General features: G+C 40.4%; 6 protein-coding genes and 1 long non-coding RNA gene across 12 annotated transcripts; 4 read left to right on the plus strand and 3 right to left on the minus strand.

The window, feature by feature from the left end:
- The first annotated feature begins 16,665 nt into the window (after nt 1-16,665).
- zfp36l1b (zinc finger protein 36, C3H type-like 1b) lies at nt 16,666-21,721 on the plus strand. 2 transcript variants are annotated; one of them, XM_067481666.1, is made up of 2 exons: nt 16,666-16,848; nt 17,893-21,721. In XM_067481666.1, the coding sequence occupies exons 1-2, from the start codon at nt 16,795-16,797 to the stop codon at nt 18,913-18,915; spliced, it is 1,077 nt and encodes a 358-aa protein (XP_067337767.1). In that variant the 5' UTR covers nt 16,666-16,794; the 3' UTR covers nt 18,916-21,721. The 2 variants fall into 2 exon arrangements, with proteins under 2 accessions (XP_067337767.1, XP_067337768.1); XM_067481667.1 differs by lacking the exon at nt 16,666-16,848 and adding an exon at nt 17,183-17,579.
- rad51b (RAD51 paralog B) lies at nt 20,535-72,592 on the minus strand. 2 transcript variants are annotated; one of them, XM_067481664.1, is made up of 11 exons: nt 72,358-72,592; nt 70,291-70,404; nt 69,460-69,564; nt 69,095-69,231; nt 68,373-68,492; nt 68,023-68,206; nt 58,550-58,592; nt 49,096-49,214; nt 47,079-47,157; nt 29,442-29,553; nt 20,535-28,015 (listed from the first exon to the last, which is right to left on the minus strand). In XM_067481664.1, exons 1-10 carry the CDS (start codon nt 72,439-72,441, stop codon nt 29,459-29,461), a joined length of 1,080 nt encoding a protein of 359 aa, XP_067337765.1. In that variant the 5' UTR covers nt 72,442-72,592; the 3' UTR covers nt 20,535-28,015; nt 29,442-29,458. The 2 variants fall into 2 exon arrangements, with proteins under 2 accessions (XP_067337765.1, XP_067337766.1); XM_067481665.1 differs by lacking the exon at nt 29,442-29,553.
- Nucleotides 72,593-73,342: 750 nt separating this feature from the next.
- Nucleotides 73,343-81,721, plus strand: nus1 (NUS1 dehydrodolichyl diphosphate synthase subunit). 3 transcript variants are annotated; one of them, XM_067482998.1, is made up of 5 exons: nt 73,343-73,916; nt 74,912-75,043; nt 77,701-77,853; nt 79,195-79,294; nt 79,878-81,721. In XM_067482998.1, exons 1-5 carry the CDS (start codon nt 73,517-73,519, stop codon nt 79,966-79,968), a joined length of 876 nt encoding a protein of 291 aa, XP_067339099.1. In that variant the 5' UTR covers nt 73,343-73,516; the 3' UTR covers nt 79,969-81,721. The 3 variants fall into 3 exon arrangements, with proteins under 3 accessions (XP_067339099.1, XP_067339097.1, XP_067339098.1); XM_067482996.1 differs by having other exon boundaries at nt 73,345-73,916; nt 77,698-77,853; XM_067482997.1 differs by having other exon boundaries at nt 73,346-73,916; nt 77,698-77,850.
- An 858-nt stretch (nt 81,722-82,579) lies between these two features.
- slc35f1 (solute carrier family 35 member F1) lies at nt 82,580-92,106 on the plus strand. The gene is made up of 8 exons (XM_067482995.1): nt 82,580-82,918; nt 85,645-85,820; nt 86,783-86,910; nt 88,196-88,355; nt 88,532-88,688; nt 90,198-90,250; nt 90,347-90,501; nt 91,206-92,106. Exons 1-8 carry the CDS (start codon nt 82,824-82,826, stop codon nt 91,440-91,442), a joined length of 1,161 nt encoding a protein of 386 aa, XP_067339096.1. The 5' UTR covers nt 82,580-82,823; the 3' UTR covers nt 91,443-92,106.
- Nucleotides 92,107-94,794: 2,688 nt separating this feature from the next.
- serinc1 (serine incorporator 1) lies at nt 94,795-102,774 on the minus strand. The gene is made up of 10 exons (XM_067482994.1): nt 102,615-102,774; nt 101,822-101,983; nt 101,066-101,259; nt 100,455-100,534; nt 100,110-100,247; nt 99,701-99,870; nt 98,682-98,772; nt 97,220-97,361; nt 96,883-97,107; nt 94,795-95,824 (listed from the first exon to the last, which is right to left on the minus strand). Exons 1-10 carry the CDS (start codon nt 102,651-102,653, stop codon nt 95,686-95,688), a joined length of 1,380 nt encoding a protein of 459 aa, XP_067339095.1. The 5' UTR covers nt 102,654-102,774; the 3' UTR covers nt 94,795-95,685.
- Nucleotides 102,775-104,825: 2,051 nt separating this feature from the next.
- On the minus strand, nt 104,826-117,070 carry hsf2 (heat shock transcription factor 2). Of its 2 annotated transcripts, none has more exons than XM_067482993.1 (12): nt 116,857-117,070; nt 115,914-116,022; nt 114,780-114,907; nt 114,416-114,540; nt 112,317-112,392; nt 111,844-111,905; nt 111,550-111,613; nt 111,251-111,384; nt 109,130-109,417; nt 108,335-108,437; nt 107,749-107,815; nt 104,826-107,133 (listed from the first exon to the last, which is right to left on the minus strand). In XM_067482993.1, exons 1-12 carry the CDS (start codon nt 116,947-116,949, stop codon nt 106,796-106,798), a joined length of 1,587 nt encoding a protein of 528 aa, XP_067339094.1. In that variant the 5' UTR covers nt 116,950-117,070; the 3' UTR covers nt 104,826-106,795. The 2 variants fall into 2 exon arrangements, with proteins under 2 accessions (XP_067339094.1, XP_067339093.1); XM_067482992.1 differs by having other exon boundaries at nt 111,535-111,613.
- LOC137103015 (uncharacterized) lies at nt 115,909-119,278 on the plus strand. Its single transcript, XR_010911332.1, has 3 exons — nt 115,909-116,049; nt 118,135-118,378; nt 118,485-119,278. It is a non-coding gene; the product is annotated as an uncharacterized lncRNA (long non-coding RNA).
- Nucleotides 119,279-144,179: the final 24,901 nt, after the last annotated feature.

Here is a 144,179-nt window from a genome sequence, read left to right on the forward strand (position 1 = left end):
AATGGGAAGTAGTACAACTTGAAAAAGTGAGAGTGACTGTGTGAGTTGGGGTTATCTGAGGGGGATTTGTGCGCTGTGCAGCAGACTGACTGCAGTGGGGAATGAACTGCTCTTGTGACGTGAGGTCCTGGTCTTGATGTACGAGAGCCCCTTGCCAGAGGGGACTGGCCGAAACAGTTTGTGTTTGGGATGAGAGGGATTGGCGGCAATCCTGACTGCCCTTTTTTGCCTCCCGGAGATGCACAGCTCCTGGAGAGATGGGAGGCTGAAGCCTGGTGGATTGAGGGTGACCGGAGGGAGGGGGGCTGGATCTTTACTGAAATCCACTATCATATCCACCGTCTTGAGCATTGAGCTCCAGGTTGTTCATGCTGCACCACAACACCAGATGGCCGACTCGTCTCCATCGGAGATGAGGCTTATGGGTAGGGTAGTGTCATCTTCAACTTCAACTTCAGGAGTTTGATAGACTGGTGTCCAGATGTGCAGCTGTTGGTATACAGGGAGAATAAAAGAGTAGAAACAACGCAGATGCTCACTGCTCACTTCCTTGCTAAATCTGTATTCACCCTGTCTGCATTTGTCTTCGTCTAAACTTCTGAATGTGCCTCATTCTCTGACCTCAGCTGTCTGAGATTAGCTGTGAACCAGGGTTTGTCATTGTTGTAACTCACCCTGGTGCGTGATGGAATGACACTGTCCTCACACAAGTTGATGTAGGACGTCACAGTGTCCATGTACTGATCCAGACTGGTAATCGCAGACCGAAAAACATCCCAGTTCGTACAGTCCAAACACTCCTGAAGTTCCTCACAGCCTCACTGGTCCACTTCTTTTATGTCCTCACAGCAGGTTTGCAGAGTTTTAATTTCTGCCTGTATGCTGGAATCAGGTGCACCATGATGCAGCATGATGTGTTCAGACTGGCCCAGTCCATGATAAGCACCGCTGATGGTGGTGTAGCAGTGCTTGTAAAAGACTTCTATTGTCAGACATGTGTGGTCAGTTTGATTTGCTGCACAATCCTGTAGATGGCGACAGGGACCGATAATTTTAGGTCAGGCTCTCCAGAGCACTGATCATGTCCTCCCCCCATCAGAGTACATTTATGTCGTAATAGCCAAAGTGAACCCGATACATTAGTCCAACCTATGTCCAACATTGTCTCCTAGAAAACAACAAATTACTGTGAATATTAAGGCAACTTCTTTTGTTTTTTTATGTTTGAAGCGTCTACCAGCAAGGCCTGGTCTGAAGGGGTGGAGGGAGTTTAGAGTACCACTGCTACAACGGAGCTTTAGATTATTATTATTATTCTTTTAAAGGTATCTTTAACTTCATTAAAGATAAAGTTAGGGAAAACCTTGTTTTTTATCTAAAGATAAAAAAGTGAGTGTGAAAGAGTAAATAAGCAGCAGTGTAAAGTGCTTTAGTTAGTGTTAAAGTAGAAAAACACTGTATAGGTGCTGCTGCTGACAAAAAAGATGATGGTTTTTAATTCTATGTCTGTCCCTTCTTCAGTGTATAGTAGTTCTTCAGATTCGTGGTTGAGTCTTGTCCCTGGTAGTGAAACATTTCAAGCTTTTTATCTTTAAATTTTTTATTGCAATTGTGATATTTGCAGTATCTAAAAATGTCTTTTTGATTTTGAATAAATTCCGATACATCCTGTATGAATACCATGAATCTCACTCCCTAGTTCAATACACACAACCACAATTATGGGGAAGATTGCTAACTTGACAGTTGTCGAGAAGAAGATAATAGACCTGAACCAGAGACAACATCAGAAGCATTTTATAAGAAAAGGAACTGCTCATTGCTTAGTCCTGTTCTCCCAGAGTCTGGTAGAAGAGTGGATAGGCCAAAAATCCAGGTTGCTTAGGTCCAGATTGGACAGAATGTGATGATTTGGGGCGATGTCTTCTGCTGGTGTAGGTCCACTGTGTTTTCTCAAGTCCAAAATCTTCAAAGCCATCTAACAAGAGATGTTAGAGCAGGGGGGGTGCTGCTTGTTTTCCAACTATTCCTGCACAATTTCTGCTGGCCATTTCTGTATTGATAGTCTTTTTTGATTGATCTTAGTAAATATTCTAATATTTTGAGACACTGGATTTATGATGCACCATCTTGAGCTGCAATCCTGCTCTTAATCCCATAACCCTGCCTTCTAGACCCGCTTATTTCCAACATCTGAATGTTCCCAGACTGGGTGTTATGTTCTTCCGTGGCTAATTTACATCTATCAGCCACATAATTAAATCCATCAGGTGGAACTAGTGGGTCATAAGTGTATGTGTGTATGGATATTCCTGCTATCAGTTCACCCAAAAATAAATTAGAGCTGACCATAAAGGATTCACAGAGAAGAGATGCACAGTGCATTAAGAAAATGTTCTAAGCGTTTACATTTTTTCCCATTTTGTTATGTTAAAGCCTTATTTCAAAATGGATTAAATTCATCATTTTCCTCAAAGTTCTACAAACAATACCCATAATGACAATGTGAAAGAAGTTTGTTTGAAATTTTTGCGAATTTATTAAAAATAAAAAACAAAACTTAAAAAAAAAAGTACATGTACTTAAGTATTCATGGCTTTGCTTAATACTATGTTGAGGCACCTTTAACACCAATTACAGCCTCGAGTCTTTTTGAGTATAATGCTACAAGTTTGGCAAACTGATTTTTTGCCAGTTTCTCCCATTCTTCCTTGCAATACCTCTCAAGCTCCATCAGGTTGGGTGGGGAGCATCGGTGCACAGCCATTTTTCCGATCTCTCCAGAGACGTTCAGTCGGGTTCAAGTCTGGGCCCTGGCTGGACCACTCAAGGACGTTCACAGAGTTGTCCACTCCTTTGTTATTTTGGCTGTTTGCTTAGAGTCATTGTCCTGTTGAAAGATGAACCGTCGCCCCAGTCTGAGGTACAGAGCGCTCTGGAACAGGTTTCCATCAAGGATGTCTCTGTACATTGCTGCATGATCTGTCCCTCGATCCTGACTAGTCTCCCAGTTCCTGCCGCTGAAAAACATCCCCACAGCATGATGCTGCCACCACAATGCTTTACTGTAGGGATGGTATTGGCCGGTGCCTGGTTTCCTCCAGACATGACACTTGGCATTCAGGCCAAACTGTTCAATCTTTGTTTTATCAGACCAGAAGGGACCTGCGGACCATCAAATCATTGTTCCCTGACATTTGTGGAACCTAGAAAGTCCTTTCAGACTTTGGTGCTGAAGGCTTCTCGCCTTTCTGGCTGCAGCTTTGCTTAGCATCCTCTAGCTGCGTATGATATGAAATTACATGTATCTTTACAGCAATGACCACAGATCTGAAAGTCTCACTCTGGAAATTCCAACATGACAGCACTGTCGACATCCCCCATTCATTCTGCTTTATGTCTCTTCAACCACCCGGAAACAGAAGTCAGTTAAATTAGCAAAATAGAAAAAAACCCACAGTGTTGGCATTGGTTTTCATTTTCATCAAGGAAGTGAGCACTGTAACATGTATTACTTATGTTTCTATACTCATTCATTCAGATTTTGTATTTCATTTGCCCCTTGTTAGTTGAACTCGATGCTACAGTCCACATTAGCTTTTGGAATACCACCAAATTCATAGCTAATGTTACCATAAACCGAAAGGACCTTTTGCACCCAAATATGTAAGGCCATTATTTTCAGATCTGGAATCCTATGTCCTAATGTCTGACACATTTCATATAACTCGCTTCACACATCTGATGGATGCTATATAGCTGAGGACATTAACAAAATGAAGATGTGTTTATCCATAATTCCTGAGCACTCAACATGCCCCATGTGCTCACTCGCACTGACCCTCCTCCAACAATACGGCCATGTTGTTCCTTTGCAATAATTACGTGTGGTTATGTAATTACGCTGTGTTATGCTAAGTAGGGGACCGAATGACCCACAGATTGTTCTGTGAATTGAAAGTTGGGCTTTTTCCTGGCCAAAATGACTGGTATTTATATGCCTCTGTCCCAATTATGCTTGAAGCTGCCTATTCTTCTGCCTCCATGTATTTATGTAAAAGCACTTCATGTGAGAAAACGGCACAGCTTGTGCCCACTGTAGCAATACGGCGTTAACTAGACAAGACACCGTCTTGTAATGTCTTCTGTGTCTCTGATGTCACAGAGAGGCTTATCTCTTGACATAAAACATTTTCAAACAGTTTGACAAATAAATGTTTTAGATGTTTAGTGTTTTAGAGCTTGAAACCGTGGGTATCTTGCTGTCTACAGACCTGTCGTAATACAAAGCCGATTTTGTTACTGCTGCTAAAGTACAACAAACATTCAGAATGTCATCATGCCCAAAGCTGTGCCTTGTTAAATCCATCGGACTGGCAGTGGAGTCATGGGGCCTAGCGTGCCCTACCTGTCCAGCATGCAGTAGATCCACACGAGACTTCAACCACTCCATAGAGGTTAAATATCTGGAACTATTAACTAGTCCGAACTGAAGAGGAATTAGACATAAAAACACTTCAAGCAAGTCTAGTTCTCAATGAGTGACACCTTTATAAAACACCTTTCATGTATTCATCTGGTTCTGTACTCCATAGGTTGAGATTTATTAAACATTAATAAAAACGTAACACACATTATCAGAATGAGATCGTGGTTTCATCATGTCGAAGTTACAATTAGTATGTTTGGAACCGCAAAAGTTAGTGTAAATGAAAGTAGATGTTGTTGTAGATGTTCCCTACTTCCATACAGATCCTTTTCAAACAATCATTGTATGAAATCTGCAATTCTTAGACGCCAGATCGCCAGTTAGCGGGGCGGCAGTGGCTCAGTTGGTAGAGTGCCTGCAAGATATTGAACCCCCAGATATTGAACGCCCATCCCCATTCCCAGCCCCAGCCGTGCAGTGCCAAGTACTGGTCCCAAGCCTAATAGAAATTGGTGAGGGTTGCATCAGGAAAGGCATCCAGTGTTACAAAAAGTGCCAAATTAACAATAATCTGATGTGGCGACCCTGAATTTACAGGATAAGCCAAAGGAGAAAAAAAAAACAAATTACCAGTTGCTGGGTGTTTTCTGTGATGATGCCCTGATAGGCCTATCTTTAGTTCTTTAGCTCATAGGATTGTCCCCTTAGATTTAATGTGCATGCAAATTTGGTCAGATCAGGTACTTGTCCGCTCAACAATTGTCACGTTTTACCTTTGAAAAACTCCTCTGTTGCTTTATAAGGATCCTCGGGATCCACGTCTTGCTGTAGAATAAACTGATGCCAAAAAACAATAGCTCCAGCATAAATAACCATATACATCATTTGTCCCAAGAATCATAGAGGTGTTTGATGTCATTTTAAATTTCACTCCCAAGTGAACAACAAAATGGAAGCTGGCATCACAGAACGTTTTTGTCTTTGACAGGCAAACACACTGGCTTACTGGTTAGGTTTAGGTGCAAAATAACATTGGTAACATTTAGTTAAAAACATTGTGGTTTGGCTTAAAATGACTGATTTCTTAATGTTACACAACATAAATCACATAATGACCTTGTGGTTTCAATACCACCAACAGAAAGTGGTCTTACACTCGAGTTGAACTTCAGTCGTTTTATGTTGCTGTGCAAATACAGTCTATTTTACAGAACAGCCTTGACATATCACATGTCAGGCCTTTGGTTTTATTTTTTCATGATGGAATTTGTTGCATGAGTTGCTGTGTGTTTTACGTCCGTAATATTGTAAAATGTATTTGAAATATTTGGAAATAGCTGGTAAGTCGACTTACTGATGCTGAACTCACTGACTTTAATTGTTTGTTTACATTTTCAAATCCTCTACCTACAAAAATTGTTAAACTTGGGGTAATAGCACATGATTATAAAGACCACGAGACGTGTTTTTTAGAACATTTTATTGCATAATTCCTTTATATTTTTTTTTGCAACCTACATGTTTGTGTTTTGCACTTTTACTTTGGTAACTCCTGTATGTTTAGGCTGACGTGACCCTCGTGTTGATGACCTTAGGTGAACAAAGAGAGTAAACAGGCCTGCAGCAGGGAGCAGAGAGATGCCTGGAAGTAGGCTGCAGGAGGCTCGGTGGTATAGTGAAAGTAGAACATGTACAGTAGAAGGGGAACCATCAGAGTGAAGAGGCAGAAGCTGAAGTTGAGATAAGCAAAGAGGAGAGATGGTGGCATGACAGTAGGAAGAAATCACAGCCATTTCAGAGAGTGTGTGTGTGTGTGTGTGTGTGTGTAAAATGAACTTTTGTCTTCCCTAGTAAGCCTGTGTCCATTGTAGTTTTAGCTGACTTCTGAATTATGTGTTTTGTCTTAAAGTGTTTTAACTTAATTTTTTAATCGCATTGTTTTGTATTTTAAACTTTAAACAGTTGCATTATCTCTGCTCCCACCTGACTGTTAGGAACCTATGTGGTTCCCAATGTGGTGTAGTAGGTGCATCTCACAATAACTCAGACTGTCTGTTTACCACATACTGTACCAATACCACCACAGTCATCTGATGAGTTTTGTGGTATTTCCTTGCACTTGACTAGATAGAATGTAACTTCCCTATTAATGTTGCTACAACCCTCTGCAGTCATCATCAAGGTAAAATGAGTGGTCCAGTCCCTGTAGCAGCCACACAACCATAATCAAGCCATAATGCCCCTCACCATAGTGCTTCATAGATGAGGTAACATCCTGTGGAACTTGGTCAGTTAATTCTCTCCTCTAATCTTTGTTGTTGCCATCATCCAGACTCTGGTTGCTCTTTTAAGCACTTCTTGGCAAACTCAAACTTGGTCTTCATCTTTTTTGTAGCTAACCAGGGGTTTGCGTCTTGCAGCGTAGCCTCTGTATTTCTGTGTGAGTTTTTGTTCTATGAAATGTGTTTTCCAAAGTTTATCTGATTCTTCATCGACATAGATTTATTACATTAAAAAAAAGCTATATACTAGGAATATCATCCTATTGTATTTTTAGTATAATACTCTAGTTTTCAATATTTATATTCTAACCCTTTAATAAAATAACACTTCAAATTTAGTGAAATTATGTCCATATGGCTACATTATTGTACAAAAAGACTTTGCTGCTGTGGTTGTGTATAATCCAAGAATGAGAATAGCTCTTGAAGAGCATCAGCTCAGAGGTTGGATGCTTCAGCAGACCAAATGTCCCAGTTCCTGTAAATGGGTGGGTTAATACCCTAAAACAGACAGTTCACAGTCTTTTCTTAAGATGTGCTGGCTGCCAAGATGCAGAGAGGTCTAGCCGCTATCCACAAGAACTAGACCTCCCAGTATCTGTGTTCCAACACCTCCCTGCCATCACACAGGGATGGGCCTTCTCTCCTGGAGTGTGACCAGCACTGAGGAAACGCTCCACTCTGACCGAGTCACCGAGTTCAGCCAGCATACCACAACACACACGTGCACACAGTAGCCAGCCAGTGCAAGGCTCGAACCCTGCTCCTAGTCATGGCGACTGAGCACGTTAAACTCCACAGTGCTGATCATGAGCTGTCAACTCACACTAAATAACACTAAACAGCAGCTTATTTTGGGTTCGGTGCTAAGCTGTGGGTTTGAGCGAGCAGCTCTCACTGCTCCGCTGAACGACATATTTGGTGATTAGAGGGTTGACCCTGGGACACAGCGTCTCCTCTGATCATCACAAGACCGACCAGTAACCTCAGGCTGTCCAACTCCCTGTGGATGGAGACTGAGATCCTTATCAGGCCATTTTCATCATTTGTCAGGGTACTTACAAATACTGACCAAACAAAAGTGATGACAAAGAATCTCTTTATTGACACAGTTTTCTCTGAGCAGCTCTAGGAGACAGGTTCACACTGTGTGTAGAAGACTGGATAACAACAAGCAGCCCGAGCAGGTCTGACAGACAGAGGAACCATGCTGCCTAGTATTGATTGGAATGTTTTAGGAGTGTATGGGGACGTTACCAAAGACACTGAATTGGACAGAGACCGCCATCACATGGGGGGAGGGGGGGTTATGGTACAGCCCAGAAAACAGTATAAATAACCCAACCACATCCACAGACTTTCAGACCAGGGTCAAACCTTTGTCTCGGTGTATTTGGCTTTTCTGATTATGTTTTTGCCATCTTGAGCGGAAAACTTTGCTGATCTGACCAAAGACTAAAAACAGTCTGTGTATGTAACATTCGGACTGATGACACTGATTGATGATCGCAGTGAGGAGCTGCGCTATTACTGCTGAGCGTTTTGTCAATGAACGGAATGTGGGGAATCTTCAAAAAGATGAAACTCACCGATAACTCCCCCCGGTTTACCCTGAAAGTTAGCCCTCGCGCCGCTGAAAATAACCATATTGTATTATTTTTTTAAAACCACCGTGCAGTTATTTTTACTGGCAAATTCTTATTTAGTTTGGATTCCATAAGGCAAAGTCCAGGACAGCACAGAACTTAATTACCTGGTTATTCGAGTAATCAAAGCCTTGTGGATTTCCAATGTGTTGCCTTCCACCAAGCACACAGTTGCTGTTGGTTGAGACTTAATATCCCTGTCCCCAAATAATTTATGTTTAAAATGCATTTTAAAGAAGAATAAAACAACTGTTCTCTCAACACAGTTTCAACGTTTGCCTGCTTTCTTTTAAACAAGGCTGTACCTCATTCAGTGTTCATGTTGGCAGCATCATCTGCATGTTTTAGCTGATCTTGTATTTCTTTTACCCATTGTGCTTTTTATTCTTGTGCTCCACTACTGTGTTTTTATTCTGGACTTTTCACACAAATTACCCAGTTTGTCTAGGGTAGGTAAAGTACATCTACATTTTTTTCTCAGGCCCCTCTAACCCAAGCCCTGTGCTCATTAAGAAGAAAAATACACAGAAACTATTCACTTAGGATCTTTTATTCTTTTCCCATTTGCAGTTTATAAAACAATCACCTGCAATCATAGTTATGCTCTGTGTCACATTTCAGATATATATAAAAGTTGGGCAATGCTTGGAGGAAATTTAGCTAAATAAGTTAAATTAAACTGTAGACCAGCAGCAACAGATTCATTTGACTGGTTTTATCTTAAGATTATACACAATGTAAGATTCAGTATATGTAAGATTATAAATAAATAAGTAAGTAAGTAAGTAAGTAAGTAAGTAAGTAAATAGACATATAGACAGATCAATAATAAAAATGCCTTGTGCTTTTTGACAGACTGTTTTGCATCAGATCATTTATAAACAAGAGCAAACTGATATGGTCACTGCCTTTAATGAGAAAATTAAATATAGGAGTCATTGAGGTTAACCATAAAGGGGCAGCTGTAGCTCAGTTGGTAAGGCAGCTGTTTATGGACCACAGGGTTCGATCCCTGGTCCCAGCTATATGTCAAAGTGTCTCTAGGCAAGACACTGAACCCCTAACAGCTCATTCCTATACCCAGCTGTGCAATGCTGGTCTAATCCCAGTAGTTAATTGGGGAGGGTTGTGTCAGGAAGGGCATCCAGCATAAACACTGCCAAATCAACATGCGGACAATGATCTGCTGTGGCGACTCACTGGATAAGCCAATAAATGGTAAATAGTTGCTTATATAGCGCTTTTATCCAAAGCACTTTACAATGTTGCTTCCCATTCACGCATTCACACACACACACACTCACACACCGATGGCGGTGGCTGCCATGCAAGGTGCTCACCTGACCCACCGGGAGCAACTTGGGGTTCAGTGTCTTGCCCAAGGACACTTTGAATTGTAGCTGGGATTAAACCACTGACCCTGTGGTCCAAGGTCAACTGCCTTACCAACTGAGCCACAGCCGCCCCAATAGGACAAAAAAATCAAAACATTTTTGACGTTAACCATAAATGCAGATCACTTTTGCAGCATTTTGTCTGTCACATGTTAAAACAAAGCACATAATCCTTAAATTTACGGTGAATTTTTTTTTTTTTAAATGGATCGGATCTCACATGATGTGAGTATCTGACCTACTATTAAGAGGAAAGCTCTTTCCTGGAGAGGCAAAGTTAATCTCAAACTAGCGCATTACCAGTATTTTCATACTGTTGTCAACTGGGCGACTGTGGCGCGGGAAGGTAGAGCGGTTGTCCACCAATCCTGCAGTTGTTGGTTCAATCCCTGGCTCCTCCCGTCACATGTCGAATTGTCCTTGAGCAAGACACTGAACCCCAACTTAGTTAGGTGAGCATTGGCCAGCTGCATAGCAGCTCCCCCATCTGTGTAAGAGTGTGTGTGTGAATAAGTGTAAAGGGCTTTGGGTGCCAATAGGTAGAAAAGTGCTATATAAGTGCAGAACATTTAATATCTTATGGGAAAATCCTGTATTTTCTGACCTATTCCCCCGTCAGGATTAGTTTTTAACGTGGACCCAAGAGCAACAAGGAGACAGGGCTTCTGTGAGAAGATCGAGCTTTATTTGAGTCAACAAGACATGGAAAAACTACTAACAAAATTCACTCCTATAACGGAGAATAAACAGGCACAAACTCAGGGGGAAAACTACAAAAACAAGGAGTTTACTCAGAACGAGGCAGTAGGAATTTAGCGAGGGCGGAACGGGAGGTAAACAGAAGAAATAGGTGGCAAACAAAAAACTAGAGACAATGACAACAAGAATAAAACCGTTTAAAAAAAAAACAACACCAAAACCTAAACATTAACCAGGGGAGTGGATACCAAGAAAGACCTAAAACAATGACCCCAAGAGAATAACAGAACACTGGAAAACTAGACATTCATGAAATCATCAACTAAACCGGAGTACGCTAGAAAACAAGTCATACCCTCACCCGAATAACCCCCACACAGGGAAAGACTGACACAGTGAAAACCAAAATCAAAGCAAACAGAAAACAGAGTCCACAAGAACATCGAGTTAGGTAAAACTAGGAGACGGCATGTGGTGTGGACAGACAAAGACAATGAGCCAACCAAGGTGAAAACAATTGTGGCTGTTGATAAGTGGTGAAATAAAAAAACTGGGGACAGGAAGTGGAGAAAGACGGGAACAAAATAAACGTCCAGGGCAGGAAGTGAATGAGAGCGTCAGATCATGACATCCCCACACCAGCTTCCTACAAACTTTAGTGGGTGTAAATACAGTGTTCACTACACATACTAGATGTTGCCAAACAGTAATATGTATCTTTTGATGACTTTTGTCCACTGTACCTATATAGTCCTTCTTTACAGGAGGGCAGTCTCACCTTGCAAACTACTCAGAATTCTGCACTTTCTAGTCCTTGTTACTCCCCTGATCGTCCCTAATGTTACCTTAAATCACATATACAACCCAAGCTAAACTCAAATCGGACTTTAGATGCTTTTACACAATTAAACCCCCCCCCCCAAACATGTGACGTCTGTGCCTTGCAGGACAGGATGAGAATCTCTGTTAATGCATCCACTCCCCATGTTTGAAGGACGGAATCATCAAGAACAGATACTTTTGAGCTCTAGCACTTTTGATATTATTATTCCAAAACCTCCCTTCACTGAATTCTCTCGTATTTGTTTCTTTTCGGGTATGAAACATGACAAACATTAAATAGGAAGGTCCATTGTAATATGTGACGTCAAAGTTTGTGAACAGGAAAACCAACAATTAGACAGAGACAGCTCACAGGACATTGAGTCATTTCTTCACTGTTTATCAAGTCTCTGGTGATTGAAGCAAGTGAATGTGGAGGGTATGAGAGTTAATCATGGGACCGACTTTTTCACGTAGCAGGTGTGTTAAAGGTATTTGGACTCACGATCTTAAAGTCTTTGGCTTTTGGCCAACCCTAAATTCCGCAATAATCAACTAATGCTATCATACAGTATGTTGTTTTTTTACTATTCACACTAAGAAAAACCTCCTTGCATAACCAATTTATGAGTGTATCCTGTGTTTCCTCTTTTGTGTGGGTGGGGCGGTGGAGCAGAGACCTAGATAAGGCAGCACATCTGTATCAGTAACTCAAACCATAGCCATATATATAAAGCCAATGAAACCAGACATCTGCTGGTCAGTATTTTTCCTCCACCAAAGCACTAGGACTTAAGTCCCGAAAAAGAGAAAGGAAAAATCCATGCCATGGGCGATGTCTTCCGAAACAAATCTCAGTCGACTTTGTGTTGCAAAATACTGACATCTCATGAAACCCAACATTGTTGTTGCCCCCGCTTACAGAAAAGGAGGAAAAGGGGCTAAGGGGGAGAGAGGCGATCCTTGTTAGTGTGGTTCAGTAAAATCAGATTACTACTACGTGGAAATGAAAAACAGGCAGACGCAATGCTTTGCCAGTAATACAGTCAGCCAAAAGATCTATCTTTAGCTAAACTCACAATCAATCCCCAGAGATTATCATTCATTACGATCAGCATTGAAACAGCCTGTTTCTTTTGAGACACCATTTTTTTCTCACTGATATGAAGCTTGGGTCCTCATTAAACTGTAAATCCTATAATAACCTAAATGTAATGTCCCCGTCACCTCAGAGGTGAAACTCACGCTGTTCCACCATAATCACATAGTTTCTGACATTAATCCTAAAAGGGTGTAATGGCTCAGTGTGACAGCTTGTTATTCTAGGCTGAGGCCAACTCCACCAGAACTGGAACTTCCCCATGAGACTTCCATGTTCCAACAAACATGGATGCTTTTTAACTTGTTCTCTACCAGAATCATCTGACTGATCACACTAAAATGTGAACTCTAAAGTCAAATGTAAAACAATGATTTTCATTTATTCATTGTGTGGCAGCACAAAGTATTGAAAGACGAGGCCAAAAACAGGTGACTGCACTGCTTAAAACAGACCCAATGTACAATCAAAAATAAGATGGATAAGATTTGCACATTTTTTTACATTTTCTTAATATTTATATTTTACACAAGTTTTTGAAAACAGGTTTGTATGAATATTCCGATTGCTCAACCAAACTGTCTTAGACACAATTCCAGGCAACTGCTTTCTATTTGATTTGGGTTAGACACAAGCAAAGTGACTTATGTAAGAATCCTGTGGGAAGTGGTAGGAGGCTCACTCAGCTGAAGTTGAAGTATGAACTATGCTGTTCTCAAGGATTCAATAAGCTTATTTCTAAATTTCTAGAAGGGAGGTAGTGAATGCTAACTTGTAAATTGCACAGATCCACATCTGCCACTTTTCGAAGGAACAGGTCTGGTGACGCAAAAGTAACGTTCAATTCATATCCGATATGACGCTGGTAACAATGACTCACCTAATCTACACCATGCCAGCGGAGAACTGAGTTCTGCAGGGGAAGCAGCTGAGCAACAGCCTGTGTGATAAAGTTGTGGTGAGATGAAAATACCTAGAAGCACACTGTCCACCTTCAGGACACCATAACCCCAAATACTGCAATAACTTCATCCAGTGGAAAACCGAAACATTTGACATTTGATAGTTGATGGTTAACAGAAATATGAGGATCATGTAGAGCATGACCCTGACATTAAAACCACGAGAAAACTTTTACAATTAAAACAAAATTAATAAGGAGCTGACATGGAATAAGGAAAAAAGAAAATAATGAATGTGATTATCTCCGCCAAAATCTAGAACCAGAAAAAACAACATAAGACTGCAATGCTATGCTAACTACATATCAGCCATATGAACGTCATAGTGCTACAGTATGAGTCTGTCATCTTGCTGTGGAAGGCTTCTTCTCTCTTGTGGCCTGGGGCCAACGGTTCCAGGTTTAAATAAAATGCCATATACTTACCGTATCGAACAAAGCACTGTGTTGCAGTCAAACAAACTGTTTGAGAAAGCACATGTGAAACATTCAATGGGTCCCCATCTGCAGAAAAACAACTAGGCATGTTTAAATAAAAGGTACATTCTAAATTAACTTCAAAAGAAGGACACGATCAAGGAACTAATGTCATACAGCAGTGTTTCTCAATCTAGTCCCATTGTCCATCATTGTCCATCATCATTTTTTATATCTCCCCGATCAAGCACACTGGGCTCACATCACTCCACCTATTGCTACATTCAGAGCAGCAGATCGAATGAACGTGAAGGTCATTAACAGGTGTAGGCTGGTGACGCAAGGATTCATGGAAACGTGATGGACATGGTTCAGAAAACACTGACATACAGTGATAGAATTTAATGCCCTTCCAAGGAAATGATTTACCGCAGTGTTTATTAGTATGTCTGTTCGCAGGCTTCCTCAAAAGGGGCACTTCCAGCATTCATAACACTTTCAGTTCACTTAGAGAACTGTACTCAGTTTACAACAATAAGCATGTTTTAATGGTTTTAAACAAGTGTGAGTTAATTGCAGGTTGAACAAATTCATTTACCTGTTGTTTTTGAGTGAAGCTAACTTAAAACAATCAGGTACAGTAGCAACAAATGAGGCAATGACACTATACACCAGTGGGAGGCAGAAGTTCACAAAAAAGGTGCTTAGCCTGCCTGGAAAACTTGTAGGAAAGTATTAACAGGGTCATGTAAGTAAACATTAATGGGGTCATAGCAACCTGGTGCATTTCATAAACTCAATGAAGTTGACCTTTGACCTTTTTCTGACCTTAGAGCACCCTCTGCGTGCATTTGCTTAAGGAAGGAGGGAGGATTAAATTTTTCTAATGTGCACTGCTGCCTAGTCGAAAATATATTTCACATTCATGCAGTACAGTGTTTATATTATGGTTTATACTATGGTACGACTGATCTGAGCACTGGATAAATACAGCTAATCAGCATAACAAGTGCTCGTAACTGTGCACAGCAGAGAAAAAGAGAGAGATGGGGGAGATGGAAGAGGTGGGGCGCGGGGGTTTATCAATTTCAAGAGCTTACCTTCATAGTATATTCTAATATTATTATACATTATTATAATATTGTATATAATAATATATTAATAGAGTGTTGTGGTATAGTGTAGTATTGTTACAATACTAATGCACATTCATAAATTTGGGGGGAGGACAAAGTCATGTATATCAAAATTTTGGAATAATAAAGATAAACAACTAACTGTTACTTACTCTTTTTAAGGCAATCAACACGTTTCAACGAGTAAATCAGATTGCTGTTCAAGTAATCACAACTCAGACATTCACAGTCGCAGGAAATTCAACTTAAGTAATAAGTGTGTTGTTTGGAATACAGTTCACAGTATATTCAACTTGAAATTACTTTGTTCTTTGAAAAATTAATTCTGAGTGATCCATACCGAGTTGCAAGTAAACCTAAAGTAAATTCTTACGTACTGTACACTGATATGTGAATAAAATAGTAAGTGTACTAGACAATAATCATATGTAGGTACATATAAATAAAATTCCTATTCCAGTTTACTTCTTCTTTTTAAGGTATTTGGTTTGCATGGTTTTTTAAACTAAGGTTAATTAATAAAAATCTACATTGTGGATCAACATATGTGATTTGGTAGCTATTTCCTGTTTGCCATTGTAGTCTCAAGATGTATCTTCTCCTAAAATTAACAATTTCCCGCTATTATCCACTACTTCCTGCCAACGTTGGTAATCTTACTCTGGAGATGCTGCAGACTTAATTCTGTTTATTCAAAAAAAAAAAAAAAAAAGAGAGGAATGAAACTACGGAGGCCCAAATGAGACGGCAACAAATAAATAAACAAACTAATAAATACATGTCTGTAATTAAATTATGTATGAGCCAACAAGATTTTTCTCTGTATTTGTTCTACTTTTGTTTTTCCTATAGTCACACCGTGTCTTGAAAGATTAATTAAATGAATAAGTGTATGTATAAGTGTATAAGCGTATGAATGACCTCACACAATTGCCTTTGTTTTTAAGTCTTTAAGGGTGACTGACTAGGAAGTTTGCCTAACCAGTATTTAAAGAAGCCACTGTTCGTGCATGAACATGGGCAAAAAGGTCGCAGTGTAAAAATGTTTGTGCAAACATGTTTTTTTTTTTACCGTGTTCTGTGGAATTATATTGTTGAAACGTAAAATTTGATAAATCTTTAGTGTTTTATCACATGACAACCTTTAGAGTGGGTAATTGTTGGACCACCAGCCTGCCTCTATTTTTTTTAATTCTCTTTGTCCTTTCGCCTTATCCCGTGACTTCAGGGTCACCACAGTGGATAATTTGTCTGCGTGATGATTTGGCACAGTTTTTACGCCGGATGCCGTTCTTGACGCAGCCCTCCCCAATTTCCACCGGGCTTGGGACTGGCCCTGCACGGCTGGGGATGGGGACAGGCTGTTGGGGGGTTCAGAGTCTTGCCCAGGGACACTTCGGCATGTGGTTGGGAGGAGCAGGGAGCGAACCTCCGACATTATGGGTGGTGGGCGGCCACTCTACCAATTGAGCCAGTGCTGTTGAGTAAGCCCGCCTCTTTAAATTAAAAGTTTTTGCCATAATTATGTATTTTTGTGTGAAATTATTTCTTATCTTTGACTCCATATCAGTCGCTTTTGGACCCCATATGAAGCTATTCGTCATTTAATGAAAACTCCCATGCAAACAAACATTCAGCCTGTTAGAGTTTTCTACGTGGCCTATGAAACGCTTATCCAGCACACGGAGAGCGCGCTGCGCGCGCTGTCCAGCGGGGGCGCTGTGGAGGAGCGCTCGTACTGAGACCGCCGATCTGCCCCGCCCACCCCGCAGACATGGCTGCTGGCCGCTGAAAAGGAACTGCGCAGCGCCGCAGCACGGCAGAGGAGGTGTATCACGGGGTACAGGGTACAGAAACTTGGACTAACTGCTGGAAAATTACTAGCAGCCCATATTCTTTATCAGGAAACATGACAGCGACGGTCATTTCTCCTTTTCAGGAATACAGAGAAGTCTGTCACAAGGTAACTGATGCCTCTCGGTGGAAAACGGCCGAACGAGTTTCCTTTCTAGAGAGAACATGCTAACGTTAGCTTAGCCACTTTTGTTTCTGCAAGTTTGATAGGAAGTTTCTTTGGCTGTAGCTACTTGCATTATTTAGGACCAATCGCCGTGCATGTCCGTCGGACTCGTCCGCGTTTGTCGACTCACATCGTCTGTAAATAATCCGACGCCGAGTTCAAACAAAAATCGGTTCCGTTGGCGCAAAGCGGGTCAGTGTTCAGTAACGTGACTGTGTCGCAAAGAAATCTTAAAATGTACGCGAAGGCTCAGCAGCTTAACACTCAGTGTTGTTGTTTCTAAATAGTGTAATGGCTCTTTGTAACTGCAGCACACGTTAGCAATTTGATGGTAAATGTTAAATGGTGTTAACTATTAGCTTACTTCCTCAGTACCCGCAGTGTGTGAATGAACTTTGTGTTACATTACCTAACGTGTGTTAGGTCAACGACACTAATCGTAGTCGAGCTGTAAAGTAAGTTGCAATGTCGCCAACATCAGCGCTGCCTTTTTTTCCCCCCCTTTTTTAATTGGCTGCATGTTGTCTGGAGTTTGAGAAATCGAACTCGTGAGGTGTTGATTAACTTCTAGAACCCAACTGCTAACATTTCAAACTCTTCCTACTGATTCTTGTTCAGAAACCACTGTCTACTCAACCGACTTAACCTGCCACTTACAATCATTTGTCATAAAGGTAAATTTATATGTAAATTGGCTGTTACGGTGACGGTTTGAGCGCTTGTTTTCAACGTGTTCAAGGTGACTGAAACGTTATAGCTTAGTGTGGAGATAATAGGAACATAATCTTATCCATAGAAGAACCATAGGTCCAGTCTTGGCTTTGTGGAAGTAACAATAATAAGCATGTTTTTTACTAAATAGTTTTATTTATTTGGATACACTTGTATTTACAAATGGATTCTCTGTTTTTAACAGCTATAATATAATTGCTATGCCACAGGGGGACATGGAGGACTTATTGTACTGTCACATCTTTGTCTTCACAGAATAATAAGATGTTAAACTTCAGCAGTAACAACAGTCTTGACGGACCTCAGCTGGCATCTGTCCCATGCTCTGGTGCCAAACTCTCCTCCTGCACCCACACAGGGTCCCCGTTGGACAGGAGGGCTGCAGGGGTCCCCTCTCCAGACGGCTTGTTCCAACGCCGCCATTCAGTTAACCTCCTCAGTGCAAAGATCAGTCAGAACCAGTTTGTCAACGACCTTAAAACGGAGCCCTCAGTGTTGTTGTTTAGCAGCTGCAGTGGCAACAACAAGGAGAACCGTTTCCGTGAGCGCTCGTTCTCAGAGCTGGGAGACCGGCTGCGCCCCGGCAGTCAGGCATGCGTAGGTGGAACCAGCCAGGTCAACTCAAGCCGTTATAAGACAGAGCTGTGTCGGCCCTTTGAGGAGAACGGCACCTGCAAGTACGGTGATAAGTGCCAGTTCGCTCACGGCTTGCATGAGCTGCGAAGCCTGAGCCGTCACCCCAAGTATAAGACTGAGCTGTGCCGCACCTTCCACACTATCGGTTTCTGCCCATACGGCCCCCGCTGCCACTTCATTCACAATGCAGACGAACGCCGTGGGCCCCTTCCCCTGTCCGCTTTTAACAAGATGGAGCGCCCTCGGCTGCAGCACAGCTTCAGCTTTGCTGGCTTCTCCAGCTCCAGCCGCTCACAGAACAGCCCCACTTCGGTCACGCCTCCACCCATGTTTTCCCCTGAAGACCCGCCAGAATGGCAGAGCAGCCCTCTCACCTTTTCCAGCCAGGAGCTTGCCAACCTTTTTGGCCCAAGCTTGGGGCCCCCACTACTACCTGGACTTCAAATTACCACCCCGACTTCCCCAACCACCCCTTGCTTTTCCCAGCCCACAATCAAGAACCTCCCAAGCCCACCAGAATCTCTGTCTGACCAAGAGGGTTACCAGAGCAGCTTAGGCAGTCAGAGCGACCCTGAGTCCCCCCGCCTGGATGCCTCCCGCCGCCTCCCCATCTTCAGCAGACTCTCTGTCTCTGATGATTAACATGTCTGCATCCCTGGGCTTGTGATGGGAATGGTCTAAGGAGGGGGAGAGAAAAGAGAGCGGAAGATGAATATCCATTCACCTCCCTTACTCCCTCCTCCTCTCAGCCCTGTTTACAGGAGAAGCAGACTGCTCTGTGAATTGTTGTATCCAGTGATTCACATCGGAACATTACATGCCTTGTCTCATGGTTTTTTTTTTTGTTTTTTTTTTTGAGGATTGCCTTTCTTCTTCAAGGATCCTTGCCCCTTACCCTGCAAATCCAGATCAAGCCACTTTCCTAAAAAACAGTTTGTAAAGAAGAATCCTCTTTATGCACAGGCCCTGCACTGGTGCAATGGTGGGATGAATGTGAAAAATAGCTCAGAGTTCACATAAGGGATAGTTTAATATGATTGGGAGTGAGGTGTGTGTGTGTGTGTGTGTGTGTGTGTTCAGTACAGGTTGTGTACTGGTGTTCCACTTTTTAAAAGGATCATCACCTTAACTTGAGAAGGAGAATCTGAAGACAGATTACAACAGTGCCTCAGAGATTATACTTGCGAAGCCAATATTAGACTTTCTTTTTTATTTTTAATCATACAGCATTTTCTGTTTTCACTTGTGTTACGGTGGTTGTGCATTTGTAAGAGGCTGATTCGCAGATTGTTTTCCTTCAGTTAGGCTTTGGATTGCTGGTGCTATGTGCCTGGTTTCATTGAGCTGCTGATCACTTGTCAATTTCTTTTTTCTTTTTAAAATTTTAACAGCATTAAGTCTCTAAAGAATTCAACATGAAGTTGGAATTAAAGGGGGCATTTCAACCAAATTACAAGAAAACCAATCTAGTGACAAATGTAGTTTGTCTTTTCTTTATCCAATTCCCAGTGTTATATCTACATAAATCTGCAGCAGCATCTTTTCCCCGTCAGTCTCCCCGTCGTGATAGATCCACCTCCAGCTGTTCCTTCTGCACGTTGAGTAACACTGTGACAAGTGTTGCACTTTTAAAAAAAATTTGATCAGTGCCAACAATAACAAACACATGTTTGATATGTTGTCGTTTCACCAAATCAAAGTGCCAGCAGAACAAGTTAACCAGCTGTTTTAATTTACCACTTTTTTGTCTATGGAGTTAAAACTCTGCAGCAAATTTCTGATCATAAATCACCAGCTTTTCATTCCCCCCCCCAACAAATCCCCAAAGATCAGTTTTGTTAAGGTGATCAGTGTTGTTGAGGTGGCAGAGATGTCATCTCAGGTTCAGGTGACATCGGTCAGCTGCCTGAAATCAGATGAGCCTAAATCTTCCTGTTGTTTCCACCGCCTTTATTATTATCATCATTAACATTATTATTATTATTATTATGTTATGTTATTATTGTCTAGTTTATTTCCTAAAGCCTTCAGAGTGAGGGCTTTGGCTGTCACTGCTTATTTATCAAAATGTATTTATTGCTGATCTTAAGCATTTTTATTTTGTATTTATCTGGTTAATGAAACAATAGAATATATTTTCTTTTATGTTAAATTATGATCCTCTGTATTACTCACAAGATTGTGAAGACCCTTTTATGTTTCTTTTTTCACAGTTAATATATTATACTGCAATGACTTCTTTTTTTTTTTTTTTTTAACACTTGATTTATTTTGAAAGTGAATCTTAATTTAAAACAAAGTTCAGCATTAATATTTATTGTGTGCTCATCCCACGTTTTGGACTGCCGAGTGAGGTTTTCTGTCGCAGTCAATGCACAAACCCACTAAAAGTCGATCTCAATGCCCCAGTGCAGGCAGGACTAGAAACTTTTAGTGAGGGATGATGTTCTGCAGCTGCCATAATCAAGGTCAAATGATGGAAACAGCGACTACAGTAATTGCAAACTAATCAGGTAATAAGCTAGTGTGATATATTTGTTTAAGGTCTGGTCTCCGTAGCAGGTGGTTCTGGTTTATTGGGGTTTTTATAGCTAGTGTACACAACATCCGGCTTGTCCGCTCTACACACGTATTTTTGTTGTTGCAGCTCACATCTATAAATTCTAAAAATCACTGTGAATGTATATAAAAGACTATTGAATTACATTAATTTTAGGCCTTAAAACACCAATTGCTGTCAGATTGTGTACACAGAAAAGTTAGTGGTTCAGAGCATCCGAAAGTGACACCATTCATTTTTGCCTCACTGAATATGATTAAATGATTTAATAACTCCAAAATGTTTGAAAACAATTTTATGTAGAAACCCTGTTTACATCTTTCACCTGCTTTGTACAGAATGTCAAACATTCAGATCCAAATGACCCACGTTAACCACAGTGTGCAGGCCTCACACCTGCTACAGACCTGGGTAGCATCCTCTTTTGTTCTCTACAATGTAGACTGCCACAGTGTCTTAGCTGGATAAACTCTCATGTCATTATCAGCCACTAAATCAGTTTTTTTAGAAGCATTTTAAGCTCTTAATTTGAAAAGATTAATAGACGTGTGCCTATTTTTGCAGCATCACGCACAGACTTCCTAGCACTTTGAGTCATTATGATGATGATGATGATGTAAAGGTCATTATTGACCACTCGTTCCCATGAAGTGCCTATAAATACATTCCAGGTTTCCCACAGATTGTGCCTTCATATTTTTGTGTAACACAGCAGATGAAAGCCTAAAATGTATTCCTATAGGCTAGAGTATTAGCTAACATTGCAAGTTGAACTGTTGAATGTATTTTCCAGCAGCTGTTGCTGTCAATACACTATCACTTTGTCCATGGTTTATTTTGTAATGACAGATTGCAGTTAAAACCAATAAAACATGTATTTATACGGAATGGATGAGTTTGTCTTTTAACAAAGTTAATACGACGCTGCTGAGGTTCCAGGTTGTGACCTGAACAATTAGCTCTGCTGTAATTAGCTGGAAAAAGTGCTGCCAAGTTGTTTCAAAGCTTGGAATGTGTTTTACTTCCTTCCTCGCATTAATGTCACAACAAAATCCCTTTAAACATGTACAGACTCGAAAGTTAATGTATTATCCAGTACCAATTTTTTTGCTCTCATCTTCACGATTTGATTATGTAAAGGTTTGTCTCTGCACTAAACCGAGAACAGTAATAGTTAATTTTGGTTACTGATTATTTAACACAACGCACTTTCAAGATATCTATATGTGACATCCTGTTCCTCAGCTGTGGAGTCACACTGCTGCACAATTAGCGTCCCCAACCTACAAAATACCCACATACATGGTGGCCTTGTACAACTTCCCTTTAGATGGCAGAAGCCTGTGCTGATTGAGCAAGTAGAGGTTTAGTTCTCATGACGTTAAAGTTGTGATAAAATCTGCAGCTTGTTTATTGTGGTCTGGCTCATTGTCCAAAAAAAAAAAGTCCGATGTTTTGCATGTTTGTGTATATCAGATGAGGTTCATACTGGTGATTTAAAATGTGAATATGGTCACAGCAATAGTAGCTCATCAATGTGACCAATAGCCTCAGAAATTGGCATCATCAAGAGTCTGATATGAATCTAAGTGGTGTGAAGGATGTTTTTATGTCCCTTCTGCTGCTTCCCCCATGAGAAGGCAGTTATGTAATGTCAGTATTTCCTCTGCGAGCTCTTGTGTGGTATGTTGTTTGGAGTCCTTCCTGGTGGGGTGTGGTAGAGTGGAGTAGTTAATTCATTGGGAATGTGGCTGTTTATCTTGTCGCATGATAAAGAGTCAATCTGTGGTAAGATTGGATGAGAGGAGCAGACAGTGTGCTTCATAATAACGTCTTTCAATAGCAGGGTGATAAAAAAAAAAAAAAAAACATTCCATGACTGGTTGTATCCAATTTGCCATTTTCTCGAATGCTATGAAATCATGGATTTCTGTTGTCTGCATTCCAACAAGTCAACATTCTACAGACTTTGTTTTAGTATCTTGAATTAAGAATTGAAACTATTTCTATTCACTGTAAAACATAATTCCAGCAACAATATTACCTTTAACCTAGTGCATCATAGGGCTCGAACTCAATCTGCTCCATCCAGGCCTCCCTCTCCCTGCTCTGATACACTTCTACAACGTGCCACACTCCACCGAAATTACAATAAATAAAAATTCTCTAAACCTTACAAATTATATCAAGATAAACTGACTTCAAGAACGCATTTCTACTGTAATAAAAATATTTGAGTAGTTACATACTGTAGCTTTAAGGTAAATATTATGTTAATTTAACTTAAAATGTCTAGTTAGTCTAGTTATGTTGTTTTAACATATGACTTGCAATGATGACATGTGGGACATGTACTTCTTTATTCCAAAAAGTTGAAAATATTAAAAAAGAAATTGGCCATTAGTCATTAACTTACATTTAAAGTCATCTTGCCTGTAGTGAGGGCATTTACAGCTGGTGGGATTATTATTAACAGAATTTAAGCTTTAACTGAAGATTTCTTATCAGATACATGATATGAATGCCATAAACTATACTGTATACATGTTATACATTTAGTGAAAAGCATTATGGGACACTGTAGGAATTGTGACAAAGTGGGGCTGACAGATTACATTTGTCCACACAATTAAGATAACAGAGATTTGGTCCCAACAGTCCTTTCTGTCCTATCTATCAAATGACGCGTGTTTTTACATTTTGAAATGAGGAATTGGAAATGTGACAAGACCTGCTGGAGAGAAACGCAGTCTCTAAAGCTGCATCGTTCAGGTGTTCAGTTCGTATTAGTAATCTAAACTTTGCTTGTAAATGTAACAGCAACCTGTTCCTGTGCCTTAAAGTAGAAGCTGTAAGTGATTTGCCTTAACCAGTAATCTCAGGCCAATTTCCACCCAGAAAAGTAGCTGATTTGAAGCTCAGCTCTCAAGTAAAGACAAGCTTAGAGTTTCTGCTTTCCTTAAAAATACTCTGACCCCTGAAGCAAACAACATGTCTTGTGTTTCTTACCTCCCAGCTATAATCTAAGGCAGAGCCTTTGGTCTTACCGCTCTATCCGTCCCTGCTGTTTCTTTAACTCTGTCAGCTGTTACTGGAGCTGATGAGAAAATAAATGGGCAGAAATATCTGGAAACATTGGCAGGAAAGTTTTACTTTCAATACCCACTGAGAGGAAAACATCTGCATTGAATGAGACAAACCCAACTCTGAGCAAGACCCTTACCTCTTAAAGCTATGCATTGTTTGAGGTGAAGTATTTGCAGAAGAATATAGTTGTGACACACAATCATAACTGTAAAAAAAAAACACTGCATTTTAGATGGTGCCAAAATATGCAGATGTACACTGAGCAGCTGCATCCGGCACATGATCTGTCATGTTTGGACATCTATGAAACTCTTATAATAATGGAAAAGAATAAAGTCATTTGGTTCCCTGACTCCTTAAGAAGCAGTAATGACATTGATACTATTTTAGAACAGAATACACCAAAAGGCACATTATCAGAACCCCCCCCCAAAAAAGAAACCTGAACTAATCTCAACCGGTTAGTTCATGATGATGGATTTTAATTTATAAATAACAGTCAGACTTCAGAGAAAAAATGAAAATGTATGTGTTTAGCTCTTGGCTATGCTAGTAGCATATGCTAAGAAAATGTAAACCTTTTTCTTTTAACTGAGCTGCAGTTAAACTACTTTTAGACTGGTCCAACACTACAGATCAGCCCTAAAATATCCTTGTGAGAGCAGCCCCAGGTGTTAAGAAGCAGGCCATGAAATGATGAAGACATGAGTGATGTCATGACATGACTCACTGTGTCAATGCTGCAGGGAGGAGAGTAATGTCATTGTCACGGACTTTATAGCTTGTTTGGTTTCCTCCCAGCAGAATAAGACGAGGAGCCAACAGAGGCAGAATCTCCATAGTGAAAACACAGACTTTGCAGCCGGAGCCAAGAGGCACAAGCTCAGAGGACGTTTGAAGATAATATGACCGGCACAGGAAAAGACACACGGGGGAGGATGATTTCAAATAGCCCCCCCCCCCCCCCCCCCCAAAAAAAATTCTAGTGTATCTTCTGCTAACACCACACTTAACTGGGAACACAGTCCAGCTGCTCAGATGGGAGATTACTGACAAATAACACAGTGACATTTATACTGCTGCTGCTCCAAGGTTGCATGGACATATAGGCGTCAAGAGAAATGAAAAAGAAAAGAGAAACTGCAGGCTGAAGATAGAAGTGCTTTCTGTTTCCGTAGCCCATTGTCCTAAAATGGAGCTCATCATGGTTCCCTTTATCTTCCTAACAAAGTCATGAGGCCATTAGGCACCAAATCCATGCTGATATACAAAGAGGAGTGTCAAATAACACCCGGTAGCCACTTTATTATATATGCTTGTTGTAATCCAACAGCTGAGCCACACATCCTGGACAAAGATCACGTTTGGCTCTTACTGAAGCTGCCAGTGAGGCATTGTATGTTTCTGATATTCTATTCCCATGTCATGCTGGGCAAAATCTTCAAAACCCCTCAGTATAATGCCACTGCAAACTCCAAATATAACAATACATTTGCAGAACAGTAAGTTTGTCCTCGCAGGACACCTCTCTGACAGTGCTGAGGGCCAACCCGTGTTATCATGGTGATGACCCATATTCCTTGTCTTACATTAGGGCAGGGTCTCCACAGACTCTCACCTGACTGTGATCACATCGAACACCTGACTCTAATTTCCTCTACACGTGCTTTGATTGTCCTACAGGTTCAAATACTTTTCCACACATACACTTTTAAGGTCGGAACTTTTTCCCCCCAAAAAAGGAAAAACACTTCAAAACAACTCCCCAGGAACCTGAATATGTTACAGCACCTGTACACACACACACACACACACTAACAACCACAACCATAGGAAAAATTATAGCCGTTTCTACTGTGTATAATTAGGAAATATTAAACTACATCATTTATTGTGTTGCCAACACACTTTAACTGCACCATGTTGGTAAAGTCTAGAGTCTGAACGACTCTTTTGTTTGCCCAGGAGGACGGTCAACTGCACAGTGAAAGAGGAGAATCTGTGTATTCTTATGTGTGTGTATTCTCTGCATGAGGACTTTGCTCTGTGCACATCAGGCCTCGTGACTCCAGTTCCTCAATCATTGTTATGCCAGTTTTTCCAGACCGGGCTAATCTAACCAGCAGGAGTCTCGCTGCTCTGTGGGGACACTAAAGCAAATATGCACCAAAATACAGTAACAGTCATCGCTCATAAAAAAATACACACATTACAGCAAATTTAAGACAATATTTCGTCAATATGTTTTACATATTGACTTCCCAATTTAAACAAGACAATCGTTAGTTTGCTAATCGTGTGACTAACTGATGGCAGACTATGCTGCGTCTATCAGCTTCACTTCCCTCTGCCTTAAAAACAGGTGTAGCTCACAGGTAATTGAAGGGCATAAGATGAGCAGTTTGGTCACTTTGGACTTTCTGGGCCCCACTATGAGGTCAAGGAAAGGGGACACAGGTGAGACAGATGCCAGGTGACGTGCAAGCACATGTCAGCGCTCTAACTACAGCTGAGTGAGCTGGCTGTCTGTTAATTCCCTGCAGACTTAACCTGACCGTAACCATAACTACTACTTGCCTAACCCACAATGTGAGTGTGTAAACAACACACACACACACACAAAATACTCTTTTGCCTAAGACTGTGTGTGTGCATTTAATAGAGAGACAGAGAGAGAAAAAAAGCATGTGTCTAAGGAAATTTGAGGACAGGTAACAGCTTGGACACAGAAATACAGACACACACATACACACGCAAGCTGTATTTAAGCAACACACATTGACCTCAAGCTCCTGCAGCTGAACTGTGTGAACATGTCCTTTTGGTCAGAGGAACCAGGAGGAACCACCAGAAATAACACCATTGTTCAACTAATTGGCCAAGCTTTCCCTGAAGGCTCTTGTGCATGGGAACACAAGTCATGAGAACGGGCGCTATGGTGACAGCCCGTCCGAGCCTGTTAATAAGCTGAAGGAGTGATGGCTCATGTTCAGTCCTGAGCATGAGCAGCTGAGTGCTGAAACAGGCCTAGACACTTTCCTCTGACCTGTGTACAGGCCACCGCTGTAAAAAACTTCCCCCAAGTTTGCACAACACATCTGACCATGTCAGCAAGACGTCCATCTGGTACATCCTCGGTACGAGGTTATACAATGTTGTGCAACAGAATATCAGAAGACACACAGTGTTATTTCCACTGAAATTTCATTGTCGGAAATGTGCTTTTTAAAATCCCCACCCATTGAATGATATTAAGAAACTCGGGGGGAGATCACGATTGAAAAACAATGCCAAACTTTTGCTCCTCTCTCAAACTACCAAGCCCACATGTGGGCACACTTTGCGAATTCTCTGAGTCATCACCACAGGCCTGAATCCAAACCTCTGAATCACTGCTCACATTTTTAACTTCAGTAAACATGGTGAAATTAAACTACAATTGAACTTTGTGAGGCTGGCAGAAGTCCCAGTAACCGTAACTGTCAGTTGTGTGAAAAGAACAATAAATAGGCCGTGAAGAACTGTTTGCACAGACTGGGTTTGCATTGTTTCTGTGTGAAATGTTATCTTAGGTCATCCATAAATCTACAGTTTGGGCAGGCTTTTCTGAGGCCTGGTAAATGTAACGTTCACTGATCAGTGAAGTCAGCAGGGCTCATTGTCTGTAGACCACAATCATCGGAACAAAAAAAAAAAAATCAGCAGAACCTACTCAATAGTTGAGACAACGTTCAGGCTGGATAAATGTAGTGGACTCCCATAAAACCAGTGCAGTCATGAATGGCACTGAATCTGATATGTGCTCCATAATCCAATATCTGTCTAATTTTAATACATAATCGCTCCGTACAATTATTACACGATTTATGAGATAAATACAGCTGTGTCTCAATTCAGGGTCACTGATGTCACTGCAGCATAAGTCTCCGGCAAATGCAGCTGAGGAAAGGATTTCTTTTCCACGGACGCTTCCTTCATGGTCCAGCATATAGCAAGTATCGGTGCACATCAGAAATGAACAGAGTTTAAGGTGGATGCAGATACCGTCCCATTTTCGACCAGGGTCTCTGGAACCGACGGCCATCGTTTAGGCCCCTGAAGTAAGACACAGTGCACAGGGTTAAGATTCCAGGGTTAAAGATCCCCACAGATTTGTCCAAATAGCAAATTAATTATCATTTCAGGATATTTTGCTAACAACTATCAGCAATTTAAAATAATAATACACATTACTTTCACACAATGATAATGATCAGCAATAATCTTTGAATGACATTTGAAAAGGAAAGACAAACTCATGATTACGCTTTCATGGGATTTCCATTTTTTGTTTTTGCACACGCAAAGGTCATGTGTACAAAAATCATCATTCCCCATGTGACCATGACATTGTTGAATGTGCTGATCTTTCCAGCAGTCAGACTTTATGAAGCAGAAACTCCTGACATGTGCAGGAAGCTGCCTGTGTGCTGAGAATGTGAGCAAATGCCAACACATCACTTCTGTTATATTTTCAATTCTAAGTCTACGAGCAACTTCGTGCCACCTTTTAATACACTGTTCTTACATCTATAGACCAGTGTGGGGAGAGATCGCACAGAATCTCTACACTGTACATATGTGCACCTAAAACCAACAGTGATCTGTGGACAAAATCTCAGTCCACGTTATCTAAAAGCTTTAGTGAAGCTGAGGGTTTGACAAGCAAAATGCTCCTTTAAGTAAAACCTGTAGAACTGCTTTAACCTGTTAGGCTACTGATGAGCTGAATGCTGAGGCAACAAACATTCTTTTTCTGTCCATTTTTAAATTTACATTGGTGGAGTAAATCTGTTTACGCTGAATAATTAATAACATTTTGTAACCCAGATATTATTCTCTACAGTTGTAGAATATTAAATGGTCACGTTAAAGGACATGTTATAAACACAACAGTTTTTTTGCACACGTCTGGGGAAGAGTATAAAACAATTTGTAAACCTCTGAGACGCAATATCTGTGGAATAGAAGATGTGTGAAAGCACCTGGACTATTCTTCGAGGTGGCCGTCAGGACAAATGTAGTTAGGTGGCCTCAAAGGGTCTCAGTCAGAGAGGTGATCAGCAACTCAACCGGGGACTATAACAGAACTTTTAACCTCTGGAGAAGGACGCCCACGAAACATTTATCTCTAGTCTGATAAGAGACTATTAAGAAGAAAGAACTCTTTCTCCTAGATAAAAAAAAAAAAAAAACCTGAGTGGAAAGGAACTTATTACCAGCGTTCCAAAACAAAACAAATGACTTTGTGGAATTTCATCTTAAATCTGATCAAAATATGGACAGTGCAGCACAGTCAGTATATTGTCCATGTGCACAGTGCATTCAGTGCTTTATTTAACTTGGTGGCTTTTTTGATTTATGTAATTGATTTAAAAAGGCACCAACTCTGTTTTTCAGTTACTGCACCTCCAAAACGTCAGCCATTTAATGGTTTACAGCTTTAACAAACTATGACACAGACATGCACGCACACACTCACAGCAGTGTTTGGTCAGTTCAGTCCACAGGTCTGTAGGTAAATCCGGTGCGCACCTTGATTGGCTGGAGGCCTGGATCGGTGCCCTGATACAAGGTTTCCTGGCTGTCATTTTCTAGAGGAACACACAGAACACAGGGACACTCATTTGAACACGTCATCTATTAGGGTTCACTCAGGACAAACAAGATGTAGGTTATCTCCCTTCTTGAAATCAAAATGACACAGTCACGACGTTCGATTAACAACTCACATTCTATTAACTTCTCACTTTGAGGAGCAAACAGTCATGCTCATCAGCTTTTTCCAACTGAGAAGAGGCAACCAATATCAGTTTGTCAGCATGTCCCCAGCCTAGTTAAAAAACTAACCTTTGTGTTTATTTGAGCTATGAACAAACATTGGAGAAGGCGAAACTGCCAACAAAGCTCTGTAAAAAGTGCAAACCCTGCAAAAAAAGTATCTTGGGCATGAACTGAACTAACTCTGCCCCTATATATTTGGACTCAGTAAAGGCCGACTTTTTATAATTTGTGAATCAGTGCAGAATTGTAGATGATACTGATCACAATTACGAGACAAACTCGTCCCCAAACCTTAGATTTCACTGTATCTTAAATCCGATTTCAGCTGAATCTTTGATGGATCGGAGAGAGGCCTACAGAATTTCTCACTGTTACAGGCACTAGGCTATGTCTGCCAGTCTTTGTGCTAAGCAATGGGACCAATGACCCTTTTCCACTTAATTGTCCATAACCTCACATTACGACTACCCACCGAATTGTGAGCAGGTCCCACTTCTGCCACCAAGTCAGCCCTCACCTATCGTGGCATGGACTCCTCCGGACCTCTGGAGGTATCCTGTGGTATCTGGCACCAAGGCATTAGTAGCAGATCCTTGAACTTCTGCAATTTGCGACTTATTTTTACAGCACACCCTGCAGATACTCATTTGCATTGGAGAATTTGGAGGCCAAGTCAACACCTAAGATCATTGTTAAGGCCATTTTTGCAGTGGCAGGGTGCTTTAGCCTGCCGACATTAGGGAATAATGCTTCTGTGAAAGGATGTTCTTGGTCAGCATCCATGTTTAAGTAGGTGTTACATGACAAAGTAACACCAGCAGAACATTGTAAAAAGCATCACACTGCCTTCTTCTTATACTGCATCCTGATGCCATTTCTTTCCCAGGTAAGACACACACCACATGATGTACCATGCTGCTGCTTTTTCACAGTAGTTTCAGCTGTTTTTGCTTCATCTTCTCAAATTGTCAGCGGACTGATACGTACGTTTCATTAACCCAGTAAGATCAGGTCCCAGAGACAGAAAGTGAACTGAATGTAAAATGCCTCTTTTTAATCGTGGTCCAACAGGCTAATTGGTTAAAACACATTTTAAACCATAGATACTGTATTTAACCAGGTGGAGGAAACTGTTTCACTGACGATAAGCCGAACTTTGATTCCACAGATGCTGCAGTTCAGTGAATACGTCTTTGCATTACGAAAGTCCATTTGTCTGCCTGTCACATTGCTTAGTTTTCATTTGCTGACATAAAAATACAAAACATAAGAACGTCCATAGTTTGATTCTAAATGGATACATTTTAGTTTTAGTCTCCTTTTCCTCAAAAACCGTTGCCCATTAACTAATATTTTGAATACTTTTAAAGCCACAGTATGGTGAGAGCAAGAGTTTCTAAATGAACAGCATGGAAGCATGGAATTACCTTTTGAATTGCCCTAAGATGTTTGACAGTAAAAGCAAACATGTATCTGTAGCTATAAATTGATTATAGTAGGCTCATCATGCCAGACAAGTCGTTTTCTTTTAAAATTATTACAAACTACTGTAGTAAATCCTAATGTATCAGAATGACTGACTTGCCATAATTTCAGTATTGTTCGAAATGCATTGTTTTCTTAGTGGAGCACTTTGACTATTGCACTTGTAAAATGTAAATAATCTGCCAACTATTTTGAATTGAATAATAGAGTTAAATTGATGCTTGTAGTAGATAATATTTTTAGGTCAATATTTGCACTTTCACTTGAGTATGGAGTTTTTGTACTTTTACCACCTCCTCTGAGTAGTCTGCAGCTCCAAAATGTCCTACACTCTGAGTTGACACGCTGACCCTTTTCCTCCATGATATTATCAAGACCACACGTGGTGATGTTGTCTGTGTGATCAGTGTACATGTCTAAGCTAATGAGTTCATCTATGAGGTCAATCGGACATTTGTACAGAATGTTAACCAACTGCATGGACACATAACTAAGATATCATGTTTGCCAAAATGGAAGGGACATACAGACATGCAGTCATCAAGGAAGTATAAACGATCAGCTTTTATTTCGTTTTGTTTAAAATTCCTTCATGGTAAATAGTAACCAACCCTGTGGTTTGGACTGGAATAAAGATTGTCACAGTGAACTCTCATCTGGTTGTCCCTGACACATCTCCAGTGGACTCTTTTAGGTAATTACGTTCCTGGTATTTTGGCATCTGCAGTGATGTGTCTATAAGCTTATCCCTCTATAGGTAGTTTGACAACCTCTACACCAATACACTGAGACCGCAAACGATTCGTTCGTCTTTCATTCAAAGAACCAAAACACTTTAAAATAATTTCAAGGTTTCAAGACATAAAAATGATACGTCAGGACAGGCATGTAGAGTGACCTAACTGAAGAGGCAGATGAATTAAGGTCCTGCTGCATTTCCTTCTGTGTGTTTGCCTGCCATGAGTTTATGCTGTAAGCGAAATCGGCCAGAAAGAGAATAATCGTGCCCCTGTTTGCCGTGTGAAACTTAAGAGTGACCACAGAGTGAATAATGTTGGCCACGAGGGCAGGGGGAACTGGGGTGGGGGTAGGAAGCAGGGGAAGCCTATGGGAACACCAATATCCTCTTAGAATTAAATTGGCCATCCTGGCTTTGATTGCTCTGAGAGGAGGATTTAATTCTGGGCCATTTGCCCTCGTTTGCCCGACCAGACCACCCTCATCTACAACTTCCTACTCGCATTTCACCCGCATCCAACCACCACAGACACTTAACTGTCCTCTCTTTTCATGCTTAACAGCTGGGCAGTTGACACTGCAGTTGTTCAGAGCTATGGGAAGGAAACATCAGAAGAAAAGACTCTCTAGTGTGGTTCAAGTTTGGTTTTGGCAGGAATAATGGCCCAGAGATGCACCACTCATTGGACCCACCTGGGATCTAAGGGCCGTGACACACTAAGCCGACAGTCCGCTGTCGACCAGCGTCGGGGTTTCGATGAGCTTTTTTCACCTTAGTTTTTGTGGTGTGTCCCACATTGTTGGCACTAATTGAAGCCGTGTCAGCAGAATTTCAACCAATTCAGCATGTTGAATCAGCAGAGGTTTGTCAGTGAGCGAGACCCCTCTGATTGGCTGCACAGCACATCAGAAAAGACCAATAGTTTGCAACACCTGTTTATGTAGTAATTTACATTTACTCAATTAGAATTGAGAATAGTAAGTAAACGCTTTTGAAGTTGACATATCCGGGATCCCAGGTCTTCTGCTTTCCCCTCCTTTCATGCAGATGCACCCATATGTGCTAGTTGACCGTGGGCTGTGGTTTTTGCGGTGTGTTCAGGTGCCACTTTTTGTGCCCAGATATAGACGGCGTGACGTATAGTGACAGCAGTCATAGCAGCTAGTTCTGTTGATGGTGCATCTCTTTGCCCTAAGGGCCACAATACGCCTATAAAATTAATGAAAAGTCTTATGCCATAATTAGCATTGCACCATATAACAAGTGCTTATATTTTTAATCTCAGGTGATTTTTAAATCTGATCTTGCAGAATGTCTTGCTGCAGCAGTGCAACTACAACTAATGAAAGTGAATATAAAAAGTAGGGTGTGGTGATTAATAAATACACCATCAGTGAAGTAACTGTTGACACAGGGATATGATGAGCACATAAAATATTCATTTTGCATGTTGATTTTTCTCTCATACTGGCTATTTCCTTAAACATTGATCGAATGTTGCCGCATTGTTTTTAGTTTGCTCTTGTTTGCAAATGCACCTGGTTGTCCGCACGATGTTTCTCCAGAACCTGAAAGACAACTTGTGAAAGATCTAATTCTCATTGCAAACTACAAAGACTCATTTTCCACCACAACACCAACGACTTACATTGCCAAATACCAAACTGTCAGACATATGTTTGCACTGGATGTTGTGCCAAAGACAAGTTTCACTGGAGAGAAACCACAGTGCATCGCTTCACATTTACTTTTTTTTCCCCCTTTATTAACAGGCAGCTGACTTACAGGGACATGCCACAGTCCACAGTGCCACAGATACATTTTAGCCTCCTGTTCTGGAAGTGTCCTGCTTATCAATAGCTGCTCCCTAATGACTTTGAGTCCTATAAAATTTCCCAGAACTTATTTTGTTTTTAAATCAAAGAGAGAATCCTACTCTGAATCCCTTTCTTCCTGTGGTAACTGGACCTATCACACACCTAGATGCACCTGTAGATGGACTTCATTTTAGGAAAGTACAAATTAAGGTCCTTCTGGGGATGGTAGTATTTTTAGTTAGCCCAATTTTTATTCGCTGAGAAAAGTAATTCACATAATGGAGCAACACAACACTGTCTCAGGCACAAAATGAGACCGTAGCAAACAAATTATAGGTTTGAAAACACCCTGAGTAACAGGAGCTGCTGCCTCTCTTTGGCTTTTTGCTGACTCTGTTGATTAAACACTTATAACAGCAGCTCAGTGTGGAGTTCCGAGGTTGTTGGTAGTGAGCTTAAAATAACTAGTCCAATATTCACCCGTTAGGCTGTTTAACAATGACACTGCAGAATTTAAAATAATTTTGCATCACTGCGCTGCTTTACAAAAAGACAAACATTACACCAAAGTGACCCCATTGAATCACAGACAGACATCGAAAATCTACATCAAATATACACAGAAGGACACACTGATGTACAAAAGAGTTCATTAGCCTATAAGGATCAAGCTGAGCGACTCTAACATAGGTTTATATTGTGCATGCTTTTATTGTAGGCTGCTTGAAAAGAGTATTTAGTCTAGTTGTTATTTGTGTCTCTATCTATGAGCATAGTGTAGAAAGGAACACTGAACTTCAGACATTCACATAATCAGAAAGAAAAACTGAACAAAACTGTTCAGATATTCCTTCCTCGGCTGGATTCACTTCTCTGTCTCTAAGAGAACTTTGTAAAATCCCCCCCTGTATTTCCAACACACACATTACAGCTGGGTTAAATACTACCTGAAATCTACAGGAAACTGTAATAAAAAAACAAAAAAACAAAAAAGGAAAAAGCTTTCCCATCAGGTCAGTGACAGTAAACACATTCGACCTGATAAATACATCTAAATTAAAACAGAAACCCCAAACTTTAAAATATTTACACTGTTGACTAAGAGTGCTAAACATGTGACCTGCCACAATTATGACATATTTAGGACTAAAAGACAGATCGGCACTAAAAGATGTCTATAACACCAATGCTGATATCACTGTCATATCATCCACCCTTGATGTGTGCCTTAAAGATACCAACACATAGATAGGTGTAAGTGTAGAGCAGACAGGAAACATGAGGGAAGAGATGGTGCATCACATGCTATAAGGATGCGCAGCCAGATATTAATGCTGCAGTTATATGCCATGCACTCTAACTACTGGGATATCAGGACACTCTGACTTTTGCATTGCCAGTCCATTGCTACAGATACTAAATAATACAAACTGGGAACTAAAATCTTGCTGCATTTTCCTTTTGTTTGTGTTCTTGAATTTTTATGCCTTTTACAATTTGCAGCATGTCTTTAATGTTTTGATGCTGTGTGTTTTCTGTCATTAGGGGCTAATGTAGGTTACTTTAACAAGCTATAAAGTGAAAGTCAGGAAGGCAGCTGCCTCGGTCACTGATTAAACGAGAAATTCACACACTTTAGTTAATCAACTACTTTGTCACATCGCTGAATCCAATCTGCACAGCATTCTGCTTTTGTGGGTAAGTTTCTTCTCTGATAGAGGAGAGTTATATAAGAGTGAATGGTGCTACACAGCTAATCTGCTTTTATAGCTTTCTTGTTCAGGGACACTCTGGCTCTCTGTTCACTAAAAGCTCAGCATTGTAAAAACACATTTGCTGTGGGTCATAGGTCAAATTTCTATTCAAGACTGGGCCTTTAAGAAGTTGCATGTAGCATTATTTTTATCCAGGAATTTATCATTTCTGGTTTTACACATCACTTCTCAGGTGGACTGCTGTAATGATTATAGGCATGGCTCGCACGTTCATACTATTATTTTTATATTTTTAAGTTTGCTAAAAGAAATACATCACACACAGTGAATTTTAGGACCATCCCATGCTGATGGGCTGATTTTCAACTCTGAAAATCCTTAGATTGTTAAGAGTTCTTTCTGTCTTATCTCCCTTTTCACCACAGTGCTTATGTACAATTTCCACATTACAGCTGACACTGCACCAACAACCCGTCCATCCCACACTCCATTTAACCCTTACTTGTGAAAAGGACTCTGAGATACCTAAACTACTTCACTTGTGACGGCAACTCATATCCAGTCCTTCTGCGAATCACAACTTTTTCATGGTCTACAGGTGTAAAGTGTCCTCATGTTCCTCTGAGCTGTGTTGGTAGGGTTTCAGACTTCGGGAGAGAGACAAAAAATGGGTTTCAAAGAACCTTGATAGTCCATTTTGACCTACACAGCTTTAAATGTTAAATGGTAAATGTTCTGCACTTATATAGCGCTTTTCTACCTATTGGCACTCAAAGCGCTTTACACTGCTTCTTATTCACCCATTCACACACACATTTGTGTTGATTGGTGGATAACCGCTCTACCTTCCTGCGCCACAGTCGTCCCCAGAGCTACAGTGAGCTCCAACTGTGTGAGCCCACCTCCAGCAGAGAAACAACTAGTTTAAATTTATAGTTATGTAGCTACACACCAGTAATCTATTCAAACTTGGAGAGAGGCAAGTTTGAAATTACACAGATCATTAGTTTGGCAAATGGTACTTTAAATTCTGAATAACAAGTGACATGACCAAGGCCCATCCTGTTATACATATATTCCTTGATCCAAAAATTCTGCAGTGAAAATCAAAGAGGAGTTTACAAAGAGAGTGTAATGATAAAAAGTGTAATGATTGCCTGAAATTAAAACAGGAGAGACAGTGGGTGACAAATGAATACAAAATGGACAGAAAAGAACAGAGAGTCTCAAAAGGCAAGAGGAAGGCAGGGCAGAGTTAAGTATGGAGGAGAATAAATTAAAAGTGGCTCGTAATCACACAGCAGGAATGCAGTCAGTGTACAATGCTAAACACTCCCTAAGCCCTGGCTCCACTCCACTCTCAGCACAAAGCCCTCTTTGTTCTCCTGCTCTTGTAAAAAAAAAAAAAAAAAAAAAAAACTTTTCTACAGGTATTACACCTCCCAGATCCATTCTCATCTCTTTACTTTCTCTCTCTTCCCTCCACACTCAGGCTGGTCTTTGTTTTTCAGTTCCCCTGTTCATAGGATCTTTATCATCGCGTCACTTTTAGCATGCTGTTACTCAGAGAAATCCAAAATAAGCATGAGAGCAGACAAAACTGAAGTTACTAGATAGCTGACATGACAAGCAAGCACTCACTCAGAGTACCAGGGGGATAGCTGAAGTGACACAGGTGCTTTATTGGATTTTCAGGAATAACCTACAGTGGCGGGTTTAATGGCCATTTGTGTGACCTCTCACATGCGGTTAATGGAGTGTAACTATAATGCGCTTTCAGACCAGAGCAATTTTTGTTCCTTAAACTAAACCTGGAAGTTATTCCCCCCTTTTCCTTTGTTCGGATGACAGAAAGTATGAACCATAAAAAAACCTTTTTCCCTCATACGTCAGAGTAGGAACCGTTTTCATATGTCTAAGCTGAATGAGCAAAGGTGCAATTTCGCCCCTAAGCCTTCTGCTTTTAAGTTTGATTAATTTTTTCCTGCAAAAAAAAAATTCTGATTTAGATTAAGAAGATGTGATGAGCCTATCCAAACTGCAGATTTTCTATCAAAAATCAACAAAATATTCTAAGAAACTGCATTTTTATAGTATCTGCCATGCACCATTTGCTATAATACAATTTTTCTAATCTTCTTCTCTTTTTCTACATCTCTACTCGCTTTTACTGCAAATATATTATATATCAACTGGTTGTCATGCTCATGCTGCATGAGACCTTGATTAAAAACATCACCTACAACGTGACACACAGGTAAAAGTACAATATTTAAGGAATCCCGTTAACTCACGCTATGTGGATTTTTGTCTGAAAAAAGGAGAGGAGACGCTGAAAGCAGCGAGACTGACGGCTGAAAAAGATTCTCAGGAGGGTTTTGGAAATATTTTTGTTGAATTTTGCTTTAGATAATAAGATGACTGCAGTTCGAATGGTAATGATGCTTGTTTTGAACCAATCAATAGTCCGCAGTGTTTTCACATTCGATAGAGGTGGTAGCAAAAATCTACCAGGTATCAAGTGTTATCTGCAACTTTTGCCGTATGGAAAAACAAATTATGGGAGTAGAGCCAAGACTATCTGGTACTTTGCCACAAACAGGAGGCATAAAGTACAACATTCAATGCAGATGCAAGAAGCGGGTTCCCCTATATAGTGAATGTGGACGTCGCAATGTAGCCATCTTATCCAATTTAATTCTGAAAATGTTTTTTTTTTTTTTTTTTTTAGACAGGAAAGTCTCCAGGAAAGGGCTTTATGGATTTCTTCTGTCTAACAGAGTCATTCCTGGACTCATGTCTATCCCAGGAAACAGCATGTGTTCAGACTGTAAGTGTGTGTCAACTGTTTTCAGAGAAACACACTCCTCACCAAACTGTCAAACAAAAGCCTATTGCTGATGTCTTCAATGTCCCAGTTATATAAAGGGATTACACAATGCAGGGTTTAATTCTCTCCATATTTAGGCACCGCGTGGTGGGAGGAAATGAAGCTCCTACGAATTACTGCTGTGTCATTTGGTCTCAGTTGGCTGGGGCTGCTTTAAAGATGGACAGATGGACACTCCTCTGCTCTGGCATGCAACAACATCTGCTGATCACTACTTCACACACACAGAGCTGCTCAAAATCAGAGGAGATCCATGCCAAACATCATGGTAATGTTTGAAATACAAGTAATTTAACTTTCAAAATTTAGCCATGCTGTACACGTTTTCCGACCTGCTGCTCAGGCACCCAGGCCGGTTGATCATCTTATCACAGTGGCATCTCAAATGTTTTCAGTCTATATCAAAAACAAATGCTGTTCAAATACTTTTGCAATCAGTGAGCGGGGGACTATATATTTTAGCAAGTGTACAGTCAGTTGTAGAAGTTGATGTTTCGGAAGTTGAAAAAGTGGGCGTGTGTACAGACCTAAGCGACTTTTGAAATGGCCAAATTGTGATGACTAGACAACTTGATCATGTCCAAAACAGCAGTTCTTGTGCAGTGTTCCAGGTATGCAGTGGTCAGTAATTAGCAAAAATGGGCCAAGTAAGGAAAACAGGGTCGAAGGCATGCAAGACATACTGGCACATATGAGGAGGGAATGTTAGCCCATCTGGTTGAATCTACTACTGTAGCACAAACTAGTAAAAATTCGACAGTTACACACACTGTATTACAGAGTTCTTCTTCAGCTTTGGGGCTGTGTACCGTAGCTCTAGACCAGTCACAGTGCCCATCCTGAAACTCTATTCTCTGCCAAAAAAAGCCTACAATGTGCACATTCAATGGGTCAGAGCTATTTTGGCGACAGAGGGAAGTCAATGAAACACTATGTAATTGGTTTTAATGTTGTTGCCGATCAGTGTATGAATTAACACATTTACATGTAGAGCTTATAAGGCCCTAAATGCAGAACATAAATGCTACAAGAGGGATTAAGAGAGAATTTGGACATAATAGATGACACAGTGCTGCAGAGGGCTCATGGCTCTGTATTTGAAGAAGCTCTTGTTGGATTTCCTCCCAGTGGTGATGGCTTACGGCCGGTATTGAATGCACAATATTTCACATAATTTAAAAAAAAAAAAAAACTATCTTAAATATCTGAATAAAATTTTTGCAACATTATTGTGAAACCTTAATTATTGAATTCCTTGAAACATCACATTTTGCAATGCGTGGTCTGTGTGAGTCAGATTTTTCTCTGCTGTCACTGCGTAGTTTTGGTCAGCCTGAGTCTTTCTCAGAGGCCTGCAGAATGTATGATTAAGGCTCCTGTAATGTAAATGAATAAAGACAGACTTTAATATTGATAAACTAAATAGCCAATCACATTTAGTATAATGGAAATATTCTTTTACTTCATCAATGTGTCAGTACGCCTACACATGAAAGTGGAGGGATGTTGCTGCAGTTACCACATTATACAGTTGAGAGGCCCAGAGGTTGAAGTTAGGTAGCTATTTGTAATGTTTAATGAATTTAGTGACTGCACTACTGAGTAGTGTGTACACAGTTACATCATGGCTGAAGGAGGGCAATCTGTTGATCTTATTTCAGATTTATTATTCATGGCATTGAGACTATTTGAGGAAAATGACAAGATTACACAGAGCGGCAGACCAGAATTACAACTGATGACCATGAGGGGCCACAGTTGCATTATGTCTTACAGCAAACTATGATTGGCACTTGACCCACAACAAAACAGAGGAATAAGCTGAACTGTATTGCCTGGACTGTTTAGGTGTCTCCATAGAGAAAGGGACATGGAGCTCAACAGGGTTTGTAAATTCAAGTAACATCAAAAAGGCAGCTACAACACAGAAGAATAACACAGACGTTTGAGGAGCATTTGGGAAGATCATTAAACCTTAAGAAAAAAGACCAAGCGGACATGACTTTCAACACTGGTGTCGGTAATGTCCGGTAAACAGAACGTGCTAATGGATTTAAAAGCAAAGGATCGTCTTATGATCATGTCCTCACTCGCTTACAGACATACACAAGGAACGAAGGATGGATTTTGTTATAAAGATGATGATATCAGCACTGTCATGATCCAGACCTCAGTTCCACTTCCTGCCCTGGACTTTTATTTGTTTGCCCCTTTTACCTGCGTCCTGCCTCATGTTTTATTCATCACTCTGATTGTTTTCACCTGTTCCCTGGTTCATTCATACCCAGCTCTCCCCACAGTCTCTGCCAGATCCTCCATCTTTACTATTCACGCAACAACCCAGCTCCCGTTTTTCCTAAGTCTAGTTTTTGAACTCTGTTGCCTGCTCCCGGTCTGAGGTTTGGTTTATTTCTGTTTTTGTTTCCTTAGCCTTTCATATTCGTATTCAACGTTTTTCTTATCTGCCATGTTTTTTCACGTCTTCCTCTCAGTAGCAAATTTATGTTAGACAGGTTTATTCATTGAAAAAACGTAAGGACTATTGTTTACTCCCTCTCGTCATTTCTTCACTTGGGCCTGCCCTTATACTAAACGTGACAAGCACTGGTGAGTGTTTCATATTTAATCTGGATTCACTGCAGAAGATCTCCTGTTCACATCCAGGCCTATGAGCACTTTTCAGTATAGAATTTGGATGCTCTTGCTTTGCTTTTGTACATTTCCTCCAGGTACTCTGGGTTATCGTTTTCTCTGAATCAGCCCTGTCCAGGATGTGCCCCATCTCTCGACATCTAACAGCTAGAATCAGCTTCCCCCATAACCCTTAACAAAAAACAAAAAGCAAAAACCAGTTTGGATAATGAATGAATGGATATTTGTATTGCTGCTCATTGACTGTTACTGTTTTGCCCTTTTGCCGTGCGGTGTGCATTTTGAATTCTTTTTTTGTTTTTGGTTTAGTAGGGTGTGTTTTGGGTGGTCTCTGAATGAATCATATTTTCCTTTTTTGTCATGTAATCTTAAGGATACATGTTGCAACATATTTTGGCGGTTGATGATTCAATTCAATTCAATTAAACTTTATTTATATAGCGCCAATTCACCACAAAGTCATCTCAAGGCACTTTACAGAATAAAGTCAAGACTAAAAAGATGGTTGGGCAGCCATCTGCCTTGACCGGTTGGGTTGAGTGGAAAGTGAAGAGAGAGAAGAAAAAGGGCAACAAAAACAACAACAAAACATCAGGCAGGTTGGTAGGACCAGCAGCTGCACATTGGAAAACCCACAGCTTCTAAGCCTTGGGACACCTGCAGAAAGGGACAAAGAGAGGGAGACAGAGAAGGACAAAGACAACTACAGGAGAAAATACCCATGGTTAATGTCATACAGTGGTGACAATTGTGGGGTGAGAAGAGAGGAGAGAGGGACAAGAGGAGGAAAGGAGCTCAGTGCATTGGGGGGTGGGTCCCCCAGCAGTCTAAGCCTATAGCAGCATAACTATAAGCTAAGTATAAGCTTTATCAAAGAGGAAGGTTTTAAGCCTAGACATAAAAGTAGAGAGGGGGTCTGCTTCCCGAATCTGAACTGGGAGCTGGTTCCAGAGGAGAGGAGCTTGATAGCTAAAGGCTCTGCCTCCCATTCTACCTTTGGAAATTCTGGGAACCACAAGTAGGCCTGCATTCTGAGATCGAAGTGGTCTACTGGGATGATATGGTGCTATGAGGTCTTCTATATATGATGGAGTCTGACCATTCAGAGCTTTATATGTAGGAAGCAGGGTTTTAAATTCTATTCTAAATTTAATTGGAAACCAATGGAGAGAAGCTAGTGAAGGTAAAATTTGATCTTTCTTGCTAATTCCAGACAGCACTCTTGCTGCAGCATTTTCGATTAATGATGATGATAGCAAAATGTTCTGTAGTCAAATTACAATAGTGAGGGTTCTCTATTGTTTCCACCTATAGTGCAAGAAGAGTGAAAATGGGTTAAGTGGTTAGGAAGTACAGGAAGAGCCATTCTATCAATAATAGAAAGTGCTGAGCACAGTGCTAAGTTAAGTTTTTATAGTTTAATATTTTAATAGAGTATTGTAGGGATGGTGGATTTTTGTAGGCCAACCCAGAAGTTACCACCTTCTTGGTTTAATTATATAAGAGTTATTATTATTATTATTATTATTGTTACTATTATTATTATTAGAGTAAGTATTAAAGAGTATATTCTGACATATGCATATGTTTATAAAGTTAAATAGGATGTAGAATATACATTAGGGGAATCACTGACAACTGAAAGTCATGTAAATATTCTGACATAACTTTGGCTCTGAATTTCAAACACAAAAATGATTTGACCTTTAGAGGAGAGAAACAAGTAATATAACAACTCTTGCCGGCCTTAAGTTTTTTACTTTAAGCAGAGAACAGGAGAGAGATGCCAGAATGAAAGCAGCACTCCTCACACACTTTAGCCAACGTAGCTGTAAGGGTGGGCACATCCAGTCTCCCATGACCAAACTGCTGAGAGGCTGAACTGCATGCAGAGCAGTAATAAGTCTGTTTTGTAGTTTAAGAGTTTAATTTGATTATTGGTGCATTTGAGTTGGGTCAGGGCCTATGAGATGAGGGGGCTAATAGGGACTATTATCCAGTACTTCAACCGTGTCTGAGCACACTTGTGGGCCAGGGCTGAGATTCATGGGTCTCACCCAACCTGTGTGAGACACGCACAGAAGAGAAACACATCTTGCGCCATATCTTTCTTCTCACTGTTCTTTGTTGACCCTGCAAGATGTTTTCCCACGTGTCAGTCAGAGCTTCTATACAATGCTCTGAAGCTTCCAAGTTTTGTAAAGACAAGAAGCCATTAAAAAGTGGGTTCTACGGTACAATGCAGCATCACACACTGTATCTCTGTCCTCATGCCAGTTCTCTTCCCTGCCATACATCCCCTCTCTGCCACAAGCCTAGTCTGTTTCCCATTTATTTTCTTAACAGAGAAAGACATTTTTGCATTAGTTCCAGTGCCTTCTCACACAAGCTTACCTCCTTACATAAGGTCTGCCCAGACAAACTAACAACTCCCTGAAACATTTGGAGGCACTGCCAATATCACGTGTAGGTCAGCAAAGATCATACTGCATCTCTGACCATTTTGATGGATGTCTTGTCAGGAGTTTATGGCCCAAAGAAACAAGTATGTGGTTTTGGCACACACCAGCAGTGTCTTGATCATCTCCATGTCGTATTAAAACCAGATGGCACACCCCTGGTTGATTTTGCTGTCAGGTAAAATGCAGCAATTGGCATGAGGTTAAGTTACAAAACACTAAGAGCTGGTGTGTTATGCAGATGTGTTTTTCATAACACTGTTTAAAACACAACCCTTTTTTCCATCAATTTACACAAACCATCTGATTACTGAGGGTCAGCTTCTCTTTACGAGCTCAAAACTTAAGAATGCATGGTTATGACAGTGTATGCCCCAGTATTCCTTTTGATTTATGGCAGCAGTGTCAAGAGCAATATTTCTATATTTCTAAACTGGGCTTGAGAATCAGCTGCTAGCCCTCATCTATCCCACATAATTAATCCCAGCTCAAAATATTGTTTGTTTCTCCTGTTGTCAGGGGGAATAATGATCAATCTGAATGTTTCCACTCAGCGAAAACCAACCTTTCCCCTCTTGGTGAGCCCGAATAACTAACTAAATCATTCAAATGTGAAAGTAAATGTCTTGCATCTGTGAATTTGGCAAACACTGGTCACAAACACTTCTGACGAACACAAGGATTGTTATGTAAGCAGGCGCAGCAGCTTCCTTATTGGAAACGATGTACACTGCAGGACAAAGTCTCTAATGAGATCACTGAATGACACAACAAAGATGGGCAAGGCTCATGGTTTGTGAGGAGATTATGTGCTACTTTTAGTCCATTTGTACTGAAACTGGCAAGTTTCTTTACATTTTCTTTTTACCATCTTTCTCACATCCAAATAGACATGTATATTCTATGTATATGGAACACATATATGTATGTTGTATATGGAACAATACTGTTTCTGCTCATAATTATAATTTGTTAATGAAGTGCAACACATTTGAAGGCCTGATTAGCAGCAGTTTGTAGGATCTTTGGAATTCAAACACTGGTTCAATTTAGTCTTCCTGTACATCACGTGTTGCAAAAAGTTTTAATGTTACGAGTCTTGATGGGAAGTGCAATCTGTTGATGGGAAGTGAAAACATTGTGCAATGTCTTTGCGTTTCAGGTCATTTCCAGTTCCAAAAAGTGATTACTAAAATGGTGATTGTGTTTATTTAAATATGTGGACTTGGCTTAGCATGTGCCAGGCGCCTCTATCTATCTAGATGAGGACTTGGCATGAAGATGAGGGAGGGAGGGAGAGTGGCCTGCATATGAACTTGTAATAGTATTACACAATGTTGATTTAGCTTATTTGGCCCAGGATGATGGCACAGCACTGGATTCTGGGAAACAGCATGAGTCTTTAGCATTTAGTAATGTAAACAGAGAGAGGTAACTGAGATTAGCTAAAGTTAATGTGCACTGAAAAGTGTTCTCAAAGGTTTATCTGCTCCAATCCAAGATTCCAAAGAACACTACCCACTCATAACTGCTATACAATCATTTAGGTCTAGCTTTAAAAAATGAACATTGCTGCACAAGCATTCTGCAGAATAAAGTTCAAAACATTTCCATTAATAGATATTGCAGAAATGAGAACTAAAGCTTGTCAGAGGTTTGCTAAAAGAGGTCAGCCAAAATGTAATATCATAAAAAGAACTGCTCATTTAGTTGTAACGTCAGCTAAAGTATCTGGTAGAATATCTTACTCCACAGATTGTAAACCATGTAAACTGCATTCTTAAAGACAAGTTAACCCTGACAACCCTAAGGCGAGGAGGAGGTCAACCACAAACTGCTGTCAGACGTTTTAAATGCTCTTTACTCTTCAGGTTCATGTTATGAAAATCCATGTGGCCCTGAGAAGGAATGCAAACCATTAAACAATAAAAGGTTGTTCACCCCCACTATACAATGGGAATAAGAAAATATCCTTCTCTTCAGTGTATTTAAGAGGCAGTTCAGCTATGGGATCAAACACACAAGCTAACATTTGCATTTCTTTTCTGCTAATTTGCTTTACTTTTAGTTTTTGACCGGGCTTCTCCCCTCCAGGATGGGAAGCACTCCAATTATTAGTACTTTTCTAATATGCCATTACTTTTACCCAGGGATATTTATTATATAGTAGTACATAAATAATATAGTATTTGTACAAACAAATTGTATGAAATAATATTACACATTATGGACACTTTAAAAACTTATAAACATGACATAAATATGTTATATAGATCTGATAGATTAATCCAGTATTTAGGTAGTGTGCAAAAACTGAGTACACAGACATTGGGTTATGATTCATGGCTCTGCATTAAAAACTTTAGCTGATAACAATAAGATAATTGCTACTAGCATAATTCTAACCTTGACTTTGTGGAGGCTAATTAAGGATGTTATAAGTAGTTGTAATGGCACCATTTGCAATTCACTGGTTTTCTGCAGAAATTGGCAGAATCACTGGAGTTGGTCAACATCCCAGTTTATGAGTCAACAATATTCAAAACAATGAACATCAGTGGCAGGACCCCGGGCAGAAGTTATTGCTCTCCAAAAACAACACTGCAGCATGCCTGGAGTTTGCTAATGACCACCTTGACAATCCACAACACTATTGGAAATGTCTGGTGGACAGATTAAACAAATGTAGAGATGTAGAGTAAGAACAAATATCCCTATGTATGCTGTCAAAAGAGAAAAAGGTACCAACATGAAAATAGTAGCTCAACAGTGAAGTACAGCAGAGGAAGCATCCTGTTTTGGGGCTGCTTTGTCTTTGGGCCTTGGCCATAGTGAAAGGAAAATAAGTTTTCAAGTGTATCAAGGTCTCCCAGCGGATAATACCTGGATGATGAAGCAGGACAATGGCCTTGAACAACAAATCTACTATAGAATGCTTAGTCAGAGCCCAGACCTCAACATAATAGAGATGCTGTGGAAGGATCTCGAGGGCAGTTTATACCAGATGTCTTAAAGATTTGGCAGAACGAAATCAGGAAGGAATCGGTTCTCTCAGGAAGAAATTCCTCCTGAACATTGTGCACGTCTACTCCACAGCTACAGTGCTTGCTTGAGGTTACTGCTGCCAGAGGTGGTTAAACCAGTTATTAAAACGCTGTTGAATAAAGTAATTTCAACATCACTTTGTTTCGTTTAATGGGTGTGTTTAAGACCGGATAGAACATGACATTAGTGCTTAAAAATAATGTGCTTGTTGACTCTGGTTAAGATCATTAACAGTGCTATTACCTTTTCTTGCTACTGTTCACGTTTTATCTACTCAATCATTTTTTTTCCAGAATAGGATTTCTGTTTAAGAGTACTTCTTGTTTAATAGATTTTTGATTTTCATTATTAAAGCATGATTATAAAAAACATTGCTTATTAGCATCATTGTAAAAAAAGATGGAAAACTTGTTTCTTTTTATGGGTGTATGCTTTTGTCCAGGTGCCTTAACTACAACCATTATTAAAGCAGTACAGCCCCAGCACTGTCTAAATGCTTGGTCTGTAATTTAAAAAACTAGAAATTCACTTACCATCTATACAGATTCCCTGCTTCTGAATGGTGTAGTTCAGCACAGCAAATGGAGCCACAGAGGATTTTGCTATCAGTATCTGAAAATGAGTAAGAGAGGGACAAAACAAAAATGAAAGAAAAGTAGAGAAGGTGACAGAACAATGTTTAGGAGGAAAAGCTAACTTTAAAGTGTCTCGGTGAAAACTCTAATTCATCCAGGTCTTCGTAATCAGAAGTTGGAATCATGTTTCACTACTTTCAAGCAGCTTCTTTATTCTGAATAAAGTGGCCACGTTCCACAGGAAGCAAAAATGCCATGATTAAGCCCAGAGGTAGTTTTTATATATGTAGGTACGTGGGTCATGTCAAGTTGGGGGTTATCCACATTCCTAGATTATAAGATAGCTACAACAAGTTTACCTTTATGTATTTATTTTCTCACATTTAGTTAGTTCCATTTGCAATGTTGTAATAGTCTGTAAAAAAGGAAAATTTGGGGTATAATTGCACAATTGACTAGCCTGTCTTTGTTAAACATGTGAAGTATGGAGTGAGAGCACAGCCCCTCATGCAGTTATCACATCATCTTAATTTCTCTTAAAGCATTTTGTTTAAACACATTCATTCTTCACGGATCCTAAAATAGGTGCATTGTCGGGGGGCGACATTAGGTCCCAGCCCACTGCAGCCGCAAGAATTTACTGTGACCAACAGATGTCTCCATATGAAAGAGCCACTACGCTTTCCAAAAAAAAAGACTTATTAATAGCAAAATAAAAATGTTATAATTTTAAATTCAGAGTCAATTCGCAGTCACTGTAATTAAGGGTGTCCGATACATACACGATACACTATTAACCTTACTTTGCCTACTGCAAGCTTTGCTTTTGCTAAATTCTAAAGATCCTGTTGCTAACGGTTAATCTGAAACCTTAATTTAAATGTTTAATATTTACAACTGATCTTACCAACAACCAAGAATATCTACGGTAACTAGCACTTTACCCAAAGTTTGCTATGTTTTAACAAGGTCATTTTATTTCATGTGTGCTCCTCTCAGACTCTCAATGTGTTACAGCTCTCTTAACAGTGTTTAGGTCTGACCAGTCCTTGAAATTATTGGTCTTCAGTTGTATCCCCACTACTATGCGGACCATGCAGCATCTGCCAGTGTCTCCCATCATCTTGGATATAGGAGGGTTTTGCTCTTGAGAAAGTCACACTAAAAGCGAACAGTTGAGCACTCTGTATTAGCAAGTACTCAAATGGAAGTACTAGTATTTGTCTAGGAAAAAGCTGTATCTGGATATACATCATCATTATATCTGTGAGAACTTCTGACCTTCTGTACAACCTTTATGGTCCCAATTGTGTTTGTGCCAACACTGCAGGAAAATTTTAACAACAAAAACAAGTTTTAAAGACATTTCCTGCCAAAAACCTATAATTATAAATTACAATAATTCGATTTTGGCAAATAATCAAGAGGTGGTCCAGAGATCCACAGTTAAACCTTTTCAGTTGAGTATGATGTTTCAAGAGCTTAGCTATTAAATTGTACAGTGATATTATTGCTAATCATTTACTTATAAATGGTGGACATGAATGAAAATACATTTTTCCTATAAATACATTAGAGAATTATTACACGTTGTCACATCTGCCATCTTTTGGCAATGCTGCCACGAGTTAACCTCATGGTTTTCTAATCATACCGCAATTAAAGAGTCTGAACTGAGAGGTTTCTTTAGAAAAACAGGAACCACATAGTAACCACACAGTACATTCCTGACACCCACTGCACAGTATAACTGCCAAAAGAGTCAAAGTCCTAAGTTTTTGGGTCTCACAGCCATGACAGAACCAACATTGCTCTAATCATGAGGTCTGATTATAATCCAAATTGCTTTCCTAGCACAATACCAACAGCGTTTTCAAAAAGCCAATGGGTAAAACAAATGTATTAAAGCATGTTGATTAAAAAAGTGCCTTGAAAGCAGATCAATATGTAAAGAATGTATCAAGGGATGTCTCACCTGTCTTTGGTGTGCGTTCACATACTGGACAATAAGACGTGTGTTGACACTGTGACTCCACGTGTTTCCCAAAGCCGCTGTTACACACCCAGAATCTACTTCAGCAGATGATGGAGATTCTGAAACACACATCAGAACAGATATGGCCTTTGAGCTGCAGAGCAAGGGTTTTAATTACAGAGCATTGGCACCCTATTGATTTCTTTAAATTTTGTGTGTGTGTGTGTGTGTGTGTGTGTGTGTGTGTGTGTGTGTATTTATAAATATATAAATAAAATACTTAATGGTTTTAAATGTAACACTAAACATAAAACAAAGACAACCTGACTACAACCCCAGTACTAAAAATGTTGGATAGATGTGTAAAACATTAATAAAAACAGAATGAAATGATTTGCAAATATCATCAACCCATATTTTATTCACAATAGAACATAAACAACATATCAGATGTTGAAACTGAGACATTTTAACAACTGTCTGTAAACATCTGGGAAGTGAGCAGATCAGTTGCTGGAGTTTTAGGAGAAATATTGTCCCATTCTTTTCTGATGCAGGATTCTAGCTGCTCAACAGTCCTGAGCATTTGTTGCTGGATTTTTTTTTTTTTTTTGATGCGCCAAAAGGTTTTCTATTGGTGAAAGCTCTGGACTGCAGGCAGACCAGTTCAGCACCCGGACTCTTTTCTGTGCAGTGCCACCTGAGGGCGGGACCTTCGGCCTTGTCCCTTGCACATTCCTCCTGATTCTCTGAATCTTTTTGATATTAATATTACATACTGTAGATGGTGGGATTTGCAATGGAGGAACATTTGTCTGAAATTGTTGAAAGTTTTTGGCGCAGTTTGTCACAGATTGGTGAACCTCTGCCTACTTTACATTTAAGAGGCTCTGTCTCTCTGAAATGCTTCTTTAATACCCAGTCATGTCACTGACCTGTTGCCAATTAACCTAATTGGTTGTCAAATGCTCCATTTGCTTTTGACTTGTGGCAACTACTTTTCCAGCCTTTTGTTTCCACTGTTCTAACTTTTTTGAGATGTTTTGCTGACATCAAATTCAAAATGAGTAATATTTCCCATGAAATAGTAAACTTCTCAGTTTTAACATCAGATTTGTTGTTTATGTTCTGTAGTAAATAAAATATGGGTTGGTGAGATTTGAAAATCATTGCATTCTGTTTTTATTTACATTTTCACATCTTCTTCCATCGTTTTTGGAATTGGCGTTGTACCTTTGGCAGCAACAACTGCATCTAAAAGGTTTTGATAATTAAAGATCAGTCTGTCACATCATTAGTAGTTATGGCAGATGTTTTAAAGCATGAACCAAACCAAATATTTGGATAATTGTTTGATTGCATGATTTTATTGTGGTCAAGCTTCAAATCAGTGTCTTTCAGAATTTCCTTGTAGAGAGAAGAATGCGTTTGCCTGTGTTCTTGGCATAGTATGCTACATTTAACCACATTCACATTGCTTTGTTTCCAGTTGTATATAAGTAATACATAGATTTAACAGGGTGTGAAATAACAGGTTGGGTGTGTTTACTGCGGCTGAACCCAATTTTGGACACACCTTTAGTGACGTTTTCTGATTAGGTTGAAAGATAGCAATACACTGAGCGGCTCAAACGTGGTGTTGAAAGCTCTGAACTGAGCATTGATATGGGCAGCTCATACACCTCTCACTAGTATAATGCTGAAAGAGATGAGAACATTTATTTCCAGTCTCTGTCGGTTTAATGACAAGACCCATAAGTCATAAAGCAGAAGCCTTTCTTATTTCTCAGGTCAACCCTGAGCTTTCACAGCAAACTCATGATCCGCTGCCCTGTCCCTTGATCTTTTTTTCCACATGCTAAGCAGGAATCCTGACCGACTATTGTCACATCAACAACTCTGTCTTCCTCTAAACATTTCCTCAGGAATTGTGTAAGTGAAAAGAATAGTCCCACGTGTCACACATGGCCCATGCTATTGCACTCAACAGTTTAGAAAGCCAAACCAGAAACCGGGGATTTATTTATCATATGGTTGGAGAATGTGGAGGTAAAGGCTGGTGGGAAGTACAAGCACAATAAATTATTCAGCTCTAACTAGACACTAGCTCTGCTATCAGCTCACTCCCCCAGCTGGTTCAGCTTGGTTCAACCCCCATCACCAACCGAAGATTTTTACTCATTCCCAAAACATACAGTTGTAGCGATCAAGATAGACTGTACAGACATACAAGGATGCCAATATCATAATAAGACCTGCTTCAAAAAACACTTTACCTAAAGTTGAAGAATTTCATTTCCATAAAGAAAAGCATCAAATTTTGCAATGTTTGTTTATGTTACTTTATTTGATAAAGACGCTGTAAAAACTGACACTGAAAACTAAAAGAAGGCATGGACCTTTGAAATCTCTAAAAACATCTATATTCACTTTTCCTACTGTTGAATAAGCAAAATATTGCACCAAGCAGTTATAACACTAACCACAGATCTGAGTGTAAAATGCTCAGGTCTTCCCACCCACTTCTGCTAATACACATCGTGACATTTGATTCCAAGTTGTGTGTTTACAAATGTTTGACGCTCTAGTTAATAACTGTATTCAATGTTTTAATAAAACATTTTAAGCTGTGGTTTCACGTTTTCATTTTGTAATGCAGTGTACATTAGCTGTGTGTGCTCTGAGCAGCTGTTAGTTACTTCTTTATGAAGGATGCTACGATGGTTTCTCTACTGAATATATAAAAATACTTGATTACCTGCATTAGCATGGAATAAATAAACTTGGGACTATCACTGATTGTTTTTGTCAGTGTTAGTCATAGGCAGAATGTTCTACTCTATTCTTTATAACTCTCACACAATAAACAGAACATTTACTTCTTACCAGAGTTTTTCCACAAACTCAAATCAAAGTTACAGCCAATTTTACCATTTTTTCCTATATGCACTATTCAAAATGTCTTGAAATCTAAGCATTTCTGTGCAAACAGATAAAATATAATACCCTAAAAAAAAGACTGAAGCTTATGGCTAAGTAGACCAAAACCACAACCACAACATGTTTATTTCCCAGAGTGGTAGCTGTTTTTTTTGGTGTGTTGAGCCTTTTCCACCTCTCGCCATTAGTCTCTGAATTCTAGATGGGGCTGTTCCAGCCTCTGTTTGTATCTCCCTTTCTTCTCCTAGTGGCTCTGCTGTTGGCAGAGGAGGACTTGGCAGTGACTAAGCTATTGCTATTGATTTTCACTAAACAAGGTCAGAGGGAGCTGCAGTTTGGACAACTGCAGCTCCGCTAGATTAAATACAGAGGGGAACCTCATACACAGCCATGCAATACACAGAGGAAGAGACATGAAGTCGATAAAAGAACAACACCTTTGTTCTCTAACAGTTTTATTTTTCTTCCAGAGTCTGTGCCATTCATGGCACCACCATGGGTGGCAGTTGTTGTGGACAAGTGACAATAGGAAGATCCTCTAGAGGAACAGAAACTCAGTTTTGTCCTAGTTGAGCCTTAGGTAGAGTCTTGACATCCCTTCGGATGAGGAGTGATGCCTCCACTTTAGAATCAGGTTACGGGAATGACAGCAGCATATATATAGCAGCAGCATGAAAAGTCACAGATGTCCATGAGTTGACTAAGCATCCTTTTGTACCGAGCATGAGAAGGGCACAGGCCTCAGATCCATCATCTCAAAAATTGCATGGGTATCTGCTAAATAAAGGGTTTTTTCCAGCCACAACTATCACCACGCCAAAACCTTTGCAGGTTCAATTCAATTACCTTCCAAACATAACAAGGAGTTAAAAAAATACACGAGAGTCCAAACTACAAAAAGAACAGAATAGATAGCGCATACAGTTTCCTGGGAGATGCAAATCTGATTACATAAGGAGGCTGAACCGAGTGTATATCCAATTGTTTAGATGCTCTTCTCCATTCATAGTCTGCCAGAACAGATGGTAAAGGATGAGGTTGGAGGAGATTTTAAAAGAGCCTAAATAACAGCAAGGCTTAGGAAACACTACATCTGCATTTTATGTAAAGTGACAGCATGATATCAACAGTGTATGAGCTGGATTTGTTCAGCCACAGTGCTGTTGTCTGCTTAGCAGTTTCCAGACAGTGCAGATCTAAATCTAAACATCTTGTTTCATATTCACTTATATCTCTTACTTAAACTGAACTTCCTATGTATTTCATCATTTCATCAGTATTTATAGAAACATGCCAGCACCAGTGTAGCTGAATGTGTGTGTACGTCTATGTGTTAGCTAAGCATAACTGAAGAACATTGCCTTGATTCAAAGTAAAAAGCATGCATTCATATTTTTTCACACTTGTCTCATTAAGCTAAATCTTGTAGTTGGAGCTGCAATTATAGACAAAGCCAGAGGGTGATCTCTTTTGAGTATTGAGTCAGCCAGATCACCTCTGTTCTTTTTGGGAATTTGTGGTTTTCTTTGAAGCTGAGTGTAAAGTGTTCGGACTGAAAGTCAGCCGAGTTTAAGGCTGGTATTCTGTAGAATACTGGTGGATGCGAGACTCTTGGTTTATCATTCAACTGATGTCTCAGTCCTACCCACGGTGTTCAGTTTTAGCTAATTAATGAGATAATGTGAATACAAATGCCTAAAATAAGTGGGCTTTTCGTGGTAGCTGGGATTACCTTTAAAGAGGTTAAGGAGCTCAGAGACCTGCAAGCAGTTTGGAAAAGAACTGAAGAAACCAGTCAGGGATCTGAGTATCTTATCAGAGTGACTTCTGTACATCACCCTCTAGAGGTTTTCCATGTTTACATGAGGAGACCCATATGGAGGTGCCAGAACTCCCTGAGGAACTATACTAGGGGTGGGGAAGCCGTGCTCCCTGAGGGCCTGAGCTCTGTCCCTTTTCCCAACTACCCCCACTCCACCCGCTGCTCTTCCAGCTTCTGATTGACTAAACACACCTCATCCAGGTAAACAGCACCAGGTACGCTGGAAAACAAGTAGGGCTGTGGCCCTCGAGGAAAATGGGTTGCCCAGTCTTGGACTATATATTTATCCCATCTGCTCTGAGAACACATTGGGATCCCTGAGGAGGGGCTGGAGGATGTAGCTGGGAGAATGGTAGAATGACACATTGCATGTAAACACGAGGCCAAATCTTGCACAACCACATTCTGTCTGACTATGTGGAGAACTAAGCTCTTCCATTGACCTACTATTGCATTCATATTCTCTCTGCTATACCTTTTGCGCTCAGTTGCTGTTTTCAGGCCGTTCACCAATTGAATTTGTGTCACTGGGGTAAGAAATTAAGGTGTAGTTAGATGACAAATAACACCACTAACATACTAATTATTAGATTATATTATATTATTACATATAAAATAAAGCAAGAGATTCGTTAAAATGGTTAGGTGATCTGTCATCGACATAATAAAACCCATAAAAACAATGTTTAAAGATATTTGTTCATCGAAATACTTAAGGAATGAATAAAATCAATTTCTTTTTCTTACTTTGTAAACTGTATTTTGAGAGTATTTAACTGTGAATCCTGTAATGTGCCGCATGTCAAACTGAACTGCCCTATAATATATATATCTAAATATAAAACTACTTCTAAAAGCAGATGTATACAATAACAATTTGAAAACTGTACCAGTGTTGTACACAGCAATAATTACAGCATTCTGTTATCCTTAGATATAAAATAAATATGACTACAAGGGAAGATAAACATGAGCAAGCTATGTAGAAAATATTGATGTCATATTTGTCTTGGTACATAGAGTCAAGAATAAATGATTTGTTTTAAGAATATCAAAATATGAATCATATGCTATTGGTCCTCTAAATCACCAAATCCCAGCCCAACCAAACACGCATGGGAGAGACATGAGACTGAAATGTTACACAGTGCTCTCCATCACCATTATCAAGACACCAAATTAATAAGCATCTTTTGGAACGGATTGTGTTCCATTCCTGTAGTAGAGTTGGTTGCAGAGACTTAAAGCTGTTCTGCCATGGTGGCCAAAAACCTTACTAAGACACTTAATGTTGCCCGAGCTTTGGGGAAGCATATTCATGAAAAGTTCACTGGAAGGGAAATGTGTGGTAGGTAAAGATGCAACAAGCAGCAGGAATGACTGCAGGCTTGAGATGATTGTCAAGCAAAGCTGATTCAAGAACTACTGATATCAATGACACCACACACACTAAACTGGAGACAGCTCACAGCTCTTTGACAATTGTGATAGAAAGGTTTCTCTCTTCCAAGTCAATCTTGGAAGAACTGTAGACAGAACTCGGCGTGATGAACCACCTCAGTTTAATACATGCCGGCATGGACAAGAACACATGGATGTTGGTGTCTTCTGACTTGTATCTCTCAAACCCCTTCTATTTATACTCAAACCCAATCCCCCCACACAACCTGGCCCTGGGTCCTGCTCATCCTTCTCTGTCTCAAACTGTCCCTATTTCGGTTTTGTCATTTTCCCGTCTACCTTTTTCCTCCCATGGTGTAAAACATCAAAAGTCATGTGTCTGTTTCCTGTACACACTTACTTCCACTACTTAAGTTACCCAGCATGCAATTAACTATGCTCAACACAAAACAGTATTTATAATCAAAAATTCGCTGATAACATTGCCAATTTTTGTTTCATGGTCAGTAGGTCTGGCAGCCGTTTAAATTGCCAGTCTATTGGTTGTTCTGGCATTTGACAGTGTGTCCAGAATACCAATCCATCTATAACCACTAAGAGTGCCATGACGTCCAGATGAAAGAGCCACCCAAGCCACTGGGGCAGAACACAGCAGCAAAGCCTCAACAGGTACAATGTGGACATGAGGCAGGATAATGATGCACTGAAGTTAAAAAGCGGCTTTACACAACCCCAATTCCAAAAAAAGTTCAGATGTAGTGTAAAATGTACAAACCCGATTCCAAAAAAAGTTGGCACACTGTACAAATTCTGAATAAAAAAGGAATGAAATAATTTACAAATCTCATAAACTTATATTTTATTCAGAATACAACATAGATGACATATCAAATGTTTAAACTGAGAAAATGTATAATTTTAAGGGAAAAATAAGTTGATTTTAAATTTCATGGCTTCAACATATCTCAAAAAAGTTGGGACAAGTTTACCATTTTATAACAGTCTGCAAACGTCTGGGGACTGAGGAGACAAGTTGCTCAAGTTTAGGAATAGGAATGTTGTCCCATTCTCATCTAATACAGGCTTCTAATTACTCAACTGTATTCGGTCTCCTTTGTCTCATCTTCCTCTTTATGATGCGCCAAATGTTTTCTATGGGTGAAAGATCTGGACTGCAGGCTGGACATTTCAATACCCGGATCCTTCTTCTACGCAGCCATGATGTTGTAATTGATGCAGTATGTCGTCTGGCATTGTCATGTTGGAAAATGAAAGGTCTTCCCTGAAAGAGACGACGTCTGGATGGGAGCAAATGTTGTTCTAGAACTTGGATGTACCTTTCAGCATTGATGGAGTCTTTCCAGATGTGTAAGCTGCCACTGCCACACGCACTCATGCAACCTCATACCATCAGAGATGCAGGCTTCTGAACTGAGCGCTGATAACAACTTGGGTTTTCCTTTAGTCTGAATGACATGGCGTCCCAGTTTTCCAAAAAGAACTTCAAATTTTGATTCGTGTGACCACAGAACAGTTTTCCACTTTGCCAAAGTCCATTTTAAATGAGCCTTGGCCCAGAGAAGACGCCTGCGCTTCTGGATCATGTTTAAATATTGCTTCTTTTTTGACCTATAGAGTTTTAGCCAGCAACGGCAAATAGCAATGGATTGTGTTCACCGACAAAGTTTTCTGGAAGTATTCCTGAGCCCATGATGTGATTTCCATTCCAGTAGCTTTCCTGTATGTGATGCAGTGAGAGATTTGTAAATTATTGCAGTCCTTTTTTATTCACAATTTGTAGAGTGTGCCAACTTTTTTGGAATCAGGTTTGTAAATAAACATAGAATGCAATGATGTGCAAATCTCATTAGCCCATATTTTATTCACAGTAGAACAAAAACAACATATCAGATGTTGAAACTGAGACATTTTACCATTTCATGGAAAATTATAGCTCATTTGAATTTGATGGCAGAAACACATCTTAAAAAAAGTTAAAACAGAGCAATGTTTACCATTGGGTAGCATCCCCAGAACCTCCAATCACATATCAAATTCCTTAAACAAGACACTAAACCCCAACTTAGTTGCTCCCGGTGACTGTTGGCCAGCTGCATAGCAGCTCCTCCATCGGTGTGTGAGTGTGTGTGTGATTGTGACTGTGAGTGCAAATGGGTGAATAAGAAGCAGTGTAAAGTGCTTTGAGTGCCAATAGGTAGAAAAGCGCTATATAAGTGCAGAACATTTATCACCTATTCTTTTAACAACTGTGTGTAAACATCTGCGAACTGAGGAAACCAGTTGCTGGAGTTTTAGGAGAGGAATGTTGTCCCATTCTTGTCTGATGCTAGATTCTAGCAACTCAACAGTCCTGGGACTTTGTTGCCGGTTTCTTTCTTTTATTTTGCCTCAAAGGTTTGTTGGTCTGGAATGCATGCAAGCACATTCAGCAACCAGACTCTTTTCATGCAAAGCCATGATGTTTACATGGATGCAGTATGTGGTTTAGCGTTGTCTTGCTGAAATATGCAAGGCCTTCTCTGAAAGAGACGTTGTCTGTATGGGAGCATATGCTGCTCTGAAACACACACAATCATGACTGCTTTTAATGCAGTGAGGATCAGAAGATCACAAAGTTTTGACCTTTGACCTTGCCCATACAGATTCTTCCCGATTATATGAATCTCTTGATGATATTATATAATGTAGATGTTGGCATCGTTAAAGTGAATAACTTTATGTTGAGGAAAATTTTTTATTAAATTGTTCACGTTTTTGGAAGCAGTTTCTCACAGATTGGTGAACCCCTGCCTATCTTTATATTTGAGAGGCTCTCTCTCTCTGAAATGTTCCTTTTGTACCCAGTCATGTAACTGACCTGTTGACAGGTTTTTGTTTATGTTTTATATGTCCCAACTTTTTTTGAATTGGGGTTGTAGATGGTTAGGTCGATTCAAAGCACAGGAAAGTCAGAGATTGGTGTCATATGACAACAGATTTATGATGGAGCAGCCTGATACCCACTTTTGGTGCCCGATGAGAGGGCAAAACAATTTTTGACAACGTGTATTGATAACAACTTTAAATTCCGATGAGTAACACAAACTGTGAGTCTTTCCTTCTCTGATCTGAAGAGGTTTATTTCTTACCTGTCTGCAATGACGTAAAGGTATATATACTCAGATGTTAACTGAGACGCAAATGTTATGTGTGAGAATAATGCTGTGCAAGCAAGCGAGTTTCTGATGGTGTAGATGTCAACTCCAAAATATTCAAAAACAGAAGTCTCACCTTGATCCCCGAAATGAGTTGTGATCTGGTTTGTCAGGACCACCTAGAGAAAGAAAAAACACACTAAGTCTGGCTAAGCAGGGTATGAGAAGCAGTACTTTTGTTATAACCCAGATTATTAATAAGTGCATTATAAATCTTAAAAATATATTCAGATGTAGCCATGTACTTTTTAAACCCTAAAAACTTCAATATCATAAATGAAACCCTTTTTACTCATACCAACAGTCACATTGATAATGATAAAATCTCTGTTCTTCAATACAATAACACAACGGTTATTAGTAAAACTTTCAAAGAGAAGTTTGTGTTTATGACACTCTCTTTTTGCACAAAGCTATAGAAAGTCATAATGAAACGTTTTGCCTAGCTTGCTGTGAAGACGATGCCTGAGCTGCACAAAGACCCTCACCTCATCCCCATCCAGTACCTTTGGGATGAGTTCAAATGCTTACTATGAGCCATCATGTAGTTTTTGTGTTGGCCCTCACTGAGGTTCTGTTGCTATGCTGACACAATAGGTTAAAGCTAAAGCACCTCCTGATTAGTTGAGTTTATAAAATCTCCTAAAAAAATGAATGGGTCAGTCCATCTTCTGTAAATGTAGAGCTTTCAGTCTAAGTAGTCTAAAGGACTCACCGTCAGTCTACCACTGCAGGTAAAGTACCTTGGTGAGCCAATGAATAGGATAACAGTAAAACGTAAATAAAATAATATTATTTCATATTACTATTTCGGAGTTTGCACTACTGTCTGTCTGCAGTGCTGACGATCATGAATTTCATGATTTAAAATTAACTGAGTTCACCATTGTTACCACAAGAAGAGAAACAGTGCAGATCTGAGCAAGCTGCTGCTGCTGACGACAACCTGCTACTCCAGAAGACATACGCCGGCTTTCTGATGAATTGCAGAGAAAGGACTCTTTGCTGTCTAACGTTATTGATGTATCCACTGGGCAGTCCAGACAGATCACCTCTGTCAGTGCAGCCCTCCAGGACACTGCTATGTGGGATCCCTACACCTGTTTGCGGTCTTCTTTCTGCTCGACGCCTAACCATCTGTCATCCTGGGTCGAAATGGTGGTCTGTGGGCGTAAGAGAGACTTAGATGTGAATGCTTCACTCCCCGACGTGGGCCTCTCCAACCGCTATGCAGTCTTATCCAGCGATGCCTCAAGCCAATGCTCAATGCTCCTTTGGCTCCGCCAGATCTGGAACCCCCACTGTCGTGGGTGTCCCCCGTCAGTGCAGCCTGCCCGCCTGATGACACGGCTAGCGCTCAGATCACCCAACCTCTCACCATGAAGCTGACTCAGCGGTCCTTGTCGCAGCGGTGGCCACTCTCCTCAGCCTCTTCTCTCTCCAACCACATTAATAGTGGGATACTATTGTCAGGAACATTTATAGATTTTTCAATGCAGCTACTTACTGTTTCCCAGGAGCCACAGTCTTGGTCATTCTTGATAATCTCCCTGAACTGTCACACTCTCTCCCATCCTCCACCATTCGAGTGATTGTCCACATGGGGTCATGTGACACTTCCCGTCAATAGTCTGAGCTGACAAAAAGGGATTTTAATGAGGTGTTCACCTTTCTCAGTACCTGTGGCAAGTCTATCTTTATTCCCACATTAGATAGAGAAATAGGGCGTTTTAGCAGAATCCTCAGTCTCCACACTTGGCTCCAGTCTGCTTGCAGGTCTTAGGATTTTGGTTATATTGACAATTTTAATCTCCTCTGGGGCAGATCTTCCTTCCTCAGGAGTGATGGGATCCACCCTAACAGATTGGGCAGCCGAACACTTGCTGCCAATATTCCGCATGCTGTTTGGTCCGCCCCACATGGTTGACTACCTCGCCACTTAAAATCCTCATTCTCCTCATCTTTATGTCCATCTCATAGATCTATTCCCCCCAATAATTATTCCGCTCTTTCTCGCCTTTGCACTCGAATCTGTCTCCCAGCTCCTCCTGCTGTTCACCTTCAGTTTTAACCTGCTCACCAGGTCATTTTTTCCTCCTCTACCTCTCAACTTGCTCACCCCACTAGTTCTGTTTCAGATGATCTTGATGCTAATATACATAGCTCAGGTATCCCAGTTAGAATCACTAATAGGACTGTGAAACAAAGGGATGAACAAACAAAACTGCAATAATAACATCATAAATATTGTGACTAAAGCTCCAGGACCAGTACCTACATAAATGCAACACAGGAAGCTGAACATGGCTTTGATTATGGTGAGATCTCTCTCCAACAAGACTTACATTCTTAATGATTTCATAACCTCTATGGACCTAGATTTCTTGTTTATCACAGAGTCCTGGCTACAACTGGGTGAGCACAGTCAGCTGGCTGAGCTGTGCCGTCCCAATTATGACTACTTTAGTTGCCCCAGAGCAAGTGGACATAGTGGTGGACATGTTGCTACTTACAGGAAACTTTCTGAAATGTAAACCATTATCATCTAGTGAATTCTCTTGGGATGCTTCATCCTTCAAGATGGCGGCGCGGCAGTAGCTCGCAGCGGCCTCTCCGGATCCAACAAATGGTGTTTTTGCCGTATTTAGCCAGACCCTTTACAGTACATGGACACCACAGTCAGCTGTGTTCATGTTTACGACCGCCAGACATTGCTGCGGCACAGGGTTCATACATACAATAATCTGCACGAGGAAGTAATTGGTAACCTTCGCGACCTCGGCTTGCTATGACCCCAGCGACAAATACCAGGCCCCCAGCCCTCGGTGTCACCTGACGCCGGTGGCCAGGTGAGGGGACGTCGGAAGCGCTGCTCGAGGAAGCGGAAGCGCGGCAAGCGGGCAGGTGTCCGTGCTAGGCTAAATGCTAACCCTAGCCGGCCGGCTCTACCGTCCATTCTCCTCTCCAACGTCTGCTCCCTGGACAATAAACTAGACTACATCCGACTCCAGCGGACCACGCGGCGAGAATTCAGAGACTGCTGCATCTTTGTTTTCACGGAGACGTGGCTCAGTGACAGAGTTCCGGAAGCCGCCATCCAGCTAGACGGGCTAACCGTGTTTCGCGCCGACAGAAACGCTGCTCTGTGCGGTAAGACTCGCGGTGGTGGCGTGTGTGTTTACATCAACACGGAATGGTGCAAGAACTCTGTGCTTGTCTCACGTTTCTGCTCATCGCTAGTGGAGTTTGTTACTGTTAGATGCAGACCGTTCTATTTACCACGGGAATTCACCACTGTTTTCATTGTCGGAGTGTACATTCCCCCCAGCGCTAATGCTAAGGAGGCACTATGTGAACTCTACGGTGCTATTAGCGAGCTACAGAACGCTCACCCCGACGGACTGTTTATTATTGCCGGAGATTTCAACCATGCGAATCTCAGGACTGTGCTCCTTAAACTCCATCAGCATGTGGACTTTGCAACGAGAGGAGGGAACACGCTGGATCTTGTTTACACAAACATCCCCGGCGCGTATCGTGCGGAGCCCCGCCCCCATCTCGGCTACTCAGACCACATCTCGGTTATGCTAATTCCAGCATACAGACCGCTCGTCAGACGCTCTAAACCGGTTCTGAAACAGGTGAAAACCTTGCCAGCAGGAGCTACTTCTGCTCTTCAAGACTGTTTTGAGTGCACTGACTGGGACATGTTTAGGGAGGCCGCAACCAACGGCGATTCCATCAACTTGGAGGAATACACGTCAACAGTAACCAGCTACATCAGCAAGTGCGTTGACGATGTGACCATCTCCAAGACCATCACTACACGCTCCAACAGGAAGCTGTGGATAAATGCCAATGTGTGTGCGCTGCTGAAACAAAGAGACGCTGCCTTCAGAACAGGGGACAAGATGGCCTTGAGAACAGCAAAGGCCAAACTGTCCCGTGCCATTAGAGAGGCAAAGCGCGCACACTCAAAGAAAATCCACGACCACTTCGAAGACAGCGGAGACACCCGGCGCATGTGGCAGGGCATCCAGGCGATCACGAACTACAAGACAACTTCACCTGATTGTGACCGCGACGCCTCCCTCCCAGATGCGCTGAACCACTTCTACGCCCAGTTTGAGAAACAGAACAACGTGAAGGTGAGGAAGTCCACTCCTCCTCCCAGTGACCAGGTGCTCTTTCTAACCACAGCTGAAGTGAGGAAAACTAAGCAGAGTTAACCCACGGAAGTCTGCTGGACCAGACAACATTCCTGGCAGAGTGCTCAGGGAGTGCGCAGAACAGCTAGCGGATGTCTTCACAGACATCTTCAACATCTCCCTGAGCAGCAACGTTGTTCCTACGTGCCTCAAGGCAACGACCATCGTGCCTGTGCCTAAGAAGTCTACTGTCTCCTGCCTCAATGACTACCGTCCCGTCGCGCTCACACCCATCGTGATGAAGTGCTTCGAGAGGCTCGTCATGAGGCACATTAAGACCCAACTCCCAACCTCCCTGGACCCCATGCAGTTTGCGTATCGTCCAAATCGTTCCACGGACGATGCCATCTCCACGACCCTCCATCTGGCCCTCACCCACCTGGACAGTAAGGACTCATACGTACGAATGCTGTTCATTGACTTCAGCTCAGCATTCAACACAATCATCCCTCAGCACCTGACCGAGAAATTGAGCATACTGGGCCTGAACACCTCCCTCTGCAACTGGATTCTGGACTTCCTGACTGGGAGACCCCAGTCAGTCCGGATCGGGAACAACATCTCCAGCACCACCACTCTGAGCACTGGAGCCCCTCAGGGCTGTGTGCTCAGCCCTCTGCTGTTCACTCTGCTGACGCACGACTGTCTAGCAATGCACAGCTCAAACCACATAGTCAAGTTTGCTGATGACACGACCGTGGTGGGTCTAATCAGCAAGAACGACGAGTCAGCCTACAGAGAGGAGGTGCAACGATTAACAGCCTGGTGTGGAGCAAACAACCTGTCTCTGAACGTTGACAAAACTAAAGAGATGGTTGTGGACTTCAGGAGAGCACAGGGTGACCATTCTCCATTGATCATCGATGGATCCTCAGTGGAGATAGTCAAGAGCACCAAATTCCTTGGTGTTCATCTGGCGGACAACCTCACCTGGTCAGTCAACACCAGCTCCATCACCAAGAAGGCCCAGCAGCGTCTCTACTTCCTGAGAAGGCTGAGGAAAGCCCATCTCCCTCCCCCCATCCTGACCATGTTCTACAGAGGGACCATTGAGAGCATCCCGAGCAGCTGCATCACTGCCTGGTTTGGGAACTGCACCGTCGCGGATCGCAAGACCCTACAGAGGATAGTGAGGACAGCTGAGAAGATCATCGGAGTCTCTCTGCCCTCTATCGTGCACATTTACACCACACGCTGCATCCGCAAAGCCAACAGCATTGTGGACGACCCCACACACACTCTTCACACTCCTGCCATCAGGAAAGAGGTTCCGAAGCATTCGGGCCACCACATCCAGACTATGCAACAGTTTTTTCCCACAAGCCATCAGGCTCCTCAACACACAGAACTGAAATAGAACTTAAACACACTGCAAACCGAACTCAGCACATTCTCATCACTCACTACTCATCTCATTCCACCACCACTTATTTATTATTTATTTACTTTTATCATTCTACATTTACTGCACTACACTGTTTACCTGCTGCTTTTTTTTTTTTTTTTTTTTGCACATTCCAATGCAATTGCACTTTTTTTACATGCTGGACATTTAAATGCACTATACCGTTTACATGCTGCTCTTTTTTTAACACCCCTAGCACACTTAACTGTACTGTACTGTACTGTAAAAGAGTATACAGTAGGTTTACTGGTCGGCACTGTCTTGGGTCTTGTGTCCTGTCCTGTGTTACTTGTGTTGTCTGTCTACACTGTCCGTCTCTACTGTTTTTTCGTCTGCACTGTTTGCACTTGGTTGCACTCGATGCACTTTATTATAGCTTGTGTTGTTTGTAGCACCTTGGTTCTTGGAGGAACGTTATCTCGTTTCTACTGTGTACTGTGTACCACTGTGTATAGTAGAAATGACAATAAAAGCCACTTGACTTGACTTGACTTGATTTCAGAACTAAAAATTTTGGATTTGTCTGTATCTGACCCTAAGCCTATTGCTTTTATCTGTGAATTGCAGATTGTTAGGGACTCTCCCTGTCCCAAGTTTTCACGTGTTCAATCAGCATTGTGCCATTAAGTTTTGTACTCTTTTTAATTCTGGAGACGTGGCATTCTTTGACTCCACCTGCAGTAATGAAATGGTTGATTCTCTTTACTCACTTTGCGCATCAACCTTAGACCTTATAGCTCCTTTACGAAACAGACCTGATCCTTTGACCAGGAAGCAACCATGGATTAATGAGAACATACGAAATTGTAAAATGTATGTAGTATGTAGGAGAGCTGAACGTAAATGGAAGAAATCTGGTCTTACAGTACATTTTATTATAATGAAAGAAAACGTATTACTTTTCAATAGGATGGTCAATGGCCAAAGCCTCTTACTTCTCTCAACTCATCTATGCCAATCGTCAAAATCCCAGATTTCTATTTCATACTGTTGATAGGCTGGTTAACCCTCTACCCCCTCATGCCACTGCCAATTGTGTTGCTGATTGCAATACGTTTTTAATCACACTTTGTTTCCAAAGTTGACAAAATTATGGGGAGTGGTATCACTCAAAATCCTTCATTTCTGGATGTGGTCTGTCCTTATCGGAGGTCCCTGAATCTCCCGTTACACTGTCTAACCTACTTGATACAATATCTCAAATGAAAGCATCAACTAGTCCACTTGACATTATTCCAACAAAAGTTTTTACTTGAAGTATTAGACTCCATAGCACCATACCTGCTTATCATATTGAGCAAATCCCTGAGTACTAGTTGTGTCCCTGATTATTTCAAAGTTGCCTGCATACAGCCCATTTTAAAGAAACCTGGTCTTGATCCTTCTATTCTGGACAGCTACCACCCCATTTCAAAACTGCCATTTGTCTCTAAAATTCTAGAAAAGTTGGTCACACAGCAGTTGCTGACAGTTTTGGAAACAAATAACAGTTTAGAAAAGTTCCAATCAGGTTTTCGCAAAAACCACAGCACAGAGACATCTGTTCTACGTGTCACAAATGACCTTCTAGTTAATGCTGACTCTGGCTTGTGCTCTATCCTAGTGCTGTTGGATTTATTAAGTGCTGCATTTGACACAGTAGATCATAATATTCTGTTGGATAGACTGAGGCACTGGGTGGATATATCGGGCACAGCATTAAACTGGTTCTCTTCATATTTGTCAAATAGGAAATCTTGTGTCTCCATTGACAATTATATGTCACCCCCCTCCCCCTCTGAGTATGGTGTTCCCCAAGGATTGATACTTGGCCCAATTCTTTTCTCAGTCTACATGCTTCCGCTGGGTTATATGCAGACATAATATTTCATTTTACTGTTGTGCTGAATACACGCTGTATCTCCCTATTACTCCTATGGACCATAGTAGGCTGAGTTCTCTACAAGATTGTATATCCGAAATTAGAAACTGGATGTCCTTAAATTTTCCTTAATTAAATTCAAATAAATCAGAAATTCTAATAATTGGACCTTCAAATATTTCCAGTAATATTCTCCCATCCTTAGGGCCAATATATGTTAAGCCAGTTGCCAGAAATCTTGGTGTTTTATTTGACTGCAACTTGAGTTTTGAGCATCACATTACTAAAATAGTTCAGTCCTGCTTTTATCATCTCAGGAACACTGCAAAAATCAAATGTTAAATTTTAATGATGCTGAGACTATTATTCATGCTTTTATCTTCTCTCGATTATTGCAATAGCCTATTTTCGTCACTTCACCAAAACTTGAAACGCCTACAAATTGTTCAGAACTCAACTGCTCGGCTCCTGACTAGAAGGAGTAATGTGGCTGACTAGAAGTTCAGCCACATTACTCCTTGTCTTGCATCTCTACATTGGCTCCCTGTTAAGCTTAGAATAAATTTTAAGATTTTACTCATTACTTATAAATTACTGCATGGTTAGGCGCCATCCTATATTTCTGATATTTTAATTCCATATGCGCCATGGATTGTTGTCTGTTCCAACTTCCCTGTTAAAAATCAAGGGGTATAGAACAGTCTTTGATTTTATATTTAACCTGATTTTATTTATTTAATTATCTTTATTTTCCTTTTTAAATGTACAGCACTTTGTTTGATAAGTGCTTTATAAATAAAGCTATTATTATTTGTTTATCATAAGCAAATAATATTTTATGTTACCATTAACCCCCCAAACCTTTTACCATAACATTAACTATAATCACTCTACACCACATGGACAGTGGACATCATTTTGCTCAACTGTAAATATGAAGATAGAACCCAGACCCAACCCACATCACACCCTCTCAATCTTTCTACTCTCATTTTACTAGTAAGACCCTTTCATTCCCAGAATGCAATGTGCTTTTAACTACATTAGGAGTAATGAAATAAAACAATTGTACAGTCCTCATGATTAACTGCAGCAGGATTAGAAACATCAACCTCCATCTGCTTTCAAGTCATTCATAACCAATAACTGATATAATAAATCAGTCTATTTTTAAAAGTTGAAGTTGAAGTTTGAATTTGATCCAATTTAAATGAGAATGAAGCTTTAGTGCAGGTTTCTGTGAAAGTATCTGACTGGGTCTCACTCACAAACATAACTCTTCATATGACAGCACTTACATCTAGTGGTGATATAACAGAATTACAATAATTAACAGCCAACAGTGCTAGAAACAAGTCACTACCTTGCTATAATTAATTAACCCAAACTCAGCACTAAATAGTTCTGTGGGAAAAGTGTTCATTAAGAGAAGCAATAGACACATATACATTTCTCCAATAACATGTTATAAAATGGTTTGGTTCAACTGGTTTTAGAGCTGATCTGGGCTGATTTTAAAGAATAAAGTACCACCTAAAATAAAGAAGAAATAAATGCCAACCCCTTCTTTACTGACACTGTAGTCTTCTCTCTCTCCCCTTCCCTGTAGAGGTAAACTGCTCACAAACACAGTGCAGCACAGAAGAGGCTGAAATTTACCACAGCGCTTATTAACAATATATGCAACAACTTTGTCAAGCACCTACTGAACCTGAGGAACCTGAGGAACTTGTGGAATAAAGAGCACATAATTCATTGTGTTTCTGAGCTTGATCCTAACAAAAAAAAAAACAACTCTCCTTTGTGGGCACATTTATTCTAGAGGTAAGTCTCTCACTCATTTCAGGTGCTGCTGATGTATTCAGCTGGTCTCTTAGTAAATCAGAAGCCATAATACCAACATTCAGTGAAAACTGCACACATTTGTAAACCTGGCACTAATCTAGTAGGTAGGAAGAGGAAAAAGACAATCACATAGTTTTATTAGTGTGAAAATGTGATGGTAGCAGTGCTGCACTATCGTAACAGAGACATGTGTGCTGAACTTGTCAAAGTGAAGGAGTATGTGTACTTACAGGTATGTTAAACTGGTGAGCTAGGTATTTGAGGATGGAAGCCTCATGGGTAAGCAAGTTGCTGCGATGCATTAAAATGCCAGGAAGTGTCGTGTCAAACTCTTTTCTCACTACTGAGGCCACAGAGTCCAGGATGATTAGACCTGCACTTGTTGAGATTATGTCTTCCTCTAGTCTCTCAAGTCTGAAAGAAGAAACAGTAAAACTACTCAAAAGTGTCCTACATGTGTCCAATCTCATACATCCAATCTCAATTATTGAGTGTGTATATGCTGCTGTTTGGTGGCATTTAGTCCAAATTTAGGTTGGCTCCATAAAGCAGCATCAACATTTGCTCTGTGTTCCTGTACCTGCGGACAACATCATCACAGGTGAGCTCCCTGAAGAGTATGACACGGCGAGCCATCTGCAGGACTCTCTCCTTGCAGCTGAAGTACTCTGGGAAGCGGCTCTGTGCAATCTCCACCAGCCTAAGATCACACACAGTAGCTTAGCTGTCTCTGCACTCTTCAGTCAGCATCCATATAACAACAAATACATCCATACTTATCAAAATAAAATGTTTTAGCTTTTTATTTTTATTTTACTGACTCTCTACAACAGGAATGCTCAACACTATACCCAGCTAGCAGTTTCCTTTACTGCCCACAACCGAGCAAGCAACTATGTGTTTCATTTCTATGCATTAGGTTTGCTAAGCCAACTCTGCTTTTAAAAATCACCTTGCTGAGACTTCAGATTAAAAACCTGCAATTGACAGCATTACTGAATTCGTTGTGAACTATCAGTAACGTAACAAAAATTTCCTTGACTGCTGGCACAATACACTGTAAATGGGTCTTTAAACTCCTAACTCTGGGTTTTCAGACAGCATCTGGTCATTACTACTACCTTTTATGCAAATCACAAATTTAAAACCATATTTAACAAACTGTGGACAATTAGCTAAACATCTCACACGTGCTTCTTTAAAAGTAGTTTTGGTTCTTGCTGAATCAGCAGGTAGAGCTTTGAGAGAAATCAGAGATAAACATCCGAGTAAAGGGAAACAGCAGACTACTCTAAGTCTTACCTCTCAGCAGAGAAAGCTGACTCTGTGTCAATGTAGATCACACTGCTGTCCAGGCCGCCCTCACTCTTTGGCATTGTGGCCACAACACTAAGCATCAAGCACATCTGAGTCTTCCCACAGCCAGACGGCCCTGTCACCTGACAGGAAGTTACACAAACACTACCGGTCATCTCATTCTGTCAGGTACTGTATATTGCGTACTAACTAGTTTTCCATTAAACCGGCTAGCTTCTGTAATCCTATAAAACCCATGTGTGGGGTTGGGTCTGATTAGTTTGCATTTGGGTTCCTAGTACCTAGAGCAAGCAGTGATCTCAATATGGTGTTTAACCTAAAATGCTTCTATAATTCTATATTCCATGTACCTCTGTGATTGTCCTGCAAGGCAGGCCTCCTCTCAGCAGTTTATCCAGTGCAGGCAATGATGTAGAGAAACAGGAGTCTGAGTTTTGCTTCCACAAGTCAAGAGCCTACCAAAACAACAATATGTGACAATTACTGTAAAGCAGAACGGTTTATCAAACAAGTAGATTGTACTGTGGTGTTAATGCCAGTGTATTAGTAATGTACAGAGTTTGTACTTGTCATACCTTTCATCATACATTTCCACCACAGTGTGGTTGTGCTGCCCTTGTCCTAAGCTTGTCTGACCCAATCACATATCATACAGGGACTGTGCCACGTGAATTATTAGAAGCTGCTACACAGGGTTTCACAAATGTAGTCAAGCCTCAATGAAACCTGATTAATGCAGTGCCAAAAAGCCCAGAAATATTAAACAACTTCTCTGAACATTTTAACCTTGTTAAATCACACAGCTGCTGTCATAAACCAGTATTTATGTTGACGTTGACAAAAAATGTTTCCATAGCAAAGAAGGTTATAAATTCCTTCGGAAACCATTTTGCAATTACCTGTAGTTAACAGCACTGTTGAGACAAAATCTATTTCTATGTATTTTGTAGAGAGGGAAGATGTCTCTTCAGTTTCTCTCAGGGAAACTGGGAAGTTTACACATGAAAAGTTATTTAAGCTGAGCCCCACCTACATTATTGTAATGTAAAATATGCCATGCTGCACCATAAATGTACTGTACTGTCTCAGTGAATGTATAATATTATTGGAGCAGGGGGCCACAATTATGTCTGCAAGACATTCCATCACTGTGACCTGTGGATATGGGAAAGTGTACAAACCGTGGTGACTGGTGGAGCGACAGCTTTGCTCACTGTCTGCAGCAACACTGACATCTGCTGGTAGCTCAGTCCTGCATCATGCATCACTTCAATAGGAGTCAGAGACAACAAGTCCTAGACACAAAGCAGCAAGCAAGGACATTAGTGGACAACTACTCTGTCTCATTGTACCAGTATTTAATATCACACAGCAAACTTAAAGCAGTGATGATACACAGGTAACATGGCAGATTTCCTTTCCGCTCAGTGAAAACAGTGTCAAATCAGAAAAAAGGTATCATACTTTCACTTTAAGTCTTGCTTATAAACTTAAATAAAGGTTTCAATGTTGTGCTTTAGCATTGAATGGCTTATTTTTTTTTTCATTACTGAGGACAGCATCGTGATGCCTTACCACTAACGGATATTGTTAAACTGTTGATGTCAAAGCAAAAATACGCCAATTTATTTTATACCACTCAGCCCCAATGTATGGTTGCATTTCAGAATAAACAAAACAGCAAGTAAAGAACCATTGTACATGCACAATTGTAGAAGCACAATTCAGTTTCTACAGCAAGGTTAATTTTACCCAGTTAACTAACAAAGTAAACTTTGTTAGTCAACAAAGGTCAACTTTACTGATTATTACCTTTCTTCCTATGGTTTTGCTTTTTGAGAGGTACATATACTAGTATATAAATGGTATTAAACTTCCCGGTATTATATAATTTCTCTACTTCTAGGTGAAAAACTCCTCCAGATAACATAATCTAGGGGACTTTTTAGTTCACATCAGGTTGCTCATATCATAAACAATGACGTTCGAAGGACATCGTTTGACCAGAAAAACACCTCCAGCTGATGTCATCCGGAGGAGTTTTGCCATCAAGAAACAGAGGGATATTTAATACATAGAAGGCAGAGTTAAATTTAATGGCATTCGTTCATATAGAATCACACAATTAATAAATGGTGAGTTCATTACTTGTACACCATAAAAATGCTATTATGTAACCATAGCTCAGTTGGCAAGACAGTCATCCATGGACCACCAGTTCAGTGGTTCAATTCCCAGTCCCTCCTGGCTACGTGTCAAAGTATCCTTGGGCAAGACCCCGAACACTAAGTTGCTCCAAGTGGGTCAGGTGAGCACCTTGTGTGTGAATGGCTGAATAACTAAAACATTGTACAGTGTTTTAGATAAAAGTGATATAAGGTGACATTATTTCAAACATATTAGAATAGAATAGTGGAATAGTTGTTGTACCCACCACAACAGGAGGGTACAAGAAAATTGTATGTGCTCTGCCCAAAAACAACACACTATAAGACATTTAAATTCAACACAATTCAATAAGGAAAACATTACAAGAGGAAATTACAATAAATATACACATTTAAAGAAAACATATTGTAATAATTTCAGTGCTTCTCATCTTCAGTAACTTTTTACGCACAGTTCTACTGTGGTAATTGTTGAAATATTAACATCAAAGGTGCTGTCACACAGTGTGTTAAGTATAATGGTGATTGATTGTGATGCCTACCCTGTTAGATTGTTAATGTTGGAGTACTGACAAATAAAATCCACCAGATTGACAACACAGCTCTTTTAAAACCTGTATAAAGAAGAGGTTCAAATATCTTGGAATTTTTGGATGTAAAAAAAAAAAAAAAGTCACCCAAGACCGTGCTTTTTCGGATAGATTTCAGCATAATAAATTGTGCTGATTTAGCAGACAACACTTATAACAAATACAAGAATTCAAGCCAAGTTGGACAACAAAAAAAAGTGTAAATAAGCTTGGATCATAGTATTATTTAGCCATAAGAACTATTTATACCAGCTCGACCTTCTCCTTTAATCTGTAAATTAATCACTCATTTTATCTCCCCAAATAATAAGGGGTTCTAGTTTAAAATAGCTTTGTTTATCTATTTAGCAACTGTTGAGTTATTCTAAGCAAACATGGGCTGTCAGAGTCAAACCATCACTGGAAAGTAGGATTTAAGTGGTCAGTGTATGGGCGACAAGTCTCCCAGTTACCCATCAGTGTGTTGGCCTTGGATCTAGCATGAACTCACCTTACAACTTTCTATTTGCTGTCGTTTGAGCCTCTCAGATATTTCGTTTGAAATGCCAGTTCGCTTCAGGAGTCTAGTCGCCATGTTAAATTATTTTCGCTGTCGCATTCAAGTTAAACTGTCACCATTGACACACTGAGGCACATTTTCCAGAAGGATTGGTTTGAAAACAGCGGACTCTAGACAAATTTGTCACAATTCTTCTTCTTGGTCTTTTTCTTCTTCAGCTGCTTCTTCTTCGTGGTTTTTACAGTTGGGAAATGCGGAAATTATGCTTTATCGCCACCCACCGCTAGAAAAAAAATAAAACTATTCAGCGGTCAAGAACATTGAACTGTCACATCAAAGCTTAAATTATGTTAATTATTTCACACGATGGACTTGCATTGTCCATTTTTTCATTCGACTCTCCAGTGTGTCTCCAAAGAAAAACAGGAAGAAATAACTAACATGCAATGGGAGCATTTGGGTAGAATAAAGTCTGGAACACCAGTGATAGTACTGAATAAAAAACAACTCTAATTCAAGTCCTATTTATTTTCCCTTTACCTTTTCCACTACACTCTACACTACACTACAATCCTTACGTTATTTGTAGTTGTCTTATTTTGTAAAAGTTCAGTAGATTCAAAATAGTATTCTATTGCCATAGGAAAAAGTTAAAAGGATGGGTACATTTTGAAAATGCAAACTTATATAGACCAATTATTAACTTGTATGGAAATGTACAAGTTAATAATTGGCTGTAATTTATGATCATTATTGTTATTGTGATATAATATAATGTCTTTCACGTCCAATTTTATTATGTGATTAGTATAATTGGCTTAGTAGACTTAATGTGGCATAGGAGCATTTATAAAACGTATAAAATAACGTAAAGAAAGACTGAATGAATGAAATACATTGATTGACAGAGGCGGTTACAATGTTGCGTCACTCCTGTCTTGTCCAATCAGCGAACAACGTGTATCACGCTGAAGGTTCACAGGTCAGAGTTGCCAAAGAGAGAAAGATGGCGGTGGATAGTGCGCCCTGTTGGCAACGCTGAATCAGATTTAACAGGGGGGATGATACTTTAGAACGCCTGTATTGCTGAGTTGATCCCTGCCATTTAATACTTCAGCTGCTTTTTAATAAGGAAGGAATAAAGAAACTTATGGCGTTGCTGTACGGCTTGTTATGGCGGCTCCTGCTGGTTCTGGTCCACGTCAACAGAGCACTTGTCACTTGGCTCCGTGTGCGGTTTCGGGGATGGAAGGGTCGGCTGTGGGAACGGGCGATGGCCGCTTTGCTACTACCGTTAGCCTTGGCTGGGTTCCCAGACCAACAGAAGCAGTCAAAACAAAACCCTGAATCTAAAGCTAACCCTGGTACTGGTAACCGCAGTGCCAGTCGCCGGTCTCGGTGGCTGTGTGACGGCAGGTCTCTGGAGAAATTACCTGTCCATATCGGCCTACTGGTAGCGGAAGAAGAGCCCAGCTACACGGACATAGCAAACCTGGTGGTCTGGTGTATGGCTGTCGGGATATCGTATGTCAGCGTGTATGATAACCAAGGTAAACGGTTTACGCTCCATCTCCGGATCCCAGTTGGTTGTTATAGCCTAAAAAAACCATATGACTCGAGTCACGTACTTGAGGTGTTTTTTGTGTAACTTTTAGGTTACGAACATTTGAAACCAGTGGTTCCAACCAGCTAATGTTAGAACTCCCATATAAGGAAAGCTGAATGTTTCTATTATCGATCTTACAAGTAGAAAAAAAACCCCCCGTGGCTTAACTTATTTCAGAAACCTCATGTGAGTGTGAAGCGTGTATTAGTTTGTTCCACATTATGTGTCTCGCAGACACTATGCTCATTTTCCAGTTTCTGAAAAACAGAAAGGCCTAAATGAGCTTGTTTGTGTGTATTAGTTCAGGGAGTCCATGTGTATAAATGTGAATGATATTAAATCTTTCTCTGCAGTCTTTATAGAAAACCTGTAAAAGCTGTAAAAATGCATCCATTTAGAATAACCTCTGCGAGTTTTCAGTTATGATGATGTCATCTGCATAAGTTCTGGTTGAGCAGGTTGGACAGTACTAGAGTTCATATAATTGGACGGTGAAATCTGGATTAAAGTTTCAAACCCTTTTGAAGAAATGTAGCCTGCAAGTTGAAAATATGAAATTAATCATCCTTTTAAAGACCAAGGCTGTTGAAAATTTGATATGTACTTCTTTTAGAGGCCAAGTGTCCCTGGGAAAGACACTGAACCCCTAACAGCCCATTCCCCTCCACAGCTGTGCAGTGCCGGTCCAAGCCCGGTAGAAATTGGGCAGGGTATTGTCAGGAAGGGCATCCGGCGTAAAAACTGTGCCAAATCAACATGCGGACCTTGATCTGCTGTGGCGACCCTGAACTCACGGGATAAGCCGGAAGGACAAAATAAAAATAAAAACTTCTTTTAGAGGCCAATAGCAAGCACCTCGATACAAATATGCGTATTAATGATATGTGTTTACAACACAAGCTGCGTTTACATTAGGGCTCATTTGGTGCTTCCCCTCAGGTGTTTTTCGGAAGAACAACTCCCGTCTTCTGGAGGAGATAGTGAGGCAGCAGCAGGACTTGCTAGGTGTCGAAGGATCCAAATGCAGCATGGAGATCCTGAGTAATGGCACTGACAAGCACCAGCACCCGGGTAAACACTTACAATTCCCTGTCTTACACATATTGAGGTTTGCTACCATATGCAAAGCTAATGGGAAATTTGCTATTGCACTTGAATTTAAGACTTGAAAAATATTCACTGTGCAAAATTTGATTAAACTTGCTCAACATACAAGTACATTTTGAGTGGGAGGAGAAGACTGTACGTAATGGAAAACATGAGGTTGTATATCAACCTCTGCGTTTTATTTTTATCTGATATTAATACTAAAACGTGACAACTACTGTTAAACTTGTTTCCCTGGACACTTTAAATATGTCTTTAAAGGGCACTTTAAAACTTGCTTCTTTTGGTTCTAGTTTGACTAGTACCTGTGAATGAATACCATTAAAGTTCCCTCTGACTTCTCTATATTAAAATATCTCTCTACTTTTGGCTGGAAAATGCCTCCAGATGACATCACTTTAGTTCAGATTATGTAATTTGAAAGAGCTGTAGAAAAGCAGTTTGACCATGATTACAAAATCCATGGTGTGAGCAACAAGATGACATAATCTGAATTCCTAATCGGGGGAAAACATCCAGAGACGTTGACGCATGCAAGTATTTTAATATAGGAAGGTCAGAGGGAAGTAGAAAAGTATTAATGTAGACTTATACACAGAAAGTCATAGATGGCAAGTTGCCCCTTAAATCAAATTATTTGTAACAGAAAATCTCTACACCTGATTGTAACTAATATACTGTAATAGCTTTTACCTTCCAATGTAACCATCTGAAATATTTCCGCGGTGCATGTGTGTTTAGTAAGCAGAAAGAAGTAAATCAGAGCAAACTTGAAACAAGTGCTGACGCCCTCACACAAGTTACCTGAGTAGGATTTGATTCAGGACAGTTTTTTATTTGGGAGGTTAAATTACAGTACTGTGTGTGTGTGTCAATGTCTGGAATGACCTACAGTGAAATAATTATTTACTGGTTATAGCACATCGCAACACCTAATACTGAACCATCTAGGCTACTGCAGATTATTTCTGGACTTCTTCACTGGTAGGCTGCAGGCAGTCAAGATCTGCAGCTACATCTTCAGCAGCACCACACCTAGCACCAACACTACCCAGTGCACTGTGCTCAGCTGATCCCTGCTTACACTGCTGACGCGTGACAGCTTAGCATCATCCACTTGCAACTGTATCATTACAAATGCTGAGGGCACAATAGTGGTGGCCCTTATCAGCAACAGCAAGGACATGGCTTGGAAGGAAGAGAACGAGGTTATCGTTCATTTAAGGAAGACTCAAGTTGACCAAACATTGACCATTGATGTTACTGAAGTTGGGAAGGTCGGCGGCACAAAGCTCCTGTGTGTTTAGATCACAGAAGATGCCTCCATGACCCCACAGGTGACAGCGTGTCAGCAAAGCACAGCAGTGTCTCTACTTCTGTTAATTAAAGAGCAATGGTATCTGAAAAGTCTGTAAGACCTGATCATGTTTCTTACTATTCCAGCATAGCTTTATTTGGTCTTGTTGTTCAAAATAACCAAACCCCCAGCCCTTGACAGCATTTTGCAGTTTCTCTATGGGATCAATAAAGTTGTTGAACCTTAAAAAAAATTACAGTTTTACTGGGGCAGAGCTACTTCTTTTACTGTTGAAACATATATCTTAAAGTAGATACTGGCTCCAAACCAGCCCTGAAACTGGCTTAATGGAAAACATATTTACAGTGGACCCGAAAAGATCACTCAGCATTATTAAAAACCTCCCAGTGATCCATGATAAACACAATTTTGAATTTATGAAATGCATATGTAGATGCGAGTATTAAAACTTTGATCCATGAATATTTGAGCAATTTAGAATCTCAAGGTTACTTCTTTGCCTTTTAATCTTGTTGCCATAAGTGTAGGTATGATTTTCATATGGGTCCATAATTACCTGAGAAAGCTAAGGTTCCTTATCTTTTTTTTATTACCATGAGTTTGGCTGACCCTACTTATGACTCATGGTCCAAATCACTCCAGAACAGGGCTAGAGGTGGTATAGTACCAATCTCTCATGTTTGTAATAGTTCTTTTAACCTCTTCTGGTGATATCAGAGCATCAAATCAGGTTTTTGGGGCATTTTTGCAAAGGTCAGGCTACTGAAGAAACTACTGTATTGAGACACTTCTACCCTGCTTTTTGTTTGATAGCAATTGTTCTTTAAAAAATAATAGATAAAAAATATTCTTATCACTAATTTGCTCATATTAATATGTCTTTCTTAAACTTGCTTTTCTAAGTGCCACTTATACAATTCTTGCTTTCATTCTTGTCCTATTAGGCAGTGTTTTAATTTCTCCTGTAGCCAGTGAAGGTAGTTTCCTGAGTAAGAAACATTCCCCTGTTTTGATATTTAAATATATCAAGAGAAGATTGTTACTGTATGATTTAGCTGACTGTGCATGCCAATGAGTTGAAGAGCACATTTATACTTTTGATTCCAAGTTATATAAGAATGTAGAATAAAACAACTAGCACTGAGTGTCACGACCCAGATACTAGCAAAATTCTCCAAATGTTAGAGTCAGTTTGTCTGTAGAACCAAGACATTTCGCCATCTCCCTCTTTAGGTATGTTATGCTCAAATATGGAGTCATGGGCACTGGAAGGTGACTGTGTATATGTGTCTGTCTCCAGTAGTGTCCTGCAGACCTACAGTGAAGGTGTTGTCTCCAGAGGATGGGAAGCAGAGCATTGTCCAGGCAGCACAGCAATTGTGTCGCTCTGTGGAGAACAAAGAGAGGAGCTCAAAAGACATCAGTGTCTCCATGCTGGACATACTACTGAGAGGTGGTGTGTGTGTGTGTGTGTGTGTGTGTGTGTGTAAAAAATCCTTGGAAAATGTTTTCTTTTTTTAATTGTATGGTGGGCATGTACTGTATTTCTGCATACTTGTGATCACTCAGGCTGAAATTCTCAAAGAGATGTCTCAGGTTTGATACGTCGTCATTTCAAAACATCACCTGCTAGTATAATTGCTGATAACAGTTGAGTGAGAAACACAAGGCGTGTTAGTGCCCCCATTGATTTTCAGCGTTGATTTATCTGCTCATATATCTGTACCACGTTGGCATGTTCTCTGAAATGTCAGAACAGCAATATCATCATAGGTTTTTAAAATCAGGCCTGTCAAATTAAAATGTTTTATTTGCACTTTATTTTCTCAGACTGTCCGTAGTTAATGCGCCGTTTTTTGGTGTTAACCGGTCATTTCTTCAGACGCTACAGTTGGTGCAGAATGCTGCGGCACGCTTGCTTACTTATACGTCTAAGTGTGACCACATGACCCCCCGTGTTGCATTCTTTTCATTGGCGTCCTATTCACTTCTGGATCCCATTTAAGATATTATTACTCACTTTTAAAGTCCTTAATGGTCTTCACCTTCTTATTTGGCTGATCTGGTTATTATTCATGCCGGCAAATCGCAATCTCCGATAAACTCATCATTCCTTTCTAGCTGTGCCCAGATTTAGGTCAAAGCCTTAGCTGTTATTGCCCCTAAGCTGTCTTTGCCTCCTGATATTCGTGTTATATCTGAGCCCCATGCTTTAAAATCCAAACTTAAGACTTTTTCAAGCAGGCATTTGATACGTAACAAGTGATCTCAGACTGTTGTTTTAATATTCTATTTTATGTTTCTATTTTTAATATTTAGTTTCATGTTTTTGTAAAGTGCTTAGGTCCATCCCTGATTGTTGTCAAGCGCTATATATAAATCAAAGGTTGCATTTGATTACATTACAATCGTGATTAATCGCAAATTGATTGCACGTGCTTTATCTACGTGGAGTTTGCTGTAAAGGGGCACGTTTCTTGTTTTAATACTCATATCAGCCTACGAATGGATACATGGTACTGACTTGATCTACCTAATAAACTGATAAACGAGGGAAAATTCATTAGTTTTCTAGTTTGAGGGTTTAGGAACACAATATATCATAGGACTCAATCTTTGCTGAAACTGGATAAGTGGTTTTCAAAGCAGTATCAGAAGGTCAATGCGTCAAGCAGTGTTAAAGGTTCTGCATACGTAAAATTGTATAGAATCTCGTGTACGTAACCCTTTGCCACCATTGCATTTATCAATTAATAAAGTACTGTCTACATTTGTGCTTTTTTGTTTTTGTTTTTAGAGCCCAAGAATATTCCTGACCCTGAGCTGGTGGTGAAGTTTGGTCCTGTGGAAAGCACACTGGGCTTCCTCCCCTGGCACATTAGACTCACTGAATTCATGTAAGCTGCTATCTCTCTTTCAGTTGAATGAAACCGGTTCATTTTGCCCCTTGGTGCAATTCCTTTGAGCAGGTCTGAACCCAACAATCACACTGAAGACCCTTTTACAAAGCGTGGTGTCAGTCAGGTCCTAGATAAAATTCAGAGTAGCTTGTTTGGGGTGAGAACCTAATCCGATTTTGATCCTGCCCAAATTAACATGTTTTAGCTAAACTGCTATTTGGAAGCACATCTTACAAAATTGTGAAGTGGTATTGCATTTTCAAGATGGAACAGCATCTACGTCTTGTGTTTACTTACAATCAGATCCATTTAACCAATGAGTGGCCAAGACTGTTCTGACTCATGCATTTTAAAAGGAAAAAAACCAAAGGGAAAATGGAAAAGTTTTCATATGTGTCTACTGGTTTGGATCAGAGCAAAATATCTACAGATTTGAAAATGATCTCTCTTACTGCATGTGTAGATACATGCAACTCTGGCTGATGCTGTAAGAATGATAAAATATACATGATTTTTGTTTTTAATACACAAGCAAAAGAGTCACGTTTCATTCTGTGTGTGTGTCCTCCTCTGTCTCCAGCTCCCTGCCCTCCCACAAAAAATTATCTTATGAGGACTTGCTGGGGGCCCTTCAGCGCTACGGCACCTGTCAGCAGCGTCTCGGCCAGTGACGTGCAGTTCACCATCTGGTTTTTCAGACAGGAGGAAGTGTGGGGGTTCACACAAGTGGGAGTGTGGACAGGTGGGAAACCTTCTCCGTACCTTAGCATGTCCCCTTACTACTCCCTGTCTCCTGGATGTCAAACAGACTGAGACCAGCAGGAGAGCCAGCGAGCTAGCTGACTTCCTGCCACCAGCTCTTGTCTTATAATAAACTCACATTCCACAGGACTTGTGGAACACATTCTCCAAGCCAAGGGGACAACAGCGCATCAGAGACACACACTGACATAAGACGACTGTCTCCACAGACCTCACTCTGTCCTCCCCAAGTCTCTGGTTCACTGTTTGTCATTCAGTCTCCAGCTGCTGTTTATTGCTGAAGACCGAGAAAATGACTTGCCTTCACTCAGCAGACGACAAAATAGAAACAAGGCTTTGTGCCTTCCTTTGTGGGGCATCCTGGGAAATCCAGCTGCACTTTAGGGAGAAGCTCAGCTTCACGAGCTGAGCAACGGAAGTTGAGCTTAGGGACAGAGCAGTTATTAATGTGTAAATATGAGAAATTCATCTGGCTCTGTGTTTGTCCCTGTGGCCTCCAGTTTGCAGTCAAGTGTTCACGTATAGTGTTGTTTCAGACCCGTCCAAAGCTCCGTTTAAAGGTGCATTTTCAAATGTGAGTACAAAGCAGTTTTAAGTATCTGTCTGTATTTCTGGAGGTGAGTAATGTTGAGAGTTAAGTTGAAATCCTCTGCACAACTGCGCAGTTGTTTAATGATGTGCCCTCCAAGTCAGACACTTAACAATCTGTCAAGCTCCACAGCGATCGCAAAACTGCAAAGTCAGGTTTCATTCGCTAAGAATAACAGCTGTCGATTTCCCCGCTTTTTATTTTATTTTTTTATCTGTGTGTGTGTGTGTGTGTGTGTGCGTGAACAGCCTGTATGGCTCCTGTTGAACTGATCAAGCTCTGAAATAAAGGAAAGATGCACTGTCTGTGAATCTGCTCAAATCTTGTAGGAGATTCCACCTAACCTCACTTTGAAGGATAATTCCTTGGTAATCTCAGCTGCCCTTGTTTACTAATGCTGCCCAACTTTCCCTAACTTAACTTTCAGTTATCGTTTAACTCCAGGTCCAGATTTGGTTTATACTTGGCAATCTTCCTTTGTTGATGCAGACCAATCAGATAAGTACTGCTCACATGAAGCCATTTGGGCGGATTATGAGCTGGAACGTTCACGTTCAACTTTCATTCAAGTTCAAACATACAAACTTTGTATAAAATCCCTCCTGGCGTGTGTCAAACATCACACTTTGATGGGACATGGGGTGGGATACACCTCCAACTTCAGTGCAACAAAGGACCTGTCCATCCAAAGATGGATGCTATAGGACATAATCCACAAGTCCCTTTATGTCTCAGTCTGTATTAGTAGCAGGATTACAGTAGATGTCTTTGCTTTTCTGTCCTCCTATCTCTTCCTACCACATGATCAACGAATGTCCAAATGATGTTCACATCACACAGCCAGCAGTTGTGACAGCACACAATACATTGTTATTATGGCAATTGGGGGACGGCTCTGGGTCAATGTGTGCAAGCTTCAGTATAAACTGCCAGACGGATTCAAGCACTGACTATATGGCAGACGCTGTGGTACTGTGTGGTTGAGAACTAATCCCTGGAATGAATGCAGCCTGCACATGGAACTGATTGGTGGCTCAATGTCTTCACTCAATAAATGTTACTGATATAATTCAGCATAATGTACTGAGTCTTTTTTTTGCTTTTTTTTTTTTTTGAAGCAAGAGTTAAAATGGTGCCCAACAGGTACAGAAAAACGTTTATTTTAATCAATCTGAAGGGTCAAAAGATGCCTCCTGTGTCTTTCTAACCTCAGGAATTTAAATGAAACCGTGGTAGATTCCCATCAGCGATACCACTGAGAGTACGATACCATTGCACTGTTGACAAATATGTACTTTTACCACCTTAAGCTAGTTTTCTTCAATCTACTTTATGATAGTTTCAGGGTCAGTGTTTTTGTTCTTTTTTTGGTAGCAGTGAATCTACAGGAAGTGAGGTCATGAGGGCTTTTGACCTGTGCTCTAATAACAGTTCAACATAACAAGATGGGCCTTCTCCTATTTAACATGGACTATACACCTTTAATTATTTCCAAAAGAATTTCACATTTTGACTCAACCAACTACAGAACAATGTCCACCTCACCACAGACCATTTTAAATAAGCTCAGGCTCAGAGAAGGTGGTGCTGTTTTAGGATCTTGTTTATATATGGTTGTTTCTTTGGATGGCAGAGTTTCACCTTGTGCTTTGTGGACAAACTATTCTGATTGACAGTGATTTTCAAAAGGTGCTTCTGAGCCAATGCTGTGATTTCCACTACAGAATCATGTCTTTTTTCTGACTAGTTTTCGGCCTTGTCCTTCGCATAAATATATTTCATCATTGCATAATTGTTTTTTGTCCATTTTATTTCATGTAAAACGTTCGTGGGAATTGGGTTTTTATGTGTGTCTTTTTGTACATTGGCACATGAATCCATCATATTACGTCTTCACCCCATCACGGTGTCTGTGCGTGAAAGGACGCCACCTGGCGGTAACTGAGCTCCTCCACATCAAATGCAGGACCTGGTTCTGAGTCCCCGTAGTTAGTGATCAGGGCAGGGCATCCCAGCAGCAGGCTCGGTCCGCTTGCACAGCATCGCCACAGCTCAGCGCCTGCAGCACAGACATCCCGGAGGCTCCGCCGTTGAGCCGCAGAAAAGTGGGAGCCTGCGCCCCGTTTTCTCCTCCACGGAGCAGAATGCGGTGATCTCCCTCACGTCTGTGGAAGGATGATTTCTGTCGTCTCCACTGTGGAGAGCGTTCCCAGAGGTACGGACACCCAGTCGCCGAGTCTTTACCAGCGGATCAGGAAGGTCTTAACCAGGTAAGTTGATACGATATTCCGCTCAGGCCACACTCAGCCAGGTCGGCAGCAGCGGCTCATCGCTGCGGGCACACGGGGGTTCGATCCCCCTTTGTTTCACACACAACCTGTAACAGCGGAGCCGTCAGAATCAGCGCGATGCTGCAGCAAGCGTGTTGTGCAACAGATGTCAACATAGCAACCATACGGCGCCATCTCTGTATCCATGAACACCTCGTCGTGTGTGCTCAAGCATGAGAGTGGGGGGATTCCTATACCCTATGGTTCTGGAGCAGAGCCTGCACACGGTGTGCTGGTTCGGTGCCTGCTGCCATGGTGGGTTCATCAGTCTCCCTGCACTGAGGTTGTGCTGCACAATGGCTGCTGTCTTCATCCTGTCTTTGCTGCCTCATCCATCTCTATCCACCTGCCTCAATTCTTTTTTTTTTAATCTGGCAAACTTCCTTTGTAATTCTTATACACTCAAGACAAATGCTACTTTGGATGAGAACACACACACACACACACGCACACACACACACACACACACACCTTGTCCCCTACCCTTTCCTGCCATCTGCTGTTCTTTCATCCTGGGCCTCTCTTGTTTATCTTGAGGCTGTTGGACCGGCTGTCTGACTGCAAGCTAAATTTGAGAGCATCATATCAGGCCATGCCAACCCGTGTGTGTGTGTGTGTGTGTGTGTGTGTGTGTGTGTGTGTAGGATTGTGTGCACACTGTCATATTGTTCCTGCCACAGAGGAATTGAATTGTAATAAACCCTTTATTAAAAGTAGGCAAACCGAGCAAAGCAGACCGAAGTCAACCCAGTTCATTTCAGATAAGGAGAAATCACAGTTCTTCATTTCAGTAGTCCAGTCGCCCATGTGTTCAACCAGTGGGTTAATGAATTGCTGAATACTAAAACCCAACTGAAACTGTGTTTTCTGAGGCTGAGCGTTTCCAGATAACCTGGGACTTTTTCTAAAATGCAAAAAAATCTGGGGTTTGTTAATTCACTTGAGCTTTTATCTGACACAAGTACACAGAAACGAAATTACTATTTTCATTGGGCAACTTAATTGTTCACTGTAATGAGAAAATGTGAGCTTGATGCCTGCGATACACTCAGAGGCGCGTTTACCACTGTGTTACATCATCTTTCCTTTTAACTCGTCCTTTTCAAGGCTCCTTAATGGTTTGAGAACTGAGGATACGGGTCGTTGCAGTTTTACAAGTATCTGTCCGTCCCTGCTGAATACAAGACTTTCAGCTGCTCAACAATCCGTGGTCTCTGTTTGAATCTCTCTCTTCATGATGCCCCATACGTTTTCAGTTTTCACACACACACACACACACACACATACACACAAAGTTGTAGCACATGCAGAATGAGGCCTGACATTCTCCTGCTGAAACATCCACTTCAGGCTTTTGCACCTTACTTCCTCGTCTTTTAACCCAGTGTGTTAGTTCTTAAAAAAAAAAAAAAAATGGACTGAAACGTAGACGCGTCTGAGCAAAGAAGACATTTCCAGTGTCTTTCAGTCCGTCTGACCTGAGCTCACACATTCAACAGTGGATTCCAGTGTTGGCGTTCATGCAGTAAGATTTCCCTTTAGTCCCTGAATCTTTTCACAGCAATATGAACTGTAGATGGTCAAAGAGCTCAGTACTTTGATAGTTGAAACAGTTGAAACAGATTAAAAGTTTTCTCATGGCGTTGGGCATGAAGCACAACCCAGCTTTTTTTTCTTTGGTAGATGCTAATTTTATAGCCAATCATAATCCCCTCACTTGTTACCCATTAACCTGCCAAATTTGGAATCATCCAGAGGGATTTTACCTGAATATTTCTTTAACCTTTCTGTCAGAGTTTTCCCCAACTTTTTCTCAAATTGCAGGCATCAGATTCTACATTTGCTTGGTGTGTGCTTTTGTCACATTAATCAAAGTTCAAGCCAATTAAAATATCAGAATAATCCAATGTTTTCTGACAATGGGGTTTGTATATAATTTCTATATTGCTATCTTAGCCAGTGTTGACGTGTTGTTCTCCTCTTTGATAAGGACAAACAAATCTTGACCTGCTCGTTACTGCAAATCTATAGTCAGCTTCCTGTTTTGATGAGCGTGTGTGTCTACCTGAACCAAATCAGCCTGTTTGTTAGTCTCCAGTCTACCAGGGTTTCTAAAATAAACCACAGACCAGAAATACAGAACTACAGACAAACGAGTTTTAGCAATTACTGAAATGCATTTTGAAAATGTTTAAAATGTGCAAAAAAGTGGAGATGAGAAATCAAAAAACATTAATTATGCTTAGAGATCAAATAAAGTACAATATACTTCAATGGCCTCAACACAAAATCTCGATCTGCAGAGTTAGGTTGAGTTGCAATGTGAGATTTTGGCAAATGTGCAAACTCTTCATGACGAGAAATATCTGAGCAGCTCCACTGATAATGATGATAAACATAACATCAGACCTGTATCCTTGTGGTTTGGTTGGATAATACTACACTGCTCTTCACTTGGATGTCACCTTCATATCAGCATGTTTAATATGTGTGTTGAATAAAGATAACGAGTGGTTGTGTTTAACAACACAATCTTGATATTTGGGACTTTAGTGTAGATCAGATCACATTTTATGACCAATTCAATTCAATTACCTTTTCATGACGTTTAATATTCTTAATGAAAAACTAATGAGCTTTGTCCATGTCTCTTTTGTCCTTGGCAGGGACCTGTTGGTGACCCTAGCCCTGGGTCAGATCTTGTCCTTGTTAATCTGTGCTATCGGCCTGACCAGCAAGTACCTGGCTGATGACTTCCACGCTAACACACCCGTTTTCCAGAGCTTTCTCAACTACATCCTGCTGTTTCTGGTTTACACCACCACACTGGCAGTCAGACAAGGTACTGGCAGAGACTGACGCAACACAAGTGTTACAATCAGTGCTTTTATAAATGATTGAAAAATTGATGAAAGGTGCACAAAACAAGGACATTTAAACATAAAAACGTTTAAAACAGAGATCATTTTATTGCACACAGAATATAAAAGACACACACAGTCATCGGTTGCACACAAAATACTGTTTTTCAACTACTTTATCTGCTGGTTTTTATACAGAATCCACATGAGACTTACAGTTCACTTCAATTACTGCGGCACTTTGAACACAGATAAGGAAGCCTTGATGTGCAATACACAACCACATTTCAAAAGAAGTTCCCTGTAAAAGGATAGGAATGGCGAGGCAAGCTACTTTGTGTTGCTCTTTGATGTGAATATCACAAAATAAAAGCTCAGATTCAGACGTATTATCTAATTTTCATCATTTAATTTTAAACCCTAATTCTTTAATAAACAGCAAACGCACTCATTCCAATACTTTAAGAGTGGAGTTTACATTCAGGGGCGTCATAAATGTGTTTTTGCCAAACCAGTAGGGATGACAAGAAGCAAGTGGATACATGCAGAGGTTAATACCAGGCTAGTAGACAAACCTAAGGTTAACAAAGTTTAAGGGGTAAGGTACAGTTGGGACAGAGTGTCCAGAAACCAGTGAAATAAAAAGGTTACAGCAAAAAAAAGAATTAAAAAAAAAAAAAAAACAGGCTGGCTGGAAGAGTCTGTTTGCAGGAACTGTAGCTGAATATATACTAATGAGGTGGAAATGGGAACATGTATGCTAACAGACGGAGAGAGCTGGTTGGATAATTAGGTGAAGTGCTGCAGGTGGGCAGGTGGAAAGACTGAAGGCGTGCGGACAGATGAGGACAGCAGGGATTGAACTGTGATTTAATATTTTCATTATGTTCCGTGTGTGTGTGTGTGTGTGTGTGTGTGTGCGTGTGTGTCTTTGCCTTACCAGGGGAGGGGAACCTGTTGGCCATTCTGAAGCAGCGCTGGTGGAAATACATGATTCTGGGTTTGATAGACATCGAGGCCAACTACCTGGTCCTCAAGGCATATCAGTATACTACACTGTCCAGTGTACAGGTAAGTATGCATGAGTGTGTGTCTGTGTGGAAAACGTGGTTTAACCTTAATTCACACACACACACACACGAATAGCTCCTTGGCTTATCATCTGTTTCTCCTTTAGCAGTGGCTTTATCTGGCCACCACTTTGATCCACACTGAAACATTTCCGCATTTAACGTGGTGATCGCCTTTGAGTTTTCCTCACCTTAAAACTTTCCCTCATTTTCTTCAAACATTCATGGTTGCCACACAATGCGTGCTTGTGTTTTCGGGGGCCTGTTCTCTGGCTCCACCATGAGGTCGGTATTTTCGGCTCACAGTGAGACGTCTGTACAACTGTCGGACGGGTTGCCAGGAAATGCAGTGCACATAATCACACATTATTTGGAAGTTGAGTCATGTCAACCGGACTTCTTGTCAGTGAAAATAGCGAACTGCTTCAAACCGACAAGGAAGGTTTCCAGTTGTCGTGGTGATTCCGGTGGTCGCTGTTCTGCTAATCCAGCACTGTAATTTGATCCAAATGACTTGTGGTTCATGAGCAAATCGCTGCTAATCGAATCACATTCCCATCAGCATCGGCAGCTTTGTTTCAAGCACTAATGAGCTGGTAACATGATAGCGGGCAAAACAAACATCAACATGATGAACATAACCCCATTGTAAATGTCAGCTTGGGAGCATGCTGGCGTTGGCCTTTGCACCCTGTCAGAGCTGCTAGCATGGCTACAGACTCCCCCGTTCAACCCCCCCCCCCCAGTACTGCTGGTCCTCCTGCATTAAGGATTTATGCGAACCGAGCGATGCAGGCTGAACACACACACACACACACACACACATCATCAACTGCACAGGTACAACAGGTATTAGTCTTGTGTCTGTTGTGAGTCCTCTAACCAAACGAAGTACAATAATAAAACCCTATAATAATCTTTTTTATGGCTCCCATTAATACATTTGATGTGCTTCTCTTCCCAGAATGTGATTAATTTCCGTCAAGTAATAAATCCTTATTGGAAATTCAGTGTGACATTACATTAGGGCTATATGCAGACAGTGAGGCACTTATCTAGTTGGCAATGAATGAATAAGCTCATATTACCTAATCAAAATTGCAAGAAATCAATATAGTCATAAGTGTAGGGTCGAACTGGCAGCGTCCCTGCAGGACGTACAGGCCGAGGGCACAGCGCCCGCAGGGTGGCTTTTAACATGTTTGTGAGGCTCAGAATTACAGGAAGAAGTGAGATTATTGATTATATTGTGCAACAATATCATGTGCGTATGTCTTTCTTCTCAGCTCTTAGACTGTTTTGTCATCCCAGTGGTCCTGCTGCTGTCCTGGTTCTTTCTCTTAGTGAGATACAAGGCTGTGCACTTTGTCGGGGCAGGACTCTGTCTGCTGGGTATTGGTTGCATGGTAGGAGCTGACATCCTGCTTGGTCGGCAGCAAGGCCTCGGTGAGTATCCACACACTCGCACACAAAGCGAGGGGCTGTGATAACAAGGCCTACAGATACACAGTTACTGGTGTGACTTTAATGCAACGTGTGCACGCACAAACTCAGGGCACAAGCACATGTAGGTGTTGCTCTTGCTCAACGTATGCTGATGTTTCGGGTCTCTTGCTGTGCAGGGGAGCAGAAGCTGTTCGGGGATCTTTTGGTTCTAGGCGGAGCAACCCTGTACGGAATCTCCAACGTCTGTGAGGAGTTCATCGTAAAGAACCTGAGCCGCGTTGAGTTCCTTGGTATGATGGGACTCTTCGGATCTTTCTTCAGTGGAATCCAGCTGTGAGTTTGTGTGTGTGTGTTGGGAGGACGTATTTGGTTGCTCAAACAAAGGAGGTTGTGGTGTATCGTTCTTCTCCAGATGATGGTGAAGTCCCCTTTAAATGCATAAGTGATTGTTGTGTTGCTTCCCACCTTGGGGAGTGTGCGTTCAACAGATCAGTTCTTTAAAAGTATTTGACAATGGCAAGAAACAATATCTGCCGTTTTGTATTTGCCACCATCATTGTACATAATTTTAGAGGGGGGCAAAGGCAGGCAAAGGCCTGGTAAAGGCAGTCGTCCACGGACCACAGGGTGAGTGGTTCGATCCCCGGCCCTGGCTATATGTCGGAGTGTCCCTGGGCAAGACACTGAACCCCTAAAAGCCCATTCCCCTCCCCAGCTGTGCAGAGCCAAGCCCGGTAGAAATTGGGGAGGGTTGCGTCAGGAACAACATCCGGTGTAAAAACTGTGCCAAATCAACATGCGGACAATGATCTGCTGTGGCGACACTGAACTCACGGGAAAAGCCGAAAGGACAAAAAAAAAAATTGTACATAAATTGAGAGACTCATACAGGCATCTGAGACTCTGTTCCTCTCAGAAAAGCTAAATAAAAAGGCAACTTTTTCACATTAGCCACATATTCATGTCCCTCTATGTGGCTAAACACAGGCGAAATTTTGTTTAAAAATATTCAAATGATTGTCAACGTATTTTACCTCATTGTAATGTTTATATGTAACTGTTGTCTGTAATCTAAGTATAATTTACAGACACTCTTATCTAAAGCGACTTACGAGACATTAGAGATAATTTTTGGAGTTCAGTGTCTTGCCCAGGGACCTTTCAACATGTAGTTAGGAGGGCTGGGAGTCAAACCACGGACCCTGTGGGTCATGGAGGACTGCCCTACCAACTGAGGTACAGCTGACCTAAACTAAACGACAATTTGGGGGGGTTTGAGTTAAAGGTTCAGTGCCGATTGCAGATTGCAGCCATCTAAATACTCCCACCCCTCCTTTTCCACGTCGCTGGCCACGACTGCATGGTTGGTCATAGATTCCATTTAAATGAAAAAGATAAATTCTCTCTTTAGATATCAAAGGTTCCTTCGCAGCTAAAGAAAACACAATTCTTATTAATATTTTTATACGCTAATAAAAACACAATACTATGTACTGAATATTCTATTGCTGCAAATAAACTTCCTAAATCTAGCCTTCAATGCCCCTTAAAGGTGCAGTGTACCTTAAAGGGTGAGTGAAGGGCCATTATTAGGAAGGTTCTGGCATCACCAGGAGACACCACCAGGTGGAGCCTCGCATGGCACCAGTGATGCAAATCACTGCTGCAGGCTGCAGATGATCTGATTAAATGCATCGCTGCATGAGTTGTAATGTTTAATGTGGTAAACAGATTCAAACTTTCTGCCACTTTTTTTTTTTTTTTGATGAAAACTACTAATACTGTGAAATACTTACTCACGGAGATCATGGACATATCAGTTTGAATGGATGTCTGTTGCAGAGCCATCATGGAACACAAAGAGCTACTGAAGGTACCCTGGGACTGGCAGATTGGTGAGAGTGCACATGCATGCACAAACACAGCCACACACACACACACACACCAGATGTAAAATGTCCAAAAGTTATAAAATGTCCCTCTGCCTGCAGGTTTTCTCTACGTTGGCTTCAGTGCCTTCATGTTTGGCCTTTACAGCTTCATGCCGGTGGTGATGAAGAGGACGAGCGCCACCTCGGTCAATCTCTCTCTGCTCACAGCTGACCTGTACAGCCTTTTCTGTGGTCTCTTCCTCTTTCAATACAAGGTAATGGCTGCAAGCATCGGTTTGGTGATGTGCAGGTCAAATGATGGCCAGACATCCAGCATAACACCACTGTAAGTCCGGCAGTGTTTTGGGGGTGACATTCTGATATGAGTGTAGGTTCACTGCTCTACCACGATATTACCGATGTAGAAAATTATGCATTTGAGTTCAGTACATGCTGAACATAAATAGGAAAGGACCTAGACTAAATCCCTGGGGGACACCCACGGATGAATATTGACAAAACTGACCTCTGGGTACAGACAGGGAAAGGGCCCCTCAACCCTTTTGGTCTTTGAGTCAGTTTGTAGTAATTTTTATTAGTTTTTCATTAGTTTCTTTTCATTTCTTGTCTATTTTTGGTAAATGTGTTTGGTATTTTGTGTCTAATTTTACATGTTTTGTGCAGGTCTTGGTCATGTTGCCCCTCTTTTGGATAGGTTGTTAATCATTTGCATCTTTTTGTGGTTGTTGGTCATGTCTTTTTGGTCATTTTGTGTCTTTTACCTAAGCTCTTTCAAACAAGAAATATGAACAGTAACTTCACAGGCTCTGGCCCATCGGCCCCCTGGACTCATTCAGTCCATCCGGGGGACATCATGTCAATGATCCAGACTCATTTATACTTACAAAACAGAATTTGAACCAACACAATACAGCAGTGTGCAAATATTTCTAGCTTTAAGTCTGTCTGTCTATTACAGTTCTCGGGGCTCTATCTGTTGTCATTCTTCATCATTATCTTGGGCTTGGTCCTTTACTCTTCGTCATCCACCTATGTGGCCCAGGATCCGCGAGTCTACAAGCAGTTCAGGAACACAGGCAGTCAGCCAACCAACAACAACCCACCCCCACTTAGTCCAGGAGTTGTGGAACCTTCCGTCACATACACCAGCCTGGACCCCGAGCCGGTGGACGAGCTTCCTGTACGTGTAGCCTAAGTTGACCTGAGAAGGAGTTTAATATTATAGCCTGGTGGATCAGTGATTCAGGTGTAGCGTGCGAGTTCTGCCCACAGTTGTATACAGAGATTTAGTGCTGGTCGTGCAAAGTCTGCTGAGCAGGGCACCTGCCCTGGTATGTCACCCGGGTATGTCCAGGTTTTCATGGCCCCCGTTGAAAGACGAGATGAGTCTCCACCTTGTCAGTGACCAAGTTAAGACAAATCCATGTACCCAACTTTGTACCAGATAAATGAATGACCAGAATGTATTTTAATCAAATAGCAAAAGTGAGTGAAAATGTTGATTTCACTGTGATCAAAGACTGTGAGTAGACAGTAGTGTGTACATTACCATTGATGTAAATAGATAGTACTGTAACTTTATTTAATCTCTCGCTTTTTTCTATAATTGTCAAGAATGTTTGTGCTTAATATGTGTGTATACGCTAAAGTTGTATTCAGTTCATTTCTTATTGTCTGATTGAGATCTAGTGTTTATAAAGGGACCTGCTCAAATCTACAGACAACTTTACTCAGTAATAAACAATGGAAAGTGTTTGATACTTACATACATGGTCATTTGCAGAAGTGGGGAATAAAAGTCTCTTTACATTTCTACAAATTCACCACCCAGTCTTTACTAAATAAAGTTATTGAAGCTTTTTCCTCTTCATTTTGGACACTGAAACAAATATATTTCCGTTTGGTAACTAAAATGGAGGTTAGATCCTCTACTGACACAAATACAGTAAAAATGAGACACTTGATTTTTCATGTCTGGTAAGATTTTAAAAGGGGTTTTCCAGTGGTTTTAGTTATAGACCTACATGTAGTTGGGAGAATGAAAAGACCAAGAACTGTCAGGTTAGATATGCAATCACCCTACAAACACTGTCCTAAACGTCCCATAATGCAACTTGATAGGGTCTTTAAGTTGGGGGAGTTCTTTAGAAAAGGCCTATTTCCTTATGGAAGTATAATTTAGGTTGATTCAACATAAAACTCCTGGTGAAAATCATCAAATGATCACTTGTTGTGGGAAAAAAAAGTAAAGGTTTAAACATGAAATTTTCACATTTACCTGTATTTCGACACAACACACCCAACCACTGAGCCTGAAGAGCCCCCACACTCCTATTTTCTATCTTTAGTTGTAACTTAAGTGTTGTGGTGATGGGACCTTCTTTGGTAATGGGAATATCAGTTTTGGGTCCACGTGGCCACAAATTACACAGCTGTTTCAACCTGCTCCCATTTTCCCATATAGGCACCGGCAGACTTTGCAAGCAGACCAATGAGAACACAGTGGAGCTGTTTCACGCAGAGGTGAAGTGCTGCATAAAGGGCCCCGATAAGAAAAATAAGCAGATCTAGACCTTTGAAATCATCAAAAATGTTTCAGTGTTCAAAAACGACTGGCAAAGAAACTTTGCTGTTTGCAGACTGTTAAAGAAAAGAATATAATGGCAAGAAAGGAAAACATTTTCACAGCCGAGGGGGACGCTGGCTCCACGTGTTCTGTAGACCCTTGGCTAACATTCCACAGCTGCCATACAGTTTTGGTGCTTGCCAGTTGAAACTTTTGAGATGTAGTAGTTTTCTTGTTCTTTATCTGACGACCCAGAATCTGACACACCAGCAGAACCAGTTTCCATGTGTGTTTTCCTAGATGCCCTTATCACCCAAAGGAACATGTGGGGGAAACCTTGCTTGGTTCTAACAGTGTACACAGCAGGTCATGGCTAAAATTATTTTTTAGCTCAACTCATGCATTATTTAATGTACAGTTCATATAATTCATGTGTTTGTATTATTTTAATACTGTTGGAAGCATTATATTTTCCTGTTGCACTTTACACGAGGAACATCACAGGGTTACTGATTAGACTGGTCCTTTGTCACTTTATGACTGGATTATTTACAAATAATGTTTTATTCATTGGCCTTTGTATCATATTTTGACATTTTTTAGTTTTTTGTAATTTTAGTGCATTGGAGTTGTTTTCAACAATGTGTTTTTACTTCTGGTAAAATAAAGCTTCTTTGTCAAAAGATCTGATCAGTTTCAAATTTGAATATCTCAAATGCTGGAATTTAAATATTTGACCACAAGAATTATTGTCCAGCATACAGAAATTAACTTTTCTCAGGCACTTTTATTTTTTTTGCTTTAATTACATAAATTCATACCCAGGCTTTCATGCTTAGGAAGTAGCTTAAGTCTCTTTTTCAAAATGACATGAAACGCGGTTTTAAACAGCGTTTTGGGGGTGAAGGAGGCGGGTTTTGCAATCGTAGGTCTGATGGATTCAGGTCACATTCAGTGATTGACTGTCTGCAGATATGGGCGAAATAGCATTGCCACAAACCGCTGCCTGCTAAGAAGAAACCCCTCCATCTACTGAATCACTGCTGTCCCATTTGACAAGACATATTTTCAAAACTTTAGTTCGAAATAAGCTGATGATGATGATTTCAAACACCTAACACATAAGCAGCCACTTATGCAAGTCAACAAATTTGTACATGACCAGGTCTGCAGGTGACCCGGTGACCAGGAAGTGGTGGCAGGAGGGACCAGGAAGTGGTGGCAGGAGGGACCAGGAAGTGGTGGAAGGAGGGACCAGGAAGTGGTGGAAGGAGGAACCAGGAAGTCGTGGCAGGAGGGACCAGGAAGTGGTGGAAGGAGGTTCTATACTGTTACAGATTACACATTTGTTGCTCTGCATGCAATTCGGGCTTGAAAAACGTAGTACAAAATTAAAATATGTATATATCGATACATAGATAACTTGTTTCTTGATTTTTTTTGGTTTTGTATGTTAGCTTACCTAGAATTTTTATACCTGTATAAAGACTAAAATTAGTTTTTTGGACTAAAACAATTGATTTGGTTTCATAATGGAGCCATGATTAGGAAACTGTAAAAATCTGACAGGTGATGAACAAAGGCATTTGAGCCATGAGTAAGACATGACACACGCAGCTGGTGGACTGCAATAATTAATCTACATTTTCTATAACAGTCTTTGGTTTAAACATTCATTTACTCAAGCTAACAGTGACACCGATGACACTAAACATCAGTGTCACTTTTGACCTGAGTAAACTTCAAGGCTTGTCGACATGTTTGCTTTCTGTAATGTTCAAAAACTTCATATCCATTCCTCATTGCCTGCACCAAAATGTGCTTTCAACATAAAGTGTGAAGATCTCACATGGATGGTGCTGAGGGTTCATGATTTCAAAAGTTGGCAGCTGAAAACAGAACAGCTCAAACAGTTTATTATTTCTAATCAGCTACACCTATTTCTGTAAGTGAGCCACAGAGGCGTGACACTGAACACCACTCAGTTTTCCTTCGTTTTATTAAACGATTTACAATAAACTTTAACATGTCGAGAAAAAAAAAAAATGGTTAGGGTGAACACAGTGGTGGGGAAAATCAAACACATCTCCACAACATCTCTACATGCTAATGCTAAACACAAACAAATAATTTATCTACAGTACGAGTTTTCAATTAATTCAATTTTGACATTTAAAGTCAAATTTCAATGGAAGTCAGAAGCGGCAACAGCAGGAATGCGCCTAATGTTGTGTATGTGCTGAGGAATGAGCAAAGAGAACACACAGCTGGTAGAAGTTAGCTGACAACTATATACCACACACACGCACACAAGGTGACACAGCACTCATGCCCGGTGAAGGTGCGAGTGACTGAGAGCTAAGTCTCTCAGTACCACAGCTGGAGTCCAACTGACAAGACGAATCAAATCTATCTGGGCACAGGTCTCTCCCCTCCCCTTATTTTTCCTTTTAAACATCTAACAGTTTTAATATTTAATACTGTTTGCAGTCACCATCCTGGTAAAAGCTTCACATACAGCTACTGGTAATGTCACATCAAGTGTTCAAGGAAAAGCATGCAGCTCTGTTTTTTTTGAGAAGAAAACACAGGATATATATACAATGGCATAAAAACAGCATGGGAAATCACTACAGGCTGCTGAGGCTTCACAATGACGTTACATCAGACGACACTGGGCTGCAGACAGAGCTGGGACAGGACACATCTGGACATTCTTGCTGATTCTCCAGTCCTGAATCAATCTAACCAGTCTGAGTGCAGCTCCAGTGCCAACTGAAGCAGGGTTAGCTATGTATTTTACTAACTTTGCTGAAACAAAAATAGGAGTGAATCAAAGCATGAAGGTGTGTATGAGCAAAGGGGGGCAGTTTCAGTCAAAGTCTCTGTTGACCAGGACCAGCGGAGCCATCAGAGTCCACACGTAGAGGGCAATGCAGATCCAGCTGGAGGAGATCTTTACCCAAACTGAGGGCCACTTGCTGGTCATGGCCTCGTAATTGGCATCAGGGCTGCACAGAGAACAGATATATAGCCATAAATGCTTTTTGCAAATATAAAGCATGATTAAAGCTGAGTATTAAATTTGAAACCAATAAAGTAAAGTGGGAAAGGTGTCCTGTTTTGCTCATATGCCATCTCTACGGTCAAGTCCACCTTCTAGACTACTTGAACATTGGTACAAAAGTGTATCCAAAGTCTTAAATGGCATAGTCATCACATAGTGGAAGCAAGCTATGTTCATGTGGACTAAATAAAAATATTTTTGGACCTTAAGTGACTCAGAGCTAATTCTTTTTACAGGAGCCATGAATCATCATTTCAGTTTTTTCAAAGAGATCTGGGCCACTTTCACATCTTTAGCTACTTAAGGCTTTTCTACACATTGATCCCTGAACCACGCTCCAACAGACACACTACGACAAATGGGAGCTCAGTCAGCTCAACCTGGCTTGACGTCACAGAACCTTGAAATTTCATGGGTCAAACTTTAGAGTTTAGAGAAATTTGCAAGTCAAAGCAGAGCGAATATGTCACAAATTTTGGTGTTATAGCTGTAATAATCTAGATCCAGTATTTACATCCCTTCAAGGGTCATCACACGTGAACGTGTTATGCACATTGATTTGCCGTGATTTTATTTTATTTTTTTTTAAACACCGGATGCCCTCCCATTTTATCCGGGCTTTGGGACTGGCACCAACGTTGCCCTTAGTGGCTGGGTGGGGCCACACGTGATAGGGTGGGATTTGAACCCGCGGCCTTTTGCATCCCGACGCAATACCACTGATCCACCAGGCCCCCCTAGACCCAGCATTTACATATCCCTAAGAAATCCCTTTTTTCATGCCACACAGCTCCATTATTGTCCAAAAAATATTACAACACATCATTGAGCCACGAAGTTCCTTCATTTTTATGAGCACACACTCATTTACTGCCACAAAACTAAAATATGGATTATATATGGTTATCTTCTGTTTGATAAGTTAAAGTTTTCCTTTGACTGAATGACGTCACATGACTGTGACTTAACCTCCCTGCAGCTGCTGTGCAGTGCAAAGCCTACCTGTACCAGTTGGTGAGCGTCATCATGATGTAGAGTGATGCCAGAAACAGCATGAAGTGGAAGAAAGAGTAGGAGTAGGTGACGCCGTCCTTCTCGTTGTCCACAGCCCTGTTGAGTCCGTTGCCCTCGTCAAAGTTTTCGGTCTGAGGCCCATCCTCGATCAGAGCCGACTCGTCACTTGTCAGAGTCAGTTTGTTCACCTGGGCATTGGATGAGTTACGAATACTGGAAAAGAGAACGAGTCATTTTAAGCAGCAGCCATCAGCCTGCAGGTGTGTAGTTTCACTACAAACTCATGTTTGACTTTCTTCACAAGTTAATAACTTAATTTCATCACCTGGAATAGAGGACACACATGAGGAAGAGGATCAATCCCACAATCCCCTGGGCATCCCACCACTGAACTGCATGGTCCTGACCTGCAGGGGTGGTGGTGTTCAGCCCAATAATCCCCAGAAGGCTTGGGTTACATTTCCTGTCTGAGACACAAGAAAAATATCAGACACCTTGTTGGTTTTAAGCCCTACCTACCAGCTAATTGTTAAATTCTGACAGGAATATCTTCTTTCAATTTACATAACGTAACGGCATCTGGTTACTGGAGAAAGCTGATTTTCCCAGCTACAGCTCTCCAGACAAAAGAGAAAGTCTCGGCAATGCAAAGGTGGTTTATTCATAGTATCACAGCAAGGAAAAAGGCAAAGGCTTATGTAACAGACCTGCACACAAAATTATACATGTGGTAAAAATCTAAATTAAAAATCATAATGTAGTGATGCCTCTTAGACTAAATTATTTTTATTAAAATAATTAGGCTGTATTATAATAATAGGCCACCACGCCAATCAGAACCAAGGCCACGCATTTTTAAAAATCTAATACCATTTAATATTATTGAGTGGTGAAAAAATTCCTTGCCATCAGCAAAGCACACTGTACTAGATTAAAATTATTTTAAATATAACCAATAAAATAACTAGTGAACTTAAACAGACTCATGATTTTGCCTTGATGTGAGAATTGAGGACCAAAGCAGCAGGTCTCCAAAACATGATCAGTGTCAACGCCACTAAAACTTAAAAAGTTCCCAAACACCATCCACAAAGTCTGAGGTATTACATTTTTGACCAGACGGCTGAAAAATCTTGCGACTGGTAAAACTTTACTATGAAGCAGACTGCTTTACTATAAACAACCATCAAAAACACAGGCGCTATCTGCAGGTATCTCTGCATGTGTTGGTGCATCATCTATTCACTGTCTGAAACAATGATAAATCTGCAAATACATGTCCATCAGGAAATACGTCTAAGTAAGATGTTTTTATTTTGCTGTTAAAAATGTCTCTTTACTTTCACAGCGCAGGCTTGATTTAATTTATATGCAATGAAAAGGCTGAAGCAACACACCTCCCTGTTATTATTCATTATTTAAATCTGCCTTTACTCTCTTCAATGTCATGTCAAACTTTTAAGCTGTAAAACACAATATTCGTGAATTACGGCTCCTTAGTATTTGCATCAATTAGCTTCTCAGAATACAGAGGTTATATAAACGTGTCACCTTCAATTTTTACACTTTACAGCAATGAGTCATGTGCACTGTACAAGAAATAAAATGCCTAATATTTTAGTGCGTGCGCGCAAAACCTCTGTCATCCACTGGCCACGATGCCTGAAACGATTTCTAACCGAACCACTGGGAGCTCATTCAAATTCTGAATAACTAGTTTTCCATCTGTGGCTGAGTATAAAAAAAAAATAGAAAGGCTTGAAATATATACTGAATAAAAGTCTTACCCGGCTCGTTAGTCATGGCAGACCAGGTCAAGTACATAGTGTACAGGGTAACCAAAGAGGACTGCAGAAGGCCAGACCTGGGCTGGGACTCCTTCACGAAGAAAACAGTATAAGAACAACCAGGACAACCTAAAACACTTTGCTTACACACACTGGCCACTTTATAAGTTACACCTGTACAATCTAATGCAATCCAATACAGCAGCTCTACTATGAATTCTACATGAAAAGTTATAATATTTGGTTTTTAGGTTTAAACTGTCAGAAAGGTGATGTGATCTACTACGAATTTATTATTGGGGTCATACTGGGTGGTACAGTCAAACCGAAGTGCATAATATGTGTGTTTTGGACCCATATTTATTACCAGCGACAGGAATCGTTGAGTCCACTGACAGAAATCCTTTCGTAACTCTCCATGACCTACTCTACATGGTGTTACTGTCTGATCTATGTTTCCATCAGTGTTCCATCAGTTTGAAAATGGTTTTCTAAATTATCTTTTTAACTATGATTATGATGACTATGTAAATCCTAACCTTACAGACACTTCTTATAATGCTTAGTTTTTAAGAATATCTGGAGAATCAGGTTGGGCGTTTATATTTTTTTGCTTTCGGCACTCACAGGATATAAACACCATTTACCACCCACTTGTGGTGAATTCTCTGGATAATTACCCGATTGGCATTTATAGGTACTTTGTCGTGGGGAGCTGGCTGGATAAAATCTGCATAATGTCTGGGCCAACTGACTCAGACATTTGCATCCTCACAAGCAGTTTCTCTGGATAATATCTAGATAAACTAAGGAATCCTGTGCGTGTCTGAAATGTCTGATTACTCTCCTGGAACAGAGAAACGTCCATCCTATGAAATATATCGAGTCACATTTACTTAAACCACACGTCCTAGATGTATGTCACCCAGAGTCCCCCATGTTAAAATGCAAGTGTCTTGTCTTTCATTATAGTGTAGATGTTCCTGCTCAAATATTAATGTAAGAGAATTGTTCCGAACCTGAATCTGAGGCAAGATGGACATAACGGAGGCAGCAATGCAGAGCAGCATGTTGATGCTGATGAAGACTTTGTTCTCAGTGCAGCCATCGGAGTGGGTGTAATATACATAGAACATGACCAGAGACACCAGAGACAACAAGTAGTTCACTGTGGTAACTGACAGCAGAGCTGTGAACACACAACAGGACAGAAGATGAACAAGACAGATTTAGACTTACTGATAGATATAAAGTCCATCAGTGTTAATCGTGGGAAGTACACTGAACATAAGAGTAAAGGTGGATTTTAAAACAGATTTTAAGTTCAGATTTTCAGTATTCTTCACTCTCTGTTCTCTGCCGGAGGGCTGACATGCTATGAATAACAGTACTCTTGTCATGTTTTCATCCACTCTGCTTTCACCATACCTGCATACCAGCAGCGAGAGTTGCCCTCCTCCATCTTCTCCACCCAAGACTCATTCCAGGAATGAGCAAAGTCAATAAGTAAAACCAGCTGAATGAGGATAAAGCAGAAGGCTCCAGCCATGCCGACATAGAACCACACTGAGAGAGAGACAGAGAGAGAGACACCTTTAATTATCTTCCTAATGCTGCCTTAATCAATTCAGTTGGACAAATCTATCTACACTGGTTATGTGGTCAGAAAAACTTTAAGTCCAGCAAAGACTATGTATCTCAAAATGCCGCCAGTGATGTTTCATTTGATTTGACAGTCAGAAAACATAAAACACAAAAAAACCAAATACTTACCAGTTGTGAAGGGACCTTCTGCGATGAAAAAGGATCCAATAGTGATGGCAACAGCTGCAGCAAACTTGAAGAACCAAAACCTGAAGGGGAGACAAAGAAGTATCAGCTCCCTGCAGTAATGGGACGTAATGAGAATTGTAGAGTAATGTAGATTTAATATGGCTATTTTTACTTCTACTCCACAACATTATCGGCAATAGCTGTACTTTTTACTCCACTCCAATTCTAATCAAATGATTTTTATTAATTACAATCATGGATTTCTATAATGCAATCTGCATTATAGAATACTAAAGGTGCACTGAGGTGATCTAACAGTTGTAGCGAATAATTGCACTGACTCAGCAGGGACTTTCAAATCGTTTCAAATCTGACTGGGAAGCTTGTGAAAATTAATGTTATATCATTATCTCTATAGAAATGTCCATTAAGTCCAAAAAAAAAAAAAGAGAGAGAGAGAAGGTTTTTTGGACTCTATAACAACATCAAAAATTTCACAATAATGCAATCTGCATTATAGAAATCAATGATAATTCCACTAGTGCACTAAAGGGTGAGTGTACTTCCCAGCAGACGGAGAGATGGGGAAAGACGGATGACTGTTGACTCACCCGTTGTGCAGTGCAGCTCGGGGATCCTGGCTGCTCTTCACTTTGATCATGAGCAGAGAGAAGAGCAGGAAGAACATGGCCATCCCAAAGCAAACGCGATACACAGCCTTGTAGCCAACCAGCACATCGCAGTTCACGTGACCCTCCACGCCAGGAATAGAAGAGCCCATCCCTCCTTCACAAAAACCTGGAATCTGCAGTAGCACACAAACTGTAATACATTACTAGCAAATTGTTAAATCATCTCAGTCCCAGAATATACTGTAAACAAAAATAATCATAAACCATAAAGACTATACAGTTCACCTAATATTGTACATTATGTTTAGAAATCAGTTATTATTCTTACAGAATATTTGGGTTTCTAGTCTGAAGCTTTGGCAGAGTATTATATATCCTAGAATCCAGCACACAGTTCAACCTCATTAGCCAAACATGATTACAAAGAGCCTCAGAATAAAAAGGTGCACTGAGGTGATCTAACAGTTGTAGCGAATAACTGCACTGACTCAGCAGGGACTTTCAAATCGTTTCAAACCATTTCAAATCTGACCGGGAAGCTTGTGAAAATTAACTGTATATCATTATCTCTATAGTAATGTCCATTAAGTCCAAAAAAAAAAAAAAAAGGGGGAGAGAGAAGGTTTTCTTGGACTTTATAACAACATCAAAAAATGCAGATTGTGGGGTTCATATATTGTTATTTGCTGTGTTACTTCTGTCAGCTTGCTGTTAAATGTGAGAAGTTTTGCATACCTTCTTCAGCTGCCCCTCCATGCCAGGCATCAACATAATACAGGCCATCCCCACTCCCAGCAGGAGGAAGAAGGCATAGATGAGGCGAGTCACTGTGGAGTTGTTTCCACTGGGGCAGCATCGACACAGCAGACAAGGGGCGCTTCCGCACAGGCAAGGGATCTGCACACACAAAACACTGGTAATCATGAGGTGACGGACGGAGCAAAACAGCCCAGCAGTCAGTCACGAAGACTTACGTTCGATGCTGATGCTTCAAGGGAAAGGAAAGCGAGACCTAAGCTGTACGTTGACGTGCTGTGACTGCAGCTGATACCTGACACTGTTTACATGACGGCTGTGTTGCAATAGCTAGTTAACCTCATAAACCCGCTGCTCTGTTTATATCGTAAACAGCCGCGTGTTTACAATATTCACAAAGACGAAAGCACTAAAACTTCCAACTGCTGCACCTTCAGCTGAACCGTACACGGAGTCAACACAGAACCAAAACAGGCCAGTTCGACATGTTTGTGAAGTTACGTGTTTTCCATACAAAGGAAGGTGTCATATAGTCCTACAGCGTTTCTTCTCGTAAGACAATGATTTTTTATCAAATTATTTGTTCAAATTTGTATTTAATATGAATGTTAGTAAAACGGCTAACTAACATCAGCTTAACGTTAACACCCGGCCTGGCGTTTGGTGTTATTGCGCAGTCATAACAGCTACTCTGGAGACGAAGCAGCTAAAACAGATAAAAATAAAATAAACACGAACATTACCAGTTTATACGCAGATGTGTATCACTTACCCAGCTCGCCATGGAGCACAATCCCAGGACGGCTCCCATGATGGTTGTTTGTTTTTCACTGCTCTACCGTTTCCTCTGAAAGCTGATACTCCACCACAAGATGGATGATACGCAACTCTTCTTCTTCTTCTTCTTCTTCTTCTTCTCCTCCTCCGTCTTCTTCTTCTTCGTCTATTTCGAGCTTCAGCTTAACATGTGCTGCCCTCCACAGGGCGACTGCGTCACCATAAAACATAAACACAAGTGTATACTTTCATTTTAAAAAGAGTTTTCGCCCATTTTCTGAAACAGTTGCTCACTGAAGTTATTTAATCAAACAAACAGGAAGAAATAGTGTTGATGCATTTATGTTTAATCCAGATTTGGTCAGTATTTGTGGCAGTAGGACTGGATGTATAGGTTTGTGTATACTCATGGTAATACAGTCATACAGTAAATAAATCATTTATTATGGTGAGCCTGTCCAACAATCCATTATCAGTCCATTATCTGTGACCACTTACCCTGTTCTGGAGGACGACATATCAAAATGTCCTTAAGCAAGACACTGAACCCCAACTTAGTTGCTCCCGGTGAGTGTTGCAGCATAGCAGCCCCCCCATCGGTGTTCGTGTCTAATTGTCAGTGTGAATGGGTGAATAAGAAGCATTGTCAAGCACTTTGAGGGCCAAAAGGTAGAAAAGCGCTATATGAGTGCAGATCATTAACCATTTAAGTTAAGCTAAATTTATTCAAGTGATGTAAGTAAAATTCTGAAGTAATTTTACTGGAGTGTTTCCATTTTATGTTACTTTTGCACAATTTAGAACATTTGACTTCAGTAACTTTCTCCACTACATTTAAATAACAACTGATGTCCGATGGCATTCTTAATAAAAATATAATCAACTAATAAATACTGATGTATTATTGTGAATTAACGACCTCACAGTACATGAATCCATCCACCCAGTCATTCATATATCATATCCACTGTCTATACCACTTGCATGGAGGCTGCGGCCAATTCCAGGTTTCAGTGAGTAAGAATTGAGGCAAAGTTACACCATTTACTTCTCTATAGTCCTTTACCTTTTCACACCAAATTCAATACTGTTGACACTGTTTTCTTAGTAGAGTAAACAGTACTTCAACTTAAGGTAATAATATGAGGTGATTTTAGTAGAGCATTTCTTTAAGCAATTGTGATTGGGGTTTTACTTGAGTATTGAGTTTGTGTACTTCTACCACCTCTTAATATCTTAATGTAATCGTCACAACTGAAATATGTGTGTACACATGATAGAAACAAAATAAACAGTAAAATGTAAAAAAAAAAGGGCCCAAAATAAGAATTTGAGGTACCTTGAGGAAGGATACATCAAATTAACTAAAAGATACTGTAAAAAGATTCATAAACGCGAAATTTCATGAAACGTTAATATGTCGATTTGTCTTGTGAACATGGAAACTAGTTAAATAAATGTAAAGTTCACTTTGCTGAAAAATTCTCATGCACTTAAATCTACAATACATTTTAAAGACATTTACAGCAGGCTCGTAATTATCACTTAGCTCCTCTTGAAAGAATCTCACCTGCCAAACACCCCAACAATCACGGTCTGAGTACATTTCTGTAACAAAAACACAAGTGTGGTAACAATGGAAGCATGATGGAGTAAAACGCAGAGACACATATAAAATGCGACTCATTTATATTTTGAGAGGATGTGGAGCTCTGCATAAAGTAGAAAGTAGAAAAAATTCAGCCCAATATCAGAACATTTTAAAGGAAAGTTAAAAATAAAAGCTAAAACATGAAGAGGCAGAACATCGTTCAACAAGACAATAATCCAAAGCATACAGCAAAGTCACCTCAGAAATGGTTTAAAAACAATTTATAAAGGTGGATGTTTTGCCATGAAGTTCCCAATCTTCTCCTAGACATAAATATCACTGAAAAGCTGTGGATAGATTTGACAACATAGCAGACAACAAAGCAGTCTTGTAGACTTTAGGCAATTATGCCATGAAAAAGAATAAAATTACATTTGAAAGGATACAAATGCTGTTCAGAGGGTCTCCAAAGAGGTTGAGGAGGGTAGAAAAATAAGCCTTTTTCTTTTAACTCTGTTTGCCATTTCAAAGTAAGTTTGAATGTGCACACAGGAAATACAAAGGATAGAAATTGTTTAAATGTGTGTGTGTGTTAAGAAGGAGCAACACTTTAAATGAACACAGTAGCATTTGCTTTATTGTAACAGCGAGGGTTGCAACGACAGAAGGCTTAGAGAATACAGGCAGGTCACAGCAAATTCATGTAACAGTAGATGAGAACAAAGTGAACGAACAAGTCCAAAATGGAAAAGAAATATTGACAGGATGCAGGCACTTTAATAATGACTGAAGAAAGACGGGAGAAGAACTTCCCTTTATCACAACACGAACGTTCTGAGGTGATCATTTATAGGTCATCCACTGTGAGATCAGGAGTAAACAAAGATATTCTGTTCTGTTACTGTGACCTTTCAGTTCTCTGTTGTGTCCAAACTGTTAGAGGACTTATGAAACAGGGAGCTAGTAGGAGGTTTGTGATTTAAAGAACAAATATCTGTAAATCTTTAAACGTAAATGTTCTTACTGTACTTACTTCAGTATATTGGTAAAGGTGATTTAAACAAAAAAGCAAACCTGTCAGTGGGTCCAACATCCCTCTTTAATCTCGGACAGACTCATTAGTCCATTGTGGTGATGTGTCTGCAGTCATGAACTATTGTTTTTAAGGTCAGGAATGAACCCGACAGGTGCCGACAACCTTCGTGTATACAATTATATTAGTCCAGTACGTGTTTTGGGGTTGGACAGTATCCAAACACGAGCAAACCTAGTGACAAAACTGAATACTGTGCGATGGCTTAACAAGGCTACACCAGACTCCAGTTAAACTGACCTTTGATTGCCTGTTGCTTGTTTAAAGCAGGGGAAGGTACAGATATTTCTCCCAGTTCTCGAGAATGTTGCTTTTGTAGAATTAAGAAATTCAAGTAAGGCCTGACTGAACAAAAACATCTAAAGGAATGTTGCTTTATGAAGAGTCTCAGCTTTGTGGACAAAACACGTAGCAAAAGAGAGAGAAACTAAAATCAGAATAAATACATTTCAAGTATATACAAAGTTTCCACCTAGTGATGCAGGTCAGGTGAGACCACCTTCCCACTGATGTTGTAAGACCAGATGTGATGTAACGTAACTGATAGTGCAGAGCAGATGAGTCATATTCAGTCTTTAGATGTGATCGTGAGGAGATGAAGCTTTTATAGGAATCCAGTCACTGATGTTCTGTGCTTGCACTGGCCACAATGGGTTTCCAATATCGTTTTTACATTTGAGACCTTTGCATTGCACAAGAATCGATTTAAGTCATAGAAACAAAGTGCTATCAAAAAAAACAAATGGCAATGACATTTATTTTGAGGTCTAACTTTTTTTCTGCTTGACTGAATTTGTAATTGCATGTCAGTGGTACACACGATGAAAGAAACTTTATTTGCTTTACCACAGGTTTCCGACACACAGTACTGTAAATGTGTGCATGTGATTTGGAAGTGTTGCACAATGTGCTGGATCACACATTTGGAACATTAAAGGTTCTCATGGGTTTTGTTGTTTATTCTTATTGTAATACATCAGAATGTTATTGTTATAGATGTTAAACTGCAGTGTTGCCAATTACTGCAGATGTAACCATAGACCACCTGATGGTTAAGAGGACTGATCTGAACTTATGAGAAAACTTTTTAAAGAGGTTTATGAATCTTCTATGAAAGGTCTATGATCTTTTTTGGAAAGATACCGAGATACTGTTTGTACAGTATAGTGAGTTTGTTCTGGTTTGATCTGAGCCATTACTCAAAAGATTAATTTTTCTTCTACATTAACTAATAGCTATTCCTATTGCTATAATTTAATAAATGATCTTTGCTTTGATTACAATGTGGCTTATTCCTGTAACAATGGAAAGTCTTAAATGTAAAACTGTCTACATATTATAAACAACTGCTATTCAACCAGTCTGGTGCTCTCTTTAAACACCCACAGCAGGCCAAAGGTGATGGAATATTAACAAGTCAATTTCTGCATTATGTGGAAGTAAAACAACATCAGTGTGAGTGGCTTCCCTGTCCTGCCAGTTGCCTTCCTGCTCACACTCTGTCCAGCTGGGTGGAGTCAGCCTCTGGGCCAGCAGGACTCAGTTCACACAGATAGAAGAGGGTTTCCTCGCTGGCCTCTGCCTCTGTCAGGGGCTCAAGGCGGATCAGGGAGCTGCGGGTTGGCTGCTGTGGCTCTAAGCTGGTGTCCAACAATTCTGAGGGCAGCTCAGACTCTACAGAAGCGCTGGGGTTGGAGAAAGGCTGGATGGTAGTGATGGAAGTGCTGGTGCTGCTTGTGTTGCCGGTGCCCAAATCCAGCTCTGGAGGAGGGGTGCAGCCATCGAGCAAAGCCAGCAGGGGGCAGGTGGTGTACTGGATTAACTGTTTATCTGAACATGTGCAGGAAGAAAAAAAAAAAAAGAGTCTATATAAATGTCATCAGTTTGACTCTAAACATGATTTGGTGTTGTCTATAAAACAGCAGCAACCAAATATTCTCCACAGTAGACAGAAGCACAGATCAATGTAAAGGAAAAAGCTGAACCACTGAATTTAAAAACAAGGATGAAAACTGATGTGAAGCAAACAGTATGCTGTGTTCCTCACTGTCACATCTTATTTAAGTTGAGAAAATGCTGAGGCATTTCAGATTGTGCTCTTTACCGCCATCATCAAAACACCAAGTGGTCAGAATGCAGAAAACTCCTACTTCTTACTACTAAATCTGTAATTCAAAATCAAAAAAACAAATTAAACCACTTTGAGATCAAGAATCCTTATTTGGTCATGCTGTAACCATTTAAAAAGGTAATTTTTTTCTAATTTACCTTATATTTTAATCATCATCTAATTCCGTCAGTGAATTTATAATAACAGTGCAATAAGAAAACTGTCCAAACTGTCTAAACATTAAATAAAATGAGGGGGTGTCAGTTCGGGTGGCAGAATGGCTTTTGTACAGACCAGATTAAGTTGAGGCAGGAGCATGAATATCCGTCACCTACCTGTGTTGTCTTCCTCTGTGCTTCCTTTGTTTAGCTGTGTACTGTTGTCTTTAGAGGACACACTCTCCTGAAAATACAGGGTGGACACGACGTGAAAATGCTGACTGATACTAACTACTAAAATACTACTTCCCTTATTGGCTTTTTAGTCCTGGAGCTTTTATTGCACATGCAGTAACAAGCTTAGACATTATCAGCTCACATTATCCAGTCACATCACAAGTGTGCAGCCCGTCTTGTCCTGCCTGCTGTCAGGTCTGTGTGAACGAGCTGAGCTCTGCCCTCAGCCACACAGACACAGTGAACACTTTCTTTGGGTGTTAATAAAATGCTGAGCAAGGGTTCCACATTTCAACTCAAACACCCATAAAGGTTTACATTTTCAGGCTTACTTATCAGTCACATATGCAAGTGAAGTGACCGCATTGTCCAGCCCTGCTTGGGTTTTGACATTTGGTACCAAATAGAGCATTAGAAAGTATTAAAATCATTCGCTCTGTGCCAAGTTCACTACCCAAACCTGGGGGTGAATATGGCCCCAGGTCAAAGCTTTTCAAAAAAAAGTGTGTAAGTGATAGAAGTTTACCTCTAGGGCATCAAAATCCATGGCAAATTGTTTTCCATAAAGCATGGCCTGGAAATCCTCCAGACTGCAGTCGATACTGTCCAGATAGTCCATCAGCTCCATCCTGACAAGACAAACACACGTACAAAAAAATGCTCCATTAATAGTCAACTATTGTTGCTATGAACAAATATTTTAGCATCAACAAAGTATCAACCCTACTTTGTACCAGGGGTATTTTAGTCTTATTGTTCAGGATTTTTTAATATTATTTCTAAATGTTTTTGAGGTTAAAGTTGTGGCTAATATTACACCGAGAGCATGTGTGAAACTATTTCTGTTTAATAACTGCTGGCATGCTGCCAGCTTTTTCCTAGCTTGTTTCAAGGTTAATTCCAGTCACCTGTTTTTATCCAAGAGCTCGCTTTGGATAATAGACTGAATTTAAGAAACTTCTAACAAATAGCCAAATAAATCTGATCAAATCAATGTCAAACTGGCCTTTGAAAATTAATGTTTTGCTGTGGAACTTTATTAAGGCTTTTTTTTTTTTTAAATTAAAACAATTAGCAGGTTGGCACTCTGGATGAGTGGTTAGGATGCAGAAGGCAGCACGTTCGAATCCCACCTCACCAGGTGGCCCCACCCAGCGACCAAGGGCAACCTTGGTGCCGGTCCCGAGCCTGGACAAAAAAAATGGGAGGGTTGCGGCAGGAAGGGCATGTGGTGTAAAAACACATGCCAAATCAATGTGCGGAACATTTTCCCCCGTGGGGACCCCTGAAGGCACACGCTGACAAGCAGGTTGGCACTCACTTGCCCAATAGGTTGATGTTTTGTGATATTGCTCCGTTCTCGTTCATTATAGAGTCCATCATTTTGACAGGGTCCTCCAGACTCAGACCAGAGGGCTTATTCAGCTGCAGGGCACTGCTGTGTGGTGTATTGCTGTTCCAAATGCTGCTCTTCTGGCTGTCATCTGCTGCTGCAGTCACAAGAGCCTCTGTCTGTTTGAGCTCGTCTGCGCACACAGAGGCGTCGTCCTCAGTCTCAGCTGGGAGCTCCGCACAGCTGGCTAGCTCTACTTCCACAATTTCTACGTCCCTGGGGGAGAAAGACATTTTGACAGCATGGAGTGAGATACTGTAAGGGTGATAAACCAGTAGAGTTTCTAAAGGGTTGCCTGTAATACTTGGATGAAAGTCTTTTGCAGTCAATGACTACCTGATGTCTGGACCATTGTCAAATGCTAAATTGCCTGTTTTGAGGGAATCACAGCAGGCCATCACTGCAGCTTCCTTCAGTTGCTGCTTGTTTGAGGGTGCTTTTTAATTAAATTAAATTCAACTTTATTAACTATAAGCTAACTATAAGCTCCATCTTTTGCCTTCAGTCTGGTCTACAGTTGGGTTGAGATCAGGTGACTGACGTAGCCAGTGAAGAATATTTGCCTTGACAAAGAAACGGGATATTGGAAACCTTTTGTTGTATGTTTTGGGTCTTAATCCATCGCCAATGTGAAGCATTGGCTTATCGGTTGTGGAACATTTGGCTAAATCTAAGCAGAGAGTATGGCCCTATGCAATTCATCATCCTGCTACTTTTATCACCAGTCGTGTCATCAGTAAACAGCATTTCATACATTTATTATATGCATGCCGATTCTTGTACAAGTTCATATTTCATCAGTCCAAATAATCTCATTTCAGAAGTGGGCACGTTTTTTAAAAGGTGTTTTCTGGCAAAGTCTTTTTTTTTTTTTTTTAAATCTGTCCAGAGAATCTTTTTGCCAAACCCGGAAGCCTTTTTTTGTTTTGTTTTCTTGCAAAGTCTAATCAGGCCTTTCTGTTTTTGGTTATTACCAGTAGTTTTTCGCTATGGTGTGAAGCCTCTGTATTTCATTCATAAAGCCGTCTCTTGAATGTGGACTTGAATGTAAGCAATGACATGCCTACCTCTTCAAAATCTTTTTGAATTGGCTAGATGTTGTAAAAAGTTCTTCTTCACCATGGACAGAATGCTGCATTCATCCACTTCAGTTTACTTCCATGGTCTTCCCGGGTTTTTACTGTTGCTGAGCTGCCAGTTAATTCCTTCTTTTTAAGAATGCTTCAAATTGTCCCATTGTCTCTGGTAGGTTGCTAATAAAGGCTAAAAAATGCCTCCTTCACTTGCATAGACACCTCTTTAGCCCTCATTTGGAGAATTCCAGTAAATCAAAGCTACTAAATGAAAATGTACCACTCAGAACCAACTTCAGACCGATCTGCTTGATAAACCGTGAAGTAAAGTGGAAACTACACTACACCTGGCCATGCAACTGCTTATCTGCTATTTGATCCATTATTTTGGAGGCATGAAAATGCCTGTAATTCCTGAATAGGTAATGTCAGACTTTTGTCAAAACCCTTTCAATTAAAATGTGAGTAAAGTTGAGAATTTCAGCATTGAGTGTTTAATGTTAAATTCAATGTGATACAGTACAGAAGCCAAAAAACTGTTCATTGCTCCAATATGTATGGACTAAACATATAAGTGTAGTTATATGTGCATCACACTTTAAAATATATGTACAAATGTTATGTTGTTTTATTTCATTTCAGTTATCCCATAACCTTTACAGTTTACCAAGTAGAATCAGATACTCCAAGCTCTCACAGCCAAATTTAAAAACCTAGGCTTCACCCAGCCAGTTGATGACTTGCTCTAAAGTACTGGTTATTCAGACTACCCAATGTTAAACCCAGCTAAGCAATTTAGCCAAAATAAGATGCTTATGGTTATTTTGCTTCCTGGTGAAATGATCTGGTGAACTACATTTTGCTGTGCCATGCAGACAAAGTGGCAACACTTTCAATTTGCAGCTATTACCAGTTTACCATTTTTATTGGCAATCTGAAGTGAATATAATAATAAATTAAAATGGGACAGTCTTACCCTTGCTCTGGGGCTTTGGGTGACCCTTCTGTGAACTCAGCTGTCATCTCAGAGTCATTCCCAGTCAAGTCACAGATGATAACATCATCTGACATCTCAGAGTTCTTCATGCCATTCAAACTATTGACAGATGACTAAACAGGGCACACACAGATTCTGGAGTTATAAGCATTTCTTAACATCTAGAAAAAAAGAACCATTGCAAGCTTTAGAAATAACTAATAATATACATTTGAGACAATTCTTCCTATGGTACGATGTGTCATGTGCTGCTGTTTACCAACCTGTTCCACACACACCTTGTCATCATATATCTCATGAATGTATTTGGGCTTCTTTCCATTGCCATTCATTAGAATTGGCCTGAATAAAAAACAAATCAAAAATTATATACAAAATAATTTTGTTAATTTAATGTGTAGTGGTTCAAAACAAAGACATGACAATGGCAATTTATATGATTATTAATGTAAGTGTGTGAAAATTCCAAATATTACTGATTACAGCTTCAGTGTGTGATGGGATGTAGAGTTTAAAAGGGCCAGTATTGTCATGGTAACACCATATAAAGGAGGAACAATGCGTGAGCTCACCTTTTGCGTTTTAAATTCAGGATGTGATTGTTTTGCACCAGTGTAAGGATGAAATGTACCAGCTGCAAAAGAATAAATAAAACACAAATAGTGTTGAAACTGGTTACATTAGACATTTTTCCTTCCAGTTGTAATTAATTCCACATGCCATAAACTTGTATACACTTGTTTACATGGGCAATAAATCAAACTACTGTTTTACTGTGGATGTTTCCAATATGTACAACCATGAGCCAACTTCTGGTAAAGGTGGAGCCGCATTGACTTATTGGCCCTATTACTGGTTTCTGCCGTAGTAGAGGTATTCCACACAAAGCTCTAATTTTCTTTATCAGAAAAAATCTGGATAAAATCTGGATCTGTTGTTTCATATTAGGCTCTATCATCTATGTCAATGGAGTGCAAATCACATTGTTTGGCAGTGTGAGGCAGCCTCCCTTCACACGGTGGGGATGCAGCAGTGCAGTGCTCACCTTTTTGATGAGCTGTTGTTGGTGGACATGTTTTTGCCTGAGATCTGAGATCTCCCTCCACAGAGATTCATTTTCCCTGAACAACAAAAGCAGTTTAATTTACAGCAGAGGAAAAATACGGCAGTACCAACAAAATTCCCTATAAGACAAGGCTCTGTTGCTCGTCTCCCATTTATTGTTTATCGACAATGTGTTGTACCATTCTGTGGTAAATGTTGAAATTGTAGCATTGGTGGTACATAGGTGGTGGACTTTTTAATACTCTGTCCTCAGGACAGGACAGGTTTACAAGAACATAATATAGAATATAGTTATAGGTTCAGCTAGGTTTGAGTCATATACATACATAACACAGGGCTCTGTGTTAGGACCAATACTTTTCAATCTGTAGATGTCACCTCTAGGCAAAATTATTAGGAAACATTCTATAAACTTCCATTGCTATGCAGATGATACCCAGCTATATTTATCCGTGAAACCAGAAGATACTAACCAATTAGTTACTTCCAACACATCTAAAAGACATAAAGGCCTGGATGTCCCATAACCTCCTACTTCTAAATTCAAACAAAGCTGAAATTATTCTATTTGGGCCTAAAAATATAATAAATATACTGTCTAACAATATAGTTACTTTAGATGCCATAACTTTGGCCTCCAGTGGTGCTGTGAGGAACCTTGGAGTTATCTTTGACCAGGATTTGTCCTTTACCTCACATATAAAACAAATCTCTAGAAAAGCCTCCTTCCACCTACGGAAGTTTGCCAAAATTTAGGAGCATCCTGTCTCAAAGTGATGCCGAAAAACTAGTCCATGCATTTGTTACTTCTAGGTTGCACTACTGTAATTCCCTACTTCTGGGGTGTCAAAATAAGTCTCTAAAAAGCCTTCAATTAATCCAAAATGCTGCAGCAAGAGTGCTGACTAGAATGGGCAAGAGAGATCATATTTCACCTTCACTTGCTTCTCTACATTGGCTCCCTATAAAATCTAGAATATAATTAAAAATCCTCCTCCTTACATACAAAGCTCTTAATGGTCAAGATCCATCATATTTAAAAGACCTTATAGTACTGTATCTTGCAATTAGACCACTTTGATCCCAGAATGCAGGCCTACTTGTGATTCCCAGAGTTTCCAGAAGTAGAATGGGAAGCAGAGCCTTTAGCTATCAAGCTCCTCTACTGTGGAACCAGTTCAGATTCGGGAAGCCTCTCTACTTTGAGGTCTAGGCTTAAAACTTTCCTTTTTGATAAAGCTTATAGTAAAAGCTGCTCAGTGCACCTGAACTAGATCCTAAATAAGATGTTATGGGTTTAGACTGTTAGGGGGTTGGGGTGACCCCCCCTACCAAGTATAATATGCTCCTCTCCTCTCTTTTCTCACTATACATTTATTTGTCACGGCCGCATGCTATTAGCTGTATGTCTTCTCTCTCTCGTGGTTGTGCTTCTCCCTCTCTGTCTCCTTCTCTTTCCCTTTCCGTGGGTGTGTCCGGCTTTAGAGCTGCGCGTTTCCAGCGTGCAGCTACTGGTCCTACCAACCTGCCTGATGTTTTGTTGTTGCTCTTTTCTTTTCTCTCTCCACTTTCCACTCACCCCAACCGGTCAAGGCAGATGGCCGTCCACCCTGAGCCTGGTTCTGCTGGAGGTTTCTAAGGTTAAAAGGAATTTTTTTCCTCTCCGCTGTTGCCTAGTGTTTGCTGAAGGGGAATTTGTTGCCTTGCCTACACATACTTCTATATTCTGGACTTCGTTATATAAAGTGCTTTGAGATGACTTTGTTGTGAATTGGTGCTATATAAATAACGTTAAAATGAATGGAATTGAAGTTCCACACATGCAATATAGAAAACATGATGGTGAATTTAGACAGCAGAAAGAGCTCTTTTGTTTGTTGTATTTCAATTCAATTAAACTAAACTTTATTTATATAGAGCTCATTTATATATACATAGCATCTTAGTCAAGATCAAACAGATACGTAGTGAAAACCCAACAAACATGCGGACCTGGGTTGTGGGGTATGTTTTACACACACAAAGAGTATATTTGGTATCGTGGGGAAACCTACACAGAGCTCTACACAGTTTACTCACCTCTTGAGTGTTGCAAGCCTGGCATCGATGTTCTCCTGTTTGCTGTGAACACTCTGAACAGTTGCCAAGACCTTGGTCAGATCTTCCTGTCTAAGCTTATTATCCTCTGGACGAGCATTAGATACCTGAAAAATAGAAATTACAATGTAACCTCCAGTTTACAGTAGCTGATAATAGACAATAAAACTCAGAAGGAATCTTGATTATAAGGAGTTCTGCACCCTCAATGTTGTGTTTTGGGGCAAAACATTCCACTGACAATTTCTATTATAAGCATTGAATATTATCTTGACACACATTAAATTAAATTTAGCACATTTACGTACAGCATGAATTCTGCAGAAAACATGACAGATGACTTTACCTTCCTCTTGATATTTTCCAGTAGGTCATCCTGGCCATGTTTGAAGTAGGGGTGCTGAAACTCTACTGGGCCATCTCGCTCCTGTTTTACAATTCCTGTGTCAATGTGCATCACTTTACGAAATCCATCTGCAAGCAGCCACACATGAACACACAAGAATAAAACACTTTATAAGAAACCAACACGTGCACCCAGGACATGCCAACACTAATACAGAAATCTGCAGGTTGCCACAAGATTAAAAGTCTTAAAAATGTACGACAACCTTTACATTACTACAATGGGAAAAAAATGCATTTGCATTTCGCACACTTCTATTAATAAGTAAGGATCTATGAAAGTGACAATCTAATCTAGGATGTAAACAGATTTTTGTAGTCTTCACACTTAGTCTTTTTTTATAAAAAAAAAATATATAAATAAGTTCCAGACCATGCATTAGAGAGAGCATTTTAGAGAGCATTTTATTCACATTGCCTACTTCAAAGTGGAATCAAATGCATGGTTGTTCATATGCATGTACTGCAAAAAACAGTTGAACACAGTCAGTTTAAACACTGAGTGAGATTCAGCACCGGACCAGCTGAGTCTGTCTCCAGTGTAACTCTAGACAATGGCTGATGCAATGTTTACACTGTTGTTTGGGGTTGCCAAGGTTACCACAGCATTTTTCTTGGAATTTATCCAACTGTCACTCAAATAAAAACTGTTTCTGAAACACACTCGCTGATACCAGATTCTGACGATGGATGTGGTGCCTTTATTTGTCCTGTTGGATAGTAAACTAAACTCATTTGGCTGAATAAAAAAACCTACATAACGACCTTACCTTAGACTATGGGATGGCAAAAAGAACATAATCTATAGTGAAAACAGTTGGTAGTTGTGTCCCTTTTTTTCTGTGGGGAAGGATCTGTAGTAGGGCAGTAGGTACCTGCTCATTGTCCATTCACTGTAACTTCTGAGAGTATACTGTAGATTTCTGACATCTACCTACTGAATTCACTGCAGGCTAAACCAACAATGCCAGAATCCAATGACCCAGAAACTATGACTCATTCTAAAAGCACTGACTACAGGTAAATTGGGCTTGCCCGGATTTGTGTAAACTAAAATGGCTAAATGGAAACTTACACATATTGAGCTGCCTGATGAAACTGGCCATGTTGTTGTGCTTGAAAAACTTGGGGAGAATCTCCTTGGCAAAGCGCTGCTCATCCAGCACCAAGAAGCTGTTGCCCTCCTGAAAACAATCAACACCACCATGACAGTAAGCACAGCACTGTAGAGGGGTACTGGCTGCATTTTAGTGTGCCAATTAACTTCATGGCTAACATATAACAAAAAAGGTTAATGCTGGCATCTGATTCACAGCTTTTGAATATGCAGAAGCTACTTTACTTAGCAACCTTTTTTGCACCAGTTATTGTGAGTGGGTCCTTGACGTTTTACAATTACTTACAATTATTATCAACCCCATTTTCAAATGTAATTTAATTATTCAACGTTATGTTTAAATGATATATGCTGATATATAGCTCTGCTGTTACTGTTTTTAGGTAGACCAAAAACAAGATCCTGATTCTCAAGGAGACGCTAAAGAAATATTAAAACATCGTTTCAAATTCGTGAAAGTTTTATTCTACTTTAGAGAAACATACACTTGTTTAATGTAAATATTTAATTTAGGATCACCATGTAACTTTACACCTCTTCTTGAAAAGTCAATGATGCTAGCATGATGCAGAGACTGGATTTAGCTTAGTGATGCTAACGTTAGCTAACCAGCAGGTAGACAATGAAGGAAAACTACTGGCTAACTAATCATTTATATTTAGCTTCAGTCGATGCTTGCTAATCTTACTCTAGGCTGAAACAACCAAATTGTGTTCATTATAGATGGTTTATGAACTGGTAATCGCTGCTTGTGTAATGTTACGAAATACTACATTGGCTACATTAACTTTGAGGCTAAGTACCTAGACGTCAGCTAGCTTAGCGTTAGCTGTCTGCTTTACGCTAACCTAGCTTTAATAACGGGAATGCTAACGCTACGCTCAATACGATTTAGCGTTACCTGACTCCAGCAAATAAATTCGTTGGTGTCTCCATCCTCCACCAACGTCCACAACTTGGTGAGAAAAGCCGGAACGTTCGAGTTGTGTTTCATATTGCAAAGTCAACGATAAATACAATTTGATTGGAAATGCGTAATGTTTGTTCTGTTTAGAAACCTAGAAGAAAAGCTGGACCGTCTGAAAACACCAATGGTTCACAACTTCCGCTTTTGTGAGTGGCAGCGGATTGGTCGAAATATTTTTTACGTAAGACTCCTCACGTGGAGATACATGCAAACAAAACGAGAGCTCAAAATAAAAACGTTTTTTTGTCTCCAAGCTCAAACTTAGAAAGACGGAACGCCGCCTCCTGACTTCCCAAGAGCAGCCAACCAGAGCTGATCTCCTTCAGCATCACAGCTTGTCACTTTTGCTTCAAACATAACCCGCTCTCATGGATTGTAGATGCATTTCTTTGACATTTCTCTTTAAATCGCTCTATTTTAGCAGGGATGCTTTTAACACCATCGAGTCTTTACATTTGTATTTTCAGCCAAAAAGATCCAAAGAGGTATTAGTCTTGCTGCTTAAATGCAATAACAGCCAGCCTGATAAAAAAAAAAACTAAATACATAAAGAAATAATTTCTAAATAAAAAAAACTAGCATGAACGTGGATTAAATAGTAATTTGATGAAAAAATGTTTTGCTAACTTTTGTATCCAACTATAAGTGAAATTCTGAGGCATTTCAACTTATTTTCATTTTGAGATTACTCCACTGCATTTCAGAAGGTAATAATGTGTTAACGTGTTTACAGCTTTATATAATGTTCAGAAGCAGATGGAGACTTAAAATATGATCAACTAAGGATGATCGTAATGGACTTATCTTCACCTGACATAAAGTGCAACTTTACCAATTTTCAACTTGCTTCCCATGGCTTTAGTTTAGGGTGTAAACATACAATAATGCTTTTAAACTTCTCTCTGATTTCCCTATTTTAAAATATTTCTCCTAACCCATACACCCATACCCAGACAATGATCCACTATGGTGACCCTGAACTCACGGGACAAGCTGAAAGGACAAAAAAATAACTGCATTTATTGAGTAAATTTTAAGAGCATGTGCTTAGTACTCCAACTTCAATAAATTTGAAGTGTTTATTTCTACTTGTAAAGTCTTTTTTAAGCCAGTATTTGAGCCTTGCATTTCTCTACAGTTGCCAGTTCTTCTTCGATACTATGGTTGTTTACATATATATTTTTGTCCTTTCGGCTTATCCTGTGAATTCAGGGTCACCACACAGGATCATTGTCCGCATGTTGATTTGGCAGTTTTTACACCGGATTCCCTTCCTGACGCAACCCTCCCCAATTTCTACTGGGCTTGGACCGGCACTGCACAGCTGGGGATGGGAAAGAGCTCTTGGAGGTTCAGTGTCTTGCCCAGAGACACTTCGACATATAGCCGGCACTGGGGATCGAACCAGGGATGACTGCCTTTACCAACTGAGCTACAGCCGCCCCCAGATACTATGGTTACAAATATGTCTCTTTATATTTATGGATGGTTATTTCATTGCTTTGTGAACCATAAATTCTGCTTAAAAAAATCATTGAGTAAATAATCATTTTCACATACAGGTGGCAGCTAAGGAGCTAGACTGAGTGTCTTCCTCCAGGGCACATCTGGGGCATGGGCTGAGATTTGATCCTGGAGACTTCTGCATCCCAGCCTGATACTCTACCCACTGATCCACCAAGCCACAAAAGGATCATTTCACCCAGAGATGCTTATGATAAAACACATACTTCATATTGCTGGATGATGTCTTATACCCTCCCGTTAAAACAACTTTACAACCACAGATACAGCCTTAAATCAGACGAAATGTATTAAAATTGAAAGCTGGACTCCTTTCAGCTGTTCATGGCACTTCTCGAGAATGTTTAAGAGAATTCTTGATGAGCTAAAACAACCAGATTGTTTCCTATTATCTTTAGAACTACTGGACAAATGACCACACAAGTTTCTATTTTCCCTCTGGTATATTATTCAGTGTATCAAATAATATTCCTGAGGCTCTGCCTTTACGTCCCCACTAAATGACTTTAGATTCCTGAAACACGTCTGCTGTGCCACAGCTGGTAGTTGTGCATTTCACTTCTTGTCATTTTTAAAAAGGGGGTTGGTGTTATGACATTAAAGATATCTTCCTCAATGATTATTGTTTTCAAGAGACCAAGAGTGCCACAGATTCTGATTCATCAAACATTTGTAAAAATGTTGGTCATCACTTCACTTCCACTAGATGGAACCCTCAACTCGTTGCATAACTTGCCAGCTGGAAACTAAACCAGCGTACGGCAGAAAGAATTCTTTTTACTTAACACACCATAGTGCTGCTCTGTATACCCCATTTGTTCTCTGCTACTAAACCATATTTTAAAATAATCTTAATCGTTAACATTAAATGTGGGTTTAAAGGATTAACATGCTTCCCTGGGTTTTGTTTGTCTCATTTACTTAAACTGTTGTCAAATACACAAGTACTTGCACTTTATATGTAAATTACAGGGCATTACTTCACTTTTGCTCCATCACATTTTGAAAAACACTACTGGAGGGGACTTTGCAGATACTTAATACAAAATCTAACATTCTAATACTTTATGATGTTCTGTTGGATTAACCACCTGTTGGTACATAACATGGGTAAGATTAACACCAACGTGCAACAACAGTGATATTTATACAGCAATCCAGCAATAAGTATCATCCATTAATATAAATGATTATGAAATCAGTCACTCTGCATAGTGACTACTTTCATTTTTGGTGTTTTTAGTATATTTTCTTGCACACGTTGAACAAAGCAGGACAAGCCTTTACATTCTGAAAATGTGCTGTAGATAGCATGACTGGATGTCTGGTGTCATATTCCCTCTGCTAAGTTAAAGTTGATGTGCTCCTATAACCAGTGTACCAACAGTTTTCTGACCTTATGACTGATTGTTTGTCCTTCTGAAAGAAGCAGGGCACATAGTGCACAGTGAGATTAGCCACCCACTGTGTCTAAAATCAGTTCCAAGTGACAAAATAATGCTACAAGATAACCACACACACACACACACACACTCAATAGTTTGTGCATCCTGTCCTTGTCCAGCTGTCTTTTTATTTTTATAAATGCCTGACAGTGCAAATACTGCTATAGCCCTTTATAGCAGTTGTGTTGTAATGAGCACAACATGAGTATTTTAGAAAATAGACATGAAAAACCAGCTTTAGCCAACCTTTTTTTTTTTGTATTGAAGTGTCCTTAATATTAACTTTAGCATTAACATGTTTAACCAATGTTAAATGTTGGGTTTGTGTACTAATCTGTCTTTTTACCATTACATATAGTATCATAATTTGCCCGATGGCTTTATCTAATGCGACTCATAAGTATTGTTTCATCCTACATAGCAGAGATCTCAAATGTTGTTCCTGGAATCTGCTGGAGCGACTCTCCCACACCTTTTCTAACTCTTCTTTAAGCCTTGGTATTTCTGGCACTTCCTGATGTTACTGGGACTTGCTACATCCATCCCTTGAGTCTTCTATTGTTTGTCCACCACTACTATATGCAGTTGGTTGCCCATTGCCAATTTGCCAGTCTGTATCTGATAGTCCCACAAGGGCTTGATCATTCTCAACCACCTTCAGAGGTGTGTCCCAATTTGGGACCTCCAGCCTGTACAAGGCACAGATGTGTCTGTACACTATACCAGCCTCTTAGTTATGACCTGCCTGCTGCTATGTGCTGGATTGTCTCAGAGACATCTTTGCACAGCCTGCACCCTGGTGTCCTGTCTGGTATTGTACACCCCCCGGCTTCTATTGATCTTGTACTTAGAACCTGTTCCTGTGCTGGATTAGTGTCTCTGTACTGTCTTTCAGTCCAGTTTTGTCCACCATCATTTTGTTTACCATCTCCTGCTCCTCTGGTTTCCCCTGCCTCAGGTATTCACTAAGTACGTCATCACTTGGGGAAATCTTCCTGATTTATTCATGGATCTTTGTTATTTCATCCTGGACAGTGGCTCCGACGCTCACTAGTCCTTGGCCTCTTCCTTCCACTTAATGTCACAGACAAGGAAGCTCCTTACAATACATGAAGGGTTTCACCACAAAGCCTACATCCTGAGATAAACCCATCTCTGAGATTAGAGATATTAGTTTGAATCTACAACCCTTGTCTTGATAACCAAGCAAAACCCAAATGTGTGAATAATGCACTAAATTCTTATAATATAAAATAAAATAGTCCAGTGGCGGACTGATGGTCTATTTTTCAGAAAATAAAGTAAGATGTGCTTTCAATGGGGTCATGAATGCAGTCTTAAAACCAATCAAACAATATAATGACCAGCACTCCAAGTGTTTTCTTAGCTGAACTTTGTCTTGGTGCCATACACGCAGAAAGGGGCAGATTTAAAACAGGACTGTGCTAGTTCTCGGTGTTACTACACCGAGAACTGGGACAGAGCTGGTCCCTGCTGATTCGTACATTACATTTTTTTGTTCTCCTCTACTTCTGAAGAAAGCAGCTACATGGGCTGTGGGGTTAAAATCATCCACTGTGTTTACCTGGATTAGGAACAAAATAAAGCTCCAAGCGAGGCACAGACCTTTAAACTCATGTTTTGTCCTTGTTAATTTCTGTGGCTCTTTAATTCTGTGAGTTTTATACAGTTACCTTATTTCCAGCTCCCTAAACATTGTATCAGTGTTTTATTCTTGAACTTACAGAGCTGTCAGTTAGTAAACCATGTACTTAACTGTACTTTCTTAAGTACAGTTAAGTACATGTACTTAAGTACAGCTTTTGAGTTCATTGACCTCATTATATTGTTAACACAATAAGATCATTATTTGTGAAAGCTAACAGAGACAGAGATTTTACTTTGAACTTCTTTCTATACTTAAGTATATTTTTTCATACCTTTGTAGGAATTCTTGTCGTTGTCTTTTCTGGTTTATTTATGATGAATATATAAAAACTTTTTTTGCCTTTACAAAGAAGTTGTAATTGTAGTAGTAATTGTTTAACCTTACTTAAAAAGCATGCTTATAAAAAAACAAGTAAACTGAAGTGTAGTAATTTAATTTATACACACACACAAAAAACTTATTTTAATTTCACACAAAATTTTACATTAAATGTACAGTGTAATATATTTTAACAACACACCAATGTGACAAATAATGTGACATTTTCTGCAACTCTGAATGTCTTAATTGTAGTTACTTGAACAGCAACAGATGTGTGACACACATCTAACCCTCCCATCTCCCCCTCCCCTCTCTTTCTCGGATGTGGACAAGAAACAGTTCTTTTGTGCTAATTAGCTGCAGTCAATGATAGTTAACCACTATCATAGTGGAAAGTGTACTGTACTTCACACTGTACTGCATTAACAACAAATATATATTTTACTTGCAAAAGTGCACTTTCAAAAACTTTAATCTTGCCCTCTGACCTTAGCAAATGCCAGCAGAGAGTGTGCTCCAAGGGGAGAAAAGGGTCGGTTTAAAATTGTACCGGCTTAATGAACTGCACCAGAGTGCTTTGACCCGAGTAATACTTTCCTACAAGTTTTCCCACCAGAATTTGTGGCTCCCACTGCTGTAGTAGTGTCGTTGCTAAATTTGTTGCTACTGTATTTGATTTTTTTTAAGTTAGCTTCACTCAGAAACAAGTAAATTCGTTTGCCCTTCAATTACCTCTAACTTGATAGAAACTAGAAAGAAGTGCATATTGTTGATAACCTAGTAAAGGTAACTAAATATTATAAGTTTAGACAGCTATTGGATTTTGTTAAAAGCAAACCATTGATAAATGTTATAAAAAATATGTCAGGCTTCTGTGTGACCTGTAAATGCTGGTGCCTAAAACTATTTGATGTGGGTCTGTTGGGTCCTGAGTAAATGTTTGAGAAAAAAAAACATAGCAGCCTTTTCAGAAAAATGTCTTCCCTCCTGAATAAAACATAAGTAGGCACTTTGACTGACGTATAGTCCACAGGAGCAGGCTATGAATCGGTAACTGGGCGGGACTAACTTTCTAGCTAGTCCCCATCACCCTGATGAAGGCTGACAAATGTTGACCTAATTGGATTGGAGGATAATATTACATCAAAAGACGTCACTCACTCCTTAAAAATGGCTGTAATTAGGACATTCTTTAACTTGGACACAGGGGAGATTATGGAGGAGCAGGAATCAGAGCACATTACAACCACCCAAGTGACACATACAAGGAGATTTTCATTCATACTGGACAAGATGATTAGTGCTAATACAGTATGGACAGGGTGTGATCATCCCTTTTATCTGCACATTAGATTTTAAATCTTGATTTTGTCTCTTAAATAATACCAAAGAATTAGTTAATAAATTATAAAATTATTGTAAAATTGGCTCAATATCAAAAAGTCCAGCACAAAGGTTAATTTTTTCTCCTCACATTAGTTCGTTTTGTAAGTGATAATAATGGACTGAAGGTGATGTATGAAAGTCATGTGATTAGCTACTGTGTCAGTATTTAAGCTTCAAAGTGTCCTTGAATGTCCTTTGGCAGCAAGGGACTATTTATGGACTATATTTTGTTACAGAATTGCATCAGCCCAGACATATTCTTAACTTGTCTAGTGTGAACAGTTCTCTGAGCTTATAGACAGCTTAGTAACTTCTGAAGTGGGTGGTGGTGTTGCCCTGTAACTCACAGAATCTCTTAAAAGTTTGAATTGTTTGTATTGCAAAATAGTGAAATTATTTAAAAGTGCCAGTTGATGTGAGAGGCAAAATTTGAATATAAGAATTTAAATTAGAAAATTAGAGCTGTTTGAGAACACCAGACCAGAAGCCTCCACTGGAAGAGGTCAAAGGTCATAAGGTCTGAGGACATCTGAGGTAAGATCAAGGACAACGCACTTCTGATGAGTGAACAACTTTGAAATGGTCTTCAGATCCCCTCATCTGCAACCACATGTTATCATGTGACTGAAATTCCATCATTGTGTCATGTGATTTGAGAACTAAGCCCAAGTCTTTCATTCTCCAGGCTCCGTCCTCTGAAGAAGATAGTAACAAGCATTTCAAGGGAATGTTAATTCATTTGGGGAAAAAATATAAAATATCGGGTATAAAAAAAACGAAAAGAGGTAACACCACCCACTTTTATATCCCTGTTGTTACTCTAACGGTCCTTCATGCACCAGCTCAGAAATGTACATGTGAAGCTGACATCATGACAAACTGTTTGAAATAGTTTGCAAGGGAGCTCCTAATTGACCCTAGCCTCAAAAGATTGAATCCTCGTTTTCTCTAAATTCAATTATGTGTAACACGTGCATACTTTAGGTCAAACCAAAGCGTTCCTAAGTAATACCTAAGCCTGGCTTATATACAGTATGTTTGTGTGGTTTGAAAGCAGGTAAGAGGCTGTATAGTGGAACATGGAGTGGTTGGAAAGAACAGACATTTTCCATTGGACAGAGAACTTGGACATTGGTTTTATAGTTGTTGTGCTCTCTCATTACTTGATTGAAGTCTAGCAAGACAAAAAGCCTCAGAAGAAAAAAAAAAAAAAAGAGCAGCATTACATCTGAAGTCAAGAGATTTCTTTTTCAGCCTAATGAATAAATATGCGTAACAGTCGGCCAAACAGGTATTAGGCATCCTAGACTGCCAAAGCATGAATTTTACTGCACTTTCAAACAATGTTTGATTAAGTGTAACTCAATAGGTATGTCTCTTTATGTTAACTGGTGCTGTAGGTCTGTTCCCCCCTGCCCCCCTTTATAAACATAAAATTGAAAATAAATGATCTCACCAAAAAGTGGTTATTTTAAGACTTTTGTATTGTAGTGCAACAATAAAACACACCTCTCCAATTCTGTCTCTCCTTTCTTCCAGGAAGTTCTTTTTCAAAACATTATAAACCTAATTTCTGTTTTTTGTGATCGGTTCACGGGAAGTTTTTTTTTTTTTTTTTCCGCCGAACAACATACACGCAATTTCTTTGGAGATACCTGCAAGCCAGAATAAAGCAACACAAGCACAACACATGTTTTTAGCACTGGAGATTAGAAATAGTCCTGGCTTAAAGTCAACAGGCTGAAACAATAAGTCGCCACAGGCCACAGAGACCAATGCATGTATGTGTTTGCGTTGGTCTCTTATTTGTTTTTTGTCCATCTGTATCTATGTGCAAGTGACTGCACTAAGCAAATGATAACATAACTTTCATTTTTAATTGCCTCAACAAGTCAGTTTTCTGCTTCAGCTCTAATACCCGCAGCTCTAATACCTACGCCCCAGCCTGATGTGCACCTCCCCAGAAATCTAACTACATGTTTTGGCGACGCGGATTTGGGCCCTTCTTCCTCAATTTGTTCAGTGATTGTACTGACCATCTCCTCTGAAGCCTGATCTCTTTTCTGCCTTGCGGTGGTTTCGGTAGAAGTAACTGCTGTTCAGCATGTATTAGCTCTGACTCCAACATGGTCCACTCAGTTTGAGTAACTGTTTGTAGTACACGAAAAAGACAAAAGCAGCACAATAGTAAAGAAAACGCAACAGAGTAGCATAAAAATCCCAAAGCATAAATACAAAAATATAAATGCTTAGCCTACGGTGTAGGCTCTGCTATAAATCAAGCTTGAGGCGGATGGTGCCAGGATGTCTGCCCTCCTGTGGTCCAGAGCAACACAAGCTCGACAGCAGCCAGACTAATTAGCATTTATTGGGTGTAGGTGTTCACTGTCACTAGAAGGTGTTTACAAATGACTGAGTTCTCTCCATATATACCATATTTTCTTGTAAGCAGACATAGAAAAATCAAATGCACAGTTTACCTTAAAATACACGGAACACCTCCACAGAAATAACTGGACAGAGCTCCGGCTTTTGCATCTCATGTGTAATTCATGACCATATCTTACTTAACTCTTCTAGGCCTCTGGATTCAAAAAAACAATCTGGTTTGTTCCTGGAAAGATACAATTTCAGTCCATTTCTCTGGTATGATCACAAAACAAGGTCGCGACAGGAAATCGCACATGGTTGAGGTGAAGCATGGTGGCTGGGCAGAGTATGTGGGAAGCACGACATGACACGAAAAGTCTTCTGCTGTAAACATTTATTTTTACATAAAAATGGTTTAATGCCCATCTCACGAGAAAAAACACCATCAACATGCCCCCTTGCTTGGTGTAAATTGTTCAGAAAATGACACACAGGCTTAACTAGACATTACATGGACTTTGCGCCTGAGAGAAGAGCCTTATAACACTCAGACCATACTTACACTAGGCAGTCCACATCGTGCCCAAGCACAGTTCAGCATACTGTGCCACGGCCAACTTGAATAGGTGGGTTTGTGAACGAGTTCACCTGAACCGTATCCCAGCCAACCTCTTGAAGTGAGCCGTGGCGCTGTACGCATCCAGCAACACCAATGCTACGACTGAGATCAACGGCTTTTGGCTTGTCCCTTCAGGGACTGCCACCGCAGAACGTGATGATTCACCATGAGTTCTTACACCAGATGCCCTTCCTGCTGCAACCCCAACTCCCAATTTTCAACAAGTCTTAGGGAACGGCACCATGGTGGCCCTTGGTGGCTGGGTGGGGCCACACCTGGTGATTCCATCCCACTGCCATCTGGATCCCAACCCAATGACTTGGCCTGACATTCAAATACCGACAATGTAATCCAGAGGGGTCTGAGCATGTGGTCACTGGGAGTGTAATTTACTAACAAAAAGATTTTCTAACCACAAAACTGATCCTCTCTTCTCATTTAGAACTGTAGCAGATCCATGTTGGACCATGTGAAACGTTGGGACTCCTTACCAGCCCCAGTCAGCCTTGTAAACTTGTTTTAGCGCACCGTACAAAAAAGTCATAGCTATAAAATGTTAATGCTATTTCTTTAAAACCCATGTGCCAGCTGCCTTGCTTTTTTTTTTTTTATCGTACGCATATTAATTCTGTTTTCACTAATGCTTTGTGTGATACGAAAAGCCCTGGGAGACTCAGACACAGTGTGTCATCACTTTTATTTAACAACTGCAGGTGGTTGATGAGTGGAAGGGGTAAATTTTTAGACACAAAGCTCATCCACTGGACAAAACATCAGTTGTATTTGTAGGACACAGAGGTGTGAATGTTGTACATTGGCTTAGTATTCTTTCATGTGGTAGTATGCATGTGTCTTTGATTGAAGGCCGTAAGGGTAGAATTGTATGGAAGCACCCAAATCGCACCATTCTCTTATCTCTGCCAACGAAAAGTAAGCTCAGTCAGGTGGGGAGCTGCAAATACAGGATATCATTAGCGAAGGCTGAAGTCACAACTGTGGCATCAACACTGCATGAAATGAGGTCAGTCCTGCAAGCAGATGGTGCGAGAGAAGTTAACAATCAAATGCAAATACAAACCAGAAAATAATGACCCATTAAAGAACAGTTTTTGCAACCTGTCCAGACCACTCACTATAGAGTGAAACTGGACCATTCTAAAAACTCCAGCTGTAGAGAGAGAAGTTCAAAGCCTGTTTCTTTTGTTACTTCTGCACAGCTGGTCAGGCACTGTGTGGAGTAGGGGTGAGTGTCTGACCGTAGAACCACTGCAGGCTTTTCTTGAGATACAATATGGTGAAATAGCACAACTTCTTCAGTAATTGCAGATGCCATTGTAGACCTCAAAAATAAAAACCATTCTATACACAGGGCTATGATTGTGCAGGAACCACATTTCAGTTGGGTCTATTTATAAGAAATGTGATTTAGGTTTAATTTAGCACCTTGTTAATGTTACAGGGGCTACAACAACATGGATTATATTGTTAAAAGGTCATTTTTGAGATACACTTTTCACTTTGAACTTCAACATCCATCTCCTTTGGAAAAGTCATGTGTTTTCTGACCTATATCTCCTTATTACATGAACTTTTTTCCTCCAAACACTATGTCACCTCACTTTCTCCTTTGCTTGTGTCATAATTACTGTGGTTGCTTTGGACACTTTAGAACAATATGTTACTGTTGGTCATAATAATCTGCTGGCACAAACAAACAGACTTGCATTTTACTGGAGCACCAACCCCTTCATGCTGTAATCCAGTGCCTCTCTAATCCCTTCAAAAACAACTTTGTAACAACTCTTGGTATTCTCTGTGACTGACTGTTTGCACTTGCAGTTTATTCTGGCAGGTATTCATGATATAGCACTCTCTCACTCTCACTCCAAGCAAATGCTGGTCAGAGTAAATGTACTCTAAATTGCAGTGGTATGACATTGTAAGCCTGTCTCTCGGTGTCGGCCCTGCGTTGTGTCCACGGTGTCTCCAAAAGTCACACAAATATGTTTTGGATTCCAGTATCAGGTTGGAGAGTGATAATCTATGTAATTCTTTACAAAGAGACCTGAAATGAAATGAAATTTCTAAACATCCTTATCTTTTTTGCTTCTGGCCACAGTAAAATGACTTTTAAAGTGTAACTAAAAGGGCTCTGCAGTGCCTTGCTTGTCATTATATACCCATGAAATTAGTTATACCACTGAGCAAACAGATGGTGGCAGTAATGCAGCGTTTCACTGGTAAAAACAATCAAATGTCTTTGTGAGCATGCACTGTCCTCTGCTTGTGCTTTGACATGCATGCTTGTATGTTTGACATTAGGAATGCAGGGATTCTTATAGTCTACTTGATCTCTCCCTCTCTCCTTATAACAGAATTAAAGATCCTAGCGTTTCATGGCAAATCTGCAATTTATTCTCTGCACAGTACGGACTACCCTCTGGAACTTACCCCAACTTTAACCTCACCTAAAACTTTTTTAACTCTACTCTCACCTTAACCTAAACCTAATCCCACCCTAGCATTGTTAAGTTAGTGCGCGTGCACACACACATACACTGTAACCGCAGGAGACTATAACCTTTGCGACTAAATTACTATAGCTCTGCAATGGACAGCCAAACAAAGTTGGTTGAAGTGGAATAGTGGAATCTTCTGTAGGGTCTCAGCTCAAGTAGAATTTAACAATGGACTCTGCTCGAGTGGCTGTGAGAAAGGCTTTTCCAGCAGAATAGTGACTATTAATTAATCAATTTGACTTATTTAGGCTATAAATACTTGGATTGTCTCTGGACTATTTGTCAAGTGGATGAGGGAGGGGCTGTTAACTGCTGCATGTGTGTGTGTGTGTGTGTGTGTGTGTGTGTGTGTGTGTGTGTGTGTGCAGAAGGGGGAACAGGCTGTGGTTTGCCTCATTTAGTACTTTGTTTCTGCTCACGGGGGCTTGCAAGGAACTAAAGAGATAATTAAGCTGTGTGCACATGTAGGAGCCCCAGCCTGAGCTCACATGTTGTAAATTTTACTTCCAATTTACATTATGTAAAAATGTGAGTGCACAATAAATTCCAATAGCTTTCCTAACTTACATTATGTAGTTACCTGTTTAGTTTTTATCACGTTAGAGTGGAATGCAGGGTGAACAAACTAATTTACTTATTGTTTTTGACTGCAGCTAACTTAAAATAATGAGTTACGGTAGCAACAAAAGAGGCAATGATACTACTACAGCACGTGATTAACAAACTATGACGGGCGACAGCTGTTTCAAATTTATGCTTGGTCTTTATTAAGTAAGTCAGATTGCAACAAATGGTCCAATTTAAATAAGTGTGCTGGAATACAGTACACTAAGATTGTCTTATTGTTTGAAACAATATTTCTTAGTACTTCATCCTAAGTTACACGTATACTAAGTCCTGTGCACTGTTTTTTGTGTTGTTGTGTAAACTAAATTGTAAGTGTACTACACTCAGTAAGCATTTTGAAGTGCAAATACAATTCCTATTCCAGTATGCAGAAATTTGGTTTGCATGCTTTTTTCTAAGTAGGTTTAACTAATTAGAATTTTACAGTTACTGAGGAACAAATCGGCAATGAACCGATCATGAAAGAACCAAGTTTTTTTGTGGAGCGTACTGGCAGGTGATTTAATAAATCATTAGGTCGTTATTCATTATTACATCCATGAAACAGACTAAATACAACTTTCAACTCAACTCAACTTTATTGTCCACACTGGGGACATTTGATTTGCGTTCACATAAAATCTATAACCTTAGCATAAAAAACACACGCAGTCCATAAAACATATACTGTAATGGGGCGACTGTGGAAGGTAGAGCGGTTGTCCATCAATCTCACAGTTGTTGGTTCAGTCCCCGGCTCTTCACATGTGGAAGTGTCCTTGAGCAAGACACTGAACCCCAACTTAGTTGCTCCCGGTGAATCTTGGCCAGCTGCATAGCAGCTCCACCATTGGTGTGTGAGTGTGTGTGATTGTGAGTGTGAATAAGTAAATGAGAAACAGTGTAAAGGGCTTTGAGTACCAATAGGTAGAAAAGCAGTTATGCAGTTCATTAATTCAATTCAATTCAACTTTATTTATATAGCGCCAATTCACAAAAAAAGTCCTCTAAAGGCACTTTACAGAATAAAGTATAGATTATAAAGATGTATAAAGAGAACCCAACAATTCCCCCTGGATATAGGCAACAGTAGAGAAGAAAAACTCCCTTTAACGGAAGAAACCTCCAGCAGAACCAGGCTCAGGGTGGACGACCATCTGCCTTGACCGGTTGGGGTGAGTGGAAAGTGAAGAGAGAAAAGAAAAAGAGCAACAAAACATTGAGCAGGTTGGTAGGACCAGTAGCTGCACGCTGGAAAACACACAGCTTCAAAGCCGGGGGACACCTGCAGAAAGGGACAGAGAGGGGGACAGAGAAGGACAAAGACAATTACGGGAAAAAACACCGAGAGTTATGTTATACAGTGGTGACAATTGTGGTGACATTATACACATGAGTGTGTACAAGTACATGCATTTGTGGTTTCTGGACTATAAATACTATTAACATTTCGGATCTCTTAACCACGATCATAGAAAAGTCACCCAGTACTGTAGGAAAACTAATATAATACATTGTAAATGAATATAGTATGGTCAGTGTGGCAATGTTTATATGAATACTGTGACTGATGAACGTTTCGAGCTATTTCCATCTGTTTGCCACTACACACTAACTGCATGGATGTTACTATAGCTAGAAGCATACAGTGTTTTTTATGAAAATGTTGGGATGTTGTTTAAAATGAAAGTGATTTTTAAAATTAAAATAGAATAAAAATAGAACGAGGATAATAAAATTAATATATGTTTTCAATATACGTTTTTCATAAACAAAGGATGAAGGAAGGTTCATCACTGTGAAAGTTGTGTACCAAAATGTTCAATGACTTCACAATATCATTTATCAATTCATCCATCTGTTATCCTGTTTAGGGTCGCTGGGGTTCCTACACCAGCTCTCATTCCACAAGAAGCAGGGTACATCCTGAAGAGGGTGACTGTGGGAGGAAGCCATAGTACACGAAGGAAACCCTCACAAACACAAGGAGAACATGCAAACTCCACACACAGAGGCCACAGCTGGCAGAGGATTTGAACTGGAGATCTTCAAGCTGAGTGTACACAGTCTCTGTCTCCGTACACAGTGACTAAGCGAAAAGCCAATAGTGAATAATCATAATCTTCAGGTGGTCAGGAAGCACTGCATTTAAAAGACAAATCCTTCTTTAGTGGAAATCACTGCGTGGGCTCAGGAACATGCCTGAAAACAACTGTCAGTTTGTTGCTGCCACAAATGAAAGTTCAAACTCTAGCATGAAGAGAAAGACCGTATATAAACAAGATCTAGAAATACTGCCAACATTTGACATACTGCATGCTGGAAATCAGGGATGCTGCATTCAACATGATAACGAGGAGAGAAACCATCAGACGTGTTATCAGTGCACTAATTGGATAAACACACTGAAAGTAGCACTGATGTATTTTACAGTTCAAAAAGCCAGCATGTTTGATACTGTGGTGGGACAATAATGTACACAGTATAGGTAACTTGCAAATCTGTGAAGGCTCCATTATTGCTGAATGATATACAAGTTTTGGAGAATGATATGTTGCCATCAAGATTTTTGACAGGGAAGGTCATGGTAAGCGGCATGGCTCAGTAGTAAAAGAGTCGAGGTGCTAAACAAATGAAAACATTTGGAACATTATGACAGAACAAATATGAAAAAAAAGATTAGCAACTGAAAACACATGAAAAGGAAAAAAATACTTTAAAAACTCAAGCAGTTGTCACCTCATTTCCCAAACACTTGCAGAGTGATCTTAAACATTTGATATATTTTCTTTGTACAAATAAAGTTATAAGTGCAAACCATGTGTGTGTAAAGTGCACGTGCAGCTCAGCTTGTTATTGGTCATGTATTGACTTTATATACAGCTGCCCTGCCTCTAAATGTCACATTGCATTTAGTCTATATACCACTTTACACTTAGATACTGCATCTTCATCAACGTTGTATGCATGTCCTAAGTAACAGAAATTTTGTGTGCAAACAGCTCACTCCACTGTTCCATGTAGTGGGGTGAATCATTACTACAGTATAATCACTGATGAAGTGAAATAAAGATTTATTTATGTGAAAACTATGAGGTAACACTTAAACGTCTCAGTATAACATTCCATTCATTTGAGTTGCACAAATGTTCCATTCTCAGCTGCAGTCATTACAAGAATGAGGCAAATGAATTGGGATTTACAGTTTTGGTAGTCACATCCCAAACCCACAATACACGTGTAATGTGGCTAAACCTGCATCCATAAATGAAGCAAGAACTTCATGGGGACTAGTTAAAGGATCATGGTTTTATTTCACACCGTTAATGTTTCTATTTTCAAGTGTATGTAATTGCCCCTGATTTTGCTGCCTGTTAATTGGCAGCATATGTGTTGAGATGTTAATCCAATCAGAGCAGTAAATACCACTGAGAATGTCACATTGGGATCTAGTTTGGGGCTCAGCACTAATAGTATAAAGTGATTGCATATTATGGCTGATCTGTTCTGGCAGGTAGCTGGTTTCAGCTGTGTGTCAGTAATGTGATGTTATCCCCACTGCTTCCTTTCTTCTTGTTTTTTCCTGATCTACCCAGAATATTAAAAGTGAAGTAAAGATATTGCTATTGTCGAGTCAGTAGTAAAACTGCTCATCGGCGTAAAAACAATTAGCTAATTGGATAAACACACTGAAAGTAGCACTGATGTATTTTACTTGATGTATTTTTCAGTTTTTCTGGAAATCTGTTGGTTTTGAGGCTCTGTTTGGATTGTTTTAGTGCATTGACCTCCACTTTAAATGTAACAACTTAAATGATATGACTGATTAAGCAAAAATCAGAGACAGGGTGGGGATACATGAGGAAGGAGTTGGTCAGTGGGTCAACTATGCCACAGAGGGTTTGTTGGGAGTTTTGAGGTGGAGGACTTTAACCTTCCAAAAATTCCCATGAGCCGACACTAACCTTCAAGCGGGGCTGTCAACATTTTGTGGGCCGTAAAGAAACGTTACGCCGGACCACAGCATGCTGTTTTTCACCATATGATGACAGGCCAGCTGGAACTGTAATGTTGGCTGATGTTCAAATATGTGGAATTTACTTATTATTATTATATTATATTACTTTATTGCCATAATGAGTCTACAGGATTCCAACCCCTGACTCTCCAAGCCTATATCAGCGGGAGGGAGCCAGGTGAGGCGAGGCGATGGGTGGTTGGTGATGAAACGCTGCCACCAGATCAGCCCAATAGCCAAATGCAACGGAAATAGTTTGATTTCAGCCAGTAGATTTTTCCCTTATTGACAATTTCAGCCTGTAACCCGTCTACAGACTTGGAGATAGCAACCTCTCTTTTGCACATCACGCTAAACAAATCATCAGACGTTATACTGCCCACCTCAAATCATTCTCATCCAAAGTCCTTAATGACCTCCAGTACATTCAGCCCCATGCTGTTCATCCTGCTCTCGTAGTCACATCACTCTTGTCCCACAGTAGATTAAATTTAAAGTTCTAGTCCTCGCTCCCAAAGCCCTCTACGACCTCCTACCTCCTCCTACCTCATCAACCTGCTCCAACACAACACTCCTTCTGCTCTTCTGACTCCAGTGACCTTTCTCTATCATCCAGGACCAAGCCTTGGGCATCATGTGACAGGGCTTTCTCCATCACTGCCTTTCCCTCTGGAACTCTCCTCAGACAGTCTTACTTTTGCCGTGTTCAAGAATCCATACATAAACTTTATTATTGCTGTTGTCATATCTTCATATATATCATTATATCATATGGCTATTATTATTATTATAGAGTTCCCTTGTCCCCATAACACAGCTTTATCCACAGAATCTGTTTGGTTATGTGACAAGCTTAATTAACATTCCCTAAGTGTTTACAGTCAATTATTCAACACAGTGGCTTTTTGTGGGAGCTACTCATTACTCTAACGCTGTCACAGAGAGAACAAATCCTCTCTTTGAGGGAAAGGAATCCCCAGGGAAAGGATCTTTGCTCCAAAGAAAAGTTATTTTAAAAGCGTTCATACTCTTGTGTACCTTTTCCTTTAATTCTGAGAAATCCCGGGTGCTAAGGCAGAAAGTGACCTGCTCGGTGTTTGAGGTGGACTACTTCACAGGTGGTGACAATGTGTGGGATTTAAAGCCCATGTAAATATACATAAACCACTCAAGCACTCAGTACTGCCCAGTTTCCCACACTGGTGAGGATACACAACGTTTCCTTGTGCTTGTTTACAGTTTGATAGGTGCATGCACGTTACAGGGTCATTGCGCATATCCGCTGGTTTGATATTAAACAAACCACAGGCATGTATACTCCATACCGACACACTCACAGGGCATATACTGTATAGACACACACTCAAACCCTCCCACCACTAAACAAGCATGCAGCTCTGCCACTGCAGAGCAAACATGCAATTACACCTCGTTCTCAGATGCTCCTACTTCCTTTTTTACACATTTGCTCTTTTTTCTCTTCCTGTTAACTCTTCTGCATAACCACAGCATGTGTCACATGTGGCGGAGGAGACGCCATGTGGGAGGATATACATCAAGACATTAACATTCCTGATGGGTTGCTCTGGTTACTGCGAAGGAGCTGTGTACAACTTAGTTAATGTCTAGGGTGAAGAGTCAAGCAGGGGAGGGCTGACATAGTAAAGTTAGACAGCAACAAGACATGGTCACATCCATTCTTTAAACATATCTCTATGCAGATGATATCCAATTATACATACCTCTTGTGCCAAACAGATTTTTACATGATTGTGTAAATGGAATTAGCAGGATGAAACCCATGAAAGCATGGTGAGAATATGCAAAGTCAACACATAAAATTCGTAGCTAGCAGCTAGATTCAAACCAGGGACCGTCTAGCTGTGAGGCAGCAGTGCTAACCACTCCAACATCGTGTTCCCAAGCTCTCAACTCGGTCTTCATCAACACACATGTCCTTTAGACTGGCTTTTCATCAAATTAAGCACCCAATTCGTGGTTCTTGTGATTACTTTCATAGCCCTATTAGGCACCTGTGTAAAGATCTCCTCCTTGACACGTCAGTAATAAAGAGTTAGTGCCAACGAAGACCATCTGCTGCGTTGATAAAGCGGGAGATCTGGGACTGTGAAGATCTGTGTCAGGCCCCTAAGGTCCTCAAATCAGGCCTTGTTGGCTGTTTCTTACTCCAGACTAAAAACTAAATGTGACTGTCCTTTTGGACTTAAGGTTCATGGACTCTGGAGGCCTGTGGAGCTTCAAAAGCAGCTTAAGACCCATCTGGGTGGCCTTTCAGTAATCTACGCTCATCCTTTTGCCTTTATATATCTCTTAATTTTGTCATTGGATTTAGATCAGTGTTCTAGAAATAAACTTGACATAATAAAGAATATTATGTACAGATGTTAGGCAAGTTACGGGTAACATGATCAAGTAACAGTAAACTTAATTAAAAATTGCAGGACACCATTCTAACGCTTTCTAACAACCATATATGAATATATGAATATAGATAGATAGATAGATAGACACACACACACACACACACTCACAAACACACTCAAATTGAAAGATGGCAGCTGGATATTCAGAGCGAAATCATACATTTTTCTTAGGATAAAGCAAAGACAGCCGTCAGATAGACATTACAAACACAAATTATATTTACTGCACTGTGTTAATATTCTTTTGAAAAATAGGTAAACATACTGGCACTTAAGCGAGGTGTGCCCAAACCAGGTACAAAGAGAAGAAGTACTCAAATGTTTTCAATTCATTCACCTTTATTCCGATACTACATGACCTTTTTTTCAATGTACAGTCATGAACTGACTTGTCTCATGTTCTCACTCCATAGATGTGGCCAGGGTGTTTATTGCTAACTAGCTATAGGTGGAGAATGTGGTAGGCTTTAACAGAACTTGTTCATGTCATGGATTCTGACCACACTGTTAAAGCTCTGTCTTTGCTTGTGTTAAATACCATAACCATTTACCATAAAGTGAAATACCATAACGCTTCTCATTAATCTGTATTTACGTCAATTTAATGACGAAAAAGTAGTAGAATAAAACAAAATATGTGCAGCAACAGCTTGGTTCACCCGAATGGAGATTTCTCTCCCTTTCCTTCTCTTGTGGTTTGTCTGTGTGTGTCGCTCCCTCTCTAATTACACACACATTTCAAATAACCTATTACAGGCATTTACTACTGTATATGCATTCACAAGTGGATTTTAGGCTTGAAAAATACGAGCAGGTCTGGCAAAAATAGACCCAGATACGTAAGGACAGTGGAGAAAAGGACCGGCGTCAGGCGTGGCTCACAGACACAAAGTCTAGAATTAGGCTGGAGCAGTTAGTATGTGACTAATTATTAAATGTAATTCATGTCAATTGTGTGGGTCTAACAAGGGACCGCAGGTTCTGGGAAGTTGGAACAAAGTTTAGGTTGACTCTCTTCAATTCCAGTGTCAGAAACTTGTTACAGAGTGGGGGGAGGGGGGGGGGGGGGGGGGGGGGGGGGGTTCAGGCAGGGTTGTTGCATCGTGTTTGAAGTACACTGATTCCTTGTCATCTGTTCATTTTGTGCATTGCCTGCCTACAAGACTCCAGTTTGCTTATTGTGGTAAGTGACCACTCTCATCAGCCTGTGTGGTTCCCCAGCGAACACAGTGGAGTCCTTCTCCCTCCCGGGCACCACAATCACCCAGGACCTCCAATGGGAGCAGAACGTCAGCTCCCTAACAAAAAAAAAAAAAAAAGTGCGCCAGAAGAATCAATAACGCTGCACTTCTATGCTGACATCACTCAGTCTATTCTGACCTGCTTCACCTCCATCTGGCGCTCGGCCTCAACTGGCAAGGACAGTAGGCGTGATGTGAACAGTTGAGAGGGTGCATCGCTACAATCTGCCATCACTGGCGAACATAAAAAAAAACCTCCCCTCTGGCAAGAGGCTGCGCCCCTCAGGACCAAAATCTGTCGCTCTTATCACCGGAACAGTAACTTCCCGATTGCTGCTGGCCTCATCCACTCGACCCAGGTCACCCTGCTGACACAGTCTGGTCCCACAGCCAACTACTACTGCACCATAACAATAATAACCACCATCACCTCACCAAAACACATTTCTAAAATCTAAAATTTGGCACTAGTCATTACAATCAGTATATCTTACAGGATGCCTTCTCTTCTAGTTTTTTCTGTACTTTCGGCTTATCCAGGCGTGGGATTTGGCACCGTTTTTACGGGATGCCCTTCCTGACACAACCCTCCGCAATTTCTACCGGGCTTTGGACCAGTACCGCGCCGCTGGGGATGTGCTTTTGGGGGTTCAGTGTCTTGCCCAGAGACACTTTGATGCGTAGTTGGGAACCTCATTGGCCAATCTACCAACTGAACCACCCCCAGTTAAATAGTCTGCACATATACAGCGCTTTTCTACCTATTGGCACTCAAAGCACTTTACACTGCTACTTATTCACCCATTCACACTCACAATCACACACACACGGAGCTGCTATGCAGCTGGCCAACGCTCACCAGGAGCAACTAAGTTGGGGTCCAGTGTCTTGCTAATGATGAAAAACTCCGCTGAGTGATGTCATCTGGAGGAGTTTTTCAGCTAGAAGCAGAGAAATATTTTAATATAGAGAAGTCATGGGGAAGTTGTGTAAACTTTAGGACTGTCGTGCCACAATTCACAGTTCAACTCCAGAGATCTGGTTTGGTTGTGCAGCAATAGCCCCGAGGTTATAGTTAAAGAAAGATTTTGGTTTTGTGGTTTTGTGTCAAAGGAAATAAACATGTTGTGTGGGTTGTAATTGTTAGATTTTTAACCATTAAGCCGGATTACAAATTTGAATACATACAGTTCAAAAATGTTGTTTATTAATGTAGTACTTTATTGATAGGTTCAGTATTAGTAGGTTCATATTTGTTTACATTTATTGTCATACATAATGTTGGCAGAAAAAGTCATTATTAGAAGACAGCGTTTCAAAAAGAATGATCCATGGAAGTAATAGTAAAACAAATATCTAGAATTTGTAGTAGTACGCAATTGTTTTAAATTATTGGAATGAATCATTTTTCTGTCCGCCTATTATTTACTTGTGCAAATGAACATCTTTGATCTGGGAATTTGCTTTATTGTGTGACTGGCAGCATTTCCTATTTATGATGTCACCATCCACACAGATCTTAGCTAGTCACAGGAAAGACAGTCAACACCACAAAGGTTTCACAGAAACTCATAAACTTTGACATAAAAGTTGAGAATGATTTTGTAGTGCATCCAATTAAAACATTCTATGTATTTTTTAAACGAAATATTCATATACAGCAACAATATAAATATTTTTGAACGAACCAGCTGAATGTGCATTTTGCAGATATGAGCCCTGCTGTGTTGGATCACTCTGCTTGGATTCCGACTTGTTCAGAAAAGATTCTGGATTGTCTTGGAGAGGCTTATGTGCTTCTTATTCATCCCCTTCCTCACACTCCGTGCCTTCGGGAATGGTTGTGTAATGTGTGTGTTTGTGTGTGTTCGCGTGTGTGTGGTCTTGTAAAACCTGGGTTTGGCAAAAACTGTGTCCAGCAGAGGGCCTTCTTTAATCATTTTTAAGAGGGAGTTACTAAGTACATGGGTCAAAGGAGTGCACAATAAAGTTCTTCACACACACACACACACACACACACACACACACACACACACACACACACACAGCACTGGTTAAGCTTAATGTCAGGTTGATGCACTTTCTGTTGTGACAAAACCAAAAACTAAATTAAAAGAAACCTACCTGTTCTTTCTGCCCACATCACACCAGAAAAAAGATATTATCAGAGCAACTGAGAACAAATATAGCATGAGCCAAGGGGTAAAATGTATTACTGGTAAAATACATTTATGGAACACTGGACACTACAAATTACATGTGTGGCATATTCAGAAATGTACTGTGTGTCTCTTACAATGACACAAAAATGGTGGTTGGGGTAAAACTATTTTTTGTCAAAAATGCTGGACTACAACTTTGCAAACAAAGAGGTTTTGGTTAAGGGTTCGGCACAAAGACAAGAGTGTTAAGTTTAGGCACTAAATAAACATGGTTACTTGAAATGTCATAGTTCTGCTGGCAGTCACTGTTTTTTCGCATTGCTGGTTACAATCACTTTTTCACACACACACACATCTTGGGTCAGTCACTTCAATATTCTCACACCTGGATTTGACCTTACAGCCTCGGACAAAGTGGAGCTGTTTGAAAAGAGCTTTACACTGATCCTCATCCACTCATTCGCACACACCAATGGGCGAGTGGCCATGCAGCTGGATCCCCGCAATGGGAGCAGCTTGGAATTCATCATAGTGCCCAAGGATACTTTGTCATACTTCTTCCTTCTTACCTTGTAACTTCCTGGCGATCTCCATGTCCAAGGCCCATATTGCCTGGTCACTTCAGTCTGGCAGGTAACTCTAGAGAGAGAGTTTTTCCATTTCAAAATTATTGAGTCCATTGTTCTCCTAATTTTATACACGTATGCTGTTAGTTTTTTTGCAATATTCGAGATTCAAATGTCATTAGACCAACAGGTTCTCATCCCACAGCGTCGCATAATGATGCTTTCTGAGGCGTCAAAATGGCATATTATACTGACGCCACAGGTTACGCCTTTGTCGTTACTGTAGAATGCTTTAAGTTGCCATGGGAACAACTTTATATACACGCTAAAACTGCATTAGGGTTAAAGAAAACAACTTTAAGTTGTCTAAGCTTAAGAGCCAACATGGGTTGTTAGGGGTAGGCACAAAAACGTCAGGGTAAAGTTAAGTTTCAAGATAATTTACATGAAAACATATTTTTACAAACAGTGACAACAGCACACTCGCACTTTCTTAGTAACCATCCTCATTGCACCGCACATCTCTTACATAGTTACTCTCATAGTTTCCCCTTTTTTGTGTGAGATGTCAATGTGTTAGTAAATTACCTTAACAGGATAACTACACATTGGAAATGTCAACTAATGCAAATGTATGCGGACTCTTGTTCACATTGCTGAGAACAAATATGGCCTAGGTTGCATCTACAGGCTGAAAGTACCTTTACACATACCTCAAATGCACATGCTGTGCAAATGTATTAAGGGGGATTTAGACCTAAAAACAACAAAACCACATAATTCAAGAGTTACTTCTGTAAACATTTTTCTACATCTTTCATTTCAAATTTTATGTTTTTCTTTGACTCGGCCAAATAACTGCAAGCGAACACTCTTTAGACTCTAGATTCCAAATAAAGTCCTCTCAAGAATTCTACCTTTACAACAATGCTTTCATTTCCTGAGCTTTAAAGCAGCAGAGTCACTAGACATCTTTAATAAAAACAACAAATCCCTAAAGCATTTTACCCCCTGAGAAAACAAACACACAAACACACACAAGCACACACACACACACACACACACACACACAGCTGAACAGTAAGATATGAATATAAGAAACTCATGTCAGATAAAAAGAAGCCCCGAGACAAACTTGGTACAGTTCACATTATCTGACCTTGGTTCACAGTCGCTTTAGTATTCACACTCCCTTATGTTTACACATTTCACTGCATTAAATTGTAAATTAAATTTGAAATAAACAAGCAGCATTTTTCCACATGAATCTACAAGCAATAATCCATATTGATAAAGGTAATTTATATGTAGTAATTTATGAAAAATCCCAAACTGTAATCTCTAGTTTACTACCTCCGGCTGTGCCTCCAAATGTTGGTCAGTTGCATCCTGAGACTTGTTTGTAACTTGACATACTATAGTTTAGAAAGACACAGACTAATTTAGATGAGTGAGTAAATATCATTTTATTTAGGTATGTGTCATACACCTAAAAGTGCCCAGGCCATGTTACAGGACACTGGTTACTGTATATTAACATTAGATTCAAGGGCAAAAAAATAAAAATCCCAAGTCATTATACTATTACTCCCAGACTACCAGCTATAGAAAGGTAAATATTAAATGGGCACAATCAGAGCACTGTGCTCTGGCCAGGTTTAGAGTGGCCTTTTGCACAGGATTATATACTTGCCTAATAACCCACTTTGTTTTTAAATTTGGTTTTAAATTTAGGTCCCACAATTCAAACTGCACCAAACCATTTAACACGTTTTTAAAGTTCCCTGGAGCAGAGTGGAATCAGTAATTGTGAAATTGAAGACATCTGCAACCACGAGGACTCTTTCTTGATTTGCTCATCCGGCCAAAGTGAGTGACCAGACATGAAGGACATGGGAATGTCCCTGAAAAATAATTTTTGCCACTATGGGTTATTGTGTTAGATAGTGGGTAAAATTACAGTCGTAAATTCTGAATAAAATTTCCAACTCAGCAAAATGTGCAAAAAGTGAAGGGGCCGTGTGAATAGCTCCAGGATAGAACAATGGAGAGCACTGTTTTGCAATCTCATCTCCTTCAAAGACAGATCAGCTCTGTGCTCCTCGACCAATGCAAAGCCCAGCAGCAATCATTTTTTTTGGGGTAAAATCAATTGCTTGAGACTGTTTCCTCTGACTCCTGCAGCAGCACACATTCAGCTTCATTAAAGGGATTTTCATATATCTCAATAGCTGGTGTTATGTAACACCACATGTCCTTAGCTCCCAGTTTGCCTGCATGTTTTAGACATGAAAAGCTTATCATTGAGAGTATGGATAATGTGTGTGTGTGCATATTCCCTGTGCTGATTGAATTAGGCCAAAAGGACAGAGACAAAGCTGTTGCTAAGCTGTATCTTTCGCTGCTGAAGAAATGCAGTGTTTGTGCTGGGTTGCTTGGGTGCCACCTCCCTGGTGATGCCCTGGGTACTGGTACCCTGACCAGGCCTCTCTTGGATGGATGCGGCCTGGATCAGTAGGTGTTCTTGTGCCCAAGTCATATGTTCCTGCAGGCTCATTCTTAAAAGTTGGACAAATATACCTATTACATTGAGACTAGTCAGGGTTTAGGACTTGGTCTTAGCTGTGTTGTCACGCTACAATCCATACATTGATGGGTGCGCATGCGTGTGTGTTGTGTATTTGTCTTTCCAGAGCACAACAGCAGTCAGGCTTATAATGAGGTTGGAGGACCCCTGACCAGGCTTTGTAAACACTGTGCAGACACTTGGCACCTATGAGATACTACATCATTTGGACAAAAGGGTATTCATGGGCACATATATGCAGACCTTCCTCATGTGCACGCACACACACACACACACACACACACACACACACGCTTGTCTTTCTGTAGCTGTGAAGACATGCCCCCCACCCTGTTCTAATTGTAAAACCTAATTCTAACCCTAACCAAAACCCTAACCTTTAAACAGAAATGTGAAGTTTTGCACAGTTGTCCTAATGCCCTCACAATATTGGTATCAATGTAGAATTTGTCCACACACTCAGAAACTCATATTAACCAGCTTCCCGTGCTTATTTCTCATAATTAAAGTGTGTCCTTCTGCGGATTCAGTTTGTCTCGCAAAACAACAAATCGATATTGATGATTGACTGTTGACCCATTGCCAGGTGAAACTATTTTAACTCACTTATACAGTAGATGCCTGCAGAGGCTACAGGGAGCCAGAGCCCACCCACCTGACACTGAAATGGCAAACTGCTCGGCCTCCTTCAGCACAGCATTGGCCACTCTCACCCTTTGTTTTGAGCATTCCAGCTTTTAGACTTTTTCTCACTCTGACCAAACAAATGTGGAATGTAGCTCCTTTTCTTTAATACACAGGTCTCAAAAACAGCAGCAGTAACCATTAGCCATAACATTATGACCATTGACAGATGAAGTGAATAACATTGATTCTCACGTTACAAAGGCATCTGGAAGTGGGTTGGATACATTATGCAGCAAGTGAACATTTTGTCCCTGAAGTTTGTGTGTTGGAAGCACGAAACATGGGCAAGTGTATGGATATGAGAAGACAAACTGTGATGGCTACACGATCGGGTCAGAGCAACTCTAAAACTGCTGCTGTTGTTGGATGATGTCAGTCTTTTGTGGTCAGCACCTAGACAAGTGGTCTTAGGAAGGAAAACTCCTGAACCAAGTAACATGGCTCACCGATATACAAGAGGAGCGAAGACAGAAGCGAAGATAGTTTGATCCAGTAGAATGGTTACTGTAGCTCAGATTGCTGAAAAAAGGTTTTGCTAGTTCAGCCAGAATGGTATCAGTACACCCTGTGTGTCGCAGTTTGTTGCGTACAAGGCTTGGTAGCCACCAACCAGTCAGGATGCCCATGTTGACCCGTGTCCACCTCCGAAAGTATCTACAATAGGCATGTGAGCCTCAGGAGTGGGAAGAAATGTTCCTGTAGCAAAACCTTTGTTTTGACAATCATATTTCTTTTTTTCTTTTTTTTAGAGGAAGCACTTCTCTAATCACAGTACAAACCTCATTTTTCATTTTGACTCGTCAAACCGCAGAAAAGTTTTCCACTTTGCTTCAGGTTATTTCAAAGAGCTTCGATCCAAAAGGTGGCTGCATTTTACTGAATCATCTGTTTTTAATGCAGTGCAACCTGAGAACCCAAAGAACACAACCATTCAGTACTTGCCTCGTCTTTTGCATACAGAGATTTGTTTGGATCATCTAAATGTTTTACTAGTAGTGTGAACCATGCAGCAGATTATGAAATCCGCAAATTCTTTACAAATTTTATGTTGGAGAAACATTATTATCAAGGCGTTGAACACGGATAGTTACAC

Source organism: Channa argus, chromosome 17 (genome assembly GCF_033026475.1).
Source record: "Channa argus isolate prfri chromosome 17, Channa argus male v1.0, whole genome shotgun sequence".
Taxonomy (NCBI): domain Eukaryota; kingdom Metazoa; phylum Chordata; class Actinopteri; order Anabantiformes; family Channidae; genus Channa; species Channa argus.

Bases quoted from the DNA above. Each gene is read 5' to 3' on its own strand.
- zfp36l1b (XM_067481666.1), top strand. From the start codon at position 16,795: ATGACAGCGACGGTCATTTCTCCTTTTCAGGAATACAGAGAAGTCTGT. The intron at 16,849-17,892 runs GTAACTGATGCC...TTGTCTTCACAG, and splicing joins ACAGAGAAGTCTGTCACAAG to AATAATAAGATGTTAAACTT.
- rad51b (XM_067481664.1), bottom strand. From the start codon at position 72,441: ATGGCGACTAGACTCCTGAAGCGAACTGGCATTTCAAACGAAATATCT. The intron at 68,493-69,094 runs GTAAGACTTAGA...GTGTGATCTTAG, and splicing joins TCAGCTTTCTCTGCTGAGAG to GCTGGTGGAGATTGCACAGA. The intron at 29,554-47,078 runs GTAAGTGAATTT...GTGTTCCTCTAG, and splicing joins GCAGGGAATCTGTATAGATG to AAAATGACAGCCAGGAAACC.
- serinc1 (XM_067482994.1), bottom strand. From the start codon at position 102,653: ATGGGAGCCGTCCTGGGATTGTGCTCCATGGCGAGCTGG. The intron at 99,871-100,109 runs GTATGGTGAAAG...GTGTGTTCACAG, and splicing joins CTCTCGCTGCTGGTATGCAG to CTCTGCTGTCAGTTACCACA. The intron at 95,825-96,882 runs GTAGGCTTTGCA...TTCTCTGTGCAG, and splicing joins ACGCTCACCAACTGGTACAG to CCCTGATGCCAATTACGAGG.
- slc35f1 (XM_067482995.1), top strand. From the start codon at position 82,824: ATGATTTCTGTCGTCTCCACTGTGGAGAGCGTTCCCAGAGGTACGGAC. The intron at 82,919-85,644 runs GTAAGTTGATAC...TGTCCTTGGCAG, and splicing joins ATCAGGAAGGTCTTAACCAG to GGACCTGTTGGTGACCCTAG. The intron at 90,502-91,205 runs GTAATGGCTGCA...TGTCTATTACAG, and splicing joins TCTTCCTCTTTCAATACAAG to TTCTCGGGGCTCTATCTGTT.
- nus1 (XM_067482996.1), top strand. From the start codon at position 73,517: ATGGCGTTGCTGTACGGCTTGTTATGGCGGCTCCTGCTGGTTCTGGTC. The intron at 73,917-74,911 runs GTAAACGGTTTA...GCTTCCCCTCAG, and splicing joins CAGCGTGTATGATAACCAAG to GTGTTTTTCGGAAGAACAAC. The intron at 75,044-77,697 runs GTAAACACTTAC...GTCTGTCTCCAG, and splicing joins TGACAAGCACCAGCACCCGG to TAGTGTCCTGCAGACCTACA.
- hsf2 (XM_067482992.1), bottom strand. From the start codon at position 116,949: ATGAAACACAACTCGAACGTTCCGGCTTTTCTCACCAAGTTGTGGACG. The intron at 114,908-115,913 runs GTAAGTTTCCAT...GGCTGCTTGCAG, and splicing joins CATCAGGCAGCTCAATATGT to ATGGATTTCGTAAAGTGATG. The intron at 107,816-108,334 runs GTAAACTTCTAT...CTGTATTTTCAG, and splicing joins TGGATTTTGATGCCCTAGAG to GAGAGTGTGTCCTCTAAAGA.